Below are 144,179 nucleotides of genomic sequence, written 5' to 3'. Positions count from 1 at the left end.
CCTATAGTTGGACAATTGAAAAATATTGATTTGTCATCTCCCAATCATAAAAGTAACTCCATCCCCATCATATTAAACATGCCTTGAGTTACCATTCAACTGAGCTGTACTTCTTAGTAACTTCATTTTATTTTGGCTATTCTCATACCAGTTACATACTTTTAGTCCAAGTGTGGTCACATGTCTGAGCATGTTCTGAGACGTTTGTTCAAGTAAGGAGTTCTAAGCCCCATTGCAAACCTATAGAATCACACTTTCTTGTGCTAGGGTCAAGAAATCTGCATTTTTTTACTCTAACAATTAGATTGCAATTGTGAAGAGCACTAGAAGTCTTTAGAAAGAGTTCCCCGTGTGTTTGCACTGGTTCGTTATTTCTTGACCAATCATATATATATTCCCTTAAGATATTGATATAGAATCTCAATGTAACTGTTTCTCTGAGAAAGGCTTCTCTGGTAGTCATTAGCCTTCTTCACAAGTATCCTGATTCTTCTCTGTCAAAGCACAAGATGAAATTGTGTTTCCCTGCCCCTGAGAAATCAGGGATAGCCATGTGACTTCCACTGACTAATGGAAATGAGTGGAAGTGAGGTGTTCTCCCTTCCCTGACTCCAGGAACCATCTACACTCCAGACAATGGAGGCTTTATCAGTTTGCATTCCTGCATGAATACAAAATGAAGTCGAGCCCAAGCTGATCCCCAGTAGATCCAGCAAAATGGAAGACTAGCAGGATATTAGTTCTTTCCCCATATCACTCTGCACTTACACCTTAGTTGTAAAAACACCAATTATTTTTCTGTCAGTCTTATTACTTTTCAGCTAAAAGATTAAATTTTCTGGTCTACTTTGTAGCTAGTTACAGTTATTATGTTAAATACTGGCCATGAGATATAAGTGGAAATTATATTTCATTGCTAGCAAGTATCCTTAAAAGACAAAGGTGCTCTCACCTTCATTCCCTTTCAAGTTTCCTGGAATGCAAATATAATGTCTAAAGTTCCAGCAGCTCTCTGGAGCTATGAAGTGAGTTTTAAGATGCAAACCACATTAAACAGAGCAAAAAAGGGAGAAGGAGTGTGGGTCTATAACAAAGTGAGCCTTCCACATTTTCTTGGAAAGCCTACCCTTGGATTTATTTTATATGAATGAGAAATAAACCTGTACCAATCACTCTTTTCAGATCTTTATTTCCTACCATAAAATCTTATTCACTTTGGTACAAAGCATTCTATCTACCTGTAATTACTTATTAGCCAGGACTCTGCCATTAACTAACTTTATTAGTTTGGGCAACATATTTCGCAAATCTGGGCACTGTTCCTCATTTGCAGACAAAGAGGTGATAGGGAGAACTACAGCTTTATCCAATGTAGATAATGCAGGCCCTGCAGGCTACATGCCTTCCAGAAGTGGGACGTGATTCCTGTGCTTGTCAGCCAGGCTCCTAAAATGATATTCTGCATTTTCTGGGCCACTTTGCCAGCTCACCCACAGTCAGTGCAGCCCTGGTCAGCATCCTGTCAAGCTAGATGGAGTTCGTAAAGGATTGCCAGCCTTACTCAGAAACGGCTGCCAGAGTGATTTTGAACTCACCGCAGTGATTGAACTCACCAAAGACCCATAAGTGTTTCCTACAGGAACTTCAAACTAGCTGATGAGTACACTTATTTTGGCACTCATTTATTTAATGTAAATCACACTGATCAACTTCAAATGAAACGTTGCTATTTTGTGGAACTTCTCTAATCAGCAGAATTCGGCTGCTAGAAGATTTAGAAGGGGCTGAGCTCAATGACTGGATTTTTACATGAGAGGAAAATAAGCTTCAGAGGACAGACACAACACAACGAATCAAGAGCCACCCAGCTAAGCTCAGGTTAGGAGGGAGAGCTCCTGACTCTCAATCCACATCTTTTTTTCTAAACTAAGTCTTAGCTCCATAGGCCATACTCAGCAATTAGCTGGAGTCTCTCATGTTGGGTCCGAGTTTTGCATTTATTCCAGTTTTAATAAGCTCTCCAGCATTTAAAAAAAAAAAAAAAAGTGTTCCCTCTTGATGTTTTTCTCCTGAATTCCTGAAGCAAATCATTTGGGCATCTATACTCTCTCCCAGCCTGTTACCTGCCTCCTTTTAAAACAGACCTAGTTCTTTCCTGTCTTTACATAAGCTACAGTTTTAGTGTTTAAAATAGAATTTTTTGGACCATATGAGCTTTCGGATTCTTCTTCACTCTCTGGGCATCTTTGTTCAGAGATTTTGTTCAAGATCTTCTTTTGCTTCGTTACTCTTTTTTTTCCCCCCCTCCCTATCGTTTGTCGTTCTCTGGCTCCCCATTTTCCTCCTTACCACATTTCCTCTTGTCGATATAAAATGTCTTTGAATCCCCAGTGGCTTTCAGAGTACCTGGCATATGTGGAGTATTCTGTAAATTTTTTGAGTAAAGAAATAGTAAAAGACTGAAAAGATTATTGTAACCACTAGGAAATCTGGCTGTTCATTAAATATCCTTCAGATGGAAGCATGGCTACTTATACAAACATACTTGTGAATGTACAAAGGAGGAGCTTCAATAACTTATGTGTTCAGTGCGTACCTGTCTCTCTTTTATGCACTGTACATGGTATTGCCTCACTTGACAATGATCATAATAATAATCATAATAGCAAGTACAGATGGTGCTCTAGATGGCCCAACTACTTCTTCAGATCATTTTAATATGTATTCATTTATTTATCCTCACAAGAACTCTATGAGGTAGGCACTTTATTACCCTAACAAAGACCTAGAAAGAGAAGTGCCTGGGTGGCTGAGTCAGTTAAGTGTCTGCCTTCAGCTCAGGTCATGACCTCGGGGTCCTGGGATGAAGCCCCATGTCAGGCTCCCTGCTCAGTGGGGAGTCTGTCTCTTCCTCACCCCCTGCCTTTCTTCCTTGCTTGCACCCACTCTCTCTCAAATAAATCTCTCTCTCAAGTAAATAAAATAAATAAATAAAATAAATCTCTCAAATAAATAAAAATTTTTAAAAAGACAGAACTACCTTCTGCCTTTACACAGCAAGTAAGTAGTAAGCAGAGGAAGAACTTGCACTTAGATGTTCTGATTCCAGAGTCTATAATCTTAGGCCCTCACATTATACTGCTTATTACCAAAGACTTTACAAGTAGAGTTGGTGCCGTGTAAAAAAAGATACTCTACATTCGATCCAAAGCACCATTGCTGAAACACCTTCCTTACTGGCTTGCATAATAAGTGACAAAGATGCTATTATTTAGTCATAATCTTTACAGAAGGTACTTGAAGAATGCGAAACAAAAATGCAAATGTGTCATAAGGGGCAAATAACATCAAGCTCTAGCCAACCATTAACATTTTAGCATGATATAGTTTACCAGATTAACCTAATTGATCTGTGGCAGACTCTTGAGGAAATAGGACAAGATGGCACAGTGAGTTTAAGATGCTGGGGCAGAAAGAGTCTTGAAATGTCAAAAGAGTAGGAGAGAAAGACCAAGGAGGATGGTTACACTGTAGGATATTTAAGGAGAAGAAAAAGAAAAGACAGACTGGAAATTTGGACAAAATAAAAAGGATTTGAATTTGCTACCACCAAAGTATTCTGTGCTGCTTGGCCCCTCCTATCTCACCTGAAAGTACCTGATTTTGAGTATATTTATTTTATTATAGGTTCTGTATCTCACTTGGAGTCATATCTTTTGGGTCAGCTATTTCTTTTCTTTTTTTTTTTTTAAGATCTGGTTGCATATTTTATAAGGCATTATTAATAAGTATAATTTAGATAGATTTTTGTTACCTGGAAGAATAATCTTCAATTTTATAATATGGGAAAGCTGAATCTAATATGTAGAATTTTGCTTCAGCAATTTTTATTTATTAACATCGACGTTTCTCCCTATATTAAGGTGCTCCTATGAGGATCAAAATTATGCTTCAAGATAAATGGCCTTTGAACTAGGTATTCCCGGGTAATAGGCAACCTCTGGTCTCATTTCATGCCTGCCAGCTCTTTGGCTTTTAACCTTTTAATAAAGAATAATTGGTTTAAGCAAATTTTTAAGTAATCCCTCATGTAATACAAGAATTTGCCTACATGGTCAACCTCAGGCAGCAGAACTTTCTCTAGAAGATTCACTGAGGAAATAATCTTGTGTTTCCTTCCCTTTTAATAAAACTAAATTCAAGATTAGACACTAGGTGGGTATCCTTCCTTCCCTTCATTTTCTTCCTTCTTTCCTAGGGGTCTTGTGGGTGTGGGGGGTCACTATTCAAACCACTACACACACTAAAGTATTTGGGGAAGATCAGGGCATCACACTGGCATCACATTCTCAAATGGTTTAGGAAAAATGTTCTTTGTGGTACTTGTGATCTTTTTGTAAGTTGAGGCTGCTTCAAAATGAGAAAAATTGGAACACAGTAGAGGAATAAGCTCTACTGGTTTAGCAGTGAGTAGGACTGACTGCACTGAGATTGGGGTGTGAACTCCACCATTTACTGTGTGAAATTGTGCAGGTCGCTAACCCATTCCCACTTCAGTTCCTTTGTCTACAAAATGGGAACAGTAGTCCTTTCTCTATAGATTTGTGAGGATTGAGACAACAGTCGTAAATAGTTTAGAAAAGTGCTCACCACTTAGTAAAGCGTTAAAAACAGTTAATATTACTTAATATCATTTTAATATCATCAGCATCATTAAAATGATCTAATATTTACTTTTATGCAATAACTGAAGGTCAGAGATTGGCCTGAATCCCTGAATTTAGTAGTCCAGGAGGACTTGTTTCTTTCTTTCTTTTTTTTTTTAAACAGCGAAAGATTTTTTTTTTAAAGATTTTATTTATTTATTTGACAGACAGATCACAAGTAGGCAGAGAGGCAGGCAGAGAGAGAAGGGAGGAAGCAGGCTCCCCGCTGAGCAGAGAGCCCGATGCGGGGCTCGATCCCAGGACCCTGGGATCATGACCTGAGCCGAAGGCAGCGGCTTTAACCCACTGAGCCACCCAGGTGCCCCAGGACTTGTTTCTTTCTATACTAGTTTACCAGACCATACATTCTTGCTTTCTGCTTGTAGTTGCAATTAAGGGGTCAGACTATTAAGCATCGAATTTGTGGGGTTTTGACCTTTAAATGGCACAATATAGCCATTCAAAGATCTGGAGATTCTCAGAAGTCCAGCCTTATTATCATGGTTAGCTATGTATCTTTGTCTGTGTTGGTTGTTGTATCATTTAGGAATATATTCAGCTACAAGGAACATAAAGCAAAACTAGAGTTTGCTATAATCCTTTTTCTCCGATAACAGGAAGTTAAGAAGTCAGCAGCCCAAGACAGCAAGGCAGTTCACAGATGTCAGCAAGGACAATTGTAGGTGTGTTAGCTTCCATTCTTTATTGCCGCATTGCCACAAGATGGTACAGGACACTGAGGTTTTATATCCCTACAGGCATGAAGAGAGGAGCACAAACAGATTACAGAGCACACCAACTGAGTCTGTCTTTTCATTTTTTTAAGAGAGCACAATTTCTCAGAAGCTTTTGTTCACCAGGCCTTTCCTATATCACTTTGATCAGAACTGAGTCACATGAATGCCCCCGAGATAAATCACTGTGGGGCAGGAGAAGAGGAAAGAAGGATGGTATTACTATAATTAATTCAGGTCACTTATGATTTATCTTCCAGAACTGGGGCAGGGATCAGCTTTCTCAGTAGGACCATCTTTGGTATGTTAGCTGAACACACCGAGGTCCTATTATCAGGGAAGAAGAAGGGATGTAGGTATGTAGGCAATGGATGTTTTCTGTTTCGAAGGGCCACAACTGTTTGTCAATTACGTTAAAATGTAACATATCAATTTATCACCAGATCCTTCTGAAAATATCAACCTAAGATTTACTAGTAAAGTATGGTTCTAACCTGCTTACCATTTAAGCAATTAGGAGATACACAGAGTTTTTAAAAATATATTGTTAGCATATTTTTTAGATACGAATATTAAATAGGAGCACATAGAATCCTTTTCTTATTGAAGATGAGCTAAGATCTATTTAATTAGTTCCAGTTTGTGATAAAAAAAATTCCCAATCTTGGGGCGCCTGGGTGGCTTAGTCGTTAAGCATCTGCCTTCGGCTCAGGTCATGATCCCAGGGTCTTAGGATCGAGTCCCACATCGGGTTCCCTGCTCAGCGGGAAGCCTGCTTCTCCCTCTCCCACTCCCCTTGCTTGTGTTGCCTCTCTCACTGTCTCTCTCTCTCTCTCTCTCTCTCTCTTAAATAAATAAAATCTTTAAGAAAAAAATTCTCAATCTTGGAAGGAAGGAAAAGTTTTCCATTGTGTGAGAATGATGGGATTCCACATAAAATCTTTAAGGAACACAGGGACTGTGTTTCTGTCTTTATGATCTGGGAAAGACCTTATATAAGTAGAATATAAATCTAAAAACTATTTATCAATATGACCTTATAAAGATCATCTAATCTTGCTCCCTCTTTGCAGATATGAAAGGACTGAGGCCCAGAGAGAGAAGATTAAGCCTATTGCCAGAGGTTGCTTGATTGATAGGGGAGGTGGGACTCGATCTCAGACCTCTTTACCCCAAACCAGTCTTCTTTTTTTAAAATTTTATTTATTTATTTGAGAGAGAGAGATGACAAGTAGGCAGAGAGGCAGGCAGAGAGAGAGGGAGAAGCAGGCTCCCCGCTGAGCAGAGAGCCCGATGCGGGGCTCGATCCCAGGACCCTGGGATCACGACCTGAGCCGAAGGCAGAGGCTTAACCCACTGAGCCACCCAGGCGCCCCTTACCTATATCCCTCTGAGGCTGAGACAGTCCAATGATCTGGAAAAAGAAATGCATGGTGAGTTGTCTTGATTTTTGTTGAGAAGAGAAGAGATAGCAAACTAGAGAAATTTCCCGGATAGTCTAACCTCTGGCTTGGAAGAGAAGACCAGACCTGAAAGTTTCTTATATCATGAGTAGAGAGAGAAACAATAGATATGAATGTCTAGTTTTATGTAATCAGCAAGCCTATTAAAACTCTAAACTTGTCTCCCCCTGCCTTCATATGTTTACTGAACACCTACTTTTATCTGGCACAATGCGATATAAAATGAAGTCCTATCTTCCATGCAAACTTAGGTTTTCAAATCAGTCTCAGGATTGTACCCATGATCACAAAGAATCAAAATTATGGTTCACAGTCTACTAGGAATCAGCTGTGTCACTATAGTCCCAAGCAACTAGTTGTGCCTCCAAAATTAGAATGAATTTCTGATTTCTCAGATTAGAAGTAGATGAAGCAGTCAGCTGTCTCTGGTTTAGGGGCCATGATGGTTAGCAAATGCTGTCTTTACACATTCACATCACACTCATGGTTGGGAGACACATGAATGCTGAGACAGAAATCAAAGCAGACTCTAAGGACTGAACACCAGCATCCAATCTCCCATCTCAAATTCAGTCTGAGGCCCGTGTTTATTGACGGGAATGGTGTGCAGAATTGTTATTTCTTTTTTTTAGTCTTTTATTCTTTTTTAAATTGTTCTTAATAAAATATACGTACGTTAAATGCATGTCCACAGTTAACATCCATTTACTGCTAAGTATAAACTAGTGTATAAATGACTACATAATTATAGAATTATAACTCAATAGTTCGTGGGTTGCTTGAAATGAGTATCCATTTAGATCCGGAGTAAGAAAGGGTAATATGCAACTAGTGAATAAATGATTGCCTAGACGTCTATGGTGAGAGGTGACCATTTATTAGGAGAAGAGAGCTAATGAGCATGTCCTTCCTGCCAGATGTTTTATAGATCTTACTTTTTTTAAGCCTCATAAAAATTACATGAAGTAACTTTCGTTAACCCCAAGGGAACAGTGGAAAACTGTCCTATGTGAGCAAGAAATCTCTGAGAAGTATCAGTATGTCAAGCACTTTACAATCATGAGTACCGGAAACATGGAAGTCATGTATCAAAAATATGTGCATTTGGAAATAGGTCACTTAATTTGATCTTTAAAAAGGGTACAACTATTTTCAACATCTCTAGTAAATTTGAATTTACTTAATGACTCTTTTAGTTCATGTGATGAGCTTATAAATAATAGTTATTCTGATCACCAAGATTCAATTTCTTATTAAATTAAGAAAATTATTTCCTGAATATTTTAGTCTGACTTATTGTTTATTTTTATTTATTTATTTATTTATTTATTTATTTATTTGAAGATTTTCATTTATCTATTTGACACACAGAGAGAGATCACAGGTAGGCAGAGAAAGAGGGGGAAGCAGGCTCCCTGCTGAGCAGAGAGCCCGATGCGGGGCTCAATCCCAGGACCCTGGGATCATGACCCAAGCCAAAGGCAGAGGCTCAACCCACTGAGCCACCCAGGTGCCCCTGTTGTTTATTTTTAATTGACCTTCTTTTTAGAGCAGCTTAAGGTTCATGTCAGTCAACTGAGCAGAAGGTAAGGAGATTTCTTATGTATTCCCTACCCCCATGAGGCAATACTCCTCATTATTAACATCCCCCACAAGACTGGTACATTTGTAACAACCGATAAACCTATATTCACACATCATTATCATCCCACATCTGTAATTTACATTGGGGTTCACTCTTGGTGTTTTACATCTTATGCATCTGGACAAATTTGCAATAACATATATCCACTATTATAATATCACACGAAATAGTTTCACTGTCCTAAAATTCCTCTGTGTTCTGCCTGTTCATCTCTCCCTCTCCCCTAAAAATGATGGCAAGCACTGATATTTTTATTCTCTCCATAATTTTTCTCCTCCCTTAATCATGGTTGGGATCACACATTGTATAGTCTTTTTAGATCAGCATTTCACTTAGCAGAATGCATTTATGCTTCTTCCCTGTCTTTTCCTGGCATGACAGCTCATTTTTTTTTAGGTGCTGAATAATATTCCATTGTCTGAAAATAACACAGTTTTTCCATTTACCTATTTAGGGACATCTTGGTTGCTTCTAAGATTTGCCAATTATAAATAAGCTGTTATAAACATCTCAGCACAGATTTTTGTGTGGACATAAGTTTTCCTTTGGTTAGATACCAAAGAGCATGATTGCCGATGCATGGTAAAAGAATGTTTAGTGTTATAAGAAACTTCCAAACTGCCTTTCGAAGTGGCTGTTCTATTTTGCATTCCCACCATCAGTGAATGAGCGTTCCTATTGAGTCACATCCTCACCAGTATTCGATGATGTCAGTGTTCTGAATTTTGGGCGTTCTAAAAGGTTTATAGTGGTATCTCAATGTTGTCTTAATTTATATTTCCCTGATGATGTATTATTGGAACATCTCTTCATATGTTTATTTACCATCCATATATCTTCTTTAGTAAGGTGTTTGTTCATGTCTTGGGCCCATTTTGGATAGTAATCCTTTCTTAGATGTGTCTTTTGCAAATATGTTCTCTGTGTCTTGTCTTCTTATTCTCTTGACATTGCATTTCACAGAACAGGAGTTCTTAATTTTAACAAAGGTCTAACTATTAATTCTTTCTTTCATGGATCATGCCTTTTGTGGTGTATGTATGTATGTATGTATGTATTTATTTATTCATTCATTTATTTGGTGTTGTATTTTAAAAAAATCATCACCATTCCCAAGATCATCTAGAGTTTTCCCTAGGTCATCTTCCAGAAGCTTTATAGTTTTTGTGCTCTACATTTAGGTCTGAGATCGATTTTGAGTGAATTTTTGTGAGGGATATAAGATCTGTATCTAGATTTATTTATTTATTTATTTATTTATTTATTTTTTGCATGTGGATGATGAGATGTTCCAGCAGTATTTGTTGTAAAAACAATCTTTAATCCAACAAATTGCCTTCGATCCTTTGTCAAACATCAGCTGTATTTATTCCCATCTGTTTCCTGGCTCTCTCTTCTGTTTCACTGATCTCATTTGTCTATTCTTTCACCAATATTACATTGTATTTTTACTGTACCTGTGGCAAATTCTGAGTCAGATGCTTCCAGTCTTTCCATTTTTCTCTTCTCCTTCAATACTGAATTGCTTATTCTGGGTCTTTTGTCTCTCCATATAAACATGTTATTTATTTATTTGACAGACAGAGAGCACAAGCAGGGGGAGCGGCAGGCAGAAGGAGAAGCAGGCTCTCCACTGAGCAGGGAACCCAAAGTGGGACTTGATCCTGGAACCCTGGGATAATGACCTGAGCAAAAGGCAGACACTTAAGTGGCTGAGCCACCCAGTTGCCCTACCTCTCCATATAAACTTTAGAATCAGTTTGTCCATATTCACAAAATAACTTGTGGGGATTTTGATTGGGATTATACTGAATCCCTAAGCCAAGAACCCCTTCACAATATTGAGTCTTCCTATATATGAACACGGAATATCACTACTTATTTGGTTCTTTTATTTCTTTCATCAGAGTTTTGCAGTTTTTCCTCATATAAATCTTGTATATATGTTGTTAGATTTATACTTAGGTATGTAATTTGAGCGTTGCTAATGTAAATGCTACTGCGTTTTTATTGTCAAATTCTACTTGTTCATTGCTAGTGTATAGAAAAGTGACTGACTTTGCATATCAGCCTTGTGCTATAGACAGAATGCCTGTGTCTCCTCAAACTTCATCTGTCAAAATCTAACGCCCAAAGTGAATGGAATTAGGAGGTGGGGTCTTCGGAGGTGATTAGGTCATGAGGGCAGAGCCATAATGAAAGGGATTAGAATTCTTATGAAAGAGACCACACAGTACTTCCTTGCCCTGTTTAAGGACAGAAGGAAAGATGGACATCTACCAGCCAGGAAGTGAACCCTCTCTAGTCATTGAATTTGTTGGTGCTTTGATCTTGGACTTCTCAGACTTTAGAACTATGAGAAATAAATCTCTGTTGAAATTGTCCATGTTGGGGCACCTGGGTGGCTCAGATGTTTAAGCATCTGGCTTTGGCTCAGGTCATGATCTCCTGGTCCTGGTATCAAGCACTGTGTCAGGCTCCCTGATCAGCGGGGTGTCTGCTTCTCCATCGGCCTCTCCCCCCACTGGTGCTTGCCTGATCTCTCTCTTTCTCAAGTGAATAAATAAAATCTTAAAAAAAAAGAAAGAAAGAAAGAAAAAAGAAATTAGCCAACCAGTCTATGGTATTTTGTTATAGCAGCAACAGCAGACTAAGATACCTTGTATCCTATAATTATGCTATAATAGCTTGTTAATTTCAGGAGGCCAGTTTGCTTTTGGAAATTGATCTAAAGATCCAGTAAAGGGAAGAAGAGACAGAGGACAGACACAGTTACTACAAAAGCAGGATTCTTTTCAGTACAATCCTTTTGCACTACTAGTCTATATGCTATCCGATTTCATTTCCCTCTTGGCTATTATCTCTCAGCCTGTCCCTTCATAACTGACTAAACTATCAGTAACTTTCTTTTAATGAAGATGTTGACACTTTTTTTTCCCCACCTTTCCTTCTAATAAGTTTTGAACAACCATAATTAATTTTTAAGGTTATGACTCATTTAATATCCTAGTTCCATTTCCTTGATCTTTACATTAATAATCTTTACCTCTAATCACTCACTTGTCTGTCTACACCTCTAACACCTTAAACCCTGAGATTTTTTTCTCTCTGAATGAGAACTCCACCTCTCTACTTCCTCAATTTCAGTAAGATTGGTTTTTGCTTTTGTTGTGATCTTCCCTACTCCTAACTTATTTATTATTATCTTCCAGTTTATTAGAATCTAAGCTTCATTTTCTGCTTATCACCTTTCAACAAGAAAGTACCTGTTTCCTGATGCTGTAAACATCCTCCAAGTTTGTTGGATAACATGCCACATTCTACTCCAGCTCCCCTAGATTTCTGAATTTATCACTAATTTTCACATTTATAGCACCTTATTACTCTCTGGTCTTGTGGCTCAGCCCTGCATTTAGTGTTACAACTGTGTTTTTCATCTTGGATCATAGTCTGGGCTTTCCATTGTCTGTGCTACCTAAAGGCATCTGGATAAATATCCTTCCTAGAATTGTTCAATCCTGAATCCTAGCCTTGCTTCAGCCTTCTAGGCGAAGCCTAGAAGTTAGTGATTCCACCCATCCCCATGTATATGATCTAGAGAGCTCCCTACACAGGCAGAATCCCAGGGTTCATTATATCAAGTCTATATACTCATCGGACCCTTTTCATTTTTTTACTCTCTTGACTGTTTAGTGGAGATGCTCCACTAATTTCCAAACCCTACTGATTCACATTCTCTAATTCCATTCCAAATTTTTAAATACTCTTAAAGAAATTGCATAATCATGTTGTTTGGGCTCCATTAATGTTTACAGTTGTCAGCTTCAATGAGATAAGCAATTCTTTTAATTGTTCTTAGTTGATCCCTTACATATGCCTTTTAGTAACTGTTCAAAACAAAACAAAAAAAAACTTTTATGGTTCTTTTCAAGCCCCTGATTAATAAAAATAACCTGCTTTTTATGTAACCCTAGAATTCATATATCTTATAAGAACATCCCCAATTTCATGATTTACTATTTCTAACATATGATTCTTTCATCATCTTTCTCCCTTCTGTATCAGCTAGGATGACACAAATGGATTCTCTGAAAGAAAAATGGAATTTATCAGAAATTGTCATATCATGTGCCAGATAATACTATCAAAAGGAAGCTTAAAAATGTGGATTTGGAAATCTTCAAGAACCAAGGAAGCCCCAGAGAAAATTATAAAACAGTCTTTTGAATGACAAAAATAGTTTGGTGTTCCAGTCCTGACATCTGGGATGAATCCAGCTGTTTCTAGTCTCTTGTTACTCTGCCCAGTATTAAACTTCTGGGAAAAGAACATTCAAATGGCTTAGTCTGGATTATAGAAATTGCTTCTTGGCTAAGTAGAAGTAGGACTCTCAATTACACATCCACCAGACTCTAACTACCGGAGAAGTGATAATTCCCCCAAAGGGAATTGGAATGCTCTGAGGAAAAGAAAACTGAAGGCTAACAACTGAAACACAGTAGAAATCCACTATCCTTCCTATCTCTGAGAAAGAATTTTTTCTATTCTTTTGCAATTCTCCCACTGGGCTCTGATTCAATCCCTTGTAGGATTTAGTCATGACTTTCCACTCCAATATACTCCTTCAAATCCTGGTCCTCTTTGTATCTGTTTAAAACCATTTTATGTTCCACTCCTACAAATGATAGACTCCAGAGTCATCTTAGTCTTTTTTCCTCTTATGTACCAACCATCATCCAGTTAACTGACGTGAAAATTACATTGATAATATGTGAAAAATAGCTCTCCAGTTAAGTTTCTTTTTACCTCGGTTGAGCCTATCATAGACTCTTACAATAACACCTTACTTAATTTTTTAGGTTTACTGCTTTCTCTCTCTCTTTTTTTTTTACTGTTTTCTCTTTTATTTTTAGTTTTTTTTTTCTTTTTCTCAAATTTTTGCTTAAATTCTAGGTAGTTAACATACAGTACAATGTTGGATTCAGGAGTAGAATTCAGTGATTCATCACTTACATACAACATCCATTGTTCATCACATCATGTACCCTCCTTAATCCCCATCACCCATCTAGCCCAACCCCCACCACCCTCCCTCACCTCTCAGTTTGTTCTCTATCTTTAAGAGTCTCTTATGGTTTGTTTTCCCCTCTCTTTTTTCTTCCCCCCAACTCTGGTATGTTCACCTGTTTGGTTTCTTAAATTCCATGTATAAATGTAATCATAGTATTTGCCTTTCTCTGATTGACTTATTTCACTTAACGTAATATAGTCTAGCTCCATTCATATCATAGTGAATGGCAAGATTTTATTTTTTGATGGCTGAGTAGTATTCCATTGTGTGTACACACCACATCTTCTTTATCCATTCATCAGTCAGTGGACATTTGGGCTCTTCCCATAGTTTGGTTACTATTGATATTGTTGCTATGAACATCAGGGTGCATGTATCCCTTCAAATCTGTATTTTTTTTTATCCTTTGGGTACCTACTTAGTAACATAATTCCCAGATTGTAGGGTAGTCCTATGGTTAACTTTTTGAGGAACCTCCATACTATTTTCCAGAATGGCTACACCAGCTTGCATTCCCACCAACAGGGCAAGAGGGTTCTCCCTTCTCTGCATCCTTGCCAACATCTGTATTTCCTGTGTTGTTAATTTTAACAATTCTGACAGGTGTGTGGTGGTATATCGTTGTGATTTTGCTCTGTATTTCCGTGACGATGAGTGATGTTGAGCATCATTTCATGTGTCTATTAACCATCTGAATGTCTTCCTTGGAAAACTATTTATTCACATCTTCTGCCCATTTCTAGACTGGATTCCTTGTTTGTGGGGGTATTGAGTTCAATAAGTTCTTTATACATTTTAGATACTAACCCATTGTTAGGTATGTCATTTGCAAATATCTTCTCCCATTAGGTAGGCTGCCTTTTGGTTTTGTTGATTGTTTCCTTCACTATGCAGAGCATTTTTTTTAAAGATTTTATTTATTTGACAGAGATCACAAGTAGGCAGAGAGGCAGGGTGAGAGAGAGAGAGAAGCAGGCTCCCTGCTGAGCAGAGAGCCCGATGCGGGGTTCGATCCCAGGATCCTGGGATCATGACCTGAGCTGAAGGCAGACACTTTAACCCACTGAGCCACCCAGGCACTCCACATGCAGAGCTTTTTATCTTGATGAAGTCCCAATAATTCATCTTTCCTTTGGTTCCCTTGCCTCCAGAGATGTGTCTAGTAAGAAGTTGCTATGGTTGAGGTCAAAGAGGTTGCTCTTGTGTTTTCTGTCTCACATTTAGGTCTTTCCTCCATTTAGAATTTATTTTTGTGTATGGTATAAGAAAGTGATCCAGATTCATTCTTCTGCATGTTGCTGTCAAGGTTTCTCATCACCATTCACTGAAAAGACTTTTATCCATTGGATATTCTTTCCTGCTTTGTTGAAGATTAGTCAACCATATAGTTGTGGCTCCATTTCTGGGTTTTCTACTCTTTTCCCTTGATATATGTATCTGTTTTTGTGCCAGTACCATACTGTCTTGATCACTACAGCTTTGTAATACAGCATGAAATCCAGAATGAACATGCCCTCAGTTTTGGTATTCTTTTTCAAGGTTCCTTTGGCTATTCAGGGTCTTTTGTGGTTCCATATAAATTTTAGGATTGTTTGTTCCAGCTCTGTGAAAAATGCTGGTGGTATTTTGGTAGTGATTGCATTGAATGTGTAGATTACTTTGGGAAGTACACATATTTTAACAACATTCTGCTAATCCATGAGAATGGAATGCTTTTCCATTTCCTTGTGTCCTTTTCAATTTCTTTCATAAGTGTTCTATAGTTTGCAGAATACAGATCTTGTACCTCTTTGCTTAGATTTATTCCTAAGTATCTTATGGTTTTTGGTATAATTGTAAATGGGATTGATTCCTTGACTTCCTTTTCTGCTGCTTCCTTATTTGTGTATATAGAAATGCAACAGATTTCTGTGTATTGATTCTATAGCCTGTGCTTTTACTGAAATCATGTATTTGTTCTAGCAATTTTTTGGTGGGGTCTTTGAGATTTCTACATAGAGTATCATGTTGTCTGAAAATAGTGTAAGTTTGATTTCTTCCTTGCCAATTTGGATGCCTTTTATTTCCTTTTGTTGTTCAATTGCTGAGGCTAAGACTTCCAATACTATGTTGAATAGTAATGGTGAGGAGACATCCTTCTCTTGTTCTTGAAGTGTAGGGGGAAGGCTTTTTTCTCAGTTTTTCCTCATTGAGGACGGTATTAGCTTGGGTCTTTTGTAGATGGCCTTTAAGAAGTTGAGGCATGTTCCCTCTATGCCTACATTGTTGAGGGTTTTTATTAACAATGGGTGTTGTATTTTGTCAAATGATTTTTCTGTATCTATTGAGAGGATCATATGGTCCTTACCCTTTCTTTTATTAATATGGTTTCTCCTGTTGATTTATTTGCCAATATCAAACCACATTTGCAACCCAGGAATACATTCCACTTCATTGTGGTGAATGATTTCTAATGTGCTGTTGGATTCAGTTTGCATTCATGTTCATCAGGAATATTGGCCTGTAATTCTCCTTTGTAGTGGGGTCTTTGTCTGGTTTTGGAATCAACATAATGCTAACCTTTGAGAATGAGTTTACAAGTTTTCATTTCTACTTTCTAGAATAGTTTGAGAATAGGTCATAACTCTTCTTAAAATGTTTAGTAGAATTCCCCTGAGACGCCATCTGGTCTGGGACTTTTGTTTGGAGATTTTTGATTACTAATTCACTTTCTTTGATGGTTATCCATGTGTTCAACTTTTCTATTTCTCCCTGTTTTAGTTTTGGTAGTTTGTATGTTTCCAGGAATTTACCCATTTCTTCCAGATTGCCCAATTTGTTGGCATATAATTTTTCATGATATTCTCTTACAATTGTTTGTATTTCTTTGGTGTTGGTTCTGATCTCTCTCCTTTCATTTGTGAATTTATTTATTCTCTTTTTGAGAAGTCTGGCTACGTGGTTTATCAATTTTATCAATTCCTTCAAAGAACCAGCTCTTAGTTTTGACGATCTGTTCTAGTGGGTTTTCGGTTTGTTTCTCTATCATTAATTTCTGCTCTAATCTTCATTATTTCCCTTCCTCTGCTGGCCTTCGGCTTCTAGCTCTGTTAGGTGGAAGGTTAGGGTGTGTATTTGGGATGTTTTTGCTTCTTGAGGTGAGTCTGTAATACTGTATACTTCCCTCTTGTGACAGCTTTTGTTGCAGCTCAAACGTCTCAGACAGTCATGTTTTCATTTTCCTTTGCTTCCATACATTTTTGAAATTTCTTCTTTAATTTCCTGGCCGACCCATTCATTCTTTAGTAGGATGTGCTTTACCCTCTATGGATTAGTGGTCTTTCCAAACTTTTTCTTGTGATAGACTCCAAGTTTCATAGCATCGTGGTCAGAAAATATGCATGGCATGATCTCAGTCTGTTTGTCCTTGTTGAGGCCTGATTTGTGACCTCCCATGTGATCTGTTCTGGAGAATGTCCCATGTGCCCTCAAAAAGAGTGTGTATTCTGCTGCCTGAGGATGAAATGTTTTGAATGTATCTGTGAGTCCACCTGGTCCAGTGCGTCATTCAAAGCCATTGTTTCCTTGTTGATTTTCTGTTTAGATGATCTGTCCATTGCTGTAAGTGGGGGTGTTAAAGTCCACCACTATTACTGTATTGTCATTAATGGGTTTCTTTATGTCTGTTATTAATCGCATCATACATTTGGGTGTTTCCAAGATGGGGGCCTAAATATTTGCAATTGTTAGATCTTGTTGGATAGACCTCGTTTATTATGATGTAGTGTCCTTCTTCATCTCTTGTTAGAGTCTTTGGTTTAAAATCTAGTTTGTCTGATATAAGTATGGCTCCTCTGGCTTTCTTTTGATCTCCATTAGCATGATAACTGGTTTTCCATCCCCTCACTTTCAATCTGCAGGAGTCTTTATGTCTAAAATGAGTTTAAGCAGCATATAGATGGGTCTCTTTTTTTTTTTTTTTTTTTAATCCATTCTGACTCCCTATGTGTTTTGATTGGAGCACTTAGTCATTTTCATTGAGAGTGGTTATTGATAGATATGAATCTTGCATCATTGTATGACCTGTAATTTTGTTGTTTCTGGAGATTTTCTCTGCTTCTTTCTAGTCCATTGCTTTTGGTCTTTCTTTCCCACTCAGAGAGTCCCCTTTAATATTTCTTGCAGGCCTGGTTTGAGCTTCTTTAGTTTTTGTTTGTCTGGGAATTTTTTTTTTTTTTTTTTTTTTTTTTGAGAGACAGAGAACACAAGAGGGGGCAAGGAGTAGCAGAGGGAGGAAGAATTTAAGCGGGTTCCATGCCCAGTGCAGAGCCCAGCACAGGCCTCAGTCTCACGACCCTGGGATCATGTCCTGAGTGGAAATCAGGAGTCAGACACTTAACCAATTGAGTCACCCAGGTACCCTTCTGGGAAACCTTTTATCTGTCCATCTATTCAAATACCAGCCTTGCTGGATAAAATATTCTTAGCTACATGTTTTTCCCATCCAACATGTTGAGCATAGTATGGCATTCTCTTCTAGCCTGTTAAGTTTCTGTGGATAGATCTGTCTTCCCTTTTAGTTCAGGGGTTTCTTTTCCCTTGCTACTTTCAGAACTTTTTCCTATCTCAGTATTTTGCAAATTTAACTATGATATGTCTTGGTGTTGGTCTGCTTCTGTTGATTGTGGTGGGAGTTCTCTGTGCTTCCTGGATTTGGATGTCTGTTTCTTTCCCCAGATTAGGGAATTTTTCAGGTATAATTTGCTCAAATAAACATTCTGTCCCTTTTCTCTCTCTTCTTCTTCAGGGACTTCTATGATATGAACGCTATTACTCTTTATGGAGTCATTGACTTCCCCAAGTCTACCTTCATGATCCAACATTTTCCTTCCCTCTTTTTTTCAGCTTCATTATTTTTCAAATTTTAATCTTCTATATCATTTATTAATTCCCATGTTTATTCCATCCTTGTAGTCATTACAACCAGTTATGATTTTGTATCTCATAGCATTTTTTATTTCAGATTGACTAATTTTTAGGTCTTTTGTCTCTGTGGTAAGGAACTTCCTGGTGTTTTCTTTGCTTTTCATAAGCCCAGCTAGTATCCTTATGATTGCTGCTTTAAATTCTGGATCAGTCGTATTACTTATATATCTTTTGATTTGATACCTGGCCCTGACCTTTACTTGTTTTTTTTGGGGGATGAATTCCTTGGTCTTGGCATTTTGTCTCAGTTGCTGTCTTCTGTATGTTAGGAATGTCTGGTATGTTTCCTCTTCCTGAGAGTAATGGCTCTATAAAGAAGAGGTCGTATACTGTCCAGGGCCTGGTGCTTCAGGAAGTGTTTCTGGTATATGTTGAGTGCACTCCGTTGCTGTGTTTCAACTGCTCTTTCCTTCAGGTCCTCTCCAGAGTTTGCCTACAGTGGGGAGTGTTTGGACCTTGTCCAGTTTGTGGTGAGTTTCGCTAGGTGTGTTTCGGTCTTGATTGTTTAAAGAGGCTAGATCCTATTCCCACTAGAGCAAGGCTTTGCTGCGCTCTGTGGTCAGTAGTCTTGGTGTGTGCGGGAGGTCTGTGCAGGTCTTCTGGGTGGGGTCTGGCTCTTGCTCTGCCTCTGAGGCACACCTGCCCTGGTAAACAAGCACCTGCAGAGATGCAGGTGGGGCTGGGTGTAAGCGGCTGGAGCCTCCACTCAGTGCTCTGCTGCTCACTGAAATCCGTTTGTGCTGCTGGGTGGGGGGAAATGATGTCAGTCTGTTCTCTGGTCCGTGAGGCGGAGTTTGACCGGGGCTGTTCAGGAAGCTGTCCCAGAAGAGTGAACAATCTCTCCTCATGTGTCCCATGCAGCCCTCACCCTGCCTTCCCCCTGTCTGTGTCCAGAACGTCTTCCCCGCTGGGGGCACAGCGCTCCTGTGTTTCATCTGAGGGGTATGGGTTTCAAATCTCCACGTTTTGGGGACCTGGCATGGTGTGCACTCACACTGACCCTCTGGGGTTTTGCTGGCTGTGGCTGGTGCTGGCAGTCGCATGCCTACTTAGGAGCTTGGAGTTCGTGGCCAAGTGCAGCAAAGCGCCGATGTCCAGGTTAACTGCCCTCAGCTCGTTTCTCTGCTGCTGTGCTACTGAATGGAGCAGCGCAGTGGTGTCCACCAGCTCTTTTGTCCCCAGAGAAACGGTGCCGCCTCTCCCAAATGCACTCCCAGAAGGGGAACTCTCTCTCCCATTGTAACCCAGGGGATCCTCAGACCACACTGCTGGCTCTTGGGCCTCTGTCCTCCTTCACAGGAGCACCTCTTTGCCCACCGAGCTCCACCCCAGCAATGAAGATGACTTCTGAAACGTCAGTCTTTGAGCTCCACTGCTTGTAAACACTTGAAATCATCATCCTCTCTCATTTTCCCAGTCAGTGGATTTGGGGACATGTTTATCTTGTGCAATCCCCTGTGCACTGCCTCCACTCCCTTTCTCTCCTCCCCCCACGTCTCCCCATCATCAGGGCTCCATCCCCTTTGCAGCACTCACAAGTCTTTTCTCTCCCAAACCATGTCTCCATACCTCCTGCCTTCGACCTTTTTTCCCTTTGGTTGTACAGTTTGTTCTCAGTCCTCAGATCAATGTCTTGGGTGTTCTGAGTGATTTGATATTTACCTAGCTGTTGTCAGGGATGAGACAATCATAACGTCCACCCACTATTCCACGATCTTCACTCACTCTACCAGCTTCTCTTATAGACACAGAAACACAGATTTAAGCAAGCTGACAGAAGTCTCAGCCCTCCTAGAACTTACTTTCTAGGGCGGCAAAACAGAAACTAACCACTAACGAAATGGTAAGGTGTAGAGTGATATAAAGTATTATGGAGATAAATAAATCTCAGGAAAGGTGATGGGGAGTGCTAGGGAAAGACTATAATGTAAAAACAGGGTGGTCAGGGAAAGTCTCATTTAAAAGGTGAAATTTGAGCAAAGATTTAAAAGAGGTAAGAAAGTAGATGGATATCTGGGGTGGGGCGGGGAGGGGGATTAAAGCAGCAATGTATGCAACATGTTGTGTCAGTGTGTCATTAAAGAAAGTACACCAAGGAGCCAGGAGGGGAAGAAGTGTTGCAAATTAAAATGAGGGCCAGACCATACAAGACCTTTTGACTCTGAATAAGGTGTTTGGGCAGAGAATTACTAGGATCTGTCTTCTCTCTTCTCCCCCACTTCTCTCTCTCTCTCTCTCATCTCTTTCCAGTTACTATGTGTGTGGTTTCTTTTCTTTCTTTAATCAAACTATAGTTGATACATGATGTTACATTAGTTTCAGGTGTACAACATAATAAATCAGTACGTCTATACATTGCACTATGCTCACCACAGGTGTAGCTACCAAATGTCACCATACAATGCTATTACAATACCATTGACTATCTTCTGTATGCTTTGCCTTTCTTTCCATGGCTTGTTCATACTTCTCTTTATAAAGGATCATGCTGGTTGTTGGATTGAAATTAGAGTTTGGGTAAACATTATCACACAATATAATTATTGCTTGTTTACTTATCTCAGATCTCTTCTCCCTTTGAGTACAAAGCTATATCTTGTTTATCTTACTATGCTTGTGACTTTTAAGTGTTTGAGAGACTTAACAGGTAATTGTATATCTGCTGAATTAGTTCCATTTCTTTCATCAAGCATAAGAGAAATGTTTGTATTAAATTCAATCTGAAAAGATTACATTAAGCTTAATTTCATAGGAAAGCAACAGTAAATTGATAAAGACAATGGAGTGTAGAAAGGGAAAAGAGAAGAAAATTAAACCTACATGTAGATAAATAAATATAAGGTGCAGTTTTAAAATAAGGAATAATTTGTCTTTAGGTTTTTAAATGGATTAAGAGCTAAGGGGTACAGAATTCTAGCTTAATCAAATATATTAAGCAAACATCTACAATGACACTAACTAGACTATCATGGTGTATGTCTCCATTAAAATCAAAGCATTGGTAAAATGTTGGAAAGTTAATAATTTCTCGAATGGCTGTGTAACAGTAGCATAGACAGATCATCAGATAAGTATCTCATAGTTAAACAAACTTGTCCCTTGAATCTAAATCAAATTATGTGTTTGAGGCATGTGTATTGCTTCTAAATACGAATTTGCAACTTCATTCAATTTTCAGACAATTCCTAGGTTTCACTAAATGTATTCTTTTGCACTGTCATTTGTCTGGTGTTTGAAAGCCGTATTCACGAGTTCAGCTAGAAAATATTTATAAGCCCTATGGTGCCAGGCATTGGCAAATGTCCTCCCTGGACATGTGCTGAAGGGAACGAGCCATGCAACTGCTTCCCTCCCACATAATCCCTCTGGCTCATTGAAATTGGATGACCTTCCTGGGAACTCTTTACTGTGGCCTCTGTGGGTGCCAAAAGCCCAAGAAAGCTTGCTGGGTTGTTCTCATTCAAATACTGAGCTTGCTGGGTTCTCATTCAGGCATCTTTAGACACACTTCCTTCTTGCTCCGTGACACTACTAATTGGCACAGGAAACATCCCAGCTTTGTCCATTTTCTATAGAAGTTGGAAATGCTTCTACCTCACTGTGCTGGCAGAATTATATTTTCAATGGTATGAATGCCCCGGACATTTCAATGATAACTTTGGGAATAAAAATAAAACACATAATGCCGTTAGTTAGTCTTCCACAGTCTCATGCCACAGAATAAGTGGTTACAAGCAAGAGTCTTCAAAACTGGGAGCTAAAGAAATGTGTGCTTGCGATACAGTTACTTAACTTTGATAGAAGCTGTACCTAGTGACTTTGTGTTGCTGTGCTCTTTACCTTAATTGACCTATTTGCACAATTATACATTTAATCTGTTTGCCACTAGTTATAAATAAGAGGCTGTTGTGGTCTGTTTCCAAGGAATTTTTCCATCAGTTCAAGAAAGTGTGTTACATTGCCAAGAGTGAAGAAAATTGTCCTTGTGTTTTTCATTGGCTAGGAGCCTATGTCTCCCATATTTATAAATGGGTGGAGAAAAACTTCTCTAATCTGTATTTTTAGGTCTTTCCTGCTTGTAATAGACTTGTGTAGAGTGATAGGCGGAAAGGAGATATAATTACTTGTGAGAGCGCTTAGGCTGGGTGTTGAACTTGTGAGAGCGCTTAGGCTGGGTGTTGAAATTACTGAAACCTTTTTAAGCCAGTCTTAACATTTTATAAGTTTGTTTATGTCAAATGGCCAAAGGCTACCTTAAATTTTTTGCATATGTGTATGCATATGTGTCTTCTTTGAATTCAAATAGATGCATAAAGGTTTTGTAGAGTTTTTTTGAGGCTAATGATGCTCTTTAGTTGTGATATTTCACATTAAATATATTGATATGAGCAAAATCCATTCAAAATATTGTTAAATAGATTATTAATGTTTTGCTTTGTGTTTCTAATTGCATATGGTGAGGTTTTGGAGTATTCAGTAAGAATAAGATAACAATTCATGACATCACCATCCTTGTGTTTTAAAGATCATGACAGGGTGACTGACCAGGTTACTAGTCATACACAGAAAAATCCAGCCATTTCTGGTTTTTACTTCATGTATAAGAAGTTCATTCATGCTGCCTTGTTTCTAGTGCAGGAAGGTATTTGATTCATTGAAATTCTATGTGCCCACAAAATGTCTGGAACTGTGATAAATACTTGAATGGATAAAAAAAGAAGTAGAAGTCTCCTGGAGAACTATTGTTTAGGTCTTCTTTGAATTATGATTTTTAATTCTTGCCAAGTTGTTTTGTTGGAATTAACTTTTAAAGGATAGTTTCAAATTTTCCAATTTTCTAATTTTTCCAAGTTTTCCAATTCTATTAATTCTTTCAAATATTTTATGCCTCCCCAAATTAAAGATCCACTAGTTTGTGAAACAAAACTAAAAACAATTTTCAAGATCATAGTAAGTCAAAGAAGCTGAGGCTTGACAAGGAACAAAATGATAAAACAGAATTGACATTTCCAGAAATAGAGCCAAAATACACATAGGGATTTAGTGTGTGGTAATGTTGTTATTTCAAAGCAGTGGGGAAAGATCAATTATTTAATACACACTGTTGGGACTGCCAGCTAGCCATTTGGATGAAGATCAAGCTGGATCTCTATACAGGATCTCTAATAAATTTTTGGTAACATAATCTTAAAATAGTAAGAGGAACCCTAATAAACTGGGGAAAAATTGAATACAACTTTTTAAATTTATTTAGGATCATGAGATGGGCTAAGTGTATATAAACATAAAGTATCACTTAAAGACCATAAAGAAAAGGAAATGGCAGAATTGCTTATGTAAAATTTTAAACTATTTATGCAGAAAAATGTATCATAAAAATGTAAAAAAAAAAGGCAAACTGGGAAAAATATACATTGAACATATAATAAGCAAAGGCTGATATTCTAGATATGCAAAAATACTCAGAAACCAACATAAAGATAACACCTGAAAGAAAGCTGGCAAAAATATAAACTGTTCACCGAAAAACAAATGATCAATAATCATTCATGTCACAACCATGTGCTGAAAACCTATATGAGCCAGTATTAGTCAATGTACTTATAATATATCAAAGAACAAAAGAGACACAAATTCTTGTGCTTGAGTTCATTCTATCATGAGGGATGGTGGTGAAGAGGACAATAAACAGTACACCTAAGAAATAATTATAAAATGAGTTGGAGTCATGGTTCCCAAACTATGCACCAAGGCATCTTGAGGTACTGCAGCAAAATTACAGAGGTGATGCAAGTTATCGACATTTTTAAGGGAAACGTGGCAGCATCTATCAGAAAATATACAAATTTCTAGCTCAGGTAGCTCAGAGTTTCAACATCAACTCGTGCTAAATTTCCTTTGGTGACATCATATCTTTTTTCAGTGGTTGCTGTAATAAACAGCAAATCCTACACAAAATCGTTGTGTATCAGGAAATGACGATGGTGTTGTCCTTTATGATTCCAAGTGTTGACAAACCATTCAGGGTCCAACAGGCACACACATCCTATTAAGTAACTAATTATGATGAATTAAAAATGAAATATAATTATTATTACTTTTTAAAATGGCTATTAAGTTTAGACATCAGCGCTATTTAGTTGTTTGTATCTATCTGTTTAATGAATGGAGTTAGATATATCTTTTGGCTAGAGGTGCTGTGAACATTTTTTGAGAAACTAAGGGTACCGTGGACACCTCTATGTTAGAGGGTGATAAATGCTATGAAAAAATGCAAAACCACCTTTTTTATTATAAGATACTCTCATAATTGTTTGTATTTCCCTGGTGTTGGTTCTGATCTCTCTCCTTTCATTTGTGAATTTATTTATTCTCTTTTTGAGAAGTCTGGCTACGTGGTTTATCAATTTTATCAATTCCTTCAAAGAACCAGCTCTTAGTTTTGACGATCTGTTCTAGTGGGTTTTCGGTTTGTTTCTCTATCATTAATTTCTGCTCTAATCTTCATTATTTCCCTTCCTCTGCTGGCCTTCGGCTTCTAGCTCTGTTAGGTGAAAGGTTAGGGTGTGTATTTGGGATGTTTTTGCTTCTTGAGGTGAGTCTGTAATACTGTATACTTCCCTCTTATGACAGCTTTTGTTGCAGCTCAAACGTCTCAGACAGTCATGTTTTCATTTTCCTTTGCTTCCATACATTTTTGAAATTTCTTCTTTAATTTCCTGGCCGACCCATTCATTCTTTAGTAGGATGTGCTTTACCCTCTATGGATTAGTGGTCTTTCCAAACTTTTTCTTGTGATAGACTCCAAGTTTCATAGCATCGTGGTCAGAAAATATGCATGGCATGATCTCAGTCTGTTTGTCCTTGTTGAGGCCTGATTTGTGACCTCCCATGTGATCTGTTCTGGAGAATGTCCCATGTGCCCTCAAAAAGAGTGTGTATTCTGCTGCCTGAGGATGAAATGTTTTGAATGTATCTGTGAGTCCACCTGGTCCAGTGCGTCATTCAAAGCCATTGTTTCCTTGTTGATTTTCTGTTTAGATGATCTGTCCATTGCTGTAAGTGGGGGTGTTAAAGTCCACCACTATTACTGTATTGTCATTAATGGGTTTCTTTATGTCTGTTTTAATTGCGTCATATATTTGGGTGTTTCCAAGATGGGGGCCTAAATATTTGCAATTGTTAGATCTTGTTGGATAGACCTCGTTTATTATGATGTAGTGTCCTTCTTCATCTCTTGTTAGAGTCTTTGGTTTAAAATCTAGTTTGTCTGATATAAGTATGGCTCCTCTGGCTTTTAGCATGATAACTGGTTCTCCATCCCTTCACTTTCAATCTGCAGTCACTTGTAGGCAACACATATATGGGTCTTTTTTTTTTAAAATTCATTGTGACCCCCCTCTATGTTTTGATTGGAGCATTTAAGCCATTTGCATTTAGAATGATTTTTTTTAAAGATTTTATTCATTTATTTGACAGAGATCACAAGTAGGCAGAGAGGCAGGCAGAGAGAGAGGAGGAAGCAGGCTCCCTGCTGAGCAGAGAGCCTGATGCGGGCTCGATCCCAGGACCCTGGGATCACAACCAGAGCTGAAGGCAGAGGCTTTAACCCACTGAGCCACCCAGGCACCCCTAGAATGATTATTGATAGATATGAATTTACTACCATATATTACCTGTAAAGTCATTGTTTATGGAGATTTTCTCTGTTCCTTTCTAGTGCTTACTGCTTTTGGTCTTTCTTTTCCACTCAAAGAGTCCCTTTTAGTAATTCTTGTGGGGCTGGTTTAGTGGTCATGAACTCCTTTAGTTTTTTTGAGCAAAATCTTTTTTTTTTTTTTTTCTTTTTCTCGAGAGAGAGAGCGAGAGCATGTGAAATCGGCGGTGGGGGTGGGGGCAGAGGGAGTGAGAATTTAAGCAGGCTTCATGCCCAGTGCAGAGCTTGATATGCACCTCAACCTCATGACCCTGAGATCATGACCTGATCAAGGGTCAGCACTTGACTGAATGAGTCTCCCACGCATCCCTGTCTGGGAAACTCTTTATCTCTCTTATTCTGAGTATCAGCTTTGATGGATAAAGTATTCTTGGTGGCCTATTTTTCCATTTCAGCATGTTGAATATATCATGCCATTCTCTTCTGGACTATCAATTTTCTGTGATAGATCTGCTAACCCTATTTGTCCTCCCTTGTAAGTTAGGAATGTCTTTGGCTTTGTTGCTATAGGATTTTTTTTCTTATCTCTGTATTTTGCAAATTACCGTATGTTTTGATGTTGGCTTGCTTTTCTTTATTTGTGCTTCCCAGATTTGGATGTCTGTTTCTTTTCCCATATTTGGGAAGTTTTGAACTGTAATTTGCTCAAAGAAACCTTCTGCTCTTTTATCCCCTCTCTTCCTCTTCTGGGACTCCTGTGATATGAATGTTATTATGCTTTATGGAATTGCTGAATTCCCTAAGTCTACCTTCATGATCCAATATTTTTCTATCCCTCTTCTTTTTAGTTTCATTGTTTTTCATACTTTTATCTTCTATATCATTTATTCATTCCTGTGTTTCTTCTGTTCTTGTGGTCATTACATCCATTTGGTTTTTCATCTCAGCTTTAGCATTTTTTATTTCAGCCTGACTAGTTTTTAGGTCTTTTAAGTCAGTAGTAAAGGACTCCATGGTGTCCTGTCTGCTTCTCCCAAGCCCAACTAGTAGCCTTATAATTGTTACTTTAAATTTGGATCAGGCATATTTCTTATATCTCTTTTGACTAGATCCTTGGCCGTGACATTTTCTTGGGGTTTTTTTTTGGGGGGGGTGGAGTTTGAACTCCTCTTTCTTGTTTATTTTGTCTAGGTCTCTGTCTTCTTCTGTGTGTTAGGAAAGAAGCCTGGTATGTTTCCTGTTCCTAAGCGTAATGGCTTTATAAAGAATAGGTCATATACTTCCTTATCCACAGGAACACCGCAGTGCCCTCAGGGCTCCACACTGGCCATGTTTCAGAACTCTATGACTCCAGTCTTTGAGCCCACTGGTTGTAAAAACACACGAATATCAGCCCCTCACATTTGATTGTCCAATGGCTTTGGGGAAGTGTTTTCCCTGCCCAGTCCCCTGTGCATTCCTCTCTCTCTCACCTCTCTGTGGTCAGGCCTCACTCCCCACTCCCTCACCTGTGATCCATTTCTCCCCCCAAACCATGTTTCTGCACCTCATATCTTCCGCAATGTGACCTCTTCTCTCCCTTTACTTGTGCAATTTATTCTGTCAGTCCTCAGATTATTTCTTGGGTATTTGGGATGATTTGATATTTATCTGGTTGTGTTCAAGATAAAATGCAAACCTAGGGTCCTGCTTTTACTCCTTAGTTCCTCCACCATATATAATTGGTTTTATGCAACATCTGACTCTTGGTAAAAACAATCAGGTACATGAGGAGGTAAGACAATGAGATCAAAATTAAATGAAACATATGATGACACAATGAAATTATATCATGAATTTTATATTTTTTATGTTACTCATTATGGAAAATTCCAAACATACATTAAAAATAGAAAAATAGGGGTGACTGGATAGCCCAGTCAGTTATGTGTCTGACTCTTGATTTCAGCTCAGGTTATGATCTCAAGGTCGTGAGATTGAGCCCATCATGGAGCCCCTCTTTCCCTCTGTCCCTCCCCTCTAGCTCTTGCTCTCTTTAAAAAAAAAAAAAAAAAAGAAATGATAGAAAGAAAAAGGAACACCTTTCTATCTATAACCCAGGGATAACAATCAACATTAACTCATAAACCCTCTTTTGTTTCATCTATCCAGCTCTCCCACCTTTGAATTATTCTAAGAAATTGTCATAATTTTTCACCTGTAAGTATGTCAGCATATATCATTAAAAGGTAAAGAATCTTATTTAAAATATGTCATGGACTAAGTGTGTCTCTCCAAAATTTATATGTTGAAGCTCTAAATTCTAACATGATGATATTTGAGATGAGGACCCTGGGAAATACTTAGGGGTAGATGTGAGGAAATGAGGGTGCTGCATTCATGATGGGATTAGTGCCTTTCTAACAGGAGACACCAGGGAGCTTGTTCTCTTTCCTCCCATGCAAACACAGAAAAAAGGGTACATGAGCATATAGCAAGATGGCAGCTGTTTATAAGCCAGAAAGAGAGCCTTCTACAGAATCTCACCACAGTGGCAGCCCAGTCTCAAACTTCCAGTCTCCAGAAATGTGAAAAAATAAATTTGTGTTGTTCAAGCCACCCAGTCTATGTTTTTGTCATGGTAACATAAGATGAGAACTATAATATATAACGATAATACAATTATCACTCTATAAGGGGGAAAAAACCCATTATAACCCATTTTCCAACCTGAGTTTTAACTTTCTGAATTGCTTCAAAAATTTTTCTAGTTGGATTGTGAGCATTAGGACCCAAACATTGTTCCCGGGACAAATCTATAAAACAAACATATTCAAAGATGCTTCTTTGAAAAATCTTCTTTGAAAAGGGTCTTGTTTTTTCTTTTCAGGGGATAGATAGATATAGATATAGATATATCACATCTTCTTATCCATTCATCTATTGACAGACATTTACTTCCATATCTTGATTATTATAAATAATGCTGCTGCCATAAACATTGTGGTGCATATAACTCTTTGAATTAATGGTTTCGTTTTCTTTTGGGTAGATATCCTGTAGTGGAATTATTTGGTCATGTAGAATTTCTGTATTTTAATTTTTTGAGGAACCTCATACTGTTTTCCACAGCGGCTGCCCCAATTCAATTTCCATCAATAGTGCATGAGGGTTCTCTTTTCTCCAGATTCTTATCAACACTTGTTATTTCTTATTTTTTTTGATTCTAGCCATTTTGAAAGGTATCAGGTAACATCTCATCATGGTTTTGATTTGTATTTCCCTGATGATGAGTGATGTCAAGCATCTTTTTATTTGTCTGTTGGTCATCTGTATGTTTTCTTTGGGAAAAAAAAGTCTATATTGGTACTCTGCCAATTTTTAAGTTGGATTTTTTTGTGTATTGAGTTGTATAAATTTTTTATATATTTTGGATATTAACTTTTTATTGGATACATCATTTGCAAATACATTCTCCCATTCAACAAGTTGCCTTTTTGTTTTGTCAATGGTTTCCTTCACTGTGCAAAAGCTTTATATTTTTTGTAGTCCTAGTAGGTTATTTTTGCTTTTGCTTTCGGTGCCTGAGGAGATCTATCTATAAATATGTTGCTAAGGCCAATGTCTAAAAGATTGCTATGTTCTCTTTCAGGAGTTTCTTGGTCTCAGGTCTCAGATTTAGGTCTTTAATCCATTTTGAGGTGATTTTTGTTCGTTGTGTAAGAAAGTAGTCTAGTTTCATTCTTTTACATATAGCTGTCCAGATTTCCCAGCATCGTTTATTGCAAAGACTGTCTTTTCCCCATTCTATATTCTTCCTTCTTCTGTCATTGATTAATTGACCATATAGATGTGCGTTTATTTCTAGGTCCTCTATCCTGTTCCATTTATCTGTGTCTATTTTTTGTTCCAGTACCATAATGTTTTGATTACTAAAGCTTTGTAGTTTATCTTAAGATCAAGGATTTTGATACTTCCAGCTTTGTTTTTCTTTCTCAAGATTGCTTTGGCTATTCCAGATCTTTTGTGGTTCCATACAAATTTTAGAATTTTTTGTCTTAGTTCTGTGAAAAATCCTATTGGTATTTTGAAAGGAATTGCATTGAATCTGTAGATTATTTAGGTATTGTAGACTTTTTAACAATATTAATTTTTCCAATCCATGAGCATGGAATATAATTCCATTTGTTTATGTCATCTTCAGTTTCTTTCATCAGTATTTTACGGTTTTCAGAGTGTAAGTCTTTCACCACTTTGGTTATATTTATTCCTAGGTATTTGATTCTTTTTGTTAGAAGCGTAAATGGGGTTGTTTTTTTAAATTTCCCTTTCTGCTATTTTGTTGTTAATTTATACAAAAACAATGAATTTCTATATATTTTATAACTCGCAACTTTATTGAATTTATCAGTTCTAATAGTTTTATGATGGAGTCTTTAGGGTATCATGTCAACTGCAAATAGTCACAGGTTTACTTCTTCCTTACACATTTGGATGCTTTTTATTTCTTTTTCTTCTCTGATTGCTACAGCCAGGACTTGCTGTGTTGAATAAAAGTGGTGAGAGTGGACATTTTTGTTGTGTTTCTGATGTTTGAGGAATAGCTATCAGTTTTCCACCATTGAAAATAAAAAGAAAATAATGTTTTTTATTTTATTTTTTTTATATACGTCTTTTTTTATATACGTCTTTTTTATATACGTCTTTTTTTAAGTTTAGGTATGTTCCCTCTAAACCCACTTTTTGAGAGTTTTTATCAAGAATAGATGTTGTACCTTGCCAAATGTCTTTTCTGCATCTATTTAGATGACCATATTATTTTCATCCTTCTTCTTGTTAATGTGACTGACTTATTTGTGAATATGAATCACTTGTACCCCTGTAACATATCCTACCTGATTGTGGTGATTTTTTTTTTTTTTTTAGTGTATTGTTGTGGATTTGGTTTGCTTATATTTTGTTGAAGATTTTTGTGTCTATCTTCATTAGAGGTAATGTCCTGTAATTTTGTTTATAGTGTTGTCATCTGGTTTTGGTATCAAGGTAATCTGCCTTGTAATGAATTTGGAAGTTTTCCTTCCTTTTCTATTTTTTGGAATAGTTTGAGAGGAATAAGTATTAACTCTTCTTTAAATTTTTGGTAGAATTCATCTGTGAAGCCATCTAGTCCTGGACCTTTGTTTGTTGAGAATTTCTTGATTATCAATTCAATTTCATTCCTAGTGATTGGTCTGTTCGTATTTTTTATCTCTTCCTGATTCAGTTTTAGAAGATTGTATGTTTCTAGGAATTTATCCATTTCTTCTAGGTTGTTCAGTTTTTAATGTAATTTTTTATAATCTCTTATAATTCTTTGTATTTCAGTAGTGTTGGTTGTTATTCTCCATATCTGATTTTATATATTTGAGCCCTCTGCTTTTTTCTTAATAGGTCTCGCTAAAGATTTATAAATTCTGTTTATCTTTTTAAAGAACTAGCTCTTGTTTTCAATGATCTTTATGTTCTCTTTTTAGTCTCTGTTTCATTTATTTCTGCTCCAATCTTCAATATTTCCTTCCTTCTACTAACTTTGGGTTTTGTTATTCTTTTTCTAGCTCCTTTAAGTATAAGGTTAGTTGTTTATTTGAGATTTTTCTTTTTTCTTGATGTTGGCCTGTATCACTCATTATAATTTCCCTCCTAGAACTACATTTGCTATATCTCAAAAATTTTGGACTATTGTGTTTTTTTTTCATTAGTCTCCATGTATTCTTAAATTTCTTCTTTTACTTCTTTGTTGATTCAGTGGCTTGTAATAGTATGTTATTTAGCCTCCATGTATGTCTGTTTTTTCTTTTCTTTTTTTTTTTTTTTGTAATTGATTTCTAATTTCATACCATTGTGGTCACAAAACTATACTTGATATGATTTAGATCCCTTTAAATTTATCAAGACTTGTTTTATTATCCTGGAAAATGTTCCATGTGCCCTTGAAAACCATATATGTTCTTCTGTTTTTAGATGGAGTGCTATTTATATATTTGTTAGGTCCATCTGGTCAAATATATTATTCAAAGCTGCTGTTCCCTTGTTGATTTTCTGTCTGGATGATCAATTCATTTATGTTAGTGGAGTGTTAAAGTCTCCTACTGTTATTGTATCACTGTCAATTTCTCCCTTTATGTCTATTAATACTTGCTTTATATATTTAGGTGTTCCTGTGCTAGATGCATAGATATTTATAATTATTATAATCTTTTGCTGGATTTATCCCTTTATCATTATGTAATGACTTTGTCTCTTGGTACAGTCTTTCTTTTAACATCTATTTTGTCTGATAGAAGTATGATATATGTTTTTCCATCCCTTCACTTCCAGTCTGTATGTCTTTAGGTCTGAACTGAGTCTCTTGTAAGCAGCATATAGATGGCTCTATGTTTTTTATCCATGCAGTCACCCCATGTCTTTGATTGGAGCATCTAGTCCATTTACATTTAAAGTAATTATCGATAGGTATGTACTTAGTGCCATTTTGTTAGTTGGGTTTTTTTTTAGAAGTAGCTTTTTTTAATTGAATTATAATTAACATATGGTGTTATATTAGTCTCATGTACAGGATGGCAATTCAACAATTTTATACATTACACAGTGCTCATGACAATAGTCACCATCTGTCACCAAAAAATGTTATTATAGTATTATAGACTATATTCTCTATGCTGTACTTTTTATCCCTGTGACATTTTATAACTGGAAGTTTGAACCTCTTAATTCCCTTTCATAGTTATATGTTCTTTTCTTCTCTTGCTCTCTTCCTTTGTGGTTTGATGGCCTTCTTTAGATTTATGTTTGGATTCCTTTCTCTTTTTTTGTGTGTGTGTATTTATTATAGATTTTTGGTTTGTGGTTACCATTGGATTCAGATATAACATCTTACATGTGTAGGAGTCTGTATTTGAGTTCATGGTCTCTTAAGTTAGAACACATTCTAAAAGGATGAATTTTTTACTTTCCATTTCACATTTTATGATGTCATATTTTACATCTTTTATTTTGTATATTCTTGACTAATTTTTAGTAGATATAATTGATTTTACTACCTCTGTGTTTTAACCTCTATACTGGCTTTATAAGTGATTAATCTAGTACCTTTACTGTATGTTTGCTTTTACCTGTGAAAATTTTTCCTTTCATAATTTTCTTGTAGTTATGACTTTTTCTTCTCACTTAAAAAATTCTCTTTAACATTTCTTGTAAAGCTGGCTTAGTAGTGATAAAGTCCCTTAACTTTTGTGTGTCTGGGAAACTCTTTATCTCTTCCTCTGTTCTGAACAATAACAGAGTATTTTTAGTTGTAAGTTTTTTCTTTTCAGTGTTTTGAATATAATATGCCACTTTCTTCTGGCCCACAAATATTCTACTAAAAAAAAATCAGCTGATTACTTTAATATGGTTTTCCTTGTATGTAACTGTTGGGTTTTGTTTGTTTGTTTGTTTGTTTTTGTACCTTTAAACAATTCTCTCTTTATTGGGGCACCTGAGTGACTCAGTTGATAGGGTGTCTGACTCGATTTCAGCTCAGGTCATGATCTTGGGGTTGTGGGATTGAGGCTTATGTCAGGTTCTACCCTCAGTGGAGAGTCTGCTTGTCCCTCTCCCTCTGCTCCTTCCCTGGCTCTCTCTAAAATAAATTAATAAATTAAATCTTAAAATAAGTTCTCTCTCTTTATTATTACTCTTTGCCATTTTAATTATTATGTGTTTTGATGTGGACCCCCTTGGGTTCATCTTTTAAGGGGTTCTCTGTGCTTGATGGATGTCTGTTCCTTTCCCCAGATTTGGGATGTTTTTAGCTATTATTCTTCATTTACGTTTTCTGCCTTCTTTCTCTCTTCTCTTTTTGAGATTGCTATAATGCAGATGTTATCACACTTGATGATGTCACAGAGTTCCCTTAACGTATTTTCATATTATATTTTTTTCTTTCTGTTGTTCAGCTTGGTTATTTTCCATTATCCTGTTGTCCAGATCACTAATTTGTTCTTCTGAATTTTCTAATCTGCTATTGATTCCCTCTGGTGTATTTTTTGTTTCAATTATTGAATTCTTCAGCTCTGACTGGCTCTTTTTTTTAATATTTCATCTTTGTTGAGTTCTCAATGAGTTTCTCCACTCTTAGGTCCAGTGAATATCTTTATGACCATTGTTTTTAATTCTTTATCCAGCATACTGTTCACCTATAATTTTTATTTTATTCATTCATTCACGGCATATTCTCCTGTCTCCTCATTTTTTCTGTCTGTGTTTGTTTTTTATGTATTAGGTAGGTCAGTTATGTCTCCTGGTCTTGAAAGTAGTGACCTTACGAGGAAGAGGTCCTGTGGTGCCCTGTAGCACAATGCCTTCTGGTCGTCAGAACCAAGCACTCTGAGGGTTTCCCCCATGTGGGTTGCATGCCCCGTCCTATTGTGGCTGAGCTGTGGTTGCCTTCAGCCCAGTTAGCTGCAATGATCTCCTTTGTTTGCTGTGAGCACACTTGGGCTCATTGGTGGGTGGGACAGATGTTCACCCTAGTTCTCTGCAGTTAGCCTCTCTGTCATAGCAGCAGGTGCACCAAGGCAGGGCTTGCTCCCTGCTGGCAACAAGAGGACCAGCTGCAGGAACTACAGGTGCACTGGTGTGTGGGGTTATCTTCTCGCCCCCTTACCACAGCATGAGTCACTCTGGTGTGGTGTCAGTCATGGCTGGGGCAGCCTGCCAGGTACAGCAGGTCAGAAGCTGCTTTGGAGGGATGACTCTTGAGGCTGGGAGTTGGATACAGTGGGTTCATAGGGGAATACTGGGGCAGGTCATGTGGTTCTAACAGGATAGATGGAGGGTGTTAGCACTGGTTCCAGAAAGTGTCTGGCTATCTAGATTGGGGGATGGAAAAGCAAATGGCATCCACTAGCACCTTTGTTCCTGGAGAAATCTGCAGATCCTTGCCCCTCCAGCAAACATTCTAAGATTAGTCAATGAATCTCCTTCACATACTCTCCAAGCACTTTTCAAACTGCTGCTTCTGAACTGTGTGTCTTCGGCCAAATTATTTAGTGTGCTGACTTTTTAAGAGGAACGACTCAGTTTTCTACCACCCTCTGGCTCTCTTGGAGTTAAGCATGCTGGTTTTTAAACTGCTGATGTTAAGCCCCACTGATTTTTTTTTTTTTTTAAATCAAAGTGTCTTTTTTTTTTTTTAATATTTTATTTATTTATTTGACAGAGATCACAAGTAGGCAGAGAGGCAGAGAGAGAGGAGGAAGCAGGCTCCCCGCAGAGCAGAGAGCCCGATGTGGGGCTCGATCCCAGGACCCTGAGATCATGACCCGAGCCGAAGGCAGAGGCTTTAACCCACTGAGCCACCCAGGCGCCCCAAGCCCCACTGATTTTTAAAGTTCTCAGAATTGGTCACCTGGGTGACTCAGTTGGTTAAGCAGCTGCCTTTGGTTCAGGTCATGATCTTGGAGTCCTGGGATCCTGTCCCACATCAGGCTCCCTGCTCAGCAGGGAGTCTGCTTCTCCCCCTGACCTCTCTCCTCTCATGCTCTCTCTCTCTCTCTCTTATGCCCTCTCTGTCTCAAATAAATAAATAAAATCTTTAAAACAAAAATAAAATAAAGTTCTCAGAATTAAGTCCTGCTGTTTTTCAAAACTAGATATTATAGGAACTGTATTTCCAGTGCAGGTCCCTGATACTAGGGATGCTCAGTGTGGGATCTGGTCCTTTTTTTTTTTTCCATACTTGTGATGTCCTTTTTGTTTGTGGTTACTCCTGCCAGGCCTTTGGTTCCCAGCTATGTCTCTATCCCTCCTACCCTTTTTGATGTGGCTTCCTTTCTATGATTAGCTGTGAAAGGTCTGTTCTGCTATTCTTCAGGTGGTTTTCAGAGTTAGTTGCATGGATGTAGCTGTAATGTATGTGTGTCCATGGGACAAGGTGAACTCAAGATTCTCCTACTCCACCATCTCCTTAAAACTCCTACATTTTAAATAAATAAATAAAAAGATTACAGAATCTTTATATCCATTTAATATATTTGAATTAGGAGTTTACAATTTCTCGGCTGTTTTGATGAGCTATTCCAAAACATCTTTCCAGGTTGGAGTTAAATAATATGTCTGAGTTTTCTCTTTTTTTCTTCTAATGTGTTTTGATTTTTTCCTTTGAGTTTTTAAAACTATATGTTAGATGTCCTTAAAAGTCAGAAGTCCTTAAAATGTCTTATGTTCCAATAGCCTTATGTTGGGGAGACCATCTTATTACACAAAACCTCTACAGAACATTTTAAAGTATGTTTAAAGAAATGCTTGAAGCTGCTTTGTGAAAGCCATTCTTAGGAGAATGAAAAGATAAGACACAAACTGTAGCAAATATGTGCAGAACACATATCTAACATAGGATTTGCATCTAAAATATACAACAACATTTTAAAATCTAGTAGTAAGGAAATAACCTAATTTAAAAATGGACAAAAGATTTGACAAGACACCTCACCCAGGAAGATAAACAGATGGCAAGTAAGCTTATGAAAAGATGTTCATCATCATTTGTCATTAGCAAAACAATAATGATATACTATTACCCACCTATTAGAATGGCTAAAATCCAACAAACTGACAATAAAAATTGCTGGAGAGGATGTGGAACAGCAGGACTTTTCATTCCTAGCTGCTGGGATTGCAAAGTGGTACAGTCATTTTAGAAGACGGTTTTGTGTTTTTTACAAACCTAAACATAGTTATACCATATAGTCCACAATAATATTCCTAGGCATTTACCCAACTGATTTGAAAACTTATGTCTCCCCCCAAAAAATGAATGTTTATAGAACCGTAATTCATAATCAACCCCAAACTGGAAACAACTAAAGATGTCCTTAATAGGTAAATGGATAACCAAATTGTGACACACCCAGATAATGGGGAAAAGTAAAAACTGTAAAGAAAATTAAAAAATCAGTGATTTCTAGAGGTATAGGGGAGGTAGAAATGTTGAATACATAAAGCACAAGGGAATTTTTAGGGCAATCAAACAGTTCTGTATGTTCTATAGTGGTGGGTGTATAACACTACACATTTGTCAAGACCAGTACATTGAGAAACCTAAAACATGTGTTCTCATATACAGATTTTCTGGTTCTATAAACATAGCAATTTTATTAAATTCTATTGTGTTTCCTCACAAGAGGAAAAAATGTATGATTTTGTGTATAATTATATTACTTAAAATTTTCTTATTGGGGAAAGCTACCAAGGACTTGAGCAGGCATTAATGAAAACTGATTCTTCCACCTGTAATTTTACACATCAGGTGACTGTGATGATTGTGAGAATTTTCACCAACTGGCTTCTGCCTCCATTCATTTCAAACCTTGTTTCTCATCCATTACCCACATAATTCTGGTACCAGGTCCGTAAGACACATTCACTAGGGCATCCTAATGCGGCCTCTGGTCACACAAATTTTTTGGTCATGGTATCCTTAGTGAACTGGGACAGTGGTCAGTGGGAGTGTTTCTAGAAGCCATTTCCATACCAGAACACTGATACCTTAAAGATAAATGGAAGTGGCTGCAAATTTTACAACATATTACTACGTGAATACATTGCTAACTCCTTCCTATGATGTATAAAAGATCTATGATGTATGAGGACCATAAATTTAAGTTTCTTTAACTTCACAGAAAATCAGCCTCCTGGTGTTAGGAGGGTTTGGAAGTTCTCTTTTATTTATTTATTTATTTATTTCAATTTTCAAGGTAAAACAGCCATCAAGATTATGAGCTAAGAGTGAGAATGGGGAGTGCAGTGAGGGGTCGGGGAGAGAAAATGTATAAAATAGCTATGAAAATGGAAAAGCAAAAGTACTAGAGAAGAGCAATAGACGAGAAATATAATTGTTGGATCAGCATTAAGACCCACTTGACAGGAAGGACTCTATAGAGAAACTAGTAAGCATGATGGTGTAATTTATACCAGTCATGTTTAGCGATACAAGCACAGATAAAGAGTGGGTGGAGAACTATCATTTACCAGGCAAATATTAGGAACTGAGAGGGATCAAGAAGAAAGTAGATGCAAGAGAGTGATTATGATGCTGGACTGTGGATTTTAACCTGTTTAAGGAGAGGAAAGAGGATCATCAAAGATTAACAGTTAGTGGAAAATGGTAGAATCATAGATTGACAGTCCCACTGGATCAAAGGGAGTAAAATGGAAAGATACAAAGTGGTGGTCAGAGATGGAATATACAGAATTGAAATATGAATGGGTTACAGTTAACGGCAATGATAAAGTCTATAAGAAGACCATCAGGCTAAGTGGCTAGGGTGGTGTTGAGAAGTGGTTCATTAGGAGAAAAGTTCCAAAGACCTGAAAAGACAGGATGTTGAAAGGATCACTTACGTGCATAACAAAATCCCAAGAATTAGGACAGGAATACAAATGAATTGAGTGACAGTGATCCAGGGGCTAACACCATTAAGAAATGAGGGAGAGGAACCTGGGAGTTATACATGGAAGCAAGAGTGAGTGGCAGTGGATATATAGTCTAATAATATGAGATTCAAATCTGGGAGGGCTTAGGGAGTAGAAAATAAAACCGAAGAAGCAACAAAGAGCAGAGGACCCATTTCTGAACCCAGTGACAGTTATGGACGGTAAACACCCCCCCCTGAGAGGGCTGAAGAGGTCGATATATTCTTAGAAGAGAGCCTCATGTTAATTTTGAGTAAGATGATGAAGGAAAAGTTCTAAAAGTACATTGGATTTTGCTAATTATGGACTGGAATTCCAAAGAGCACACATTATATTACGATCTCAATGTCTGTCTGTAATTTTCTGGCCATTATGGCACAGCAGATAAAGGTTTATGTGGGCTGGTCCAGAGTGTTAAACATTCTTCTAATAAATGGAAAAAGTAAGGTTAGAGAATAGTATTATACATATACATGTATACACATATACATACGTAGATACATATATGGTATGCTCATGCCTAAAAGTTCTGGAAGTTAACACCAAGTAGTTATTGGTGTTGATCTCTGGGAGAACCTAAATTCAATGTTAAAGGGAGACTTTGCCTTTATTTTATACCCTGCTGTAGCAATACTGAAATGTACAATGATATAAGAATTGAAATGTGAATACTTACTGACTCTTTAATATTAAGGAATTGTTCATTTTTCTTAGGTGTGACAAGTGTACTGTGGTTATGTTTTAAAAAGTTATAATCTAGAAATACAAGAAATACACATACAAATATTTACAGTTCAAATATTTTTGGGTATTGACTTACAAATAATATGAAGGAGTACCTGGGTGGCTCAGCAGGTAAAGCCTCTGCCTTTGGCTCAGGTCGTGATCCCAGGGTCCTGGGATCGAGCCCCGCATCGGGCTCTCTGCTTGGCAGGGAGCCTGCTTCCTCCTCTCTCTCTGCCTGCCTCTCTGCTTACTTGTGATCTCTGTCTGTCAAATAAATAAATAAAATCTTGAAAAAAATGTTTTTTAAAATTAAAAAAAATATGAAAGGGTTGTGGAGAAGGGGTATAGATAGCAGACTTAGATAAAACAAGATCATTCAGTAGTTGAGTTGAGTTGAAGCTAAGTTATGCTTATATGGGGTTTCATTATACTACTCTGTCCATTATATATATTTCAAATTGTTCATAATAAAACATTATAGAAAATAATTTATCAGACATTAGGTAATATCTGTTCAGTTCAAATTTTTTTAAATTATACATTTATTATGTGTATTAAAATTTAGGGAATTACAGTGGTATAAATATTCATGGTCCTACCCCTCACAATGTTCATGACTTAAAGGGGAAAGAAATCAATTCCTGATCCCACCCCCACTCCCCCCCAAAAAACGAGATGGACCAAGCAGGGCCTTGTAAGCCATGTTAAGGCATTTGGGTTCTCTTTGAAAGTAATGAGAAATCATTTAAGAGAAAAGTAACATCAGATTTCTCTGAATTATTCGCTCTAACTTAAGGAACTGATTGAAAAAGGGCTAGTGATGTGTGATCAGGTAGGAGGCTATTTAGTTGTCTAGGCTTATACTGGCAAAAGTTTGCAATATAAACATTGAGCAGAGGAGGCAGAATCCGCAAAGTTGGAAAGAAATGGGTGAAAAAGTATTGTGTCATAACTAGGGGATGTGGTCTCAAGAGTCAAAAACCAACCAGAAGTTAAGCAAGATAACGATTTATTGCCTGAATCGCATGAGCCACCGTGGTGTTTCATATCGCCATTCCTCTTCTCAGAAATACACAATGGGAAGTTTCCCATGGTCCTTAAGGATATCTACCCTCCTTGTGGTATTCAAGGCTGTACTCTCATCTCTCCTTATATCTCTTTTTGTAGTATATGCTCAGGGCATGCTGGTTTGTTTTGATAGAATAAGCTAAGAAATTTTATTGCTTCTTGCTTTGGAAAGTGTTGCTCAAACTGGGTATAATTCTGTCAAAATTCATCTCACCCTTGTAAATCTTAGCCCAAATATCAACTCCTCCATAATCTCGTCTAATCTATATCCATTTCTCCTTCTTGCATGCTTTAAAGAAATGCTCCAAGCTTTGTACTTAGGTAATTACTTCAGTGTTGTTTTACACAAAGTACAGTGGTTTTCACATCTTTTCCCCATTAGAAACAATGTTGAGATCAAACAATGTTAACTTAATGGGTCAGGTAATCAAAGACAATAACTGGTAAATATTTATTGAGTTGAGATGATTTATCTCATGTTCATATGGCAACAAAAATCTAGATTAATGAGTTTTTGTAGAAAAATTTGATTTTAGCTTAATAAATGCTCAACCATTTTTTTTTAAAGATTTATTTATTTTAGAGAACACAGGCAGGAGGGGGAGGGAGGAGCAAATCTTAAACAGGCTCAATTTATTGACCTAAGCCAAAATCAAGGGTCGGATGTCCAGCTGACTGCCAGGCAAGGACCCCCTCAACCGTGTTTTAAATATGTGTGATAGCCTTGAGATATCAAACAACAGGGCAAACTTCTGAGAGTGCATAAAATTCTTTATTTAGAACAATAAAGTATATGTATATATAATGTAATTTCAAATTCAACCTGTATAAAAAGGGGTCAGGACATAAACCTAGTTTAAAAAGTACACATATAGTATATACACATACACATCACATTTTACAACCTTTTTTATTTACTTACACTTCAGTCATAATGAACTAGAATAGTGTTGACATACATTTACATTACAATATGCAAACTCCAATCTATGACTGAACTAGCAATATATCTATGCATCCATCTAAATGTTTGAATACTTTCAAGTCCATCGATTTAAAAAATAGTGACAAGTGGACACTATAATCACACATTAATCCCTAGAATATAGAATAGGATATTCTTATTGAAAATTTTTGAGTCTTATAGCTGAGAAATCAAGTAATTGAAAATACTATGGTTTTTAGTTTAAACAATTATCTTAATTATATTTTTAAAAATAACATCATAAGGACATCGTTGGAGATGGCAGTTATAAATTTACAGTGCTTAGGAAACATTTTAGGATTAAGAATATCCACTTTAATATAAATTATTTCTAAAACATCTTGTTAGGAAATGAAAGTACCATTATTTTATCTGTAACAAAGGCATTTCCAGACTTGTTAATGGAAAGCAGCAAATTGTGTGATCAAACACATAAATTACTAGACTTTCAATCTGAATGTTTATATTTTACTGCCAATCTCACAAAATAATACTGTTTCAAAGATAAGCTGGCTTAATTAAAATTCTTATACCACTTTCTAATTTTAAAATGTAATTGATGGATGACCCCTTTCCAAATGGATTATAAATGCTCTTGGCACTCAAAAACTTTGAGCATCTTACATTTTGTGCTCTAAGCTTTTAATAAAATGAGAGCATTTAAATAAGCTTAATTTGGTGCAATTCTAAAAGTTACACATATCTTATAGTATCTCTTTCTAAAACATAATTGTGGTTTTCATTCTTCAGAGGTGATCCAAAAATGTTTACTTAAGCAAAGGAAAAAGCCATCTCTTGTGTAAATGGTTATCCAATTCACCCTACATGAGACTGAATTTTACTTTTACTAATGGATCCTATTTACATTACAGACAAGAATAGCAATGACTTTTTATGTTCAAATTGCTTATTCACAGAGATCAGAGTTGAACATTTTATATGGAATAATTCCAGATCTATTTTATCATCTTTGTCAGTCACATATCTATAGGGCTCACACCTAAGGCGATGTGACCTCCAACTTCACCATGAAGATAAATAAAAAATTGAGATCCAAAGAGAAAAGAGGTGACTTAACCAAAATCAGTTAACAGCAGAGGGGAGGCTTCTGACAATTTTCCCACACAACCTCCTCGCTGTTCCAGACTCTTTTTGAAAAAGATTTCATAAAGAATGGGTGGGAATGGCTAAAGGCCTCATATTGGAATTACATTTTGAAACCCAAACCCAGCTGCACAAAAACATTAAGAGATAGCCATGAATTCTGAATGCTTTTTCTGTTACTTTCAAACCTCAGTTGAACTAGAATACCAAAATATGCCACAGTTGCCCCAAAGTACTTTAATACTCAAAGAAAAGTGTTTAATTCTTATTAAAAGCAAACACTGCATCATAAACACATACTTTCTCATACATTTTCATTCTTCACATACTTAATCCTTTTTTAAAGAGAATAGGGTACTTATGCTATTATCATGTTGAAAAAAAAAAAACAATTTGTCTGACTCATTAAAAAGTGGCAGTGTGGTGAGCACGTAAAATTATAATACAAAATCCAGCAACACTTCGATATCACTGAACAGGCACCATTTATCATAGAGCCGGTTTCTTTATAGGCTTGTGTTCCACCAGAGGTGCAAAGCTTTTAGTATAATTTAGAATCTGCAGACTTCTGAGATCATTTTAAAAGGCAGTTTTGAAATGTTACACAAGAGAACTATCAGATACATGGCACCAATTTAAAAGGTGATTTCATGGTTTATAGTATCAGTTGTGAGTTTTCCGTGATTTCTGAAGGATATTCAGCACACGTACTGGATAAAACAAAGCAAAGATATATAGTTCTATATATATCTATGTATATATTTATCTCAAAGCAGATATGACAATTCCCAAGCAGCTAGCATCCAAAATAATGTTCAGCCTTTTTCTACTGTTCATGCATTTTATCAAACTTTAGTGTTTTAAAAATTGGTAATTCACATAACTCTCAATGAACCAATATATTTAATTAGGCAGAATATATTATCCCTCGCCTACCATGCCATATTTCATAACTTGCTGAATTCGTTTATTTAAGTCTATTGATTAGAACCATCTCCTTGAGTGTTAAAACCCAGCTCCTAGCTTTGAGAACAAAAGTGTTTTTCTTGTGCTCTCAAGCCCACTAAACAGCATTTTCTCATGCCTAAGAGATTTGAAACCATTGGTGAAATCAATCAAACTATTAAACTGAGAAGTATCAATTTTCTCAATCTACACCTGACCTACACATATAATTCATCCATATTTATATCTATTTTCCTCAAAATAACCAGTGTCACACACTGAGACAGGTCCTTTCAGCAAATAAACTGATCTCTGGGTTTATTACTAATCGATTGTATCGGGGGATATTTAAGGGCCTGAATAAGTCAATGCAGTTTCCCAAAGCACCTGGGTTGTATCTTAGAGAAATGACTACCTTTAAGGAACCCCACCACTTTAGAGAAGGAAGGGATCATAGAAAGCATCTGGGCTCTTTGGTACAAAAAAAGAGCAAAGGCCACTTTACTGGAGTTGATTTGGGATCTGCTTTGAACATAATCTAAAATCCAACTATGCTAGAAATTCTTGGACTTTTGAAATCAAAGGAAAGCTCACAGTTTTTCATGACTTTTTTTTTTTTTTTAAATCACTACACTGCAAATGGTCATCTGAGGGGGTAGAACATGACAACAATATTATAACAAGAATTAAGTTACAATAGAGAGCTTTGGATTCCTTTATATATCTGTTCATGATATAGTAAAAGTATCTTCATCAAAATAAACCATAAGAATTCATTTCAGTCAGATGCTTATTTGCCTATAAAAAATTGGTAATGGAAATTCACAAAATGTCTTAACGACTTTAGTTTAAAAGCATGATGTCCATCTTCGGAATTCTTACCAAATTCACTCTTAATAGGACAAACGCTGTTATGTGTTTTAAATAGCAAACTGACATGTGTAACTACGTAAAGCTCGCTAGTTTTATTTCATAAACATTAATGAATATACAGTGACTGATTTTAAATAAATGGATCCTTTAAGCTGATAATTGTGATTATACGAGAAATAACTAAAATTTCCTGATTCTTTGCTGCCTTATAAAAGCCAAGTAACCTAGTTTTCAATACCCATATTATAATGTGGGTGTGGTTTTCTTTGATACTAAATATAATTTATTTTCTCTCATGATGTAAATTGAAAATTGCACCTTCATATATTCAGCAATTTCTCTGTAGTCCATTTACATAACTCTGTAGCATTTTTAGAATATAAACATTTCATAATATATTTTGCAAGCACAATTTATACACTCTGATAGTGGCAGGGGAAAAGGGTGTTGAATGTGTTCTTCAGTGACTGTCCTGATATTCAGTGTTCTTAGCTTTGGGCCCTAAGTCTTTTGGAAATTCTCCTCTCTGTAAAGGCATCAATATTGGGGGGGGGCTTATTATTTTTATATTTTTATTCAACTTAAACTAACAAACAAAAAACCTAGTTCATTCATTTATTCCCCCACCCCATCCCTTGCAACCACCAATCTTTTCTTTGTATCTATGAACTTGGTATTTTTAATTGTCTTTCTTTTATTTTTTTAGACTCCACATATAAGAGATCATATGGTATTTGTTGTTCTGACTTGTTTCACTTAGCCTAATGCCCTCAATGTCTATCCATATTATCACAAATGACAAGATTTCATTTTTAGAGCTGAATGGTAATCCATTGTGTATGTGTGTGTGTGGGTATGCACACACACATAGGTACATGTACACATACACACATCTTTATCCATTCACCCACTGATGGACACTTATATAATTGTTTCTATATCTTGGCCACTGTAAATAATGCAAAGAACATAGGGGTTTATACATCTTTTAGAATTAGTGTTTTCATTTTCCTTGGATAAATTCCCAGAAGTGGAATTCCTGGATAATATGGCAGTTCTATTTTACATTTTTTGAGCAAACTCAAAATTTTCCATAGCGACGGCACCAATATGCATTTCCACCAACAGGGCACAAGGGTTCCCTTTTTCTCCACATCCTTACCAATACTTACTATCATCTTTTTAGATAATAGCCATTCTAACAGGCATGAGGGGATCTCTCATTGTGGTTTTGATTTACATTGTTCTGGTGACTAATGTTCAGCAACTTTTCATTTATCTGTTGGGCATCTGTAGCTCCTCTTTGGAAAACTGTCTATTCAGATCTTTTGCCCATTTTTAAATTATATATATTTTTTCTATTGAGTTGTAGGAGTTCTTCGTAGATTTTAGATAGTAGCCCCTTATCAGATACATGATATGCAATCATTTTCTGCCATTCTGTAGGTTGTGTTTCATTTTGTTGATGACATCAATGTTCTAATTCAATACTGGCTCAGAGGCATGGTTAGATCCAGCTAACCATGTCCATTTGTCTAGTGGGATACAGGTTTATGTCGAGAAGAGACCGAGATCAGACCCAGACCATTCATTAGCATCTACAAGGCTTACATGTTGCCTACTCCAATTATTTTATCCCCACTGTTTTCTCTATGTAGAGTGGTTGATGTTATTGACATTTGTTTTTAAGTTTTTTTCTGGATCCCTTTGAGAAAAATTATTACCCCCCACTATTCAGGATGAAATCTACTTGCAGAGGCCAAGATAACTATGAGCTGCAGGTTGTAACTGAAAATCAAGCTATGTGGCTTTTCAGCAATTAGACACTTCTGGAGGCATGCAAAATGGTGCATGCAGTCTGGGACCCGTGCTTTCTCTCCCAACATCAGTTGCAAGTTCTAAATGAGACGACAAGTCCCCCAGGTCCTTAAAATAGAGTCCTGCTCCATGCAAGTTCTTCTTTATAGATGATTAATTCAGCGCCAGTTTCACAGTAAAACACTTTGTTCCAATTTGTGAATCATCCATACAGAGTCATGGGTAGCAAGAACAGATAAAAATGCAGTCTGTCACTCCAGACAGAATATGAATTTGTTTAAAGCTGCTTCATTTATGAAGCAAACATGAACTGTTACCCGCCTAGAGAGGAAAGAAAAGAGAGAGAGGTTATGGTGTATCTGCTTTCGCCGCCTTTTCATTCTCAATAGCTGAATTCATAGGACTCCAGGATTGAGTAATAGAGTTAAAATAACCGCTTCACTTACACAGCCTAAAAGCACTTGACAAATCTTTCCCCAAATGCAATGACTAGTCACTCTCTCTGATCTTCCTGTTAACATTTACCATTATCTGAAATGATCTTACTGTTTGAGTATCTCCACCCATTAGAATGTATGCTCCATGAGGACACAGAGTTTTGGCCACCTTTTTTTTTTTTTTTTTTTTTTTTAAGATTTTATTTATTTCTTGAGAGAGAGAGCGAGCAAGAGTGAGCGGCGGGGGGGTTGCGGCACCTGGGTGGCTCAGTGGGTTAAACCTCTGCCTTCGGCTCGGGTCATGATCTCAGGGTCCTGGGATCGAGCCCCACATCGGGCTCTCTGCTCAGTGGGGAGCCTGCTTCCCCTTCTCTCTCTGCCTGCTGCTCTGCCTATTTCTGATCTCTCTCTGTCAAATAAATAAGATCTTTAAAAAAAAAAAAAAGTGAGCAGGGGGAGGCGCAGAGGGAGAAACAGACTCCTGGCTGAGCAGGAAGCTCTATGTGGGGCTTGATCCCAGGACCCTAGGATCATAAACTAAGCCAAAGGCAGACGCTTAACTGATGAGCCACCTAGGCACTCCATTTGTCCGTCTTTTTAACTACTGTGCTCCAACACCTAGAACAGTGCCTGACACAAAGGAGATACTCAGTAAATATTCTTTGAACATAAGGATGGTTGAATGTATACCGGGTGGCTTTCACACCTGTTTACCAGTTTGCATACCACAGACGGTTTCCATTTGTGGTAAGAGGGTTATCTTCTAGCCTTGAATTTCTCTAACCAGGCCATGAGAAGGTGTTAGGTAAGGGGAAAGGCTTTGAAAGACCCAGGCAGTGTCTAGAGAGAAATGGAGTAGCATGGAGGAGATAACCAGTGGAGAAGCTGATCACCACCAACAAACAGCAGCCTTGTGGTCACTGAGCAATGCTGGTGTGTTAACTGCCCAGCAAGGTTCAAGCCATCACTTCTATCAACTGAGGAACAGCAGCCACAAGTTCACTTTCAATACTGTCAGCCAAGAAAAGAAAGACAGAAATCCTGGCACCAGATCCTGACAAAGCCTCTGGGGAGGTTCATTTGGCCAAACAGACCTTATTGTACTTATTGAAACATGAAACCTAGACATTGTTTCATTTCTTCAGAACTGGTGTTAATCCACTGAGTTTTGGACTCGGCTTTAGGATTTTCAACTTTCAAGTCAAGTATCTATACTTCCTTAACTGGTTTTTTTTTTCAGTCGCAACCCCTAAATGAATATGTATGTTGCTTTTTCTTCCCTACTCAATACTCTTTCTCTTTGTCCTTATCAATCTCAGAATCTCAGTATTTAAATATTTGAGATCAGTGCAGAGGTTATATGTAAATTGTGTAAAGTTCCACACTACAAGTGATAAGAAGTGCAGTATTTTTGTCCAGTCTCTCTAAATGAATATACTAAAAGCCATATTACATGACAATTTACCAAACAGAGAACTCCAGAGACTAGAGAACCTGCACCTGGGAAAAGAGAACTAAATCCTGAAAGAAAAATTAAGAAACATTAAGAAAACTTCAGAAATCCAGAATACATAGCAGATATTTTAAAGCTTGATTAAAAAAGTAAAAGGGAATCACACACACACACAAAAGCAAAAGGATATATTTTTTTAAAAAGCTAGGAAGAGCTTAAAATTCTAAACTTAAGTAGAGAAGCAAAAATGGAAATCTATTTCTAATTTTGTCCCCAGGTCTCTTAGCAAAGAAAATAAACTTGAAGGTTTGACAACTGTTCTCCCATAGAACAAAAGCTACAGTTTTTATAAGGATACCCTAGGTCCTAGCAACAACCTCATGAAATAAGCAGGGTGAGTCATATTATCCCTTTAACTATCTCTGAAAAACCAGGGCTTAAGACAATGGACTCATCCAGGAATATACAGTTTATCTAGTTGCAGAGCCAAGTCCTAAACTCAAGTCTAATCCCTTCTTATCCTCTATATTACAATGTGTCTACAGAAGGGGTTCAAAAACAAATCCTCCAAAGCTCCGGAAATTCTTGGGTAACATCTGGTAAAGAGTCACAGATCTTGCCAAGCCCTGTGTGCCAAATGACTAAACCTGACTCAAGGTCATCCATATTTCAACTCTAGGATCTATTATCTCCCGTCTTAGCTCAGGTCTGCAGGAAATGTCCAGGTTGTGTTTCTTTGGTGAATCTCTCCACCAGCCTAATTGTAATAATTATTTTCAACACTTACCATGCTGGGGAGTATCATTAAACACTGCTGTCCTAGTGTCTACAAAGTCACACTATTTACAGTCAACCAAACTGGGCCTTCTCCGTGACAAAGCAGTCCTTCTCCCATTGTCTCAATTAAAATTCTTTGTAGCTGACTCCCAAACCCCAAACCAAAGGAACTCCCTGACTCCAGCTCACTGCTTCCATCCATCTGTCTGGCTACATCAACTTCTCATTACTTTCCTAAACCTTGGCTCTGACTGTATCACTCACATCTTTTCCAACCCTCCAACATCTCCTTACATTACTCAATAAAATATATGTCCTGTACTTGGAATTTTTCAAACCGATGCCCATACCCTTGTTTCTCAGCTTTTTAACCCCTCATGTATGACTTTCCACTGGGAGTCTAACTAACTGTACAAATGGACTCCTGAACACACTCTCTGCACTTCTGGCCTCCCTGACTCAGTTTATGCCATCCGCAGTATCCAGACGACTCCTTTCCTATTGCTAGTAAAATTCTACCCATCATCCAACATCTGGCCCAGTATATCTGCCACCTCCAACATCTAGCTTGTGATGAAGGCTTTCTCCTGCTGCTAATAGTTTCTCTCCCTTCAGATAAGGCAACTGTATATGGGTGTACCTGGTATAGTTCTAGGAGGTCCATCCATTCCACACCTATGTCAAGGACACAACCCCCACAATGTAAGCAGTAGTCGTGCCTTTGATCTCTTATTGCATTTGCCTTGTAAGCTCCTTTTATTGCTTTTTTAAGTTCATAAACCTCTAGTTTCCTTTTAAAAGTAGGCTATTATGCATATTCCTTATTTCCTTTTGTAGGCTATAAGCAATCTGAGGACATAACTTGGTTATATTAAGCTTTGCATCCAACCATGTACCTACTTACTAGAGTGTGTTGGAATCACATTTGTGGGAAGAATGAAGAGCAAAATTTTCCTATAAATACTCTTTTATTTCTTTCTCAAATGGCTATATACTTCTAATAAATGAAAAATTCTTGTGGTATGCCACTTATGAATACTTGAAATCAGCTCGTCGATTAAGTCTATTTTTAACTTTTTGTGTAGATATTTTCATGTTTGGTGTCAAATAGACACCACTCTAGTCTATTTTCATTTAGAGCCAATTTCTTTTGTTTCTAGCTCATTACCTTATAATCTTTCCACCTTCTTTCCTCGTTTTTAAAATACCAAACCCTCCTTCTCTTCATCTTCCAATTATGGGTTATTTCATTTAAAGAACTAACTATTCCATTTTCTATTCTAGTACTACAATATTTATCTTAATTTGTTTTAGTTGGTGAAACTTACACTTCAGGGAGAAATCCCTGCCATAAATCTGAGTCATTCCCTGAACTTTCCCCTTCCTTGTAAACTAAAAAAAATGGCTATAATCCAAATTATATCTACTTTTAAAAATGCATAGCAACAACTGCAAATGACATTTCAATCTTGGTACTTTTTACTACTGTTTTATTTCTTGGTATATTTCCTCTCCTACCACCTTATATTCTGCCCTCACCAACCTCTTCCTTTATCACACCCCTCTTCCCAAATTATACTTCGAGATCCTTGGCAGGTTTTAAAAACCTCTGCTGATACAGGGACAAGCAAAAGGCTTTACTCATGTAAATGTCATTTACTCATGTAAATGACTACACATGATACCTATACATTTTGAATTTAGGGTCTGTAGATTCAGGATGATGAGCTGGATCTTTTGTCTTTTTCCTATCCTTCCTGTGTCTATTTTTGTTTTTATTTTCATAAATTTTATTCTCACATTAATGCAATTCTGAGATTCCCATCTTCTCCATTTTCCTTCCCAACAAATATTTATTCATCATTTGCATGCACAAAGTATAAGCTATATGGTTTGGTGGGATTCCAAAATGAAATTCAGAAACAAATCATGCCCTGTAAGAGCTTATGGTTTAGCAGAGGACACAAAACGTCTATAAAAGTAATTGTGAAGTCCTATTAGTGTGTATTACATGGGCATTCCATGATGTATGAACTGTCACATGAAATATAATGAGCTGGCCGTATATTTGGGAAGTCAGCTTTTTGGAGGCGGTGGTACCTGAGCTCAGTCTTGAGAGAGCTCAGTGGACATGACGAGTAATACTTGATGAAGGAGAATGCCACCTCCAATTTCACCACTCGTAATGTGTGAGGATTAATTTCTAAACAATCCAGAGCTTCGTTTTAAACCCAGCTTGATTCATTGTAAACATGAACAGTATTTCACATTTTAAGAAAAACAGTTATTTCCCACAACTCTCTTTCCCCTTGCTTGGGACATTTTATCTTCCTATTGACCCAATTCAGCAAATTACTTGCGCAGGTGCACACACATACGCGATAAAAAGAAACCCAACTTTGCTTTCCTAAAGATTTTTAAAATTTTATTTTATTGAGGTAAGAATGCTTACTGTGAGCTCTACCCTCTTTCCACCTATTTAAGTACACACTACAGCACTGTGAACTATGGGCATAATGTGTCACAGCTGGTCTCTAGCACTTATCCGTCTTGCAAACTAATAAAAAAACGTACTTCAGAAGGACTGCCTTCCTTACTAGTGGTTAAACGTTCATTCAGGGTTTATTCACCCTGTCACACTCCTTCAACAAGCATTGAGTGAGGGTCTACGACACAGAGGTTACAAGTGAGTCATTTGTGAAGGAGACACGGCAAGAACCAGCCAAGCTCTGCTCCTCTCCCTAACTATGCCCCAGTTGCTTGACTATGGCTGCTTTAACATGCAATTGTTTTCCCTCCTCAACAGGTGCCCTGGGTTTTCCCATATCATAATCCATTTTCCAAATGTCACAGGACAAATGCCGCAATTAAAAACCACATGATTAAAGACCTGTGTGCCAAAACAGGATCCCAGTGGTCAATGCAGTCCAAAACCAAACAGAGGACGTTACTTGAGACTTTAAGACTCAATTAACCATGTAATGTGTGGTTTGTGGATGTCTCGCTTTAGGGAAGTGAAACGGCAGAGAACCACCTGCAAGGCTCATCTTGGGGTTGAAGGGCAGAGAAATTCTTTTTCCTAGAAACCTACAATTTCAGCTTGCAGACTATTGCTCCAGAAAATAAAAAGTATCAACAGAAAATGTCTATTTGTTAACACTGTTTGACAGAAAACATGAGCTTGGAGAGAAGGTCAGATGGTGAGCAGGGGCGAAGGAAAGGTGCTGTTTATACATTGGATAGGATCAAGGGCTCAATTAAAGGCCTAATTTAGAAGTCCGTGTAATAGCAGGGTTAAAGGGTTAGAGAAATATGTGACATAATTATTATATCATGTTATTTGCGGCTGCTGAAAAATGTTCTCCAGCTACCAAAGTGAGCCCCTGGAGGAGTTAAAAAGCTCTGTGACCCAGCTTCCCTGGGAAGTTTCAATCTGGAGATAAATCTCTGAATCTGGGACAAAAATGAATTTGGAAGGACGGTGACCTATAAAGCAGAGGCAAAGCTCACCAATAGACCATCTATCTAAGGACCCCGGAGAGTAAATGATCTTCTGATAATGAGGGAATGCAGGGAAAGAACTAAAGATTGAGGAAGATGAGAGGACATTCATGTTCCGCTCTGATAAATGCCCGGGATCCCAGAGCCACAGCAAAATGAACAGCCAGTTGGCAGCAGAGGTAGAAATGAGCAGAGCAGGAACTGAGGCTGGGTCAAGTTAGTGCCATTCGGGGTGCCTGCCCCAGCCCCTCCCCGACCCCGCTAATCCGGTGCCTGCAGCTGGGCCCCTGAGAAAGTAGACAGGAGAGCAAACAGGAGAATCCGTGCCTCCTGGCAATGGTTTCTTGCTCTTTTCTCCCACAAGCCCTCCACAGACCTTCACGATCTCGACGGGTATCTGTTTCTGGTTTATGTTTACTGCATCCTGGGCTCTGGACTGGGATGAAGCACAATTATTGCCAGTCATGTGGCAGGCGGCACTTTACCTTGACAACTTTCTTCTCCTGATTCCTAAGATATTTTGGTCCTTTCTCTTTTTCCTTTAAATAGCAAGGAAACATTTTTGGCATTCACTTGTTTCAACTTCTAACCGAGATACTTTTTCTATTATGTTATAGTAGCCACACCTAACTGAAATGGGTTTTATTTACTCTTCCTCTCTTAATATTACGTTAGTCCTGATTTGTTTTTTCCCCTTGCCTAATTTTTTTTTTTCTGGCCTCAAAATAGCAAACACTCCACTGTTAATTTTTTGTATACCTCCCACACAAGACAAATCCACTTATCAGGACCACTAATCTCTGCTTGTCTTTCAAAATATCAAACAAAAGTAACTGAATTGTGCATATGTAATTCACTGTAACAGCTTCCGTTAACATACTGACATCAGTTTAATAGTCAATTTACTATATTTTGAGTTTAAGCATCTAAGATGCTGTATCATTTTTTAAAATCTTTCATCTTGAATTCGAAAAACTTACCAAAATACGAAAGTAACAGTGTTGATAGAAGCCACGATTACACCTCTTGAAACTCTCTCTCTTTTTCTTGCAACATACTGAAAAACAATGAGAAAAACACTTATTTGCTTTTGGACAGAGATTCTGAAGTATACCGTGATCTTGGCTTTGTAAAAGGCAGTTTTTCTGTAAATACAGTAACAAAAGGTGACAAAATTGAGTGGGAAGTTTACCTTCATAAACAATACTAAAGAGAAGAAGGAAGACTTTATCTGCCTCAATATAGTCTTCCGAAGTAATGTAAAAATTCTCTGCCTATGCATATACACATACTAAAAATGCCTATCTGTACTTAATACATGTATATGTATATACAAAGGCATGATTGAAGAGAAAGTAACATGCCAAACTAAACTATAACTGGAGGTAAATCAAAATATTAGTATTCAGGCAATATGGGGTAAGGTAAAAGTGATCATCAGCTACAGTAAATGGAAAGTTTTCAAAACAATTTTTGTGTTTGGCTTTGGAGAAAATACTAAACAGACTGAGAATAGTTAAGGGCTCCAAAAGCTAGAGGGAAGCCATATATATCAAGTATCCAAGAGAAAGTCACTGCAAGTATCCTGACTAGGAGGTAACCTCATGAACCGGGGTTTACGGGAGAATGAAACAAGGGTACAGTTTAGAAAGGGGAAGGAAAAGCAAGGTTCTGTGGCAGCTCAGCCAAGACATCATAAAGATATGGATGCAGATGATGACTATTGCCAAAGAGCTAAGACACAGGGAGGAGGAATCAGTAAGTCCTATGGGTGACATGGAAATACAGGAGAATGTGCAGATGAGTCTCCAGAGCCCCATGATGGGGTGTCTAAGCAAGATTCTGCTGCTTAGAGAAATGGAGCCGAGAGGACCACTACTGATGCCTGAAGATAGGTCACGAAGATGTGAAGGTCTTCTACAGGTAAGTGGAGATGTGGCACCGAAGCAAGTGTGAGAGGTAGGAAATGTGGATAAAGATCACCGATATGCATTGGGAGTTGCCATGGAGAGCAAATAACTTCTTAAAGACATATAAGCATGTGCATGGTTGGTGAAATGGCAACTGTCAAGCTTACTTCTGCACATATTTAGCAAATAAAGTACCTTATTTCATTATCCTCTTCATTAATCTGTATATTTTCAACTGTCCTTGTGAGATTTGGTTGTTTCTTCTGGGAAAAGAACAGGATATGTATTATAAAAATATCAATGAGTGGTATAATATTCAAGAGGCTAATGGTCTCGACTTTTATATTTTATGTCAATAACTCCAATATCAGGGGTTTTTTTCCAGCAGCATGCAGCATATAAAATACTTTTGCAATTAAAAAAATATGAAAAATGCACCATATTATCAACTTTTTCAGGGGGCTGGAGGTGAAAAAGTAGTATCAAATTCAAAAGACAGTTCAAAAAGTTGAATCACAATGATTTAGCGCATTTCAAAATTTTGCATAGGTTTCTGTGAGAAGAGAAGAACAGAAATCCAAAATAGCAGACAATACAAATGGCTCTTCTATTTGACTTTAAGCAAGTCATAGGATTTGCAACCTATTTCTTCCTTTTTATATTTGCTGTGGGCTATGAAAATCAGTTCCCATTTCTTAAGTGTGCCTTTTTAGCGGGAGGGTTGTCTCCTAAGCATGATAAGGAATAAGGGGAAAAACCTTTAGATTTAGAGTCTATTGAGACTAAGTTAAGGTAGGACCTTTTCTCAGAAAAGGGCAGTTTGGTAATCGTTTATGTAAATCAAGTATGCACAAATAAATATCTAAAGTTCATGAAGTTTTGATCAAGGAGAAAAAAAAAGGATTAGCAACCCTTACCTTCCAGTATAAGGCTCCAAAAGCAAACCCAATTACAAGAGAGAAGAATGCTGGCAATGCCATGGCTGCCCACTGCAAGTTGGAGTCTCCAAGGGGGTTTGCGGCCCTCCCTGTAATTCAAACAGTGCAGTGGTGAGCAGCATATCCCTGACAGCGGTTTTGCTCTTATCCTGTGGTTGTTCCCAACTCTTGCCATAACGTACTCTTGACCCAGCTCTGTTTAAAATATTTGGAACCCTGATTTTTCCGCGGAGTATTGTTTTGGGACAGCCAGACAAGTCCATGTCGTCTCCAAAACACGTTAAGTTGAAAAATAAAAGAAAAGCTACAGAAGGATCTCTGATGTGGCTGATGTTGACACACATGGAACACAGATGACATATTCCTAAAGGTGATTTGTACTCTCGAGCAAATCCATTTTCCATGACTTTATCTTCTAAAACCTTTTGGTTTTCTCACTCTTCACATCTTGCCAAGAAATTTGGAAGAGGACGTTTTGCAACCCGGATCAAGGTCGGTAGGCGTGAAGCTGTTTTGCCTGCCACAAGTAGTAAGTCATTAAATGGACTTAGCTATTAGAGTATTTTTAGGTATCTCATACTTAGAGTCAATGGCGTTTCCTCATCAAATCCGCAGTATACCTTTACCGGATGCCAGAGAGTGGCCGGCTCTGTGCTAAGGACTAAAGGTTTGATTTTTCGGACATTTATGTTGGAAAGCCTGAGACCATTAAACACTAAAGAATGGTTGAAAGTACCAGTGTCTTCTCATTGATTACTCTAACAGCAAGAGACAGAAAGAGAGGGAGAAGGGGTGGGGGTGGGGTGAGAGGGAAAAAACATGAGAGATTAACTTGGAACTCCTTTTGACCTTGCTCAGTGATTCATGAATGAAACAAAACACATCTACCATCTACCACAAGGGTCTCTTCTCTCTGTCTCCTTACAAGGAACAACCTGGTTGTTAGAGACACAGACACATGTGCCAACCTGTATGAAAAGAACCAAAAGTCTTCAGTTTTCTTTTGCTGAAGGAATACATTTAGAAATTATATATTTTCAGCAATTATAGGATCAAATGCAACCTAATCCAAGGTAAATGATTGCTTAGGGCTATAATATTATGCAACATTTGGGATATGGTGTCAGCCTATAGTCACCTGTTTAACATATTAAGTACATAACATAAAAGAACCAAACCACTGTACATGTGTAAACATTTACAGGGAGAATATGAACTTACAAATTTAACCTGAGAGGCCAGAAACAAATCTACTGCAGAGAGAATAGGAATTGCCCATTTCCCCACCATTTGTAAACTGGGAGCACGGAATTCACTAATTGCAGGACTCCTATTTCCAAAGGGCTCTAATATATTGGAAGTGTGTGTGTGTGTGTATTGGGAAAGGGTGAGTCATGGGTGCCCCTTACACTTAAGGAAGGGCGATGGGGAGGGAAGTGGGGTCTTCCAGTCATATAACTACAAATCACTTCCTTGAGACTCAACTAGCATATCTTCTGACTGCCCCCCACCCCAAACATCCTATAGCCTTGTGGGAAATAAGTTTTAGGCATTTTAAAGTAGAATTCAACATCAATTCTTTCATCAGAAAAAGAGTTACAACATGGGATTTGGTATAATCAAAGTGGTACTACCATTATTGTACTAACACAGCTATTTTAAGGGTTATATCAAAGACTGTGTGTACTAGTCTGGAATTTAACTGCCATTTATAAAAGTATTTTCTCTCAGAAAATGGACTCAGAATTATAAGCAATTCTTGACATTTCAGGAGTTTTCATATCACTATCTGTACATAACTTGGCTATTTTTGATTGTATTCCAGTAACAAGCCTGAATTCTCCTTGAGGGCCACTGTGCTATTGATGAAGGATAGTTGGAAGGCAGGGACAGACACCCCCTCTTCACCCCCAGAAAGAGGAAACCACCCTTAAAAGGATTTTACCCTGCCGTGGAAGGAATCCTCCCTCCCTTCCCAGGTGACAAAACCCTGACTGGATGACAGGCACTGGGAGGGCTCGTCAGATTGACACAGCCCGTCAGCAAGTCCATAAAAACCCCTAGACTTAGAAACTCCAGTGGCAACCCCTTTGGGTTTCCTCCCACCTTGGGAGCTCTGTACTATCACTTTGCTATCACTCAATAAAGCTTGTTTTGCTGCCCACCACTCTGTCTGGTCTACCTCTTCATTCTTTGAGGTGGCATGACCAAGAACCATGGGCACAGACGGAGAAAAAAAATTCCTGCAACACTATGGCCCACAGTGTCTATTGGGACTGCTGTGTGGTTATGATAGATTTGACCAGGAGGGGTCCGAGAGGGGTCCCCTCATGAAGATATACACAGAGTCCCCAGACTCCAGTGGAAAACAAAGGAGCTGGGATGGTGCTATGGAGAATTCTATTACATATACTCGGGTACCAGATGCCCTAGAATCAAGGCAAGCAACATCATAAATTCTTCCTGTTCTTTCCCCAAGCCAAATCTTGACTTGAGCTATTCAGACCACAGGAAAGACCAGGGCCACTAGCAACAAGCAGAAGTGGCTTACCAACGTGAGATATTCTGGGATTCCCCGCTCACAGTCTTTCTCAGGTAGGACAGCCCCTAAAGGTGTTCCAAACAAATCCATGCTGGACAAGAGACCTAATTAAAGAGAACTCACCCACCTCACTCTTCCAGAGTAGTCACTTTTTAACTACTTTAAAAGTTCCACCCCCAGAACTATGGCCCCAAAGTCCCAGAACCTGACTAACACATTGCAGCAGTCTACCTTCGGGAGAGAGGGAGGGAGGGGGCCTGGTAAAGATTGGGAGGGGAAAGGACCAGAGAACTGAGCTTCACTTCTTGGAGGGGTCAATATTACCTTGCTTTTGTTATTTCTCCCTAATGCAAAGAGCTTAAGAGCCAGCCTTTGCTTCTTTCCAGAGATACTACATTCCCTCTTGCAGAGAGAGAAAAAGAATGTTATCAGAAAAGGCTTATTCATACCTCCAGGGCATGACTCCCAAGGCTACTGCTGCTACTTACTGGAGATCTGTGAGATTTGAACTGTGTGCCTCAAGGCCAAATGGTGGGTATTTGGCCCTACAGATGCCCAATCTAGTAACAAAGCTTTGCTTTCATGTAAAGATTGCCACATAAAACTTGTAGGGTGAGAAAGCTCATCTGGATAGGATTTGAGTAATCCCAAATCCCTGGGTTGTTGTCATAATTCTATCTCATTATTATGAATGTCCAAAATTTATGGAAACTGACTTGTTTGGTTTGACCAATAATACCCAACATCTGTTCAAATACAGAACACGAAAAACTGTGCTACAATTTTGCTGACCTGCTTTTTCAAATGATTTTACTTACAGGCATCACCATGCCTGTGAGCATGGACCTCTTGGTGCTTAGAAAATCTTCAAATCAGTACCCTTCCTTAATTCAGATTCAAAGCTCATTGCAGGTTGCCATAAGTACTGACCCACAGCCCTGGTGCACCTAATTGTTCTAATAATGATGAACACATATTATATATAAGGCATGACTCCGAGTTCATGTGTGTTAACACATTTAAAACTCACAGAAACTCTATGAAGGAGGTACTATCATCCTTCACTTGACTGGCAAGTCCAGAGAGATTAACTTGATCAAGGTCATACAGTTATCCAAGGGCCAACACTGGTATTGAAGCCCAGGCAGTCTGACTCAAAGACTGTCTTTTTAGAAGATGTATAACGGGGGCACCTGGGTGGCTCAGTGGGTTAAAGCCTCTGCCTTCAGCTCAGGTCATGATCCCAGGGTCCTGGGATCGAGCCCCGCATCAGGCTCTCTGCTCAGCAGGGAGCCTGCTTCCTCCTCTCTCTCTCTCTCTGCCTGCCTCTCTGCCTACTTGTGATCTCTGTCTGTCAAATAAATTTTAAAAAAATCTAGAAGATGTATAACATAATGTCAAAGTAAAAACTTTCTATATCATTTAAATATAGTCTGCAAGGATCTTAAACATTCTTTTAGTTTGATACAAAGGAAATTACTATTATTTTGAAAACACAACTCCTTCTGGATAACTTGAACACTTTTTAAGGGAGAATCATGGCATAATGAGAGGACACTCACATCTCAGGACTCCTTCATATAGACTGCTCCTCCAGCTAGCACGACCACTTTTTGGGATTTTATCCTGCAAATTTCACTTCAAATTTCCCTGGCCATATCCCTCCAAAAAGTCTCACCTCCTTTATGCTACGACTAAAAACATTTACATACTTCTATTATAATATATATTGTAGTATACATATGTAAAAATACTAGGACTTTCTCTTACAAGAACGTAAGCTCTACAAGAGCAAGTCTTTGCGCATGGGTATCTAAGTGCCATATTGATGAGTAATGTCTCCTGGCAAAAAGCTGCAAATTATACAAGATCCATATTTTTTTACAAAAAGGAAAAAAGGAAAGCAAAACAAAAAAGAAGGCTGACCATTTTGTAATAAAAAAAATGAATAGGTGTTTTATATTCAATGTCTTTTGAGGTAAGTAGAAAAGACCTTTGCTTCCAACCATGGTAATGGCATATTAGCCTTCCCAACCTAAATAATTGTTATACTAAACAAATTACCTGAGGTAGTTATTTTCATACATTAGTCAATAGGTAGCTCGAGAACATAATCCCTAAGAGTAAAAACATATCTGGTGAGGCCCATGATTGTCTTCACTTTCTGGCTGGGAGGTATGGAAGATAGAACCCAACGAGGGTTCAGTAGTTTCACAGAAATAAGGAATCAGAGACTGAAGTTCAGGGATGCATAAGTGTCTGGAGTTTGTGGGGCAGGGTTATTGGTGGGAAAGGAACTGTGCAGAAAAGGAGCACCAGAAATCTCTGGAGGAACCTCCTTAAGTTAATGGTTAAAAAAATAAGCTGTACATGCAAGGAAGAGACTTCACAAGCCTGGCAATAAATAGTATCTGGGAAGCTATGATCTTGACTGTTGATCAGAGACAAAGGAGCTCTGACAAGCCAAAATGGGGAGATTTTCTAGGCACTCAAGAGGTACCTTAGAAATTCCATGCCTTAGCAATAAGCCTATGTTCCCCCTTCCCTCTAAGAAAGCTCAAAAACAAGACAGGGAAGGAAAATAAAGATAAACTGCCACTAACTGAACTGCCTATCTGTACAAAACTCAGAAGTCTCTAAAGAAATGCTATAAAATCTACATTCCCATAAACATAATATCCACAATATCCAGCATGTATTCAAAAATAACCAGCCACTTAAAGGGAAATGCGACACATAATCAGGGAGTTGGGGGCAGTCAACACATACCAACCCTGAGATGACCTATATGTTGAGATCAGGAGATGAGAACTTCAGAGATTCAGAACAACAGTTGACCTTTGAACAATGCAGGGGTTAGGAGCACCAACCTCCTGCACAGCAAAATCTACATGTAACTTTGACTTCCCTAAAACTTTACTAATAGGCCACTATTGACTGAAAGCCTTACCAATAACAAACAGCACGTATTTTATACATTATATCTATTAAATATATTAAAATAATCTAAGGAAAATGTTTAGAAAATACATTTACAGTACTGTAAAAATCTGTGTACAAGTGGACCCATGTGGTTCAAACCCCTGTTGTTCAAAGGTCAACTATACATCCAGGGGCCAAAAAAGAAAATATCATAATGAATATGCAGATGGAAAAATCTCAACAGGAAAATATACAAAGAATTAAATGCAAATTTTAGAATACAAACTTAGAAATGAAAAAATGTACTAGATTCAAACCCATAGAATGTATAGCACCAAGAGTAAACCCTATATAAAATAGGCACTTTGAATGGCTATGATGTGTCCAGGAAAGTTTATCAGTTTTAACAAAGGTTAAATATTCCCTCTCTGTGGGGAATATTGATAACAGGAGAGGCTGCACATGGGTATGGGCAGGAGGTATGTGGGAAATCTATATACCTTTCCCTAAATTTTGCTATGAACCATAAACTAGTTTTAAAAAAATTAAAAACAATTGTATTGGATGAAAAAAAAATGTATTGGATGAAACGTTCAGCAGCTTACACATGGCAGAAGAGCCAGGAAACTTGAAAACAATAAGTAGAAATTACGCATTTTGGTGAACAGAGAGATTGGGGAGAGAGAAAAGAATCTGAACAAAACCTCCATAATCTGTGAGACAAGATCAGACTACCTAATAAATATGTGATTGCTATGTGTGTGATTAAATATACTATATGTGATTCCTTTTGGAGAGGAGAGAAAATGAAGAAAAATATTTGAAAGAGTTATGGACAAATTTTCCCCAAGTTTTGGGGAAAATACACTTATGTATCAAAGAGGCTTGACAAAACGCAAAAGAAAAAAAATACCAAAAAAACCCCAGTCCTAGGCACATCTTAGTCAAACTACTACACAGAAGAAAAACTTGAAAGGCAGAGGGAAAAATGACCCAGTACATATTAGAACAAATATAAACTCTGGATGCCTTTTTCTTAGAAACAATAAAAGCAGGAAGACAATTAAGTGACATCTTTAAAGGACTGAAAAAAAATTCTGAAAATCCAGAATTCCATATCCAGTAAAAAGCACCTGCAGTACTGAAGACATTTTTTTTTTTCCTTAAGTATGCTCCATGCCCAGCACAGAGCCCAATGTGGGGCCCAAACTCACGACCCAAAGATCAAGTCCTGAGCTGGGATCAAGAGATGGCCACTAACACACTGAGCCACCCAGGTGTCCCCAGGGACATTTTTTAATTAAAAGAAAAAAAAAAGAAAGATTTTGTTGCCAGTAGATATACACTACAGGAAATACCAAAGGAAGTTCTTTAGACTGAAAGGAATTAACACTAGATGGAAAGTTTGGTTTATAAGAGGGAATGCAAAGTTTAAGAAATAATATATGGGTAAATATAAAAGATAACTATATTCTTTTGTTTTTAAAAAAAAGAAATAGGATAGCTTAAAGCAATAATTATAAGACTATTGTGAGGCTTATAACCTATGTAGATCAATATGTCAACACAGCACAAAAGATGATTCTCATATTTTTTTTCTTAAGTGCTACAATATTAAGTAGAACACTGCAAGATGTATACTGTAATTCCTAAAACAACCACAAAATAATGCAAAGAGAGCTGTTGAAAATAAAATTAACAAAATTAACCCAAAATCAATCTGGAAAGGAGAAACAAACAAATGAAGCAAATAGGAAATAAAATGGTAGGCCCAAATCCAAACATACCAATAACTGTATTAAATATAAATGGATAAAATACCCTAATTAAAAGTTAAAGACAGCCTAGCTGAAATAGCAAGGCCCAACTATACACTGACTACCAGAGATGGTCTTTAAAAATAGAGACAGTAGGTTGAAAAGAAGGAAGGTATACCATGAAAACAGTAAGCATAAGAAAAACTGGCTCCACTAACGCAGACAGAATACACTTCAAGACAGAATTCTAGCAGAGATTAAAAAAAAAAAAAATTCTAGCAGAGATAATGATGATTATTTCACTAACAATATAAAGGTCTGTTAATCAAGGAACCCATAACAATAATCAATCTATAACCACCTAATAATACAGCTTCAAAATATGAAGTAAAAAACACATAACCAAAAGGAGAAAGGGCAAAAACCACAAATAAAAGATTTTTAATGTTCCTCTATTAGCAGTTGATAAAAAATTAGACAAAAAAATTTAATAAGCATTTGGAAGATCTGAACACTATCAGCCATTTTGATCAAATTTTAGAATGCTACACTCATTATTTGAATGATACACATAAGTTTCAATAAATTTTGAAAGATTACAGTGTATGTTTTCTGACAATAGAATTTAGAAACCAATAAGATATCTAGAAAAAAATAAATATTTTTAGGCATTAAGTAACCCACTTTTATATTACTCATGAATTAAAGAAGATATCACATGGAGAATTAAAAGATATTTTTGAAGAAATGATAATGGAAACACAACATATCAAAGTGTGTGGGATGCAACTAAAGTTGCTTACAAGAAAATTTATAACTTTAAGTGCTTCCAACAGAAAATTAGAATGGCTTAAATCACTAATCAAACTTTTCAACCTTAAGGACTTCAGCTACAACTTAGCTGAACAAGCTAAGCCCAAAGTAAAAAGAAGGAAATAATAAAGATGAGAAACCAATGAAATATAAATTAAGAAGCCAAAAGTTGCATCTTTGAAAAGATTAATAAAATAAAATCAGTAGTTAGTAAGAAAGACCTTAACTGGCTAACACAGTCTCTTTCTAAAACTTTTCAGATCTGATGTGTTTTGTAATTCAGAATTTTGAGATTTTAGAAGATTCTGTCTTACAGATATTGTATATAATATCCTCAGCAAAGTCTAGGGAGCATGCTGTGATCAAACACAATATTTCTATAGTGAAATCTATAAATATTCACTTTTAGAAGGAGAAAGACTATACACAGCCTTATCTCAGTTTAGGTCAGGTCAGGTTTTGTTGCCAAAAATTCCCAAACGAATGGATTTTATAAGTTTTTAAATTTGTCTGAATTACAGAAATGGTATTGTGGATTCATCCTAAATTGATTATTCCTTTTTATAGGTAGGTCCTCTCTATGTCCCTGAACATATGACAGTGCCCCATTACTAAATCTTAAGGGATAACTTTCTTAACTAAGATCATAGGATGAGTTTTTTTCCTTCTACAGTTTCCATGAAACTAGAGGATCAGAATATTTAGTAAAATCCAATGACCTTTATAACGACCTTTCTTGTATTTGAAAGGAGGACATTAGACTACCAGGAAATTGGATCCTTAGTCAAAGAGCACAGAAATTTAAGGCAAAGAAGCATATTCTCCTCTAACATAATTTTATAGTAAATAAAATCATCAGATGTACAAATACAAAATAGTAAATACTGATATAACAAAACTGAAAATATCCTTAGAATTCTATACAACCAACATCTGTACTTTCAATTTTAAAATTCCATTTTTGTCAGGCAAATCCCACAACAAATACATTAAGTTGACAATGAATAAAGCTTAAATCATATTTCTAAAAGTAATTATATGACTTATTTAAAATAATCTTAGCAGATTTTGGCCCAATACTCTAAAGATCATCTTGGGTTGTAGGGAAACCCATTTCTACAAACCTAGTATTTATTTACTTATTTAAAAAATTTTTTTTAAATATTTATTTATTAATTTGAGAGAGAGCGAGAGCGCACGCACACAAGTGGGAGGGGCAGACAGAGAGGGAGAGAGAATCTCAAGCAGATTCCATGCTGAGTGAGGAGCCCATGTGAGGCTTGATCTCTTGACCCTGAGATCAGGACCTGAGCCAAAACCAAGAATCAGACGCTTAAGCAACTGAGCCACCCAGGCACCCCCAAATTTTCATTTAAATTCTAGTTAGTTAACATATAGTATAATATTGATTTCAGGAGTAGAATTTACTGATTCATCACTTACATAGAAACCTAATATTTAATTCTCAGGAAGATCATAACAGGAAGAACAGTAACAGAACAGTATTAATAATATAATTGCAGAAATTTCCTTTAAAGCCCATGCAATACTCCCATAGGTGCTAACTGGAGCCATGCATGCATTAAATCAGACGTATGTACTTACTATTACTGCTACTGCTGTCATTCCTAAGGGAGCTGGCTGCAACAGGGGGTAACATAAATGGTTTTGTGACACTGACTCTGGAATCTAAATAGAAAGCAATAATGTGTCAGTGTTGCATGGTGAGTTACATAAATTACAGAGTGTGCAAAAGGTTGAAGTGCAATACCAGAGTACTTTCAAGGTCTGCTTCCCAAATTTTGATTATTCAGATCCTATTTATTTCTTACTGGGTCCTGTTCTATTTTTATTAAGAAATTCATCACAGTCATCTTCCAGAGCAAAGATTCATTGCCTGCATACTTAACAAACATAAGTAACACAGATTTTCCCTGTGGGAAAACAAGTCTCAATACTGAGTAACTGGTAAAGATCAGAATTCATGACTCAGAGGTAGACCTTAAGGAAAAAGCTTGAAAAGGGGACATTAAGAAAACTGGAGATGAAGAGTAACACACACTACACAATACGAGCAAGTATCAGATAAATCTTCCTCCCATATTGTTTATCGACAGAAAATTCTTATATTTGAAAATGACAAGCTTTGGTTTGAAAACCAACAAATCAACCGATCACTTCTTTCATGCCATTTATATATGTCTTTGTGTTAGACATGTACACTTACATCTTTCTCTAGCTACACATATATTTGAGTCAGAGGTAGATTCTTACCTATATGTACAAGATTCAAGCTTGCTTTTCACATTTGAATTGGAAATGCTTATTTGTCTTACCTTTTTCAGGACTTAATGTTGAAGGAAGCACACATTCACTAGTTTTAGATGCCACTGTCTCCAAGTCCTTGAGGGCATCAATGGATCTGTTAAAAATTCTGAAGAAATCTTCAGGGGTAAAATGCCTGGGTTCTGGGCTCTTAAGTGATTTTTTTACATTCTGGAAGAAAACAGGATTATATTCTTCATATAGTTTACAGATCTAACTGATGTCGAGGTAACAGACTATAAAAATGTCCCCCAAAGACGAAAGTAAAACTAACACTTTTAGACAACTGTCTTAACCTACATAATTCAAATTGGTACTATAAGATGGTGATCCCATCCACTTTGGTCTGGGGCTCAACTCCAGATAAAGGAATGAAGTGGTGGTGGGGGTAAGGTGAATAGAGTATCAAAACAAAATAATGTTAGCAACAAATTAGAGACCCTGTTCTTTAAAGATGCTCATTAAGATAACGATTCTTCTTTTATTTTTTATATTTATTTATAACTTTATTATATTATATACCTATATTTATTTATATATTTTATTTTTTATATTTATTTTATTAAAAATACCTCTTATAACATATGCTCTAAATATAATTTCATTGATATATTATATATTTATTTACATATTTATATATATACTTTTTTTATAGTTTATTTATTTTATTTAAAAAACATCCCTCTTATAACACATGTTCCAAATAGCCCCAAATTAAAAAGTCAGATAATACTAAATAGTGGGAAGAATACGGAAAAAGGGGACTCTTATATATTGGTAGAATAATATAAGTTGGCGCATTTGGTATCATCTGGTAAGGTTGGACATGTGCCCATTTTGTAACCCGGAAATCCAACTTTGGGTGAATGCACTAGAGAAGCTCTTGCACATACACACACGAGGAGACATACAAGAAAAGTTCTTAGCAACAGTGTAATATAACCCTTACATCAAACAACAGAAGAGTGGTTTAACCATGAGAGACTCTTAACTATAGGAAACCCACTGAGGGTTGCTGGAGAGAAAGTGGTGGGGGATCGGGTAACTGAGTGATGGGCATTAAGGAAGGCACATGATGTGATGAGCACTGAGTGTTATAAGCAATTGATGAATTACTGAACTCTACACCTGAAACTAATGATGGATGATATACTGGTCAACTGAATTTAAATTTATTAAAAAAAAAAGAGTGGTTTAATAAATATCAGTATATTAAGCCCACTCTATAAGCAGGAAAAACTTAATTTCAGCTATATGCCTCAAAGTGGATATATCTTATAAACATAATGCTGAGCAAAAGAACCAAGTTATAAAAGAAATAAGTAAGATTAATTTCTAGAAATTCCCCAGGAAAGCAAACCAGACTGTATTTTAGAAATTCATACACGCATGATTGTCTATAAATAAAAGTAGGTAACAATAACACCCACTGTAGCACTTGCTATGAACAACACTAAGTGCTTTATACATATTAACTCCATCTCCAAAAACAACAGAGAAATATCACTTCTAGCCACAGTGTCATGATTAGTAATGAATACTCTTCTGTATCTGGGATGCTCTTCTTGACATCACCATTTACCTAACACTTAATTCATCTTTCAAGCCCCAATGGTGGATTATTTCCTTCACGACATTGTTCCTCAGATGCCCTACTTTTTGTGACCTCTACCTCTTATCACTGCCATCAGAACCCTATTTGTACTATGATATAAAAAGACATGTTAATTCTAAAATGTCATAGACTTTAAGACACACTAATTTAGAAATTAAAAAGCAAAGCAACAGATGTGATGAGATGTAGTGAGGAGGCTCTTAGTATGGTAAGAATTCTGAGAGTGAACACAAAAAGGATGAATATTGGGTCTTACAGAGAAATTGGAATTTGAAGGAGAAGGAAGTATTTAAGTTTTACACTACAGAATGGTATCTAAAACCTTAGGTTTAAACACCTAGTAGGCCTGTAGGGTAGAAAATGAACTGTGAACTCTGTGCCAAAGCAGGTCTCCAAAGACCTATTTTATTATGGATGTGGTATTCTAAAATAATAATAAAAATGTTTATTAGGATTTATTTTGCCAGATATGGTACTAAGGCACTAATCACAGGTCATCTAATGTCAGCTCATGAGATGGGTCCTGTCACTGTCATTCTAGGCATAAGGAAAGTGAACGCAGAGAGGTTAAGTTCACAAAGGTAACTAGTGACAAAGTCAGAATTTGAACTCTAACATGTCATTCTTAATCTCTATACATTGCCTCGTCAATATACTTCAATCTCACAGCCTTGCCAGGCCAGGCCCACATTCTGAAGCTGGTGACAGCTAATCATCAAATGGCCTGGTGATGGTAAAATTCACTGTTGTGACATGATTACTATGGATAGGGTAAGTCTAAGTGTTCGTTATAGGCAATTTTCTTTTTTTTTTTTTTTAAAGATTTATTTATTTATTTATTTGACAGACAGATCACAAGTAGGCAGAGAGGCAGGCAGAGAGAATGGAGGAAGCAGGCTCCCCACGGAGCAGAAAGCCCGATGTGGGGCTCGATCCCAAGACCCTGGGATCATGGAGCTGAAGGCAGAGGCTTTAACCCACTGAGCCACCCAGGTGCCCTGGCAATTTTCCATTTAAAGGCAAATGAACATTTGTAATCTAAAAGGTGAGTTATGAGGACTTCCCTCACAAAATAAAGGGCTATTTTTTTTTTTTACATTGTAGTGTGAATAAATTTTTTTTTTATATTAAATGACATCTAAGCCTTAAGATATATTCCAGGATTTCAGTGTGACTATAACCACCTATTTTCTGTGCTCACCTTGAAAAACTTTTTTTAATGGAACATTTCACAAATAAAAGACACCACCCACCCTTGCCACTCCCAATCAGCATAGGTCTTAGAGAAGAGTAGTAAGAAACCATCCCAAGGAATACAAATTTACCTCAAATGGGTGTTCCTCCATGCACTCCACAAGGTCGTCCACTATTTTCACAAGTTTGTCTATGATAGAGTAATTACTCAAGCCTTCAGAAATATTTGAAAACTTGTCCAGAAGATCAGTTAAGCTGACTGACAACTGTTCCACCATCACTCTTATCCAACAATGACTAGGCTGCAAGAAATTGAAAGAAAGGAAGATAAAGGAATCTGTTATAAATGCAGTAAACTTAGAGCATCTTTCTTCAAAGACATCAGTATTTCGGTCACTGATGGACAAAGAATTTCCTTATATCAGAACAGGTCAGTTCTTGTGTTTTGTTTAACTCAGATGTAACATCTGCTTCTAAATTTGCAAATGAATAAAGACGTGAACAAAGTACTGATGGTAAAGAATGTTGTTCTTTTGGGCCTCTGGGTGGCTCAGCTGGTTAAGTGTCTGCCTTTGGCTCAGATCATGATCCCAGGGTCTTGGGACTGAGACTCCCATGGAGCTCGCTGCTCAGTGGAGAGCCTTCTTCTTCCTCTCCCTCTGCCTGCTGCTCCCCCTGCTTGTGCACTTTCTCTCTCTCTGTGTCAAATAAATAAATAAAATCTTAAAAAACAAAACAAAACAAAAAAAAACAGAAGAATGTTGGTCTTCCATGGAAATAAATTAAAGATGGAACCACGTCTTACCCTTGACAAGGTTTACTCAGTTTACTCACTCACAATGTTCTTAGAACAGTTTTAAGCATAGGGGGAGTTATCAAAAAAAAAAAAAAAATTGTAGGAGAGAGTCCTAGCCCTCAAGGACTTGAAGTTTTTTGGTGAACTGGAATATGAAACAGTGGATTAAAAATAGCTTATTTTTTCCGAAGTGCTTGATAGATTCCAAGGCTTCTTCATAGATATATTCACATGGATATTTAAAAAACAAACAGCCCTGACAGGAGTGTGCTCTCAGAGAGAAGCACTTTTGTCTTAGCAGCAAGCCAGCTACATAATTTGTAGAGCCAAGGGCAAAATTTGTTCAAGAATGAATAATCTGTTCAAGAATGAATAATTACAAGATGGTGATAGCACAGTTTTAAACCAATCATGGAGACTTGCCCCTGAAGCTAGCCCTGCCCATTAGGTTAGAAGTTCAAATCTGTACAGTCAGGTATAACTGGGGTTCAATTTGGGCTGAGAAACTCCAGACAAGATGCATAAAGTCTCTGAACCTCTCTGTAGAATGGGAATAATAGAACAAGTTAGTTGTGAAGAGATAATGCACATAACTTGAAAGTAAGTTTCATGAAGGCAGTATTTTTTTAAAAATATGGCCTAGAACTGTGTCTCTGGCATGGGAAAATTGCTCAAAAACTATTTGTTGAACAAATGCACGAGGGAATAAAAAATGAATGAGAAAAGAATACTCTTGTGTCAGGGGTCTACACTTTCTGTAAAGGGCTAGGTAATCCGTAGTTTAGGCTTTGCATACCAAGAGACGAAAATAAAGGATATTATGTAGGTACATTTATAGAGAGAAAGCAAATTTCTATAAAACTGTTATTATAAAATTAAAATGTAGTCTCAATAATTGAATATGTCTTTTGCATAATAATCAAATTTGATCTCTTGTAATATAGGTCTACCAATAAGAATGAAATTCTTTATTTTGGGTCAACATTTTGTTTAGCTGGGTTTCAAAATATTCTCTATTATCAAATAGACTGTGAATGTTCATCTGTAAAAACCAGTCTCAGCTGACTGACCATATAAAATCAGGCAGTGGATTGGATCTGGCCTATAGTTTGCCAGCCTCTGTTATAAATGGCTCTGGGCCAGTAAAGGTTTAGATTATTAGGAAAAAATCTCTTTGATATATTAAAATCCATTCTACTTTTTAAAATCAGTGTAACGTTACTTAAAACAATTACTTAAAATAAGTTTATATACTTTATACTTTAACACTATGTTTTCTTGTATAAAGATCTTTTAAGTAGACGCTCTGAATTTTTTTTTTTAACTTTGCTAAAATATAACAAGTGAGAAAAATAAGATTGAGGATAGCTATAATTGCCTTGGTTTATAAGATCCTAACAAATTTAAAATAACTTCTGCTGTAATAAAAATATTATAAGGAGTAACTGATGCCATGTAAAAAGAACCAAACCACTAGATTTCCCTTCTTACCAGCAGAATATATCTATGGGGGAAGGCCAAGTAATTTATCCTAAATTATACAAGGGGGCCGTCTTCTATTCATTTAACAGAACAGTTTTAATTAATATAACACAGCCAAAAAGGAAACGGGTTTATCTACAAATTGGTAAGCCCCAATTCCTGGAAGCACGAAATGTCATTCAAAACTTTCAGAATTGTTGGCTCTGGCTTCAGAAAAGTAGAATAAACAAACCCCCAAATGGGAATTAGTTCAATTAGGCCATTTCACTCAACTCATCAACCAAGTTCTCAAAGACTATGTGTTTCCAAAGTATGTTCAGAATGGATTCTTTGTTTTGTTTAATCAGTGCTTATCTCAAGCACATGTAAGTTCACATTTGCATCATTCACAGGTCTCTTTCCAAAATGTCACTCTTTCCTTTGGGACTGAATCGCTCTCCAAGTCTCCCTCCATTTAAACAGTGATAATTCCCTTTTAGACAGTCAGCCCTGTCAGCAAGGGGCAGATTTCCTAGGATATGGGATACAGCACAAACTGCAAATAACTGTTTGAAGAGTATTTATATGGTGGTGCAGCCTTCCCCAATTAATTCATTCCGTTGTAATTGTGCAAATTTTTCTGTGGCAAGCAGATTCTTGGTGTCAGTCTCTTTAAACCCTGTCTTCACTCCACTTTATAAATATGCTTGTCTATCCTTCCCTCAAATCTTCTGACACAGAAAAACCAAAATCAAATTCCCTTATCCTGAACTAAGGTACTCCTTTAGTTTCTGCAGTCTTGGCGCCTTAAGTGAACAGGGTTGGTTTTTTTTCTTCTTTTTTGTGGTTAAAGTAGAAATGATTTTGGTTATAGGTTTCTTATTTTTTTTTTAAAGATTTTATTTGTTTATTTGATAGGCAAAGATCACAAGTAGGCAGAGAGAGAGAGGAGGAAGCAGGCTCTCCACTGAGCAGAGAGCCCGATGCAGGGCTCGATCCCAGGACCCTGGGATCATGACCTGAGCCAAAGGCAGAGGCTTTAACCCACTGAGCCACCCAGGCGCCCCTATAGGTTTCTTATTTTTAAACCAGGGAACTCTGGGGTGCTTACTGCCACCATTTCTGTTTATCTCTATTTTCAGCTGAACTCTTTGTTTCCATTCTGTATTTAAGATCTTATTTAGCTATGACAACGCCCTCACCGCCACCCACGGTCCCCCACGGTCCCCCACGGTCCCCAACTTTCACATACCCAATCAACAGCTGAAGCAATCAACTTTCCCCAGCAAAATTTTCTAGCCTTAACTTATAATTTCTTACAGTTAAATCCTGGAAATCTCACATCTAATCCTAGCCCAAAACTTGCCCTTTACAAATTATGAAGAATTCTCTGCTTGCTAATATGAGCTTCTGTACTACTACACTACTGAAAAACACATTTCTAAACATCTTGTAAATTGTATTTCATTCATTATTCATTCTTGCCAAATTTCCTTGGGGAAAAAACTGTATAATCAATTCAGAGTTCTATCTTTTCATTAATTTGCTTAAAGAGTCATATGTTAGCTTTTCAGGATTCTTGGACTTATTAAAGATAGCTCTGAGGCTGAAACAAAATTAAATATCAGCCAGTTTTGACCTGTCTGGAAGAAAACCAGCTTTGACTAGATCCTATTTTCTTTTTAATTAAATATAATAGTCAATGATTTGCAAAGAAAATGAAACAGGAAACTCAGCATTTTGTTTGTGAGATGATAGATCTGCTTTCTGACTCTTCGAAGATTATGATTAAGAAACATGTTTGAGGGGCACCTGGGTGACTCAGTGGGTTAAAGCCTCTGCCTTCGGCTCAGGTCATGGTCCCGGGGTCCTGGGATCGAGCCCCGCATCGGGCTCTCTGCTCAGCGGGAAGCCTGCTTCCCTTCCTCTCTCTCTGCCTGCCTCTCTGCCTACTTGTGGTCTCTGTCTGTCAAATAAATAAATAAAAATCTTAAAAAAAAAAAAAAAAAAGAAACACGTTTGAAGGCTGTAAGTTTCCCAAATGTAATTTTTCCCTTTGCCTTAATAAAAGGCATTATTATCACTATTCCCTAGATTTCTGAAACCATTTTAAGCTTAAATAGTTCTGTATAAATATCAACTCACAACATTCATCAGAAGAATGTAAGACACAAATAATGTTCTCTATTTTACTAGCAGAAGAATGTGAAGAATTAGGAAAGTTGATAAAACCACACAGGAGGCCAAAGAAGTGAGGTAAGAGGTACCTCTCAAATTCTTGAAATACATATAATTTAAAGTTCCATTCCTACATATACATGCAAAACAAAACATACTCCTTGCTTTGAAAGGGAAAATCTGCCTGGGTTTTCCTTAACTCCAGACTCTCAATTTCTTATCTTCTTTCCTGGTAGTTTCTGTCTTATATTTGCTGGGTTAATTACAGCAACTCTGGCTAAGACTACTGGAAAAACATGCTTTCAATTCCTATGTAATATGTATCATTCTAAAATACCAACTGAATCAATTCATCAGTAATTCTTGACCTGCTTCCATGCCATCACCACTGAAGATTTGCTCAAAAGATGAAAACTTCCTGGGGCTCCCGGGTGGCTCAGATGGTTAGGCATCTGCCTTCGGCTCAGGTCATGATCCTGGGGTTCTGGGATTGAGCCCCCTATTGGGCTCCCTGCTTGGCAGGAAGCCTGCTTCTCTCTCTCTCCCAATCTCCCTGCTTGTGTTCCCTCTCTCGCTGCATCTTTCTCTGTCAAATAAATAAATAAAATCTTTAAAAAAAGAAAAAAAAAAAAGCTGTAAACTTCCCAAGGGATTTTAAAGCACCATGACCAAGTTAATGATTTAACTAAATGATGAAATAAAAGATATAAAACCTACGATACTTAAAAGCATTCTAAACATAACTAGGAATAGGACTGCTTCCAAAGACCAATAATGAAAATATCTATGCACATTCTAAAACCATACATAAATTTACCGTGGGTCCTATATGATCATATAAAATAGATACTATATGATATGTGATATAACACCTCTGCAGTCCCAGAACTGATACATTCGAGACCCTGGCTGAAACTGTGCTTTACCAACGTCCTGGGGACTTGCTGAGTCTGGCATGTCTTTCTCTTCTCCATCCCCTGCTTCTTTCAAGAAATTGTTCTGGTTTATAAGCTAAAAGAAGTTGACACATTATTCTGCATCAGTCTTAGATGCACAGTGAGTCTCTAAGAGCAGTCACCATTAGCTTTCACTGGACAAAACATACTATAACATTTCTTCACGCATACTTGGCACTACTCTCCATTTGGTAGCTCTAAGTATAGAGAGACCTGTGCCCTTCCTTAGTGGTCCTAACGCAGATATCTACATTGTGAGAGTTCCCTACAAAGGAGCTGGGATAATGACTCCATTAGAGATTCTTACGGAGAAAAGCCCTGACTCATAAACCATGAGCCCTCTGAGGAATATCCACAGCATGCACCCTGTCTTCTAATCCAACTAATCTGATTACCAGCCTTACTGCCCAGTTAGATTGTTTTTGTTTTCTTTGCTTTAATGTGTGTGTGTCAAACCTCAGTCTAGTCAGAATTAGAGGTATGAATGCCCAAGGCACAAAGCATTCCTTTCTTTCCTCTTGTGCTTCCGGCATTTACCTCCAGGCTGATAAATCCAAAGAACGTAGAGCCATGCCATTGAGAATCACAACAGTTTAGATCTGGAAGGAATGCTGAAGACCACCTGCTCCAGTCCCACCAATTTCATAAATAGGAAAACCAAGAGCTAGTGGTTCGTAAATGGGAAAACCAAAACCTTTGTTCAAGGTTGTACAATAAATGTAAAACAGAAAATTAGGATGCCAGGACTCACCTGGTTCTTTCATCAGTGGTACAAAAAGCACATGCAGTTGCGGTATTTGCTTTCCACAAAGGTGATCATGAGTCTTACAGTCTCGCATCTGGACCACGCATACTGGTCCTTAGACTCAACTAAGAGAGCTCTGGGGAGTGGAAATGGCTCTTTCTGTGTCAGTTCAATGAATTCAGAGTCCTACTGATGAAAATAAATTTCTCCGAGCCAATTGTCACACCCAGAGAGCAAATGCCGATTGTCTTTAGTGGACTTGCTTTATTCTCCTTCTAGTATTTACTCTTAGGGATGGAGAACACACTCCCCTGCTACTCTCAAACATTCCATGGCAGGCAAATTTCAAACATTTCTATAAAAGCACTTTGCAAAACAGTGTGTGCTCCCAATGCTGGTATGGAATCTCCAAAATCTTAACTACCTTTTGGGAGGAGCTGGGTTTTGTCATGATTTATTTTGGTCTTCTGCCTAAACAATTCATTTGGGTCTTCAGTATTCTCTTTAGGCATCTGACTCTCATGTTCTTGCTTGGATTAAAGTGATGTAGAAACCTCAATCTGATTAAGCTGGTAATCAGCCCAAACACTATAAATACGTGTTATTTCCCAGGGCAGGCCTATAAATGGTCTCTGACCCTGACCCAAAATGGCACAGTGACGAAAGAACGGCATGGCCAGGTCAGGGCAGAAATGATGAACGAGAAGCTCACTGTCTAGTCCCAACTATTAACACACTTTGTGGTTTTTAGTCAAGTCACTTAATCTATTCAGAGCTTCATGTTTCTCCATAAAAATACCGGGGTCTGTCAAATCTGTACTAGCCAATACAGGGGGCTATTAGCCCCTGCGGCTACTTACCACTCAAACTGTAGCTCGGCTGATTGAAGCACTAAAATTTTAATTTTACTTAACTTGTTTAAAGTAAAAAATCAATACAATTCAGTGACTGGAAGAAGTGTGTTTTTTTTTTTTTTTTTTTGAAGATTTTATTTATTTATTTAGAGAGCACATGCAAGCTGGGGGAGGGATAGAGGGAGGGAAGAGAGAGCATCTCAAGCACACTCTGTGCTGGGCATGGAGCCCCACGCAGGGCTCAATCTCACAACTCTGAGATCACCACCAGAGCCCGAATCAAGAGTCAGATGCTCAGCTGACCGAGCAAGACCAGCTGCCCCAGGCCTGGAAAACTTTTAAGTATATTTGGAAAAACTCAGGTATATGAATCTGCACTTTCAATTGTAAATTTTATGAAAATCTAAACATGGAGCAAATATTTCTGATGAAAATTTAATGTCTGCACTGAAGTGTGCTATAGGTGTGAAATACACAGTGGATTTTGAATATGAAAAAATTTAAAACATTCCATTAATTTATTTTGAGAAGGTAAAATGTGATTTTGGATATATTACAATAAAAACTATTTTACTTATTCCCCTGTTCCTTTTTTACTTTTTTTTTTAAATGTGGCCACTGAACAATTTTTAAGATTACACATATGGCTTCCATTATGTTTCTACCAGACAGTAATGGTCTAGCTATTCTGAAGAGTGTCTTCATATAATCACTAATTAAGATGGGTCCTGTAGTTTGAGTACACAAAAGAGCTACTTAAAAAGAGTATTTAATGTTATATTTTATTCATTTAATATTTTATACCTATTCATTAAAAAATACTTTCTTTTTATATAGGAAGTAGAAGTAGGTAAGTACAGTGTCTACCTGGAGGATTTAATCTGTTTCTATAGGAAGTACTTCTAATCCTAGAGGTTGAGCCTCAGGATCCCCACCAACAACTAGGAGACTTGTCCTATGGCCTGACTGGATAATGGTAGATCCTCAGCCAGTTGGACCAATCGGAAAGTCCCTCCCCCAAGCCGGTAGGTAATAGAAACTAAGCCATCTCTGAGCAGCGCCACAACTGCAGATATATAAAGTTGGGAGTCTGGGGTAGCTACGTTTCACCAGGTGACTGGATCACAAAGAAATTCTGCACAGACAGAACAGCATAAGGCAGAGATGCAGAGACTCAGAGAGAGGAAAAGGGAAACCTGGTAGTTTTCCAGTCCTGGCTGGAGTCCCTTCATGAAGTCTGGCCACATCTTTGCCCTTTTACTAGAATGCTGTTCTTCAGCATCCTTATAACTAGAATTTTTTTTTTTTTTTGCTTTCCTTCTTTAAGTTTCAAATTCATTACTGTTAGTGAAAACCAAAGAACTCTAAACAAGTAAGACGGACTCCTTTAACATCTGGAAATCGGGACATATTTTCACAACAGTTAAATGTTTATTGGTGAGCAGTTTTTTGAGTAACACCTACCTCCTTGAATGGCAAAGAAATACAGAGGAGTGAAAGATTTGATCCCTAATCTTTCCTAAATAAATCCCTATATAAGACAGTAAAAAGAGAAAGCATGACAAAATAATGGTAGCATCTAACAAATGTATATATCCTATATCTTGGGCTTTTCCGATCTTAATTTCTCACAACACGTTGAGACAAATACATAACACATACAATTTTAAACAGCTCTGTAAGCCATATATGATCAGGTACTCAAAATGAATAGGTATCAAAAATGGACAAATTCTATAAAAATTCAGAGATGATGAGCTAAATAAAAGGTAGGGTCCACAGACCAGATACCATGTTGGTGTTACTGACCACCGTGTCTCCCCGAGTCAAGCAGAGCAGGGGTAATGTCAGTTTTTCCAGAGAAGAGATCTGGGTCTCGAACAGTAGGAAACGGCCCTGGGGAGAAAGGGGGATCTCCTCCTGGCCTCGGATGAAGAGGATCATGAGGTTGCTTTCAGGGGCAGGATACTGCATGACTGTGCAGTAGAACCAGAATGAGTGGATGGAAGAGGAAAGGGCATTCGTGGCCAAGGGAAGTAGCACTGAGCGAAGTCCTGGAGTTGAGAATAAGCACGGTAATTTTAGGAGAAAGGGATGCATCTTCCTGGGGTGGCAGGTTTGTGTTGGGAAATAAAAGATAATAAGATGAGGCAAGATTAGGAAGAGTCGTGAACATCAGATTCAGGAATTGGGCGTTCAGCCTTTAGTCGCTGGAACAATGAGAAAGTCCTTGAATACGGAAATGACTCCATGAAAGTAGTTTAGTTTTTATTTTTTTAAAGATTTTATCTATTTATTTGACAGAAAGAGATCACAAGCAGGCAGAGAGGCAATGGGGGGGCGGGGAAGCAGGCTCCCTGCTGAGCAGAGAGCCCGATGCGGGACTCGATCCCAGAACCCTGAGATGGTGACCTGAGCCGAAGGCAGGGCCTTAACCCACTGAGCCACCCAGGCACCCTCAATGAAAGTAGTTCAATAGAAGCCTCAAGGAAACCCTTATTCCTAAAAATTGCATAGTACCTTATGCGTAAGATTTTTAATAAAATGTACATATATCAAAAAAGAAGGGCAATAATGTTGAGGTGCAGGTATTATGTGAGGCGTTATAGGCACTCATCTCACAATAATCCTGTGGACTCCATCCAGGTCAGATTGTGCTTTAGGGGAATAACAAGAGATTACGTGAGAACTTTTCTCCTTCCTTCTTCACTTTCTGTCAGCAAGTTATTCATTAGGTGCCTATCAGTCGTTAGGCACTGATGCTATAAAAACAGAGCAAACATAGACAATCCCTGTCTTCAAGAAGTTTACAGGTCTAGGCGGAGGTTATCAATTAAGTAAATCCACAAATAAACGGGAAACTGTTCCTTTGAAGACGGTCACAAAGGGAGTTTCCAACCGGAGGATTTGGCTTCATCAAGGAGGAAAAGGAAGGCTTCCTTACAGAAGTGAAAATGAAACCAAGAGTTTGGAGTTACTGGAATCAAAGGTCCCACCATGTGCAGAGGAACAGGGGCCACAGGGAACCCACGAGGACATGCTTGGGGCTGGTAGAGGGTTTGCCACACAATGGGAACTCGTGAGGACGTGGGGCTGGTAGAAGGTTTGGAAAGGAGCCACACAATGCGGGTCTCAGAGGCCTGGTTTCAGGAGCTCCTTTTTTCTGTTTCCTAAGAACTCTGGCATTCAAAGCATAGAAAGCGGGAAGGGTAAAACAATTAGGTATGTGTTTGCTTGTTTAATCAGTTGTGTCTACTCAAGAAGAGTCAAAACCTCAAATGAGAAGTCCTGGAATGGCAAGGGAGATGGGAGGAGCTCAGAGGCAGCAGAGCCCGGCAAAAGCAGGCAGGGAGACCGGAGACTTGGCATCCAGCACACCCGGGGCAGGGGGCTGTGGGGGGAAGGTGGCCTGGAGGATTATGGTTAGAATGAGGTTATATATTCCCAATGACTTCTTTGTTTAACCTTGCCTTTAAAAATAATTAAAAACTGGGGGCCTGGGTGGCTCAGTGGGTTAAAACCTCTGCCTTTGGCTCAGGTCATGATCCCAGGGTCCTGGGATCGAGCCCTCCATTGGGCTCTCTGCTCAGCAGGGAGTCTGCCTCCCCCTCGCTCTCTGCCTGCCTCTCTGCTTACTTGTGATCTCTATCAAATAAATAAATAAAATCTTAAAAAAAAATAAAAATAATTAAAATCTGACACGACATACAGTAAAGAATGGTTTAGGTAAGAATCATCAATAGATGCTAAATTTGGGGGAAAAACTTTGATGAGGAACTGTGCATGGTCTTAAAACATCTTCCTCAAATATTGCTCATGCGTTGCTAATGAGTAAATACATAGAACTAGTGGAATATCTTCACCAGGGGATCTGTTTAAGCACCTTGGGGGGAAGAAGGACACTGTGTGCCTCTGGGTGTGATAACCTAAAGACGTTTCATCACTTATGTAGCATCATGGCTTCAAATACATAATCTGAATATAATCATTAAGGAACATCAATCAAATGTTTCAAAGACACACATTTTACTTAAAGGGGATGATTGTGTTACTTTAAATTTTAATGTCATAGAGACAAAAGAAAGGCGGAGGAGCTTTTAAAGCAGACTAAAGAGACAGGAGATATTAGCTTACACAAGCTTAGTGGGCTTAAAACAGCACAAATTTATTATTTTACTGTTCCGGAGGTCAGAAATCTAACACAGGTCTTACTAGGCTCAAATCAAGGTGTTCATGCAGTCTGGGTTTCTTTAAGGGGCTCTACAAGAGAATTCCTTTCCTTGCCTTTTCCAGCTTCTATTTTATTTTAAGATTTTGTTTATTTATTTGAGATAGGGGGAGAGTAAAAGAGTATGGGCTAGGGGACGGGCAGAAGAAGAGGGAGAAGCAGACTCCCCACTAACCAGGAAGCTCTGGCTCAATCCTAGAACCCTGGGATCATACCTGAGCTAAACGGAGACACTTAATCAACTGAGCCACCCAGGAGCCCTTCCAGCTTCTGGAGACGACCTGCATTCCTTGGCTGTGGCCCCTTACCCCATTTTCAAAGTCAACAATTCAACATCTTTTAATCATTCTCTCTGGCTCTCACACTCTTGCTTCCTTCTTATAAGGATTCATGAGATTAGACCACACCCATCTGGATAATCCCAGATAAACTTCCATCTTCCAAACCCTTAATTACATTTGCAAAATCCCTTTTACCATGTAAAAGATAGATATATTCACAGCCTAGGACATCTTTGGGGAGCCATTATTCTATCACACATAATGTCCAAAAAGGAAATCATTATCCTAGATTGGATCTTGTACTGGGGGAAAGAAATACTTAAAAAAAAAAAAAAAGAAAAAAGAAAAGAAAATTTTGATAAAACTGAAATACAGCTAATAGATTTAAACATTTTTGTTATTGCTAAATTTATTGAAACTGACAACCATACTGTGGTTATGTAAGAGAAAATCCTTTACTTAGGAAATACACACTTAAGTATTTAGGGATAAACAGCCATTAAGTATACAAGTGACTCAATGAGTTTAGAAAAATAACACACACCTGCGCACAGAAAGCAAGCATTTAGTAAAGCAAATGAGGCAAAATGTTAAAAACAGATGAATATGGATTACAGAGTTTGTGAGTGGTCTTAGAATATGCTTCTAACTTTGCTGTATATTTGAAATTATTTCCGAATAAAAAGTTAAAACTGATGAATCTACAACTAAAACTGATAATTTTTTCTTAACTCAAATACTATAAGCAAGTCATAGTTTATATCATTTTATAAACATTGAATGACTACAGACGTGTGACACAAATTCAGCAACACAATTTTTGGTCTTTCTGTGGTAACATTACTGGTGAATGGAAGGATCAGAAATGTTTAGGATTTTAAGTTAGGATTTTTATGGTTAGTGACTTAAAATCCTAACGGTCTGGCAATATTATAGTTTCAAGAGTTTAAAATAGAATTGGTAATTATCATCAGATTTAAACACCAACTGGTTGGTCACACCCTGCTATCTGTGAGAATCCAGTAGGTAATTTTCTAGGAGGTTTCTTAGAAAAGTAGCTCCCTAAATATTCAGGAGTATTTAGCAGATTTTTAAAGCAAAAGCATGACAATGAACTGTATTCTATTCTAGAGCCTTCTTCTGCCCGGTGCCTAGGCAGAATTTTATTGCTTTGGCCCCAGAGAATCTTTCTGGTATCCATACTGATTCCTACTCTGCCCTCTATTGTTTAGAAACAAAAGATAAGGCAGCTGGGACTCTGACCCCTGACAAATCATCACTGGCCTCTCCACTGGGAAACTCCTCTGGTCTTGGCAGAAACTCGCATTTTAAAATAAAGGTAAAACAAAGCCTAGGACCAGTTTCTGCCCAAAGCCTTCTGCACAGGCTTATTTTTCTTGCCAATTATGGTAGCCAAGAACAAAGTTTTTCCAGTTGTGCCAGGACAGTATGCCAAGATCAAATAATAGTGGACTTTTCTCAATTACAGAAACACGAAAAAAAATGTGGCAATGAATCAGCTTTATTTTTACAAGTTTGGCTCTTACTACCATCAGCCCATACTGAAAACTGTGATTTAGCATAATCTATGATTATACCAGCACAAAATAATCTATTTTGTTATTTTCAGTTTAACATTAAGAGCTGCATGATTTCTTTGAGTCAGTTTGGCAATCACACAACTAAATGCTTCTCCAGTCAGGGCAGAGTACATCTTTATTACTTAAATGTTTCACTTAGAACACCTTCCCTTGGGGCCCCTGGGTGGCTGAGTCAGTTAAGTGTCTGCCTTCAGCTTAGGTTATGATCTCAGAGTTCTGGGATCGAGTCTTACACTAGGTTCCCTGCTCAGTCGGCTTCTCCCTTTCTCACTCCCTCTGCCTCTCTCAAATAAATTATTAAAAAAATAATAATAAAAAAATTTTTTAAATTGAAAAAAAAAAGAATACCTTCTCTTGCCCTTGCTATTGTAATTATTTAGATACTTATATACTGTAACCCAAGGTTAAATGTCAGATGACCTGAAGTTTCTTTTTTTTAATGTATTTTTTAAATCTCTTTTCAGTGTTCCAGCATTCATTGTTTATGCACCACACCCAGTGCTCCATTCAATATGTACCCTCACCACCAAGTAATAAAAAGTAATAAAAAGGCCCCTTTGATCCCCCTCACTTAATTATTATTAAAGTGCTTTGCACACAAGGCTAGGTGATATGTTTGTTTCTTAAAGTATCTGGTAAGATGCTGGCTCTTCTTTTTTTCCTAAACAAATGCTGTGCTTGTTCCCTGAGTAACTGAATGATTAGATTAATTAATTTCCAGTCTGCTATGATTTTACATTCCTATTCCTGTCCCTAATTCAACGGGACAGACACTGACCTAGACTTGAGGCTATCTGGTTCAGCATGAAGATACACGTTCTAAGGAACTTTAGATAGCTCATGCTAACTTAAATGCTTACTTTCCTACGGAAAAGAAATAGGCCTCTGACATTCTCTTGAAATGACAGCCTTAGAGTCTGTCTTTGAAAGACTTTTTAAGCATAAGCACTTAGCCATGGGTTTAACATAATTCAGCTGGTAACAATGAATTGATTGGCTAATCCACAAAAAGTATGCAAAGCCTGAGATAGCTTGCACCAAGTGGGTCTGTAATAAGTATTCCATAAGTCATGGAAAGAGGTCTACTCGCAGAGTCACCCAAATGATTTTAAGTTTAACTCAAGGAATACAATACAACAGTTAAAATGAATCAACATGGATCAGTGCCTGTCAAACCTATGTTGCAAAACAGAAGTTGCAAAGTGGTAAATATGGTATAATGCTATCAAGTATGAAACTGTGCAAAAATACAGTAACTTCAGTATGAGTACAGATTTGCAGTAAATGAAAAAGAGCAGGTGGGGCTACTTCGCATTATTGCTCTAGCACAACCCCAGAAGACGCTATCCTTATGCCAAGCCATGAAAACATGTAGTGGGATGAAAATTCCAGCTCAGAAGACTTGTTCCTAATAGTCAAATTGTGTATAAGAACAAAGTGGGGATTCGTGGAGACAAGAAAGAGGCAATACAAGGGTCTTTAGTAATATTTATAATGTTTAACTAGAAAATAGATTTGAAGCAAATACTGCACCATGGTAAGGTTTAACAAACTACGTGGTGGGTATGTAGGCATCTCTATGCCTGCAAGATTTCTTCATGTATGAATTCTGGTAATTTGTAATCAGAAAAATAATTAAAATTTCTTGGTTGCAGTAATAAAAGCATATTTATAATCATAACCTCCTATTTATATTGTAAATTTCACAAAATCTATTGACTAATACATTATGGTCTCAAATTAAATAGGAAAAAGACTTATAAAGGACCTTCGCAGAATATGCAAAGAATTTGCCTAATTTCACACTCAAGCTTTTAGGAGGAAGCTACAGGAAAGAGAAATCTGTGGCTAGCTCTAAGGAAGATGGTCTTATTTCCTTTAGAAGTACAGGTCTAAGACAACATGTACTGAAAAGCTTACCCATAAGTAAAGTTTAGCATTTACTTGAGGATAAAACAAAAATAAAAACCATGCAAGTTGAATTCCAAGGGTACTTTCTTCAAATACTGAGCATTAGCTAACTTCTAAATGGGCGATAATTCCGTGTCTCAATAGAATGATCCCATCCCTTTTATCAGCTACTAAAAAGGAACTCAGAAATGTACATTTTACTCACCAAAACATCCATCCCGGGGACATAGTTGAGGGCTATCTTATAGTCTTTTGGAAGATTTGCCACCTACAGAGACCAAGAAAAGAAGGAAAAAAAAGGAAAAAAAATCCATGAGAAAATTCATACATAGCAATTAGTATTGTTTTTAGTGGGAGAAAAATACATACAAACCTATTATATTATTTTTAAATTATCACTGTATTTCAGTATTTACCTTTTCTTGATTTCCTTTTGTAATCAAAAGCACTCTCCAAAAATACAGTAATAATACAAGTCTTTTAGTCCCCAAATTCAATAATAAGTATAATCCAGTGGGTTTTGGAAACATCTAAATTTCAGTTTCTATCTGTGGTCTTGGGATTCCCTCCCAGGACTGTTCTCCTACTGTTTCACCAAAGAATCAGTAATACAATGTTTTGTTTTGGTTTTTTTGGTCAGTGGTTCTCAAAGTGCTATATCAACATCACCAGGGAACCACTAAAAATGCAAACTCTCATGCCACATCAGCCCTACTGAATCTTAAGTCCTCCAGGTGATTCTGATCCAAGTTTGAGAACTTGATCCTAGAAAAAAATGTCGGTGCAACCTCAAAAGAACACTACTACTCATGAAATGCAAATGCTTTCTAACAAATAATTTGTAGAGATTCAGTTCTGTGAGATAATGTAATCTGCTTACATAGGCCTGAACATTAGAAATGTCTCAAATATCTACCTAGCTTCTTTTAAAGGCTTTTAAAAAATATCTAACATGTTTTCGTCAGTCACTGTGGCATGTGTGTTGAACAAACACCTGACCTAGAACCAAATCTAAATTCTGTACTTTGGGGTTTTGTTGTTGTTGTTGTTGTTTTAATTTTTCTTAATTTGTTTTTATTTTGAAAAAAGTCACAAATTCTTTTGTAGTAAGTACAGAACAAAGAACTTTTTTCCCTGAACCATTTGGGATTTATTTGGTAATTTGATATCCCATCATCCCTTAATACCTTATATATTCTCATACACAACAATCATACAACGATCAAAATCAGGATAAATTCTGTACTTTGGTTTCTTTCTCTCATCTATAAAATGGGAGATGAAAGTACCCATGTCAAATAGCCAATTTACAAACCGAGATAACTTCATGTGCCAAACACATCATAGACAATCCATTCGCTGTATTGAGGGATATACAGGCAATTGACTTCCCAGGTATAGATCTTGGCATGTCACAGAGTTCTAGGTTCCCTTATCTCCTTTCCTACATATAGCACCAGCTCTCTCATACCACCACAAATGCAAATTTCCAGCTACATAGAGCCAACAACTGATTTAGACCATGAGTCTTAAGACAATATATGGTGATTTTTGCACTAATTACGTCTTTAGTAAGTCTCCCCTACTTTTGCAGATCTTCCCCTTCATCCTTTCTCTGAAATCTTTGCTCTTCCCCATATTAAGCTAGATCTAGCTCATGCTTGCCGGACTAGGTCACCTCTGACAAGTCTCCCATAACATAACCTGTAGGCTTCTTCCTGGCCATGCCAATAGCTTCTAGAATCTGGGAAGAATTTGGTGAGAAAGGAATACAGGCAAATGCCTAAGTGAGTCAGAAGGAAGCCAAGGTAGTAACTGATCCCTTTGTGCTTACGACCATTCTCCCTCTAATGGCACCACCTCACACTCACCTGAGTCTCAAGCCTAATATTTTCTCAATATGCGCCAGGTACTGTGTTCAACAAGGGCTTATGTTGCATGATCACATCCAGTCTTCCAATCCCTGTCACATATTATCTCTATCGAAAAGACGAGGAACTTGATGCTCAAAGAGGTCAAGTAATTAACCAGACCACAGTTACTTGCTTGTAAAGTATGGACTAGAACTCAAATCTCTGACAGGAGTGCCTCCCTTGCCACTGCTGTTCTACTACACATTTCTACTCTCTGCACGTTTGTCCTGGGTACTTTCTTCCTCTCGGTCAAATTTCCCGCCAGGCTTCTAAATTTTCTTTGTCTTTGGATCTTCATGCTCATCTTTGAAAAGCAAAATGACCCAGTCATTTTATGTAAGCCCTCCTGGCAAAGACACAGCTGACACTTCTGCAGGTAGAAACACTGGAATTAGACTGAGCAGCAACATTTCATTATGTCATGAACCAACCATGTAAACTAAAGCCATTCCAGATGGAGAAACATGACAAGAAGTGGCAGGTGTTCTGAACATCACCTGTTTGACAATCTAGCCCCTCCTTAAGAATTTACATTATATATATCTACCCATATAAAATTGACAGAATGAGTATTCAGAAAGCTAAGGACCTGAGTATACATAAACCTAAGGAGCATAAAATAATTTAAGGGCTATGTGGCCAATTCCATTTTATTAGTAATTTATATAGAAAAATCAGTTGAGGGGTACCTGGGTGGCTCAGGGGGGTTGGGCCTCTGCCTTCAGCTCAGGTCATGGTCTCAGGGTCCTGGGATTGAGCCCCGTGTCGGGCTATCTGCTCAGCGGGAAGCCTGCTTCTCCCCCTCTCTCTGTCTGCCTCTCTGCCTACTTGTGATGTCTTTCTCTCTGTCATATAAATAAATAAGATCTTTTAAAAAACAATCAGTTGAAAGAAGTCAGCTTACTGAAACACACTGAAATCTCCATACCTTACACTTGGGGGGCGGTATATAATAATAATTTCTGCCTTAAACTGATTTATTAAGATTTTAATTTCCAATGGGATGAAAATACTGTTTTTGAAAAATGCTCTGCAATTAAAACAAGTTTTCATATATACACTCTTTGCCACAACCTCATGAGATATATACTTTTAAGCCTATTTTATACATGAAGACACGGAGGCACAGAGGGGCTAACTGGTAGCAGACATCAGGAGTTCCCAACGGAGGGAGGATACACACCTGGCCCTCAGTGCCTGGCTCAGCACTGTCCTCTACAGAGCAGTCTCCTTTCATTACTCTCTTGGCTGACATTGGTTCCTTTCCAGTTACATTTGGAAAAGAACTTAAGAAGTCAAGCTATAGATTTTTATGGTTGCTTCATGAATTATTGTATGACTTTCTAAGTGCTTGGTAGTGTGTTGAAGAGCCCTCAGAGAGCACAAATAACTTTGTGATAAATTCAGCTTCTTTGATATACATTGATCATTACAGAAGGTCTGTAGAGGGAGGGAGCCTTTGGGATTTAGAAGATGTTCCTTTCAGTTAGTTTGATGGAGGAGTCATGGCACAGGTTCTGGGGACACACTGGTAGATCCAGGCCCTTCTGCATGTTAACTCAGATCTTGGCAAGTTACTTAATCTGCTTTAATGTGTAATATGGGAATCATAACAAAATCTAGCCAGTGAATTTATAAAGACCAAATAAGGACTAACAACTCATTTAAAACACCTGGTGCTTAAGCACGGTATGTACACAAAGATGAGTTTATATTAAATGCAAGAGTGTGGGACATTCTAGATGGAGAAGGGGTCATATGCAAAGACAAACACATGGGAAAGCACAGGTGTGTTCAGGAGACCACGGGCAGATAAATCAGATTCCGGAACGTAAGAGACAGGAAATATGTCAATAAAACCACATTAGAGAAGGACTTAAATGTTGGGCTAAGGAGGCCAAATGGGAGGTAGTGAAGTTCAGTAGGACATATTCTACCACCAAATCCACCAAGTCACTTCTGCCTCATTTCCTCTCTGATGAACTTTTACCACTTGTCTGTAAAATAAAGGGAGTGAACTAGGTAATTACTAAAAATGTAGTCTGATCTACCTTTATCATGGAAGTAGTGGTGCTATACTGAACACGGAGGGATCAGGACAGTAAATTCAGGAAGACTGGTCTGGAAGATATGGATTGGACCAAGGATAGAACAGAGGCCAGGAACAGTTTAGAAGACCACTAGAAAAGTGCTGAACATGAATTAAATATTTATCTAGAGACTGGAAGCCAAAAAAACCAGAAATGAGGTTTAGATTTGAGGGAAGTAGCCTATTGGGAGGGTTAAATGGATGAGTAATCAAAACTATAGATTTTAAAAACAAATCCATTCTGGTAAAATAAGTTCAGGTCCAAAAACAAAAAACAAAAAGGAAGTTAATTGATGGTGAATTTTGCCAAAAGGCAAATTATCCCAATGAGCTTTTGTGGTTTGGCATATGAAGATGTCAATACTATGCTAGACTGTAAAATGCATAAAACTGCAAAAACAGGTCACTTTATGATGGGCTCATTCTACTAGATGGGCCCCATTGGGTATCTTTAGGATTGACCATACTCGGTGACACTGGGAAGTACAAAAACAAAACCAAACACATAAGGGAAAAGCATGCAGAAATGCTGAAAACTCAGCCAAGAAAAAGTCTTTTGACACCAAACAGATACTGGCTACATACCAGGTCCTAAAGGTATTTGGACTCAGAAGAAAAAAAACTCAACGTGAGAACACTTAATGCCTTCTCTAGATCACTAATCTAAAATCTTTGGATCTCATGGTTCAAATGTCACTGAGGTCTCTAAATCTCACGCAGGCAGTGGCTTCTTGGACATCTTTGCCGAGACCCTTCCTTGTCTCAGTTGTTTCTCCTCAGTGCAAGGGAAGAATCAAAATACAGTAGCAGTAACTCCTGATTCCCTTGGTACTGTACATAATACGTTGTGCCTAAGTGCATGTCTCTAGGGAAAGAGTCCACAGTTTCCAGAGTCTCATCAGACCCAGATAAGTTTAAGAATCACTGCTTTGGGGGGGAGGGGGGAAGAATATCTATGCTTATATTTAAATATCCCACCTCACTCATGTATAGCCGCTTAGTGCAATGCTGGTTTTCAGAAAAAATGCAGGAAAAAGCTTTTTGCTTTTTTAGTTTTCCTTATAAGTCATCCCCTGTTGATACTAACAATGTAACGCAATAGGACAACTGTCTTTAGTTCTCAAAGGTGTTTGTTTTTTGATGATAATGCAGAGATTTAAAAAAAAAATTAAGATGACAATTTTACAAGACTTTTCTGAATCCTCTTTTCTCAGTGAAAAATACCTAAATAGTTAAAGGATTCATCTCCCCCAAAAAATAATAATAAAGTATTAAAAACAGATTGAAAGAACATCTACAATATGATCACTTCTTAATCATAAGATGACTACTACCTAGGAAATAAAATTCCTACAATGATAATTCTTAAACTGCAGTTGACATTTAAATCTTAAATTAAGACATTGTAAATTATGAACTAGGTTCGTGTGTTCCAAAGACAGGTAGTTATGGGTGTGAATTCTCCACTCGGTTTCCTATTTCCAAGTAAGGATGGTCAGGTTACTTATCACTAGGTCTCAGCTTCCTAATCAATAAACCAAGGGTAAAAATAATTACCTCCTAGGTTTGTAATGATTAAAGGACAGAATCCAAATAAAATGCTTTGCATGGTTCCTAGTTACTCACACAGTAACTATTGCTTTAAAAAGTCAAGGAGCAGGAGCCATAGCACCTAAGTGATTCATCCTATAAAGGAAGAATGACTTTCTTCTTCAAAATTAAGACTCTCGGGCACCTGGGTGGCTCAGTGGATTAAAACCTCTGCGTTCAGGTGCCTGGGTGGCTCAGTGGGTTGGAGCCTCTGCCTTTGGCTCAGGTCATGATCTCAGGGTCCTGGGATTGAGCACCGCATCGGGCTCTCTGCTCAGCAGGGAGCCTGCTTCCCCCCCTCTCTCTGCCTCTCTGCCTACTTGTGATCTCTGTCTGCCAAATAAATAAATAAAATCTTTTAAAAAAAATTAAGACTCCCACATCTGGTAATATAACAGGACATTTGTCAGTTTTTACAAATATTATTTGCAATACACTTCTGTCTTTTCTTTGAACACTGCAAGTCCAAAATTTACTTCCAAATAGAAAAGGAAAGCTCTACTAACTGCAGGAGAAGAAATTAGTTGGCTAAGTGTAGCTAACTAATAAAAATAAACTTTAAAAACTATCCAGCTATCAAACCATTATTCTTCAAGGGTCCAAAATAGAAAAGGGAAACCCGAAAAACTGTGAGAAACCTCTGCTTTTATTTAATTTTTGAGAGAGAGAGAGAAAGAGAATGAATGCAGGCACAAGTGGGGGGAAGGGCAGACGGAAGGGAAAAAGAGAGAACCTTAAGCAGGCTCTGCGCTCAGCCTGGAGCCTGCTTCAGGGCTCAGTCTCACAACCCTGAGATCATGACCTGAGCTGAAATCAGGAGTTGAATGCTTAACCGAATGAGCCACACAGGCACCCTAAGAGATCTCTGCTTTAATTTTATCTTTTTATTTTTAAAGATATATTGAGAGAGATAGAGAAAGAGCATGCAAGCGGGGTAAGGGAGAGAAAGAGTCTGCAGAGGGCAGAGCCAGCTGTAAGGACTCGCTTTCATGACCATGAATGAGATCATGACCTGAGACGAAATCCAGGGTCAGAGGCTTAACTGACTGAGCCACCCAGGCGCCTCTGACATTTCTGCTTTTATTATTATTATTTTTTACTAAAAGTTTCTTTTAAAAATTTTATTTATTTATTTATTTGAGAGAGAGAGAGCATAAGCAAGGAGGAGAGGCAGAGAGAGAAGCAGACTCCCCACTGAGCAGGGAGCCTGACACGGGGTCCTGGGATCATGACCTGAGCCAATGACAGCCCCTTAACCAACTGAGCCACCCAGGTGCCCCTGAGATTTCTGCTTTTAAAGAGAAGCTATGCTTAGAAAAGCTCAGAATTCATCTAGAAATGCAAAAACACTGAGACTCCAAAACTTCATTTTAAGGCAGTGGTAATTCTATTTGAAAAATATTGTACTTGAAGAAGAATAAAAAATCAGAAATTATTCAAAACTGTCCAAAGTGAAACTTATTTGAGGTATTTTTATATCTCCCATTATGTTAAACTCTAAGAGGCATGTGTTCAAGTAAGTGCCTATCAAAAGACCAGGAAAACCATGAATTCCTGAGTTTTAATTCTCTTCTGATTTGTAGACTGACCTGGAAAAGACAGAGTAATTTCACCTTTATAAGATGGGGCTGGGATAGCAACCTGCCTTAAACATTTTGAGGAAGAAAAATGATTACTCAATAGATATTTAAAACAAAAAGGTTTTTAAAAAGTAACACAGTCACCTTTAATTAAATTCCCCCAAATGAAAGAAAACTGATTGCAAATGAAGGCATCAATACAAAGAACAAAAGGAAAAACCAATTTGAACTATTTCAATAATCAGATGCCCCCTTCTATAACACAACCGTTAAATCTGCAGCCTCATTGTCCCACAGACCACAAATTTTAAAGTTTGCTTCATCTCTTCCCAGATCCTTGACCCTTTCCTTAGGTAGGTCTGAGTTTGCCATTTAAAACAAGTCTTACAACATTTTTTAGAAACAAAGCAAAATGTTCTATCAATAAATGGAACTATTATGCTGAGCAAACATGCCAGAGAGATTTCAAATGAAAACCATGGGGACTGTAGGGGCAGCACAAAGTGTCCAAGAAGAAATTAAAAGAACAACAACAACAAAATGACAGTAAGGTCATAAATCATGTACTTCTGTGACATGAGAATCACCCCAAGCAAACAGACTTCAGGTCTCTGGGCACGGTACCAGCTGACACTTAATACAGAGAAGGAACTGGTAGAGACTGCAAAGAAAGGACTTCAGTCAAAGAGATTACTGGGAGCACAAGGTAAGAAAGGTAGGCAATCTACTTTGTTTCTCTCTAACAGAATGTACCAAGGTTATGCCTGTAAAGCAAATCCCTCTTGTTCTATGTAACCTCCTTGAGTCAGGGCATTACTGAATTACTCTAGAAGGTTCGAATTGACAAAGTATCATCATGGAATTGCCCCATGGTACTTGAGAGAGAGGCCGTGATTCTCTGTATCTGTGGAACTCAGAAGTCACTCATTGTCACTGAATTAGATTAATGAGTTTTAGGCTAAGGATGAGAACACAATTTTGTTTTTTTTGTTCTGTTCCCCCCAACCCCAAAACGAAAAAACCCCCACATTAGAAGTATGATCACCTAAGCAGTTCTGAAACTTACATGCAGATCCCTACCACGCAGGACGCTAGCTGGAAACACCCCATCTTCACAAGCTGAGTGGGAGCCCTGTCAGCTGTACTTTCAGTAAGTACCCTAAAACACTGCAAATGAATGATTCTCAAATGATATCCTACACATGTTGGTTTATAGCAGTGACTTCCGACATTTTTTCAGCTGATTCTTTTTTCCACATTAAGTTTTATTTGGAAATCCAGAGACACAAATGAAGGCTGAATGGCTGTGTGAGCTCTAGGAGCCAGTCTGAAAACTACTGTCGTAGAAGGCACTGCATTGGTAATGGGACCCGGAGCTGGGCTTCACCATTCCTGGGTCTCAGTTTCCTTATTTATTAACTTTTTAAAGATTTTATTTATTTATCAGAGAGAGAGAAGAGAGCACAAGCAGGGGGAGTAGCAGGAAGAAGGAGAAGCAGGCTGCCCGCTGAGCAAGGAGCCCCATGAAGGACTGGATCCCAGGACCCTAGGATCACGACCTGAGCCAAAGGCAGAGGCTTAACCCACTGGGCCACACAGGCATTCCTCAGTTTTTCTTTTTTTCTTTTTTTTAAGATTTTATTTATTTATTAGATAGGGTGAGAGAGAGCATGAGAGAGGAGAAGGTCAGAGGGAGAAGTGGACTCCCCATGGTGCTGGGAGCCTGATGCAGGACTCGATCCCTGGAATCTGGGATCATGACCTGAGCTGAAGGCAGTTGCTTAACCAACTGAGCCACCCAGGCACCCCTATTTTTTTAAAAATAGTTTGTCCAGATTGTCTCTAAATTTCCTTTCAGCTCCAGGATCCTCTGATCCCACAACACCACTTTTACCACTACTAATAGCTAATATGTAGCAGGCACTTGCTGTGTTCCTAACACTGTTCTACTGATTCGATCCTTATAATCACTCTATGATGTACTATTAATCCTAATACTGATAAGGAAACTGAGGCCCAAAGAAGTTAAAGGACAATAACTGTGATAAGAAACATCATATATACATTCTTTTATTTAATCTCTAAGACAAAATTGGGATGTAGAAATTGAGATTCAGAAAGGTAGTTATTTAAGGTCAAAAAGCTGGGATTTAAATTCAGGTCTACCAAATTCCAAAATCCATTCCTTAACCAATGTATCGGCACAGGTTGATCCTACATGAAATTTTTTAAATGGCATCCATGTATCATGTATTGTGGTATTAGTGATATGCATTTATATTTTTATGGAGATGATTTATCTCTCAAACTAGATTATGAACATTTTGAGGTCAGAGATTATTCTCCTATTTCCTACTCTATGAAATACAGGTTGCGAATTATGTAGGTCTTTATTCAATTAGAAGTAAACTGAGTCCTATTTTTGGGGGGAGGAAGACTCTTAAACAGATTTTGCACCCAGTGTGGAGCCCAACACGGGGCTCGGTCTCACAACTCTGAGACCAAGACCTGAGCAGAAACCAAGAATCGAACGTCCAACTGACTGAGGCACCCAGTCACCCCTGGTGAGTTCTATTTTTTATTAACTTGATTTTTTTTCTCAATAATCCAAAGTAAACACACTTATTTCACTAAGTCAACCCTTGAAATTAAAAAATTTTCCCGAGTCAGTTGCTGGAAGGGAGGAAAAAACCCTCTATTTTCAGTCTAATGATTTCACATTTGCCCTTGGGGTGAGGATTTATCCTTTAGTGTCAATATTAATGAATATCCCTTTTACAGGCTCTTCTTTCTCTGTAATGGTTCTTGCCATTTTTCATTGTATCAGCAGACAGGTAACAGACTGAGAATAAACAGATGGTCAAAGACAAGGATGGAAATCTTGGAAGGTGCTTGTAATATCTACTTATGCCTCTCGAAAATACTGGTTCGACATTTCACAGGAAGTAATGCTCATTAAGTAGTTTTCCTTAAACACTTAGCAAGTAATAGTACATATAAGTAATTTTTCTTAAAGACCATGTTAATTTTGAATATGCCTGGCCTGTGGTCAAATATACCATCATCTTCCAACTACAGTTCATTGCCAATGTACTTGACATTTGCTCCCTAGGATAACTGCAGATTTCCATCGATCATCCTCAGTTCCACAGTTATACTCGCAGACCCATGAGAGCTGTAATTTCCCCGTTGTGAACTACTTTAAGCATATTTTTGAGACTCACATTAATCTGAGATCCCTCTAAATTTATGTAACATAGATAAAGCTAGTCAAAATAAGAACTGGGACTAAATTAGGATCAAGACACTTATGTCTCCAAATTTTGGAGACCCAACAGACCACCTAGAGCAGTAGCTCTTAAATAATCCTTTCAGAAATTTCTTTAAAATGTAGATGCCTGGAGCCCTTCCTCAGATCTGTCATTGTATTCGTTTCTTAGAGGGCAGCCCAGATACCTTTAATTTTAATAAGCACCACAGGGGACCATAATGCTTACCACAGTGAAGCACATCAGGTCTTCATTCACTGAACAAACGTTTAGTGAGCAACTTTTTACCAATATAAAAATTACAATATAAACATATATTTTCTTTTTATTACTTATTTACTTACTTATTTGAGAGAGAGAGAAAGCAGAAACAGGGGGAAGTGGGAGAAGCAGGTTCCCCGCTAAGCTGGGAGCCAAACGTGGGGCTTGATCCCACAACCCTGGGATCATGACCTGAGCCGAAGGCAGGTGCTTAACTGACTGAGCTACCCAGATGCCCCATATTTTCTTTGCAGTAAGTATAGCTTCTTGGGTCACAGATTAATAAGTCGAGGGAGAGATCTATGCTCTGCAGTCTTTGAAAACAAAATAAAGCAGGAGTGCCTGGGTGGCTCAGTTCGTTGAGCGTCCGGCTCTTGGTTATAGCTCAGGTCATGATCTCAGGGTTTTGATACGGAGCCCCACCTTGGGGCTTAGTGCAGAGTCTGTGCTTAGTGCGGAATCTGCTTGAGATTCTCTGCCTCTCTCTCTGTCCCTCTCTGTGCTTGTACTTGCTTCCCTCTTAAATAAGTATATAAAACCTTTAAGAAACAAAAAACTTTCCCCACTCACTCCCTAAGCTGGGCGTGTAACAAGCAAATGCTCCTTTGCTTTGGTCACCAGCCCCTCAAATGAAACGTGTTGATAGATCTTCATCACAGAATACTGCGTCACAGAATACTTTTCAAACTTGGATCCTCTGGGCATCCTTCTAAGGAATCCACCTAAATTGCGTGCATGTCTGTGGTGTGTGTGTGTCTGTTTCTAACTGCATTGAGGCTAAGTCAGAAAGACTCGGACCATAGAATTAAACTTCTGTTTTGAAGTTTGGCTATAAGCCCCAAATAAAACATAAACCAGGAAATATAGATCAAGAGTAGGGAAGACAAATATCTCAACAAAAACAATTTTCTTTCTTTTTTCCGTATCACGACCTTTATTTCTTCCCTATGTTTGTATCATCTCTGTGCTCTAGACAATTTTCAAATAACAGAATGCCACTTGGCTGCTTTGAACTGGGCACTTAACAAAAATGCTTCTCAAAGTGTGCTCACCCTGAAATCACACCTTGTAGCTCAAATGGGCATGTAAAATCTCCCCTAGTTCAGAAGAGCTGGGAAGAACGCGTTCCAGATGCTGTATTCTCTCTCATGCCATGGTATGCCTTTTAAGAGAAACATGGCATGACCAAGGGGCACCAGTGTAAAATGGCTTTTGCTGAGAGATGAGAAACATGTCATGACCAAGGGGCACCAGTGTAAAATGGCTTTTGCTGAGAGATGAGTTCTAACATGACAAATGTGGGAGAGGAGTCTGTTCAACATTTGGGTAACAAATCACTCCTCCAGCTATGTTCCCAGAGGGAGCACATACCCACCTACATGTGATGGGGTCTTCATGCTGTTGAAGGGGGAGATTGGCCATTTCAGGTCTATTCTGTTAGGCTTGTTAGAGAAGAGAAGGAAGGCATATGGAAGGGAAATAAGACACTGAGAAACCCACTAGAGAGATAATGGGGAACAAGGTGGTATGCCACATCAGCACACTGGATGAAGGACATCCAGTGTCCTTCACTGCCTGTGACGGAGATGAAAAAAAAACAAGAAACAAAGTCACTGCAGTGAGGTATCAGTGTTACCAACAGATTCTCCTTGATCATAAATATCTCCCTGCCTGCTCTCTATACACCCTTTACAATAACTCATTGATTTCTTTCTTTGTCTTGGAAAAATATTAACTTGGGAAATGTTTTTCAAAAAAACGGAAGAAAAACAAAACAAAACACGGCTATTGAAAGCATTCCTTACTTACCAATTTTGTAACGTCTTTTACATCATCAGTCACACGGTTCCTGCAGAGTCCTTTAGTTTTCACCAGAGGATTAAATAGGAGTAGTTGAAGATAAATGCAAGTGATAATCCAAGTCTAGATGAAAACAGAAAGATTGCTGGTGATGACCAGTTAACAGCTGTAATCACTCAAGCTATTACATCTTACACCTTAATGTGGAAAAGACCATCTACATTAAAAAAAAAAAAATGCTACTGGCTTAAATACAATTCAATGTTGAGTAATTGAAGTATGCTCACCAAATTTTTAAAAACTGCCAGTTAAAATGTGGTTTGGATTTTTCATTTCTATGACATTACTGTTCGTTTTTGTCAGATGCTTTCTAGAGCCAATTTCCTAATGGCAATTAGGAATGAACGTGCAGCAACATGTAAAAGATCTACCACTTGAGGTATTTTCTAAAAACTAGGAATGTATAAAATTCATACCTCAAGGCACCAAAAGAGACGTTCTATATTTTAAGTGTAGACTGTTTGGCAAGTAGCAGCAAACCTGAGCAGTGCTTTAATTCTAATAGTGTAGGACAGTACACCAAAGTGAGGGAGAGAGATGTATTTTTAGATCTAGGACAGGATTTAACCTCATTTATGAGACATCAAAGGAATCATTGTTTTTAATCATAGCTTTTTTAGGCATTTACTAGGGGAAAACATTTTTCTTAGCGAATAGGAATATTATACTATAGTTGAGGTTTTTAAGAAATCAGGCATCCAGTTCTCTTTTTTTAGTACCTTGGTAGCCCGTAACATAGCACCTTGCATATTAAAAGTTCTTAATAAATATTTGCTGGATGAATCAGTGATGAAGGTAAAAAAGAGTCCAACGTTTCAAATTCAAATCCATTTTATTGAGCACATAGTATGAGACAGAGACTGTGCCAGTCACTAGAGACACAAAGGTGATGAAGGTGCCCTTGCAACTCACAGGCAGGTACATAAATAATGTGCACGCTCTGTGACAAATGCTTTGGGAACACAAAGGCAGAAGCAATTAATCCATTAACCTTAGTGAGGAGAACCCTTGGCAGGAAGACCGTGCCAAGAAAAGCTAGAGAGAAAATGTGACTCTGGCTGGCTTCTGGAGGACAAGGAGTCTGCAAGAGTTGACAAGGAAAGGATAAGCATTCCAGGAAGACAAAGAGCATGAGCAGAGGCATGAAGATGTGAAGATACCCTAAAATGTGAGAGTTCTTTTATGAGTTAACAGTCACTTAAAGCATCTTAAAGTTACACAAAGTCCAGCGGCGCATGGCTAGAAATCCTTCCTATTTATGCAGCTGCCACATATTTTTTTAAAAAACTGGATTATTTTCCACTAATATCTGCATGCTAACTAGATATTACACTGGACCAAATGATGATGGCCATTTACTGAAATTTCTGAGACTACAATGCTACCTACAGAGAAAACAGTGGCTTGTAAACACAATTCAAACCCTTTTATTGTTTTACTAATGTGTTCTCCTAGTTTGGCAGTAACCCCGTTTAGGTTTGGTTAAAGCTCCTTTCAGCACTGTGGGGTCACACTCTTCAATAGCAATGTCTCCCTTGGAATGAAATGAAGGCTAAATTGTGCAAATGATTTCTTGGAAGAAACCAGGATGTTCTTTGATAGGTGGATAAATAAACCGTGGTATATTGGACAATGGAATGTTCCTCGGCACTAAAAGAAACGAGCTATCAAGCCATGGAAAGACATAGAGGAAACTTCAAGGCATATTATTATTAAATGAAAGAAGCCAATCCAAAAAGACTACATATGCTACGATTCCAACTATTGCGACTTACTGGAAAAGGCAAAACTGTCAAAACAGCAAAAAAATAAGTGGCTGCCAGAGGCTATAGGGGGAGGGATAAATAGGTGGAACACAGGGTTTTTAGGGCAGTGAAAATACTCTGTAAAGCGGTAGATATGTCATTATCCCCCTGTCCAAACTCACAGAATGTACAGTACCAAGGGTAAACCCTAGTGCAAACTATGGACTTTGGATGATTAAGACGTATCCGTGTAGAGGTATCAGCTATAACAAATACACCACTCTGGCCCTGTGTAGGGGCAGGGAGCAAGGGGGAAACCTCTGTACTTTCCCCTCAATTTTGCTGTGAACCTGTAACTGTTAAAAAAAAAAATGACTTTGGGGACACCTGGGTGAGTCAGTTGGTTTAAATATCTGCCCTCGGCTCAGATCATGATCCTAGGGTCCTGGGATCAAGCCCCATGTTGGGCTCCCTGATCAATGGGAGCCTGCTTCTCCCTGTCCTCCCACTTGTGCTCTCTGCTGTTATCTGTCTCTTTCTCAAATAAATAAAAAATATATATATTTTTTAAAAAATCACTTTGATTGCTTTGGTGATTGCTGTAGGGTAGCAATAGGTAGAAACAGTCCAGTTAGGGGCTCTTGTTATAATCCAAGCAAGAAAGGGTTGTAGCAATGCACTGACCAGAAGTCCTTAGATTCTGGGTATCTCCTACAGGCTCAACCACTAAGCTTTCTTGGTAGCTGGAGTGTGATCTGAGAGTCAAAGATGACTCCAAGGCTTTTGGCTTGAACAAATGGGAGGATGGTGTTGCCATCAACTGACATGGGGAAGGCTGAGGGTAGAGAAGGCCTGGAGGGAAGATCAGGAGCTGAATTTTGAGTGTGCTACATTGGAGATGTCTTTGAGATACCTTAGGGAGGATACTAGGTCATGATATTTGAATCTGGATTTAGAAGGGAGGTTGGTGCTAGATATATAAATGATAGCCTTTGATGTATAAATGGAATTTATTCATCATTCAAAAGAGTGGATGAGCCCATCCAGGGAGTGAGGACCAACAGAACAAAGAACAAAGAATTGAGTCCTATGGTGCTCTAACTGGAAGAGGTCTGGCAGAAGATTTAGAACTCACAAAAGAGCTGGGGAGCTTGAGAGAGAAGCCAAAGGAATAGGAGGAAGCCAAGTTTAAAAAAAGAAAAATTACCTGGGGGAGGAGGTCAAACTATGTCAAATACTCCTAATAGGTCAAGTAAGAGGAGAACGGAGAACTGACCCCTAGATTTGGCAGAAGACAGCTCACTGGTGACACTAACAAGAACATTTTTGCTGAAGTAGTAGAAAAGGGCAAACTGGAGTGAGCTTAAGAGAACATAAGAGAGTAATTAGAAACTGTGAATGTGACAGCTCTTTTAAAGAGTTGTCCTTCAAAGGAGAGCAAATAAACGAATAATAATAATAATAATAATAATAAAGTGGGGTAGCAATTGGCAAGGACGGGGTTGGGGGGTGTTTCTCTGTAAGCTGAAGGACAGCCTTCCATATGCCTATGTGGATGACACAGCAGGAGGGTGCAACTGGCAACGTGGGCCAGAAGAGAGGCAACTGCTTGAACAATGTTCTTGCAAAGGCAAGAAGGGGTGAGATCTAGCTGTCAATCACAGGGCCCAGCTTTAAATAAGAGCCTATATAGTTCATCAGTACTATCAGACAGGATGTCCAAAAATGTGAGTGTAGACGCTGGTGTTGTTTCAACAACACAGTGAAGAACAACTACCATTTACTGGACATTTATTATGTACCAAACATTTTGTATATCTTCTCACAAACTTTAAGTTTCACATACCCTTATTTCATTTAAAAAAATTTTCTTTGAAGATTTTATTTGTTTATTAGAGAGAGAATGACAGAGATCATGAGCAGGTGGGAGGGTTGAGGGAGAAGCAGACTCCTCACTAAGCAGGGAGCCCAATGTGGGACTGCATCCCAGGACCCCAAGTTCATGACCGGAGCTGAAGGCAGATGCTTAACCGGCTGAGCCATCCAGGTACCCTTTAAAAGATTTTTTTCTTAAGATTTTATTCATATATCCTAGTTTTAAAGGTGAAGAAATTGAGCTACAGAGATGTGGGGACTTCTAAATAATTAAAAAAAAAAAAAAAAAAAAGGTCTTTCCGATTCTAAATCCTGCCCTCTTTACTACCCCATACTATCGCAGCATTCCCACAAAGCTCAGATCACCAGTCAGGGCTACAAATAGCATAGCTCTAAAACTTCATAATTTTTTAAATGTCAAGTGTATGGAGACAAGTATATTTCATAATCCATGCCACAGCAGAATATTCTACATTTCTCAGGTTACCATAATTTTTAATATATGTCCCATCACAGTTTTAAAAAATATCCTAATACAGACTTCTATAATAATTGCAAAATAATCTCACCAGGGTAGCCTCCATAAACTTTTTTTGGGTCAATTACATACGAACACCTGAAAAGATATGATTTTGCTCATTTTTATAGGAATGTTTGGCCAGGGCTAAAATTAAATCTGTTCGTACACTCACACATCTCTGACAAACTTCTATTTCCTAAAGCACTTTATTTTAAAGCTGTTAAATAGATTTGTAATTTATTTTCGTGCATACCTAGCTAGTAGTATGGGATATTCACCTTTTGTAAAATTCAACAATTCACTCTGCCATACCTAAACATTAGAACAGAGGAGCCATCATGGAAGTAATGTCCCTCATCAGTACTCTCACGAGAGAAGAGGGCTGAAATGAAGAACTTACTTCTTCATATGGGAAAGTAATCTTTTAATATTATTCTGTATCGATTACAGACATTTTTCTAATATATAGTACACACATTTCCTTTATTTCTGAAACAGTGGGTAGAAGTATTAAACCTTACTTTTTTGATGATTCAGGTTCATGATATGAAAGACTACGTGAAATAAGATAAGCCAGATGTAAACTTACTATATGATCTTACATGTGGAATATACAAAAGAAAAGGAAAAAGAAAAGAAAAGAAATAAAAGAAAAAAAAAGTCAAATTCATGGTAACAGTAGAATTAAGAGTGGGAGTTACCAAAGGCTGGGCAAGATCTAGATCAAAGGGTACAAAATTTCAGTTATAAGATGAGTAAGTTCTGCGGACTTAATACACAACACTATAGTTAATAAGACTGTATTGTATACTTGAAATTTGCTGTGAGTAGGCCTCAAGTGTTCTCACCACACACAGAAAGAAAGGGTAACTGTGAGGTGATAGTTGGATTACAGTCAGTTTGTGATGTCCACTTACCTCAAGCATCACATTGTACACCTTAAATATATATCATTTTTGTCAGTCATACCTCAATAAAGGTGGGTAGGGGAAGAAAGCATTTCAGGTATGTGGTTGTGACCACCTTCCTCTAAGTAGCTCCAAAGTACAGTATTTGTCTGAAAGACTGTTTTTAAAATTTTATTTTTTGTTGGGTTCTCACTTCACCCATTTCTCCCAGGCTGTCAGGTCATTCCTTGCAACATATTTTACTGTTAGTATGCCTATTTCTAGCTTCCTGTAGTCTCAATGGCAACACACAACACATGGCCCATGGGGGGCTGAGTCCCATAGGCACAGTAATGGCAAAAAGATGGCCACACCCTAATTCTTGGAACTTGTGGAATTTTCCTTATATGACAGAATGGACTTTACAGATGGGATTTAGCTAAGGACCTTGAGGTGGATAAATTGCCTCAGATTCCCTGGGTTTAAAAGAATCCTATGGCTCCTTACAAATAGAACCTTTTCCAGCTCTGGCTAAAGAAATGGAATAAAGGAAGAAGGGTAAACTGTGACATCATTTACTTGCCATTCCCGGGAAGGGATCAGGAGTCTAGGAATGCCAGTGGCTTCTAGAAGCTGAAAAAGGCAAGGATCAAAGTCTACCTGAGAGCCTTCAGGAAGGTATATGGTCCCACAGACACCTTGATTTTAGCTCAGTAAGCCTGCCAACTTTGGATTTCTGAATTCCCAAAACTGTAACATAATAAATTTGTATTGTTTTATAAGTCACTAAGTTTATGGCAATTTGTTACAGCAGCAATAGAAAAATCAGAGTTCAAGAAACTTTTGAATGAGTTAGTGGATGAATGGCATAGTATTGCGATGTCCAAGCTTTCCTAGTAAGGAAAATAAACTGCCCTTGTCGGTATTCTGGGCCCCCAACCCCGCTTTAAGCAAAGCAGCTTGGCTTTTTTTTCTGTTTTATTTGTTCATGCTTCTGGGTAAGATTTTATTTGAACAAAGGTTTCCAAGGGCAGGAAAGAAAAAAAAAAAAACAAAAAAAACACACGCTTTTGAAAACCGGTTGTGTGATGGCAGAGAGCAGAACGTGGATCCAGAAAACCTCTGAGCCCCTTACTGTGGGACCTCAAAGAAGCCAATTAATCCTTCGAGGCATCTGTTTATCAGTCTAAAAGATGAGAATGAGAATAATTTTTGCCTTACCCACTTCATGCAGCAATGGTGAGGATCAAATGAAAAGTTTTCAAGTCATAGGAGCTGTGCAATTATTTGTTGTGTGGTTTATGGGCTTGGGATAGTCTAGGAAACCAGGGAAACAAGGACTTTTCAAACTGAATAAAGTAGGGAAAAGGACTTTATAGAGTCAATCTTCCATGAACAAAGAGGATGTTCTTTAGAACACGGATATATTGACACGGATTTTGGATTCAGAACCTTTTTCAATTTATTTCTTAGTTCTCAACTGTGTTTAGCTTCAGTTAACAAATGACTTCCAATTAACTGAGGTAATTACCATGTATCACCAAAATATTTCTTTGTTTTCTCCCTCTTCCTCTTTCTCTAATTTCTGGAAACTCCAACAAGGGTACACGGGTGCCTAAATGTGGGGGGGGGGGGTGTGTGCGCACACACCCTATCGGAGATAGAATGCTGAAGCAAAATGTCCCTGTGTTTGTGACTTCTGCTCTAAAATGTATCTTCTCAGTTTGGGCAATCATCTTACTGTTCGCCCCCCCCCCCCAACATTCTCTGCTTCTGCCTATGACATTTTTCTCTGGCTACTTTGTTTTAACATCGTACAACTTTTCTCTCTAGGTCACGCTCGTTGTGTGATAACCTCTCATTTCACGATAACCTTTCATTGCACAGACACACCAAACTAATCTTATTGTCGGCAGTTCTAGATTTTTTTCATTTAGAGGCATGCGTCAAAAGTGTCCCCCACATACTCCCCACATGACACAAAATTCAAATAACTCTTTCATTGCTAAAAATTGCCTTTACATTATTCACATGATAAAAAAAGAAAAAGAATAAGACATCTGGTTGTGCTGCTAGAACTAAGACATACAACAGAAACACTTTTGGTAGCGGGAAGAAGTGATGAACATTCATACTCCATTGTGAATGACAGATATAACAGATCTTTTTCGGGGAGGTTTTAACAGTGGCAGATAGTTCTAAAAAGATACTGTTAACAAGAGGGGCAAAGTGACAGGAAGATGAGGCTGGAGACCCTGAAAGGCAAAGGTCTTATTAAGGTCTCACGTTTGTTAAGAATCAGTCTCAGCAGACCCCAGTGGGATAGTTACCCAGTCACCAGTTTTTTCTGAACATAAGAACCTTCCTTATAATAAAAAGCCACATGGCAGGAAAAGGAGCTGCAAATTCCTCCTAAAGCAAACTATTTACTTGATCTGAACATGTGTGTGTTATAACACAGAAGTCGCTTTGCAGATTTCTTTCTTTTAGTACAGAGGGACACGCAGGTAGCCCAAGTACATCAGGGGAACATATGCTGTTTGAGAAATCAGAAGATTCCAAGTTTCTAAACTTGGAGGAAGACAACAACAAAAACCAAACTTTTCTCTCTATGAACTTGAGAAATGATTTTAAAATACGTGTTGCCATGGCCCACATTAGACACTTCCCAAAGTCGGAAAGTTAGAGGAGTGTCTGTGTAGCTTGTTTTCTTTAATACACAGACCTACAGAGTCGTATTAGGTCTGCCCCGAACAAAACAGCAGCTGCTGCCAAAAACAATATTCATCTTCTCTTTAATCTTGAATGCCAGCTAGCGAAGCAGGCAGTTAGTTCCCTTGTAGACCAAATGTGCTTTGGAAGCAGGCCAACTGGCTTAGCTACCCAGAACCAGGAAAGCAAGTTACCAAGATATGGGTATAGTAATTAGTCCTGAGCTCAGGTCTTCTGAGGTCATATGAACAATATCCTTCAAAAATAACCTTAATGTAAACGAACAACAGATTCTTGTTCAGGGAAGAACCATTTACTTCTATGTGACTTCTTCCTTCAGATCTTTAATTTTTAAAAGATATACCATTACACATTATAGAGAAAGTACCTAATCATCCCTACACAGACTCAAAATCTTCTCTAGCAATTGTCCAATAAGCTCAAAGGGGCAGAGGAAACATGTAGCAGTAAAGTTTAGAAAATAAATCTGCTACCAGGAAAGCAGATGTTAACAGGATAGCTAAGTGAAACTCAAACCAGCTTCTTCAAGTCCAGTTTGGTGCCCTGAAGTCTTGCGAAACGACACGTCTGCATCTCTCCATGTAGATCCTTTTGTGAAGTGAAATGAAAATATTCTAAAATATGGATGATCCCTAAAATACGTGGTGAATATGGTCTACTAACAAAACCTGAACCACCTAGAAACAAATTGTTTAATATAAAAAGATAGGCGACCACTTTAAGGTAAACAGTAAATTTAAGGATTTCAATGGGAAAACAATGAGAAAAGTTACCCTTGATGGTCAGTCCTTATTGTAAATGTAAACCCTATTTAAAGGGGCACCTGGGTGGCTCAGTGGGTTAAAGCCTCTGCCTTCAGCTCAGGTCATGATCCCAGGGTCCTAGGATCGAGCCTGGAATCGGGCTCTCTGCTCAGCCTGCTTCCTCCTCTCTCTCTCTCTGCCTGCCTCTCTGCCTACTTGTGATCTCTGTCTGTCAAATAAATAAATAAAATATTTAAAAAAAAGGGGGGGGGGAAATGACTTCCATACACTGACATCGAACTCAGGGCCACGCCTAGGAGCAGCTTACAGATAGCATCACATGTAACCTTCTCACCAACCGGAGTCTGCAGGTGAATAAGACATGCTTCAGTGAGATTAAGTAACTTGTTTAGGGCCGCTCTGCTAGTCAGTCCCTGGGCTGGGTTCAAAGCAAGACCTATACTATATATTAGAAAGAAAAATACCCGGTCAGACAGATAATAAAACTGATTTCAATTGTATTTAATGAACTATTCAATTTTATCTAAAATATCTATGCAGTGAATGGCATATAGGTCCATTTTTTTTAAAGATTCAATTTTTAAATTAAAGATTTGATTTTTTAAAGAATCAATTTTTTTAAAGATTTTATTTATTTATTTGACAGACAAAGATCACAAGCAGGCAGAGAGGCAGGGAGAGAGAGAGAGGGAGAAGCAGACTCCCTGCTGAGCAGAAAGCCTGATGTGGGGCTCGATCCCAGGACCCTAAGATCATGACCTGAGCCAAAGGAAGAGGCTTTAACCCACTGAGCCACCCAGGGACCCATGAATCAATTTTTGATTGGAGTCAAATTACTATGAGGCAGGGTAAACAAGTTGTACAGGTAAATCAAGCTACACCTCACTAGAGCTTTTTAAAATTTTTCATAGCTAGAGGGAAGGGAAAACAACAAACAAAATGAAGCGTAAGTGGTTCCTTCTGATAAAAGCAAAATTGAGTACTTTCTGATTTCTAAGAAAAGCTGCCTATTCATCTAATAGACATTTATGGAACACCTGGTAAATATGTAAGTATAGAAGATAAAGACAGAAGATATTGATTTGGGCCTCTGGGAGCTCAAACTACTAGAGAACACTGCAGGGAGAGAGGCAGGGAGGGGACAGGCCCAGGAGGGACAGCTAAACCTGACTTTGGGGAGGGGGAACTGAAGGAGGGGCTCAAGGAGGGCTCCTGGGGGAGGAGCTGTTCTTTAAAGGTGAATCACAGCTAACCGGATCAAGGAGAGCAGGGGTGAAGACGGCTGACAGAGGAAAGAGCTGGTGCCCACAGAAGTGAGAAAACAAGGCATTTTCATAGAACTTCACATTGATGGTATGACTAGGGAAAATGAACTTGAAGGAATCAACAAAAGAATAGATGAAGCTAGAGAGAGAGGCAGAGGTCCTCACAATTTTTCTAATTGATTTAGATTTTATCCTAGAGACATGAGGAGCTCTGGAAGGACTTTAAGCAGAGAAGTATCAAGATCAGATTTATTTTAGAAAGGCTTGTCAAACATCAGCATGAAGGACAGATAGACTGGGGGGGCACGGAGGTCACCAAAGTCATTAACTGGGGCAGAGGCAGTAGTAATGGAGGGAAATGGGTAAGTTCAAGAGGATATGGAAGTAGACTGGGACTTGGTTGACTGACAAAATGTGTGGGGTAAAAGGGGAGGAGTCATGAATGACCTCAAGTTCCAGTTTAGGTGACTGGGTAAGAAGTCGTGCTTTTCACCGAGTCAGGATAATGTAAGAGAAGTGGCAGCTGGAGACTGTAAGTTATCACCCAAAACTCTGCAGGATAGATATCACATCTGAGGAGGTAAAAGAACTACCTGAATAGATGAGACAATGAGAAGCCAAGCACAGGAGAGGTAAATCAGCTGACTGCACGACCTGCAGCCACCGTTAAAAGAAAGCACAAAAGGGCAACAAAAGAAGCACTAAAAGATGTCAACCTTGGGGCACCTGGGTGGCTCAGTCAGTTAAGCATCTGCCTTCAGCTCAGGTCATGATCCCAGAGTCCTGAGATGGAGTCCCGCATAGGACTCCTTGCTCAGTGGGGAGCCTGCTTCTCCCTCTGCCTGCCACTCCCCCTGCTTGCGTGTTCTGACAAAAAAATAAAATATTTAAAAAAATAATAAAGGTGTCAACCTGACCATTGCCGGAAAACACCTCACAGAGTGGACACTGACAAGGATCATTTCTGTGGGACTGATAGAACTAGGAACCCATCCACAGAGGGTGCACAGGGATAAATGGGGGGGGGGTGGAATCTCAAGGGTAATCCAGAACAGCTTGAAAAGGAAGGTGAGCAAGTAATTCGGAAAGGCTAGAGTGTTAACTTTGTTCTTGGTAGAAAAGAAGGCAGCTCAGAAGCAGTAGGGCTATCATGATAGCTCATACTTTCTCTTTCTTCAGCGGCTAACGAAAGCCAGGTAAGCTCAGAAGCTTTTGCCACAGTGTGAAAATCTGTGCAGTGAACTACCTCAGGCAAGAATCTAGGGCCCAGGTGTTCAAGTTTTGTTATTACTATTTTGTAAGACACTTACATGACAGAAGAAGCATTTATGCCAGAAGTAGACATAATTTCATTTAGAAACAAGCGTAATATAGGTCATTAGCTCTTCACAAATACAGCAGTTCTATAAAAACATAGCGAGAGACTTCCCCTAAACAATATAATCTGCTCTATTTAAGGGAGATACTGATGACTAATTTTAACCAATTTTATGAGGAGAATATGTAACAAACCAAACTACTCTAGAAAATTGGTGGGTACTAGTTTAATGTTGAGCCTAGATTTACATATTTGTTGCCAATTCTTTTTGCAAGTAAATATATGTTCAAGGAAATAGGAGACAGGTCCCCCAAATTGGCCAAAGTATAGGAATATAGCAAAAAAAAAAAATCCTTACAGTTCTGAAATGCACATCTCCACCTTCAGAACCCCATGGGTACTGGTTCTTTTTGGATGGCATTGTTCACTACCACAATAAGTGCTCTGAGCTCTGTACCTTTCAAAAAAAAAAAAGTATAAAAACATAAATTCTAATTCGTACTTTTTCAACTGTGTGACTCACTTCTGAAAGTGTGATCTCATGTAAATCAAAAAGCTCTGAAACTTTTTCAAAATCCATAAAATCTTTTGCATTCCAAACAACTGAGATGGAGAAATAAATCTTGGTTCCTGTTGCTATCTGAGCCCATGTGCTGAATCTGGACTGAAGGACTGAACTTCCTAGAACTTCTTGTGTTTTTTGTTCTCCTACAGTTGCAATTAAATGTGTTCAGATGTCTTGTCAGATCAGCTACCAAGACTCTGACAAGTTTGGTTTCTCCAGGCCTTTTAAGTTTTAAAAAGCTTAATCTGAGGAAGCACGCTCAGGAAATCTTCGAAGTTTTTTTCCCCACCTAGGCTTTTTTAATGACATTAAAATAAACTAAGTCTTTACACTCGGCTTTAAGTGCTTCCAAACAGCATGAAAACCAGTGGGGGTTAAAGGCATGAGCTAAAGCACACTCACAATCTTGATCATTTTCTCCATCACATCACATGGCAAGCCCGATTTGCAAAGGTCACGGCCTAAGCATTCCTGATTACTCAATGTGTGCTGGACACAACAACTGCCTTTGGTTAAGTTGAATAAACTGTTGAAACCTTCCCCCCTTTCGCTCAAAGGGCTCTAACGGAAATGGGGAGTCAGCTGTCTTACCTTTAGAGTAAAGTGTATAATCATCTGGGGGTGTTTACTGAGACTGCAGATTCCAGCATCACACAGAACCTAAATTTCTGAGAGTGCATATCAGGAATGTACACTTTTAACAAGCCCTCCATGTGATTTTTTTTTTTTTTTAAGGTATTCTTGAAAGTCTGAGACAGGCTATTTTAGGCTCTCCTAGCTCAGGGATACTATATCATTTGGGAAAACAGAGAGGTCTAAAAAGGTATACAAAGTTGCATTTGGTTCAAGGGCTACATATTAGATGCTCCTGATTTAGAGCAACTTGGAAAAAGAAAAGGGAAATGTAATGAACAGTGTAGGAGTAGTGAGTGTAGAGGAAACTGCGAGTTGGCTCTTTTGATTCCCACCCAGCCCTTTCCTAGCATATTCTCCTTCTCTGTGGTGTCTGTCAAACTTCTCCTGCTCCTTTCCAATTAGCTACAGTTGCAGTAGCTACAGTTGCAGAGATGACTGGGCCAGTCAGGTACAGCCCTGCAAGACAGTCTTGAGAAAAGAGCTAGATGCTGGGCATGCATTTTGCTCTCATGGATGGTAGCCGGAGCACAGAGACCCTTCAGTCAGGAGCAGTAAGAGCTTCTAGCACTAGCTGTAAGTTTTAAAGACAGCAGTGGACTTAACTGGGCTCTAGGTGACCAAAGTATTGTGGAAGTTTAGCCTCCTCTTCTGGCCCCTCCAGTGGCCTTATAAGCCACCAAATACATTTCATCATATCCCTCCTTCTGTTTATCTAGAATCGATCACACCACATGCACCTAAACCCTAAGCAATGCTAGGAGAAAAGAACCCAAATTATTTAGCATTTATTTCTCATAAAGTTTAGTCTAAACTTTCCTTCAGAATTTTCCATCAGTGTTTCAAAATTCAAATTGTAAGATAAGCATCATTTTAAAATTTTTTTTAAAAAAAGGAATTTTTTGATTGGCAATCCATGAGAATGTTAATGTAATTCTACTACCTAAAGCACAACAAAGCACTTATCGTTGACATGCCCGGGACATGTTCCTTTGGTAACAAGACAATTCCAAATGCAAGTTCATTGTTGATGGAGGTGATGTTTAGACCAGAAGAACGTCAGCAAGACTTGGATTCAAATCCTAATTCCATCATTAACGTGCTGTAACCTTGAACCAATTATGTAAGCTCTGTGAGCCTCAGTCTTCTCTTGAGGATGGCATTTCTTTGGGTTTTTCAAACGATTAAATAAGACAGTGTTATGTAAAGCACCCACAAGATGCCTGGTACATGACAGATCATGACACGACTGCCATAGTTATTTAATCATTATTACTAATCCTTTAGATGTTGAAGTCAAAACTAAAAGTTGTACTAATAGTGAAGGTCACATTCCATATATGTTCTGCTTCCCCGTGGGTGAAAGATCAGCACAGGAAGAAGATAAAGAGGTTGTGAAATTGCCCCTGGACTTGGATTTGGATCAGCTCTCCCAAAGCACACAGGTCCATCTTGACCTGGTGTAAAAGTGAGGCTGAATTGCTTGGGTAATGGGTGATGCTAACCTCAACAGCAGAGTTTCAAAAGTCAACTAGAGCTTTAGTAATAAATTCAAAAGAGTTTTAGAAAAATCCCTGTTTACTCCTGCACAGAGAAGTCCAACTTTGAATCTCTACCCGGCCACTGACCACTCTTGTGGCCTTTGAAAAAGTCACTTCATCTTTCACTGCTTTAGTTTCCTCATCTGTAAGATGGGCCTAATCGTAGAACCTACTTCCCAGGCTTGTGGAGGGTGGAAAAGAGCTCTAGATGGGAAGCACTTGATAGAGGACACACCCCCATCCATGTTTCCATGGTTATTATCGTTGTCATCATTCCAACCACACTTAGCCCAAGCATCTCCAAACTCAAATCACGGTGGTTCAAGCCAAAACCCTGGGCCCCATCCTTGATTCTTCCTCTTCCCCTATTTCCACATCTAGGCTGTTATGTCCTGTTAGTTCTACCAGCAAAATCAATCTTGCAACATTCACCTTTCTCCACCTCCTCCTTTACCGCTACAGTAGGGGCTCCAACTCCTGCCCAGAAGGCTTTCAAGGGGCCCTTAAGTAGCCTCCTTTGCCTTCATGCTTGCTACTTAACAAAAGAGTGGTCCTCTGGGAATATAAAACAGCACTCGCTGCCTGCTTAAGATCTCGGAATACCTTTCCATTCCATTTATCGCAACAGGCAAGCTGCTGATCAAGTCCTACCAGAAGTCCTACCAGGTCCTATTTAATGTAAACTTGCCTACTTCCACGCTCGTATCTTAGCACGTGGTCACTTGGGTTTAGGAACTGGGGCACAGATGAGGTCTGGGTAATGTATGATTCAATTCTCAGCAGATGGTGTCCACATTCACACAATGGAATTGCAACACCACCCACCAGTTTTGTTTATAATTTGTCTCCCACATTTGAGTCAGAGAACCGTGCGTAAGGCCGGTACTTTTCAGGGCCTCGCTGTTCTGGCCAGAGTGGGTAGAGCAGGGCTGAGTACAGAGAAGTGTCTCATAAATACTTTTTAAATGAATGAATGCAAGATAAACAGAAGAGTTTCACTCATCGGTTGGCCGTAAACCACGGCCACGCTTCTCCCTCTAGGATCCAATAACTGCTAACTCCTAATGACAAGTTTGAGTCATGTTGCAACATTCTCTTAATTATTCAAAATGGGACATCAGCTAAAGGCTTTTTGGGTTGAACTTTGAGCCATTTTCTCTGTGCCTTTAGATACTTCTCTAGCTCATGAAAATGATAAAGTAGGATATCAAACCAAGGGTAGACGGTAAGCTCCATGAAGCATAGCAACAAAGTAATTTTTGCTATTATATTTCTAGCCTCTAGCACAGTGTCTTGTAGTAAATGCTAAATAAATCTTTTTAAAAAAAATTGAGAGAGAGAGAGAGCTCACATGCACAAGGGGGGGTGGCGGGTAGGGATAGAGGGAGAGAATCCCCTGCAGACTCCCTGCTGAGCACAGAGCCCAGTGAGGTCTAAATAAACAATTTTTAATGAACAACTAGTAGAAAAATGCCTTTCCTAGATGTGGCTGAAGTAGGATAATAGACCAAAGTGCTCACCTGCCTATAAAATCCCCAGAAGCCCCCCTCCAAAGGAATTAGGTAAATTCAATTATGAAGTTACTTTCCCTTATTGACCCAACAGGTATCAAAACAAAAACCACAACTAAAGGGGCGCCTGGGTGGCTCAGTGGGTTGGGGCCTCTGCCTTCGGCTCGGGTCATGGTCTCGGGATCCTGGGATCGAGCCCCGCGTCGGGCTCTCTGCTCGGCGGAGAGCCTGCTTCCTCCTCTCTCTCTGCCTGCCTCTGCCTACTTGTGATCTCTCTCTGTGTGTCAAGTAACTAAATAAAAAAATCTTAAAAAAAAAAAAAAACAAAAAAAACCCACAACTAAAAAGCCCCCCACGGATCTGGAATGTAGGCACTTTCCTATAGTAAGTTCAACAGAAGTCTGAGAATTCTACAACTCCGTACTTCATTTATAATTCAGAATATGGCAAGTATAAATTTCTCCCTGTCTCCCCAATGAGTTGCAATCCATCAAAATTTCTAAAGCAGCCAATTAAAAAAAAAATTATTCATGGGGATTCTGCACTGGGAACACATGCAGAGAAAAGGATTTCACTTGGGAGAAGACATGTTCAGAAGTGATGACATTAGGTCAAGCTTTTAAATGCTAATCTTATCCCTTCCCAAAGCATTGGTTGACTTATCTAGTGGTCATCCGTACTAAAGCAGGCCAAAAAAAAAAAAAAAAAGTTCATAGAACTGATGGTTGGTTGGTTTGTTTTTGTAATCCAGATCCATTCCTAGTTTGACTAAAGAATAAAACGTTACCTTTCTTCAGAGTAACCGAGGCATACTATTACTGCTCCCCTCTTCCATGACTTGGATGCAAGAAACAAAGTTGCATACCAGACTACTCATCAGCTGACTCAAATGACACTCTTTGCCCCCCCAAAATAGGCCTCAGTTGTGCCTATTAGTGTGAAAATGCAATAATAAGCGGCAAGCTCTTTTATTCCAATTTTTCACCATGATGTTCATTAAATTATACTTAGCAGTAGAGACTCCAAATTCAATAAAGAAGATGCACAGCAGAAATTAATAAGACCTTTCCAACATATCAGGATGTAAGTATTGGCATCACAGATTTTTACAATGTTTAAAAGGGTTCTGAGTTAATCTTCAAAGTAAATGTAAACTATTTTGTGTTTCAAAATTCTCCTTCAAGTCTCACTTGGAAGCTTACTTGATAATATTCCCTAGATTTAAAAACAAAAAACAAAAAACAAACAAACAAAAATGCCACAGAAAAATATGAAAAATGTACTTTAAACCCTCAAGTTCTTACTCTAAATAATGTTGGGGGGGGGGAAGGAACTTTCTTCTTGGGTCAGCAAAGAGGGTGAGTGGGTGGTCATTGCAAGATAATCCTTTGGGCTTCTTTTCAAAGCAACTGCTTTGCTGGGGAATCCCAGGAGGATGGGGTAATGAATGTAAACAGGGGGATGGCTTGGGTAGCACAGGGACTCTCTCCCCACAGGGGGGGAAATGGGGATCTACTTCCTCAGGAAGTGAAGAGAGGACTGTGTGAGCAGCACATCCAGCTTTAAGTGAAATTGAAAAGACATGCTTCAGCTGCTGTAGGATTTAAGTGCCAAATCTGCACAAATAATTTTGCACATCTACTTGTTTAACTTTTGTGTGTCATCTCTCATTTACGGTACTTTTTGGAGCTTTCGTTTGCAAATTAAGGCAGGCGGTAGACTTTGCTCTTTGTGACATAGTAATTACTTATAATCTGAGAAGTTTTATAGGTTCCAGAAATGTTAAGTTTTTTGTTCTACATCCCAAACTGAGCTTAACTGATATAAGGAAAAAAAAAAAAAAAGAAAGAAAGAAAAAGAAAAAAAGACCATGCTACAAGGTTGCCTAAGTTTAAAACTTCAGAACTTGGAAAACTTGGCATCAAAAGCATATTGGGAAGTTTTAAAGTACACTATACGTTGCTGCTCTAGCTCTGTACAGTTGTGTTCCATGACATGGTGGATTCTCATCACAGAAGAAATGTGAAAACTTCACTTATTTATCTTTCTCCGACCTTCCTCCACACATAAAGAGATCTTTGATCTTAAGCACCGAAACATCATTTTTTCCTAAATTCCTTAGTCACACCTGTTTTAAATTCTTAAATACTCAAAATGAACCATCTAAAGCTTCTATGGTCATATTTGTCTTCCCTCACTGTTTTTTTTTTTTTTTAAGATTTTATTTATTTATTTAAGAGAGAGTGAGAGAGAGCATGAGACGGGAGAAGATCAGAGGGAGAAACAGACTCCCCATGGAGCTGGGATCCCGATGCAGGACTCGATCCTGGGACTCCGGGATCATGACCTGAGCTGAACGAAGGCAGTCGCTTAACCAGCTGAGCCACCAGGGCACCCTTCCCTCACTTTCATCGATAGAGATTATACACATCAGTGTCTGAATCTATAGGATACCCGTCCTTGCCTACTGTACCAGCTAATTATTAACTAGTACAGACTATGAAAAGAAAATCTGAAAGGAAGCATCCTGAATGTGGGTAAGGTGTGGAAGAAGAATCTGTTTACTCTATTTACAATAGACTTATTCATTACTATTACATATCAAGAAAAACACCCTAGCTAGGCAATACAAGGAGATGACAAATACTGATATGAAGCAAAGACTTAGGAGCCAACAGACCGGGTCTGAAGACTGACTTGATGTTAAGATGTGGAATAACTTGCTCAATCTCCCCAAGCTCATATTCTTCTTCTGCAACGAGGAATATCCACATTACCACTCTCATAGATGGAGAGAATTGGGGGAGATAAAGTGTGTATTTTCTTCATCAGCAACAGTATTAGGTCTAACATCTTTTCTGGCTCTTAAACCTTCTATACATCTTGAATTAGTAGACACTCACTGGCACTTGCTATTCAACCTAATGTATTATTTCCTTAAAGATGGCCAAGCAACTTGCCCACCTTTTTCTGCCACGCCCCTTTTTAAAAAACCCATGGTCTCTATGCTCTTCTACAAGCCTAAGTGGCCCAATTTCTCTCTCCAAACAGAATTATGTTTGAACAATGTATGTTTGTGTGGGCCAGTGCTGCAGAAATGGTTATATGCATTTCTTATTAACATCAATGCATAATGGTAATGTTCTAAAGTTCTTCCTACCTTCCAAATCACTCTCCCTATATCAGTTGAGGTCACACATCAACCGAGGTCACACATCAACTGAGGTCAGTAGGCATAAAGATGGTTAAGTACCCTGATCCACTCTTAGACTACTGGTAGGTGTTCAGAATGCAACATCTGATCATAGTTTGGTTCAGAAAATCTTTGGCAAGATTTTGGTGCTGAGCTACTAACAGGAGATACCAATATGAGGCAATTTATCTTGGTAGGTGAGTAAGAAGATAATTTCAGTACAGTGTTTTCACACTATATGATTTTATTTTATTTTTTTTAAGATTTTTCATTTCTTTATTTGAGACGCAGAGAGAGGGAGAGAGACCATTGGAGGGGGCAAAGGGAGAAATGGACTCCCGACTGAGAAGGAAGCCCAAAATGGGGCTCAATCCAGGACCCTGAGATCATGACCTGAGCCCACAGCAGATGCTTAACCCACTGAGCCACCCAGTCTCCCAGTATGATTTTTTTTTTTTAAGTGTATTTCTTTTAGAGAGAGAGAGAAAGCATGAGAGTTGAAGGGTGGGGCAAGGGGAGAGGGAGAGAAAGAATTTCAAGCAGACTCCCTGCTATGCTTAGAGCAGAACACGGGGTTCGATCTCGTGACCCTGAGATCCTGACCTGAGCCGAAACCAAGAGTTGGGATGCTCAACCAACTGAGCCACATGGGTGCCCCCATTTTTTTTTAATGCTATGAAAGTACAAGGTCAGATCACTAAACACAAAGGAAGTAGAAGTGAAGAATAAGAGCAAACAATCATCAGAGAGGGCTTTGAGAAGAGCAATCATCTCAGCTGGACAATCGGAAGATGGACGAAGAAGGGTCCCACAGGGCCTTCAAGGCCAAGTGCAGTCTGGTGGGTGCATCCCTGTACCTCTGTACATTGTTCGATGACACTGTGATAAAATGTACTGCTCGGAGTACTGGAAATAAGCAACAACTAAATCAGAGAACCCTGTATAGCATGTTGAGGGTTTGGACTTTATACTGCTCATAATGAAAAGTCAGGGGAGGGCTTTAACCAGAGCAGTTACATAGTGAGACTTCCTATAATCACTCTAGATGATATGCATTAGAACTTTTGAAACAACAGAAATCACCATTTGTTTTGTTGGATAATGAAATGGGCACCCCTGGAAGGAAGGACTAAAACACCAATCCCACATGGTTGAAATCAAGACATGATCTTCAGAGTTAGCAAATTCTTGTTCTGATGTTCCTGCAGAACCCCTCAAATGCCAGGACACAGATTTTCAGGGAAAGATGCAAAACTAATAAGCTTCCTTGTACTCCAGCTCTCCTCCTCAATCACTTACAAAAATGTATAATGTCAATGTTTTCATCCCATTCTCCTTTGAGTTTGAAATTAATGGACTTTATATATATATTAGCATGTAAAAGAAATTTTTCTCCTTGGTTTCACAGTCTTGTTTCAAGTTTTTTTGTTAGATCTACTCTGAACTGAACCCAAAATTACTTCACACATTTCTACATTGGTAATTTAATCACAGAGGTAGCGATGATCAAAGATTCGGTCAAGAAACCTCTAGAAATGGCCTCAAGATTATACAATGTTAGAAAACAAGAGCTGTTTTCAGTCTTTCATAAGTGCTTTGAACAAGTCAGCGCTTTATCAAAAGGGAACATAATAGTTTCATGTTCTGTCAAAGAACGTAATGCTTGTTTACCTGAAGTAATGGACTGATAAAAGTAACTTGCATCTGTCTTGATTGACACAAAGCATACTTGGGGATTGACCTGGACAATCCAGCCCTTACTCTTGAAACACAATTAATTACCTACAAGAAAATAAAACTTGAATTCACACTGAAAACACTCCCAAACTCTTGATTCTGACACATGTAGTAAATTCAACACATGCTGGGACGCCTGGGTGGCTGAGTGAGGGAAGCCTCTGCCTTCTGCTCAGATCATGATCTCAGGGCCCTGGGATGGAGCCTTGTATAAGGCTCTCTGCTCAGCAGGGAGCCTGCTTCCCGCGGGCCCCCCGCCCCCGCACCCCTGCCTGCCTCTCTGCCTACTTGTGATCTCTGTAATAATAAATAAATAAATCTTTAAAATAAATAAAATCTTTTAAAAAAATAAATACAAATAAATAAAAAAATAAATTCAACACATGCACCCCCCTCCAAAAAAAAAGTTTTGAATGCAAAAATGCATTTTGCTTGAAAGCAACCAGCATTTACCCAGGTATTTGGTATGGTACTAGCCCTTTGCGTGTACTGGCTCATTTAATGCTCACAACCGTCCGAGGAATTAGTCACTATTATAAGCTTTATTTTACAAATGAGAAAATCAGAATACTTCAAGAATTAAGTGAATCAAAGTCATCTAATCTGAAAAGGTGACTCCAGATCCAGAAGTCTACAAAGCTATCAACACATGCTATCAAGCTGCTTCAGGCTTATTCTGGAAGACATTAATAAACACAAAGCTTTTAAGGATTTGGAAAGTTTGAATTTTTAATCACTCAAGGCTTAGAGTAATAATATGACCCTAGGCCCCTGAGTAGTACAGCACAGTCTACAGAGCACTACTCTAATAATTACCTCTCTCTCACACACAAGTTTGTGAGGTGGTCAAGCCCTGTGTCAGTCAGCATCCTTAGTTACAAAGGAGGATGCTGATCCTCCCTGATCCAGACCTCTTACTAACCTCAATTTATTTACTGCTACACAATTCTATGTCCCATAATCACCCATAATAATTTCTGCTTTTCAATGACAATAGATTTTGAAATTATTATAGCCACCACACAAATGGAACACACTGAAACAGTACATAGTCTGATGTATACTGATCTTTTGCTGGTAAAATACACCCGGAAAGATTACAGATACCACCTATCAAACACTGGTTCTGGGTCAACCAACTTCCATCTATGAGCTCATTTAATCTTTGTAGTCTTTCAACGGCATACTATTACCCTTATTACCCCATTATACATATGAGAACATCAAGGCCTAGAGGAAGAATGTTCATAACGTGCACACAGTCTTGGTGAATAACAGAGCTAGGACTTGGGCTTCCTTCTAACTACAAAGTCTGTGTTCCTTCAGGTGTCTTTGAGGCCAATGAGTCAAGCGCTTTTGCACAAACATAATTAATTTTGTGCTTATCAATACAGTAGAATGTATTAAGACGGGACAGTAGACAGTAGAATGTGTTAAGACGGGAAATTATTTATAATAGTGTGATTCCGCAAGTGACAATTGCAAAGCAGGTATACAACATACTATTTCTAAGTTAAAAAAGTGAGGAAGGGGGAAATCAAGGAAAGGATGGGGGTTGGAGAAAGGAAAAGGGAGGAGAGAGAGGCAGGCAGGAAGGAAAGGTGCTAAGAATTATTATTTTACAGAGAGGAAATTCTGGGTAACTGGGTAAGAAAACCTGAAGCCAAGCTGAATAATTTGCCTAAGATCCCCCGGCAAGCTAGAGTCAAAAGCCAGAGGGAGAGCCCTGGAGCTCAGACACAAGCATTCTTTCCATTCTCCTTCGACAAGTGGCTGTATTTCTGCTGATGCTGAAAATGACTTCTCCCGGATAGGGAAATTAGGAAATCACTCACCAGTTCATGGAAAGGGCTCCTGTTCTGTCCCTCCAGTTCCAGGTGTAGCACAGAGTTTAGGAATGTAGACTCTGGTTTCAGACCACCTGGTTCATAAAGCAGCTCTACCTCGTATTAGCTCTGTGACCTTGGGCACATGATAGAAAGAAGTAACTCTGCTCCTAGGTAAACTACCTTGCGATTATAATTATGCACATTTAGCTCTTTTTCAATTTTTTGTTAAAGTAGAGAATGAAAACAATCAAATTATTCAGGACTAAAGTGAATCTGAAGCCTAACTTGTCTGAATGAATGGCTTCAACTTTCCCTTTCATGCGGACAGTGGAGACCTTGCAGTTAAGAGAAGTCATGGATATTGATAAACTTACCATTTGTTTAATGCTCATGATAATAGCAAACATTTTATTTAGTATTTCCAATGTGCCAAGCACTGGACTAAGGGCTTTTTGTGGATTATTTCATTTACTCATAACCACCTTTGAGAAAGGTACTATTGGTCTCCTTGTTCGGCAGATGGGAAAACGGGGGCTCAGGATAACCAGCTTAGCCGACCAAAGCAGGTCTGCTAACTGATGTCTTTTTGGTTCATCACACTTCTGTTCTGTTGTCTCCTTCACCTGCTCTCAAATGATTCCTTCTAGCTAAGGCTTTCATTTCCAGTAAAGTATTGTTAAGTTACACAGTGATACTGCTTATAAAGGTACTCTGACAGGCATTTGTTTAAACAATCAAACATCAACATAAAAAATTATTTTTACCATTCATGCACTTGAACTGAACGGACAAGGAATCACAAAGCAAAGGTCACAACTTAAATGGCTGGTAGTTTTAAAAGCCAGACATATGCATAAGGACATTATTATTAAATAGTTTTCTAATATGATCATAGCCACTTAAAATTGTCTTCAAAAATAGCATGAAAGAGGGTCAGAGCAAATTGATTACAGTAATCCCTGATGCATTATTTTTCCCCCAAGAAGTTTTTTTGAAACACAATTTAGAAATATTTTAAAATCTGCCCTCTGCCAAGAACCATATCGTTTTCTTTGAAAGACACCAAGGATTTGGCAGTAATTCTGAATTCCATAAAGTAAAAGGCATTTTTAGAGTTTCTAAGGGGCCTCCCTCACAACAGATGAGGCATGCATTTGATGGCTAAGGAGACAGGAGTGGAAGAGGCTGGTGACCAAGCCCAGGCTCCCTAACTTGTGGGGGTCTCATTACTCAGCACGACCATTTACACTCTTGGGTGGTGCTGAGGCGGTGCTGGTGGTCAGAAGCACCGGTCGCTCACGGGGAAACTCAGGTTGGTCTGCTCTCAGTCTTGCCCATGTAAGATTAAAGGACATCATCCACACACACACAAGTGCAAGCCTTTCAGATAGCATGGCTCCGTACATTTATACTGAAAGATGGGTGCATTCTACTCCAGTCGTTAAGAGGAATCTAGTCATTAGAATTAGGCAGGCTTGGTTTGAAAACCAAACTCTTCCACTTACTTGCATTTTTTTCTTTTAATCTTGGGCAAATTTTCTTAATCTCTCTGAATTTTAGTTTCCTTATTTGTGTAAAAAAATCAGTATCTCCCTCTTAACACTTTCTGTCTCTCTTTTTCTTCTTCTTCTTCTTTTTTTTTTTTTTTTAAACTAGAATCAAATGAGACCTACCTGTGCAGTGTGTGGCACGGTGCCTCATCCGTGCTGAGCAGCCAGATACTAACTTACTAACTAGTCCTATCACTTCCTTACTCAATAAGCTATTCTTTCTCTTGGAAAGCAGCTTGTCTTTTGGCCTATTTTGTATAACTGTCTCCTTTCTCAGGAAGGGAAGAAAGGTAAAGGAGATCAAATTGGGGAAAAATTTTGTTGAATTTACTGAGTGCTTATGAGTGTTAAAGAAAAAAAAAGTAGATAATATATAAACAAGGCAGTTAAGCCATTAATCTCTAAGGATTACTTTAATTCATTTGTTCAGAATGCAAGTCTTATAGCCAAAGCCAGGTATGGCTAATAATGAAATAATTTTTACAGCATGTGGATTTGCTGTAACGCTCCAGGATTACTCTAGCAGAGACTGAAGTGATTATCTACTAAGTGGAAGTCACTGTGCTATTAGGCACTATCCTACTTAATCATCACATCAATACTATAATAGGTAGTTATTTCCGCACCCATTTGAAAAATCAGGAAAGTAAAGTGCAGAGAGAAATACTTACTACAAGTCATATAGCTAGTAAGTGGCAGAACCAATAATATACTTGATCTAGAACCCAATCTACTGTTTTCTATTTTCTTGCATGGTCTCCCATTTTGGTTAGTAAATGACATTGCATATTCACTGAAAATTAATGCTGTAAATGGTGAACCAACTAGCCCCTCCAATCACCAACCAAACACATGTTTGTATAATGGACATGTTTGTATATGGTAGTTAAAATTTGCTTTCTGTTTTAACAACAACAACAAAGTTTCTTAAAAAATATATCAGCCCCTAACAACCTGAATCCGGTATCTAGTCATTCCACAACATTCACCATGTATTTACTAAGCATCTAGGATAAGCCACTCTGCTAGGCAACTAGAATCATGAAATTTTTGTTGTCTAAATTAATATCACTGGCAGCTGCTTTAACATCTGAATTGCTTTTCTCTTTTGATTCAATGTTCCTTATAGACAGAATGTGTATCTTTTTTTTTTTTTAAGATTTTATTTATTTATTTGACAGAGAGAGAAAGAGATCGCAAGTAGGCAGAGAATGGGGGGTGGCGGGGAAGCAGGCTCCCCACTGAGCAGAGAGCCCGATGCGGGGCTTGATCCCAGGACCCTGAGACCATGACCTGAGCCAAAGGCTGAAGCTTAACACATTGAGCCACCCAGGCGCCCCAGAATGTGTATCTTTGAGGTACTGAATAAGCCTCATGGATACACTGGGGTTGAGCCAGCTAAATCTCTTTGGTTGTTAGTCTTGGCAATAACCACTTGGAGTTGGCAGAGGAAAGACCTTATCTCAGTTTCCTCATCTGTGAAAAAACAGTACCTACCTCCCAGATGAAAAGTTCTATGAATTAATCAATCTTGGAACAGTTTTCTACTAAGTGCCATTTTGGCATGATCTTAGCATCAGGGTGATTTGATTTTACAAAACAGTGATGGACGCTATTTAAAACAGCCACACATTTAAATGTCAAACACTGGACACATAACTATATTAAATTTCCTTTCTTCAAACTGAAACATTTGTGTGTGACATTTCTACAGAATTAAAATAATGGTCAAATCAGTTTGGGATTTAAAAGTGTATTGAATTGTTTAGGAGTAAAAAGATCCAGGTTTCAAATAGTTGGGGGAAGTCTACTATTTTCTAAATATTGTTAAGACATAATACTATGGTCATAGAACATCATAAACACATATGTACTAGAACCTTAAAAATATTTTCCCGGGCAGGGGTTTAAAAATGAAAAATTTTAACAATTAAAAAAAGAACTATTACAATTGATGCAAAAACAAGAATTATAGGAACCCTATTTTGTAGCCCTGTGCTTTTCTACATAGAATTTATTTTATCTAATATTAAAAACACTATGCTAATAACCTGATTTTCATTTTTCACGAATGTTTTCTACCTCCCTTTTATTCCTGCATTTCAGTGCTCATTTTGGACCACCTGGAGGCGGAAAGCACCAACCACTCCCCTCTACTGTGATAATTTATCTTTCTAACAAGCAGTAGAATAACATGTGTTGGTCCATCCTCTAGTTAATGGAACACATCAGAAATGCCTGGGCAGGGCCAGATAAATAGAGTAGTTTTCTAAAATTACCAGATCCAAACTAAAGCAATCACAGGAAGTTTTAGTTGACCATCAAAAACCTAAATCCCTAACGTGTTGACGGTTTCAGAAGCATTAAATTGTAGGTTGACACAGAACCATAAATAATGATGTGTGACTGCCAAGGCTTGTTTTGCAATCCTTGGGTTTTTGAGATCACATTAGAAATCATTTCATATGAAACCTCGCCACCATTCCTCCCTCTGCCCTCATCCGAAGGTCTCCAGTGAATATAAATTTTGATAGCCATCCATATGGACAACACACCCCAGGAGAAAGGGAAGGCATCTCTAACACAACCACTTTCTCTGCAACACTCTTCTTGGAAATCAAGGAACCTGTGTGTTTTCACAACACAGTTGCTTAGGAGGGCATTGAGAAAGGGACCCCAAGGAGGTGGTGGAAAACTCAGCACAAGAGGGAACCTCACGGTAAGTAGCCACCATTAAGTTGTCATTACTATAGCTGAGCTGGTTACTACACCATTCAAACACTTGCATTAGGAGAAACAAGCCAATTACAAGAGGTATTTGCATCCTGGAGTTTAGTCAAGGCACTTAAATGGAAAGGTCATTAGCTTCAGAGATTTTACATCAAGGTAAAAAAGAGGCAAAAGTTCTCAGCACCCACGGGGCTTTTTGTTCAGAAGATGAACTTTTGCTCCTGAAAGGGCGACAGAGTGTGTGTATACAAGACAAACACAACGGCCCCCTCTGGGCTGTGCTCTTTCCTCCTAAGTCTGCAGGGGGAAGCACATTACGCAGTGCAGACGCCCTTTCTGTAAAGGTGACAGAGACTGTGGCATACTTTTTCAAGTGAGCAGGGGCGGTGGGTTTTCTCTTTTTCTTGCCTTTTATGCCCTTTCCCATGGGAGCAAGGCATCCTTTGCAAGGTGACTGCTGGATTTTTGAGCTATCTGTGCACCAGGAACAAAGAAAAGAAACCCTAAGGGCCCCCATGAAGACCACATTCTAATGGGCAGCACTCAAAGCCCCAAGGCAACAGCTACACCTGCAAAGTCAGGGGCTGAATTCCTGCATCCTAGTAGCTGGTCTATAGCTACTGTTAGTTGCTTAACTGTCTGCATCCCTGCCTTTTGTTTGTTTGAGTAGGTAGTTCACTTGACTGAGGACATTTAGAGGAGACGAGCATTGGCATCATTGTCATGATTGTATTTTCTGAGAAATCCATGGTCCCTTGTCTGGAGGAGAGGTCCACCTGATCTTCTGATATTCTCATGTCAACAAGAAGAGGACTGTCGTGGCTTCTGATCGCTAAGGAAAACCTAGTACTGGCTACCAGGCTTGCCCCAACCCTGAGCTAATGTCAGTTTTAGAGAGAAGCTAAGGAAAGAAGCCAAGCAAGAGGTGTTTCAGAGACTGTATAAGATCTGCAAAAAGCCAGGGCAAGGAAAGACTCAGCCAAGGGTCATCCACAGGAACTATCTTCTCCCTGAAGCAAAAGGGCTGTTCCCTCTTTCAGCTTCTCTATGTCCAGCTACACACCCTCCTCTTCATGATCTTCTCAGGATTAACTCTAGGGTGCAATTCACAGATAATTCTACCACTCAGAGACTTGCCTGTAACTTGCCCATGACTTGCCCAAGACTTGCCCAAGCCTACTAAGACTCAGTGATGGGCACTGAAGCCAGAGCTACACATAGGACCCATTCTTCTGATTCTGCCCACTAATACCTCTACTGCATGACCAGATTCTCTCCATTTTCCACTCCCTGCACACAGATGTTGGAGACTGCAAAGGCAGCAAAGAGGAGCAAATACTGGGAAGCATTCATGACCTTTTGTAAGCTTACCTCCTCTGACTGTCTGACCTTGCCTTAGGATTGTTCCTCCCCTGGAGAATTTAAAGATTAAGAAGAAAAAAATATCCTCTTCAACTATGGATATGGCTAAAATAGGAATTATAAATAGCATTCTTATTATAATTATCAAGTAGAAGATGGAATGGCCCAAAGTACAACATCTTATACTTAAATCTCTTTCACTTCTCCCCATTGGCTGGTTCATAATCATAAAACAATGGTTATAATTTGTATTCACACCAAAGCAATGGCTACATAAATCTCCAAATCAAAGGAAGCTTAAATGCCATGTGGTTCAAACCTCTATTTTACTAGTATCTCAGAAATCAAAAACTTTAGAACTGAAAGGCACTTAGAAATCACCTACTCCCACCTTCTCAATTTATAGTTGAGGAAACCAAGGTTGGAAGAGATTAAAATGCCTTCCCAGAGTCATACAACTTAGTATCTGGGCTAGCAAAAGAACTCCATCCCCTAACATCCAAGTCAATGTGGCAACCTAGAAAAACAGTAAAATGTAGCCAAAAGAGAAAGAGAGCTACATAAAGAACAGTCTTTCTTTAGATGACATACATTGTGATTTTAAAAAAAGAACCATGAGGCCTAATTATAAGAAAATCAGCCACCTCCGCCCAATTCCTTTTTTTTCTGAATAGAAGAAAATAGGTAGAGATGAAATAATGATAATTTTCTCAAACTCCTAACCCTTGTAAACAGTTTTTAGTAGACACATACTTAAGCGAAAAGGCAAAAACATCTTGCTGCATCTATAAATTAGTAAGCTACAGTCAATGGTTTCTATGAGACAAAGTCTATACAAAATAACTCTGGAAACAGTGTAGATTATAAAAGCATCCTGGCGTTCCCTCAATTTGTTTTATAAACTGTTCTGACTACACAGGTGACTAACACCAAAAAAAGAGTCTCTTGCAGCCGCTTGTGATTCATGCACTGGAAAACAAAGATAAAGTATCATTCCTCAGATTCATATCCAAATGCTTTACACCCTAATTTATAAAAGGGAACATTAAGGTAATCAAGGAAAAAAAAAAAAAAAACCTCACAAACTTGCATAATGAAAAAAAAAAAAAGTCACTGCATGTTGCCTGGTAAAGATACCCTGCAGAAACGAATGCTTGGCCTCCCTCAGAAAAGCAAGTACCTTTAGTTCACAGTAAACAGAATCACACCAGGGCAACTTCGCAAGAATGTGGAAATATGGAAGGGAATCAGATAATGGTAATAATACTTCCAGTTCCTATCTTTATTTTCAATTCTAAAGCTCTTATTCTGTTTTACTTTTAAAGAAAAACTTTAAAGGATTTAACAGGGCTCATGCCACATAGTGCCTTTGTTTTCACACAGTCCTAGTTTGATGCGTGTTAATTACAGTCTATAAACAGATAACAACCTATAATGGGAGGCACTGAATCCATAGAGCCAGATTTATAAAAACTTGGTCTCTCTGTTTTGCTGGTTCAGCATCATTTAGATGCAACAGTCAGTTTTTCTCTGGCTTATAAATTGCTGGCAAGGAGATTCTCATCTCAGGGACAATAAATTCTGATTGTACTATAGCAAGGAACTGTGCTGGGATAAAGACCAATAAAAAATTTTGTTTAATCCTTTACAATCATCGTATGAGAAGAATCTTTATAACTAGTTGATAATCATCATATAGATTATAACCTGGAAATCCTAAGAAGTTTAACCATTTGCCTGAGGGTCATTTGTCTTACCAGTGGTAAAACAGATATCAGAATTTAAGTCTTCAAAAGCAAGAGCCCACGATCTCTCCATAATAGCTTAGGTACTCCCTAGGCACGGATGGGGAAGGCCCATGCAGTGGGGTTCAATGGACCATGCAAGAAACTTTCCTTCAATATTCTGACTAGCTATTTGGGCAGAGTTTTGTTTTTTGTTTTGTTTTTTTTTATGTTATTTATGGTGATGGAGGAATTTCAGTCACTTATCATTAAAGGAAAAAATGTGACTCACAATTGCTATCTTCAAATCGGTAGTTAGACATAAATAAAAAAATTCAGCAATTTTAATTTGTTTGGCTCAGACTCTCAGATTTCCATATGGTTACTTTCCTTGTTTTCTATTAAATGTAATTGACTTAGCACTTGACTTTTAAAGTCTTGGCAGAATGTATCAATTAAAAGTATATAAATTAGAATTATTCAAAGCATGCATTCCAAATTGAGTGACTTTAAGGACAAAATTTAGAAATGCTCTTTTCATAAATGTTAATTTTTTCTAAAAACTTGCATCATCACGCAGATGACAAATTTCATAAAGACAAAAGAGGGTATTTTCTTTGGAATAACAAAAACTAACAAGCATTCTATTTGTTTCTTTTCTGAGAACTAATGTGTGCTTAAAATGGCCTTTCTACACTGTTTGCAAGATGAATTTTTCCTGTCTTGGTATTTCTAAAACTGACAGCAGTCATGAAAACTCTCACAAACCATCTCAAAACTAAAATATAAGTACAACATTGATAAACATGGCTCCGGGCCCATTAAACTGACAGCTCCTTTTTAACCAGTCTTGCCAAATAAACTGCACAATTGTTATTTAATATACCAGTATATCAAAGCATTACATTGAAAAAACGATTACACATTGAAATAGATGTTCCTTCTAAGCCAGAGCCACAATTCTCTTCTGAAGATGTAAAACCACACAATATGAATAAAATGCAAGCAGAAATCTGAAAAATGCAAAGCACATTCATTTCTGTAGGTTCATGATTCAATTTATTGTTACAATTGCTCCTAAGGACTATTGCCCGTGTAATTCTTTTCCAAATACTGAAGTCCATCACTCAAGCTAAATAAATGACAGAATCATTTATCAAGCCCCAAGTGGTTGTTGATGGAATTTCCACACTTATTTGGCTCGAGTGAAAAGCCAGAATGCCTGTGTGTCCCTGGGATTCTTGGAGAGCTTATAATTTCAAGTTAAAATTTATCACTATTATTACTATTATTAATTCTCATTATGTATCTTGGGTAATGGAAATGTACAGAGCCAGTTCCTTTATGATAGAATTCTGGTATGGATACCATATTTATAAATGATTACTTAAGCTGTTGAACATTAATAGACATTCCTCCCTGGCAAGGATATCATTAGATGCAGTAGAAAAAAAAATGACCTTACTTATTAATGTCTAATTTCCTTATGCTATTCTCCCTCCACATAGAATTGCACAGAAAATTTCTTTCTTCCAGATTAGGAAATTTAACAATATGAAGGAGGATCTAATCCCCCTCCCCTATTTCCATGATTTTATTTATTTCCTACTATTTCCAAGTGTCTTCCTTTGTAGTGGCAAGAATGTGGAATTGCTAGAAGTATCCTTAAAGGAAACCTTGAAGGTCATTAGATCCCAGGCAATGAATGCCTTCATTCAACAAGGGCACTGCCCTCCTTTGCCTGCAAACCCTTTAACATCAGCAAGATCCCCCAAGGGCTTGCACTTTAACTTGGTTGGAGCAGGTCACATTTCTAAAATACTTAGCGGTCTCAAATGTCCCTGGTCGGCAGCACTGAGTCACTAACGCCACCGCGTTTCAGGCTAGATCGACCTCTTTCTAGTTTTCAATGGAATTATTCCATGTAATCCGATTTACACAGCCATTTAATCAAAGCGAGAAAGGAGATTAGAGAGCTCACATTTGTTTTGCAAAGGAAGGGTGCAAGGATCATCAATCCTACTGACTCTCAAAGTGACATGATAGTCCATCGTCTCCCTTTGGAGTGTTGGACATTAACCTGATCTGGCTCCTGTGTTCTTGTTTAAATAAGAAGGTTTAGGTTTCTCCCCCCCCCCCCCCCTAAACTAGAACATAGCAATTTCTCCACTGGGTCTCACCACTACCATTCATGTGAGGAGATGCTCCTGGAACAAGGAATTGGTCCCCTGCGCTTATTATTCCACAAAGCAGAAAGGTTGCACAGTCAAATAATTACATTAAAACTTTTCTTTCGGTGCCAGTCTCTAACATTTGCATTTCAAGAGCACAGTGTGGTGATCCTGGGTGTGGTATTCAATGCTTTGCCTATAAACTAATCCGCTTTCCAGAGGAACCCGTGCTCTGCTCCTTGGTCTCGGGCAGCTGCCCTCCAGACAGCACAAACCTCCTTTCCGCCAGGAAAGGTCCCTTCCCCCTACCCTTTCCACACCTGTGCATCGGGCTCCATTCTTCCTCCTTCCTTCTGAATGTGTACATTTCTCAGGCCCACACATCAATTCAAAATAGGATACAAAGCAATTCATTCAGCAGAGCATTTTCAGCACATGGATACCTTCATCTTAAACAGACGATTTGGACAAATTCTCCGTTTCCTTTTACCCCACCACTTCCACCCCTCGGAATTGCAGTTTCTGATAGATCCTCCTGGGGGGTGAAAGGGCAGCTTTACCCAGTTCGCGGCGGACACACAGATAAATCCGTGGGGGAGAAGCGGAGAGGTGAGAACCGCAGTGGAGAAAGGAGCTGCGGGTGGGAGTGCCGTGGCGGGCCTTCCCGAACTGTAAGCCAGAGTTGCTTCAAGGGGAAAAAAAAGTCTAATTGTACCCCTGGGCGGTGCTTTACTCACAGTGTTTATGTATAATGCACAATTTAGCCGCACTGGGAATTACCTCAATAACTATCATTAGAGGTGCCTGTTTAAAAAGCAAAACAAAACGACAACAACAAACTTTTTTTTTCCCCTCTTCTGTAATGGAAGAAGGTGGGTGCACTGTGGTGGTATTACCCCATCGATGGCTCTCTGGAAACTCACCCAGAGCCGCAAACCTGGCAAAGACCGCGCAGAGCCAAGTTTCCGGGCCTGGCGGGCAGGTTCCCCGCCTCGCGGAGCGCCGCTGCTAAGGAGCTCCCGTTGGCTCCGCTCCCGCGGCTGCACCCGAGTCCGCACGAGCCCCGCGCCCACCTACCTAGGCGCTGCACAAAAACCTGGGTTCGAGAGTGAGCGAGCGTGGTGCGCTGGGAGCTGTTTTGTAATCTCCCGTGCAAAGAAATGCCTTCCCGTGATAACTCTCCGGCCAAGGAGCAGTATATCCTTCCATTTTACAGGAACTGCCGTTCCCTACTGACAGCTCCAAACTTAACGGCTTCGACTCCAAACTTGACACCAGCTCCGTCTCATCGCTCCCACTCCTTCTCTCTGGCTCACCCGACCAGGGCGGCTCCGACTCGCACTCCACGCCCGCCTCCCTCGCACCCTCTTGGCTCGTCCCGCGGGAACAGCCCCACACGCCCCGGCAGCCGGTGCGGAGACGAGCCAGCCTCCCCCCGGCTCCGGGAGCGATTTTCTAGGAGAGCCGGCAAGCTCCCGGCGCGCCCTACTCACTTGTGTCTTCTTCATAAGGAAAGGCAGCGCTGTGATCCAGCCCAGGCAGCGGTGTGGCGACTCCGTTTAGATGTTCTGGAGCTCCAGCATATTGCACGAGCAGCGGCGGCAGATAGTCCACGCATTGGGTAGCCCGAGCGCAGCGCCCTCTCCACGGCCCGTGCTTCCCGCAGCGCTCCTCGTCCCGGCGCAAGGCGGCAAGTGAAGCCCGGGCAGGCGCGCCGCCAGCACTTTTATACCGGTCCCTCCCGCCTGCTCCGGACACGCCTCCTTCCCTTCCGGAGCCCCGGGGAAGCGAGACGCTGCAGGGGCGCGGGGGGAGACCCGGGAGGGCTGCCAGAGCGCGGCCAATGCCCCCGAAGTTAACGAATCAGGCCAAGCGCGTCCTCTCGCCTGGCCGCCGCGGGCGCACACCAGAGGGAAGCCACGAGGGCGCCGAGGGTGAAGCTTAACCTGCAGCCGCAGCTCGCGCCGCGTGCCGGGTGCTGCGAGTCCCGGCTCTGCCTCCCCGCTCCGCCAGGATTCACCTGGCACCGCCCGGGGACAGACGCGCGCTAAGGAGAGCTGGGAGCTCCCCCCTTTTACACTGAGGCTGTTCGCGAGAGGAGTTCACTGGGTGCCTAGCAAAGAATTCACCCCGCCCCGCCTTGGGGACGGGGGTGGGAGAGCTTAATTGGGATCTGTAGTTAGGCCATTGTCTTACCCCTCTATTTTTTTTTTTTTAACAATTTCGTGAATGAATGAACGAATGAATATTTATAATTTTAAAAAGAATTGTTGACTCAGGGTTAAGTATTCTGAGGGAGATGCTATTTTAAGAATGGTTTCCTGCTGCTTCTTTAGAAATTAACTTCAAAAGAGAAGCTATAGATTATTAAATGTGCAGGTAGATTACAGCAAGTGTTTGAAAGTTGTACTTTTTTGTTAAGAGATATTTTGGAAATCAGAAAGATAATGAAAAAAAAAAAACAGTGGTAGTAGCTAACAGCATTATGTGATTAACTTAATTACATACCAGGTGCCATGCAAAGGACTTTTGGTAGATTCTTTTGTTGAATCTCTTCCTCAAACCTATAGTAACCTCAAACCTATCATTTTTTTTGAAGATTTCATTTATCAAAACTATCATTTTTATTCCCGTCTTATGGATGGCAAAACAGAGGCTTAGGTCAATTTTCCCAAACTACACCTAGTAAATGCTACATCTTAATTTGAATCCAGAGTCCTCTGTCTCTATAGCCTTAAAATACTTAGAACATGTATTTTATTGCCTCCGCAAAACTGCTCTTTTTTTGTTCTTATAACTGGAGACCATTAAAAAGAATCGTGTTAATTTTTTTAAATAAAATGTTAATCAGACAACATCAATAATTTTTTGGAACAAGAATAATGTATAAATTTAGGAATTAGGTATTTTAATGAGAGTAGGATTCAAAATTTGCATTAATTAGCTCAGTGTGCCTTTGTTAATAAATAAATATGCCAAACTTATAACCATGAGAGCAGAAACTAGGTAAAATTTGAACCTGAGTTAGTTTTCTATGGCTGCTGTACCAAATAACCACAAATGTAATGGCTTAGAACAACACAAGTGTATTATCTTATGGTTTGGAGATCAGAAGACCAAGATGGATTTCACTGAGCTAAGTGTTGGCTGTGCTGCATTCCTTACAGAAGCTCTAGGGAAGAATTCCTTGTCTTGCCTGTTTCAGCTTCTAGAATCTGTCCACATTCTTTGGCTCATGGCCTCCTTCATCTTCAAAGTAAGTAAAAGTGAGTTGAGCTCTTCTGGCCTCAAACCATTCTGACTTTCCCTTTTGTCTCCCTTTTTACTTCTGAGGACCTTGTGGATAATCCAGGAAAATCTTCCTATTTTGAAAAACTGGCTGACTGGACGCCTGGGTGGCTCAGTGGGTTCAAGCCTCTGCCTTTGGCCCAGATCATGGTCTCAGGGTCCTGGTATCCAGCCCCGCATCTGGATCTATGCTCGGCAGGGAACCTGCTTCCCCTCCTCTCTCTCTCTCTCTCTCACTCTCTCTGCCTGCCTCTCTGCCTATTTGTGATCTCTGTCAAATAAATAAATAAAATCTTAAAAAAAACCAAACCTGGCTGATTAACAATAATAACTGCATCTTAATTCCCCTTTGCCATGTAACAGAGGACATTTACAGGTTCCAGGGATTAGGATGTTGCCATCTTGGGGGGGGGTCATTATTCCGTCTACCACATTCACATAATAGTAAACAAATTTGGTGACTTGGTATGTCACTGTGCCCTCCTTCATCAGGTGGTTTGCTCCATGTGGCTGCCCCTCCCAATTAGAAGAATATATCCCTGTCCATAGTTATGAAAACAAATATTTGAAAAAAAGGACCACAAGAAAAGTTCACAGTATTAAATGATTGTTTTTACTTTCAGACAGAATCGTGCTGCAAACCACTTTAAGCAGACGTGGAAAGAAGCCTGAAAACAGAAGCGCATATGACAGTATTGGAAAATCATTTAATTAAAGACTCCTCCCAAGTAATCCCAATTTTAACCAGCCCTTGCGGGTAATTTGTTATGCCAAAATCTTCCAAACACTTGCCTAGATATTATGCATAAAGAATCTACACTCCTGAATGTCTTACTATACGCAATAGAATGGCAATTGAATATGAGAAAGGTTGTTTCAGATTCTGTGGCAGGCTCTATTACCTTGCCTCAAATCGTGGGTATAGCAGTGTGACATGCATGGCTATAAATGTTCCCAAGATGATTTTAGGTGGTGCACAGATTAATATTTTTGTTTGTTTTATCAAATGATTATGAATTAAAATGTATATATTTTTAAATGTATACATATAGAATATGTATATATATCACATCAAACAGATGATTCCAAGTCGTTTCTTAGGAAAAAAAGTTAAGAGTCAATTTAAAGACAGTTTAATTGTATAATATTAAATAAATAATAACTAGTATTAAGGGAAGGCGTATGTGACAAAAATCATGAAGTTGGTAGAATTACAAAAACAGACAAACATCAACATAACCATATTAATTTTATGAAACTAATAAGAAGGAAGGGCTAATAAATTAGGCCAGGTTTAAAGAAACCAGGAGGTGAACCTCTCAGAAATTCGGTGAATTTCTTTTTATTCAACTAAGTCATTCATCTCAGTATTCAGTATATTCATCTTCTACATTGTACTCTCACCCTCCCTTCCTTCCTCCTTCCCTTCTTTGCCCTTCTCTGTTGTCTCCTCCTCCCACCTGCACAGCTCAGTGGCTCTAGCTACATTTAAATCATCACTGACTCTCTTTTATCCATAACCATATCTTTTGTTTCCTTCATATTGATGCACCACAGTTTTGCTGTATAACCATGTTATCTGAAATCAAGTCAAGAGAATAAGAAGCAGATATCTAAGAGATTAGAAAGAGCTGGTATACAATTCAAAGATTCTCCAGCAAGCTCATGGGGAGGTCAAAAGTGGGTCAGAAAGACTGAGATCTCCCTTAAAGGCAGCATGCCTTTGGAGGAGACACAGGCAAGTATTCAGTCCCTTAGCAGAAGGAATCCAGGAGCTACTTAAAAGTGAACAAGTGTCAGAGCTATGCCCCAAGTGGATAGGAGATACAGGGAATGTTTTCTTGCAGAAATAGTAGGCTCCCATTAGGGTTCAGGGAGTTCAACATTTGGTACATTTGGAAGAAGAGTCTCTCCATGATAATCTTGTCTTTACTTGCATTCTTTCAATGCTACTTTGTCCATCATGCTCTTTATGATTAATTGTTGGAAACAGTTTATGTTTTTCGGTTTAACATTTGTTGTTGTTAAGAGACAGGTTTAATTTAGTAAATAAGTCTTGTAAGTCTTGTCTCATTCATTTGAAACATCTCTTGTTCATTCACCATTTTGTGACTGCCCTGTATTAGATACAGGTGTTTTCAGTACCTTTCTTTAAAAAACAGACACCCCAGACTGAAACTGTTATGGTCTGACCAGGCCAGACCAGAGAGTTGCCATCCATTCCCATCTTTGGGGGAAATGGAAATGTAGCAGGACAAGAATCACTTTTTGATTATTTAACTTCCTCTGCTGAAAACTCTTTGGTGACTTGTCATTGGTCTTGGGATAAGGAAGTAAATACCTTAGCAAAGGCTTCATGGCTTCCAGGGTCTGGCCCCTTGCTGCCTTTCCAAAGTCAGTGCATTTTGTGCTCCCCTGCTCAGACAGGGGCCTTCTTTCTGTTCCTCGTGATTCCTTCCAATCTCAGAACTTCTGCATATCTCCTTCCTTTTGCCTCTGCTTATATCACTTTGCTCAACCCTTTGCTCTTTGCCTAGTAAATATCTCCTCATCTTTATTAGGCCTCAATTCAATATTCTCTATATTCTCTTCCTTAGGCAAGCTTTCTCTAAACTCTGATTCAGTCAACTCCTCTCTTAATATAAACTCAAGTATGCATTCCTTCTCTAGCACTTACAAAGCAGCTGCAGTTTAATATTTGTCTGGGTGATTATTTGATTAAAGTCACTGACCATGCCTGTCTTCACTCGTTATTTTATCATCAATGTCAAGTCCAGTGAGCAGAACATAGTGAATCTCTTAATACAGTTCTAATTAAGTTACTGATGCCAGACATGAGGCAGGGATTGTGCTAGGCCCTTACTTTATGCTATGTCACTAAATTCTCACAACAATCATGTAAGGGAGATAATTTTTCTATTTGATAGACAAGGAAACTGAGAACCAACAAGGTAAAGTAGTTTATTAAAGGTCCTTCAAACAGTTAAGGAGGAAAAACATTGCTCAAACCCAAGCATATGGACTATGGTAAGCATGTATTATCCCAGCACACTTTCCTACTCTTCTTCTCTATCAGTACCCCCAATTCTTTCCAGTAGAATTCACAGTGGATTCCATGTCTTTCATGAGGGATTATAATTCACAAGGCTCTGTACCCCACCCCCTTCCTCTGCAGCTCCACATAGGGGTTGGTGAGATAGGAGTACTACACCTAAAATGGACCAGTCAGCATCCACTGTGGGACTTATCTACTGAAGTTGATTACCTCTTTCCTATGGAATTGCCAAACTACAAAAATGTGAATCTTCCCCTATCCTTATAAGTGGGTGATTTTTACCAGCTTTAGAACTGATGAAAAAAAAAATTATGGACTATTCTTTGAATAACCCATATTTTCTGGTATTCAGGAAATATCATCAAACCCATTTGTTTAGTTCATTTTTTTCTTCGTTATGGAAAAAAGATTAGTAAACATTGCCAAGGATACTAAATACTTAAATTATTGGTAAACTCTTTTGTGAAATTCTAGAATTGTTCATAATATTAATTCAGAAAGTTCTATTTAGTGTTTTCAATAAATATTGATCACATATCAAATGGAGTTTGGCAAAATAAAAGAATTAGTGCTTCAAGGAGATAATTATAATACAGATAGATCATTATCCTCTACATCGATCAAATAATCAAGAAGATATTAGCCATTATGGCCCAAAGAAAAAGTGATATCAAGAAATTCTAAAGGAATAATCTTATTTAAACATTTTAGTAGAAATATGAGAGAAAAGAAATCCAATGGATCTTCAAGAAGGAATTTCCTGGCATATTTAAAGTTATTAGTCTAATTTTATAGAAATAATTCATATTATTTATTCATTAATCAATTTGACAAATATTTTTGAATACCTTCAGATGACTAATAATTTCCTTTTTTTTTTTTAAAGATTTTATTTACTTATTTGACAGACAGAGATCACAAGTAAGCAGAGAGGCAGGCAGAGAGAGAGAAGGAAGCAGGCTCCCCACTGAGCAGAGAGCCCAATGTGGGGCTTGATCCCAGGACCCTGGGATCATGACCCGAGCCGAGGGCAGAGGCTTTAACCCACTGAGCCACCCAGGCGCCCCGACTAATAATTTCCTTTTAAAATATCATATCCATTTCCATTATCCAATGCCCTACTTCAGAGTCTCATGAATCTCACTTAAACTATTTCAGCAGATCCACCAATCGTCCTCCTGCCCCGGTCTTTTTTTATTCCAGTCCATTTCAACTTCACTGCCAACTTTTCAGTAGCATCTGTAAAAATCTACCTCACACCACTTCACTGTCTATAAATGTATTTTGATTCTTAGTACCTAGAGAATGAAATCTGAAATTCCTCACAATTTGGCCACAATATTTAGAGCTGCCTAGGTTCATGTGCTGTATCAGCCACTTTCATTCAACTAGCCATATTGGACTTCTTAACATTTTCTTTTTGACACCTTTGTTCCTGAGTTCACACCGTTCCTGCAATAGCTTTTTCTCTATTTTCTGCCTGAAACCTCCTTTTCATTATTCAAATCCTGATTCAAATAAAACTTCCTCTTTGAAGCAGAGTGTCTGTTCATTCTTTATAACCTTAATTAGGTTTATAATTAATGGGAAAATTAATTTGTAATACATGAATCCTCACTTAGTGAAGGAGAAAAGGATATTGTTCAAAATGTGGTAAGTCAGGGGTGCCTGGGTGGCTCAGTTTGTTAAGCCACTGCTTTCGGCTCAGGTCATGATCCTGGTGTCCCAGGGTTGAGTAACACATCAGTTCCAGCTCCGTGGGGAGTTTGCTTCTCCCTCTGACCTTCTCCGCTCTCATGTTCTCTCTCATTCACTCTCACTCTCTCTCTCAAATAAATAAATAAAATCTTTAAAAACAAAAACAAAAAACAAAAAAAAATGTGATTAAGTCAAAGAGTAAAGTGAGCTGTGGGAGTTTCACGGGAACATTCTACAGAGAGAATGTGAAACAGGGCTTCATAAAACAACTATGTTTTCATGTCATTGTGTTTGCTACTAAAGGTTTAACGAACATTTTTTGACTCAAAATTTATTTTCTAATAAAAGAGGTATAATTATTTCAATTAACTTATAAAAACATTTGCTTGTCTTTTTCTAATCCTTAGAGATTTCAGAAATTTATTTCACATATTTTTTATTTTTTTGTTATTTTTTTTAAAGATTTTATTTATTTGTTTGACACAGAGAGAGAGAGAGAGAAGGAGAGAGCAAGAACAAGCAGGGGGAGCAGCAGGCAGGGGAGAATTAGGCTTCCTGATGAGCAAGGAGCCCAATGTAGGGCTCTATCCCAGGACTCTGGGATCATGACCTGAGCTGAAGGCAGAAGCTTAACGGACTGAGCCACCCAGGTGCTCCAACACATAGTTTTTAAAACTAGAAGACAGTTTTGATAAATGTAGTTTACAGATGCGGAAACTGAGGCCACAAAGGTCTAATCTGAATGAGGGGAAGAATCTACATCTCCAGAAATGACTTATGAAACACTAGTCCAGAAGCACTACCTCTAAGGAATCAAGATCAAAGAGTAAATATGCCACCTTTATTTATAGTAAAGTGATTTATTATTAATAAGAAAATGATTTAAAGATTATTCAGAGAAGGATTTCTAGAGAAGAAGAAAAGTTAAAATTGATTTTCTAAATATGTGTATTCTGGGAATATGCTTTTCTATAGTCTGTATTCCCAGAACATAGGACACTGTTGAACATACATATATTTTAGATGCTCAAATACCACGAAATGTTACAAATTTTATATATTTTACCAGAGCTCCCTCTGCTCTGCTCCATGACATTTTAAAAATATATGTCTAATTGTATACTTTTGCATAATTTTCCTGGTTATGACTTTCATGTGTGTCTCATAACTTTTATGTATACTAGATAAATTAATTAATTTATGTTGGTGTTTTTGGCAGTGATGTTACCCTCTTCAGTTATCTGATTTTAAAAGAGATTTGTGGCTCCAACTGTAGCAATGTTCTTTTCTATATTCTTCTTTTGAAATGTGTTCTCTAATGAATCACTTAAATGAGAAGTTTCTAGAGCATGGCTTATTTCCTAATTGACGTCTGATCTGTATAACTCTTGAATGGCACTGTTAATAATAAGGGCAGAGATATAGATCAATATACTACTTTATAAGGGTCTATGACAAGATATAATGCAACTCCCCTCATTATCTCTTTCTCCAAAAACTATAAACAGGGAATGTCAGAGAAGCTGTCACATATTTGGAATTTTTTTTCTTTCTTTCTTTTTTGGGAGAGTGTCTTTAGGTGATAAGGAATGGGTTTGACATTAAGGTGGCTAGGCAGCAGATAACTTTACCATTGTGGGTTCCATAGTCTGAAATAGGCAGTGTAGTTTTTTGTTTTTGTTTTTGGTTTTTTTTTTTTTGGTGAATGTGCAACTTAATTAGACAAGTAGCAGATTTTTCATGTCTCTCTCAGCGTCATCAGACCACTTATCAAGTTTGAATAAAAGACATTTGTTCACAATGTACCTCATTGTCTGTGTTTTCCCTCAGCTAAAAACTGACTGTAATGACCCCATCTTTAGAGGTTATGGGGATCTTGACCAATTTTCAACTTGTCTCCAGAGGCCTTGAGGAAAGAGAGGGCTTTCAGAATCTTGAGGAGATCCAACTTTAAAAATGGCTACTAAGCCCTAGACATTGTCATCACTCATCACATACACCAGCCACCCTCACCTACCTTCCTTTTCTTTATTGTTTCCATTCAAAGCTGCCATTTCATGCTATGACAGCTCCTATGGCAAATCCGAGATATCACCTTTCTTATTCTGAAGACCACACTCCAGGTGAGACTGTGAGATAGTTAATAAAAGTAAGGTTATTGTTGTCTTAATAATTAATTTTTTATTATGTACTTTCTTTTCACTTGTAAAGAATGCATGCTTAAATTGTACTGATTACTGATACTGTTCGTTTATCTTAAAATATGTAGGATGGGGATGTGAGAGTGTGTGTGTGTGTGTGTGTGTGTGTGTGTGATTTAATTGAAGGTACATCCCCTAGCTGCTGTAAGCACTCTACTGAGGAATTTCGGTCCAGGGCTAGCCAGCTAGCTTTCTAACTAGAAGTTCCAGGCTCTAGAGAATACTAATGCCACCACTCTTATTATCTATATCTATACCATACAAATCTACCTTATTTATAGATGTTGGAAATATGTTAGAAATAAGAATGTTAGATATCAATCATAGCACAATATATGGCCAAATAATTTTTTTTAGGCAGGACAAGGGTTGCTTATTGACTTAACACCATTCATGTAAGAAAGGCTCATTGATAATATTAAAGCTCTTCGGGGTATATGGATTGGATAAAATTGTTTTAGAGGTATAGACAGGAATGGGGTATAAGAATTCAAGGAAGTCTGCCTTTGGCAGTGGAAATGATACTCTCAACTTGAGCCATAAAGAGACTGATTCCAGTCACTGGTGTGGGAGGATTTCTAATGATGTGTCTGTCTTGAGTAAATATTTCATGCAAGATGTTAATGAGAGCACTTAACTACAAAAAGTTGGGACTTTATCAAGCTTTAAAGAATAGGTAATATGACCTGAGTTGTGTCTGTTTGTCAATGTACTGGTCTGTATATGTTACAGAATTTGGTCTGTGATTTTTCTTTCAGTATGATCTGGTGGCTACATAACATACCACAAATAACCTAAAAGTTGTATACATTAAATTGGCTTGAGGTCAGTTCATAGCTGTTTATGGAATACTTACCAAAAGCTGAGTACTTTGTGTATATTATTTAATCTTTATAGTGATCTATACAACAATCTTTGCAATACTCCTAACACAACTGTTACTTTTTGGTTTTGGTAAACCATCTATGTATAGGGTGCTGTTAATCCTTGCCATTATTTGGAGAAAGAGAAGCAAGATGATCAAATCCACCTATAAGGTGAGTATGATTACCCTGTTTTACAGATTAGGAAATTGAGCCACAGGGAGTTAAGTGAGTACTGAAGGTCACAAAGCTAGGAAGTGACCAATCTTGGATTTAACTTGGGCCTGAGTGACTCTAAAAACCTATCCTCCTAATCATGATGTTTTACTGTATCCGTTAATGACTTGTCTTGTTAAATAGAAGACTTTATGGACTAAGAAGTAAGTTAAATATTTCTGATAATATAGTATTTACACTGTAGAGTTTTTTTGTGCGGTCAAAAGGTGGAAAATAACTTGTCAATCCTAGGGCATGCTGGGTAGCTGTCAGGACTATAGGATAATTAGTTACCTTTCAAAGGAGTACCTTCAGCGTGGAAAATGTCCTTAAGGACTCTGAATCAAATAACTGATTTCACGACAATGAAGGACCCTGAAAGTGGAACAAGGTTCTTTTATGTAGAGCAAAGGAAATAGGCTAGCACTGAGTCTTTTCAGGGCAAACATTGGAAGCTAAAGATTATCTGTGCTGATTTTTACCCTAATCCCCGTTATTGGGTTTCTGGTTACCTGACCTTAGTATAGCTTGAACAATATCATCTCTGTAACCTTTGTGTTTCTCGGTTTATCTTGATCAACTATCAGTGCAAAGTGAGAAGCTGCCTTTCATCTGGTTTCCAATGGTGGTAACTAGAAAAGGAGAAACTAAAAAGTTTGCATTGAGCAGAAATAAAGTAGTCAAGGTATTAAAGCACCTGACAGTGAATCTAAAGAAGGTATTTGAAGAAGGAAGGCTTCCTAGGGAGAAGGTTCACTAAAGAATATTGGCACCGTAGGACATAGCGAACAAAGAGGGTTGACTAAAATCTTGACTTGCAGTGCTACAAAGTTTTCCTATCTGAACTTCAAGAAAGAGTTTTTGTCAATTAATCCTTATGCTGAAGCTGTTCTAAATCTAATATATCAAAGATCTGGCATCATTAAGGAAGATAATCCTAAGAACTCTCAGCAATATAAGCAAGGCTAGTAAAAAAAAAAAAAAAGGTGTAATGCTACATAAGTTTTCCTCTCTGTAAAGAAAATAGAACAGGTTTCACTTTTGGAGATCAGCTAAATCAGGTGGAAGAACAGACAGAGGCTTTGTAGCCAAAGAGGGAGAGAAAATGAACAAGGGAGATGTAAAACACAAAATGATTTATTTACAGTTGTTCATTAGATGAAAGGAGGAGGCACATTTTACTTATCTAATGTGCTTCGTTTTTTTAGTGGAAAGAACATTAACTTTTCAGTAGACAGACCTGGGTTTAAAACCCGGCTTCACCATCTTCCCCCTGGGAAATTTAGAGGAGATTCCTTAATCTCTCTGAGCCTCAGTTTCCCCAGAGGTTAAATGGAGATTCCAGTGTCTGTCTCCCAACAATGTTGGAGTCTGTATCTGTCACTAATCTTCCATTTTTGACTTTGGTCAACTCACCCTCCTGTCAGAAGCTCCATCTTTAAAATGGGAAAAATAAAGCTTTCTAGCTCCAACTGAGAACTTTTCCCCTGCACATGTGGACCAAACATATAGGAATGATGCTCTTGGTAGCTTTTGTTCCATCAAACCAGTATAATAATGACTACCTAGTAGTGGCACTTTAAAGATTAGATAGTAATGTATTTCAGATCCTTAGTTTATGGTAGCCAGCCGATAGATGGTACATAATATGCATGCAGTAAGTATTAGAACTACATTGTTAAATTCACACAAGATCTATAGGTGACATTGGCTTACTCAGTACTCCCTTTCATAGAAAAAAAAGTATGCCATACTAGACAACTTATGAGACAAAAAATTTCTCATACTTAAATTGTTATGCGTTTTTTGAAAGCATAATCATATGTTTATAGAGAATAAACATACATCATACTCCCTCTTTTTTCAGAAAAGAAGGCTGAGATCCAGAAAAATTTAGTGATATTTACCAGAGATAATATGATTAATTAGGGAGTCAGGTTTGGATTCTAGATTCCTGAATTCCGTCCTGGTGATCTCCTCACTATACTGCATTCTGCCTGTCTGTGGGTCTGGCACACCTTTTTAGAAATCCTCTGCTATGACAAACTGTAAGAGCAAGAAAAAAATAATTAAAATAGGCTAGTCTATTATGAGTTCATGATGTGTTGATATCCTTGGCTTATTGTTTCAGTTTTTTAAATGTAAAAAAAGAGATAATGAATTCTCTGTAACATTTAGAGAGGAACAGAGAGAACACACTTTTGCTAAATTGAGTAGACTCGTGCCACTATCAATTTTGAGCCTTGACCTGATTTCAGACCCTTGAAAGTTGAAAATTAGCAAAATGTTTTGCCATTTTTCCGAAACAAAGATCGAAGCTTTTAAGATCACAAATCAAATTCATCAACTTTAGATAGCTAAGGAAAAATATTTTGATCCACAGAGAAAATCGGAATATCAACAAAGTTATTTAATTTTCTTTGAAACATGTCTGCTTATAGTACATGGTTACTGAGTACATAATGTTTAAAAGCACTGGGTTTATAAGAATCAAGCCTAAACTGAGTTAGATTCCTTAATGTAGATTATTTTGCCCAACTAAATACTTGACTACTTGATAACATTTTCTTCGCATTATTAGAATACTTCTAGAAAGTATCAGAAATATAAAGCGATGGTAAATGTAATATACTATCTATTTCAGTTAAGTCCAACCTAGAATAACTTAATTCAACCTATAATACTCATAAAGAGTCTACTCTCTAGCACATAATGCTGGCCCTAAGATAACTAAGGTCTTTGATGAATTCAATGTCTGAGTTTTACGATAATAAAAGCGTATAATTATTCACTTTTATTGATCACTTACATGCATCAGGCACTCCACCAAGAGTTTCGCACATGTTTTCTTATTTAATACCACCCCCCCAACATCTTTTGGAGATATATTAACACCATTTTATAGGTAAGAGAACAGTGGCTTAGATTAGGAAATATATCCGGGGATACACAGCTCATAAATAATTTAATTTATTCACCTAATTCATCCCTTAACACAAATATGCAGACACAAACCAAATTACTTATGCAAGTAGACACAAACAATTGCAACTTAAAAAAAATTATGAATATATTTTTCCTCCTCTAATTGAAGCAAAGGTGTTTGCTGTTGTTTCTTCTGCCAGTCTATGCTTAAATAATGACTGTGTGATAGTAGCATCAGCATTGTACAGAAAAGGCAATGCATCTGTGATCACAGAGGAGTGCAAATGCCTTTCATGGCCATTAACTCAAATCTTAAATGCTCTGACCCTACCACTGTGCTTTGTTCACTTTTTATGATAAATTAGAACCAAAATGATATTTAAATTTTAGGTTGACTTCATAATAATACCTCTCCTCTTAAACCATACTTGTGTTAGGGAATCATGGTAATAGCATGTTTTGAATATACTCAGAACTGTCTTTTAAAAAAGGATCCCAAACACACAAGGCCGGAAAGCCTTAGACATGAGTGCATGAGGGGCAAAAGTATAGGAGGTAAACTCAGAGAAACATGAAATTTTAAAAAGAATAGACTCCCACCACTGCCCTGCCCCCATTTTATTTAGTTTTCAGATGGAAAACTCTTGATAGAATATTTAGAAAAACAGAGATATCTAATTCCAAACAGTGGATTGAGTGTATTAATTTATTAGGTTGCCGTAACAAACTACCACTGATTAGGTGGCTTAAACAACAGAAATTTATTTGCTCACGGTTCTGGAGGCTGGAAGAGTTGCCTTCTCCTGTGGCCTCTCCTTGGCCTAGAGATGGCTGCCGTCTTGCTGTGTTGTCCCATGGTTGTCCCTCCGCATACATGCCCTGGTATCTCTTTGCCATGTCCAAATTTCTTATTATAAGGAGAGCACTCATACTGGATTAGGGTCTATTCTATTGGCCTCGTTTTAGCTTAATTACCTCTTTAAACATCCTCTCTTCAAATAAAATCACATTCAAGCTATTGGGGATCAGGGCTTCAATGTATGAATTTTGAGGGGAGACACAATTCAGCCCACAATAGTGACCTTTAGCTGCAAAGAGCTGAGTTCTTACAGATCTAGAATTTCATGTCTCTTTCCCAAAATGTTCACTGTAGATACATTGAGCACAATCTAATTTACTAATAAAATGCTTCTCTTAATCTATTAAAAATGATATTCCTTCTTTTCAGTGCTATGCAGAGTGGGGTCCCCATTAGATTGTCTGGGTTTCCCTCATAAATTAAAGTTAAATTTCTACAATGTCTGGAGTCCTAGATGTCCCCCAAATGAAGGAGGAGGACGTGCTCAATTTCCTTGCAGCAAGAACCCACTGAGGTGGCACCGACCTTGACTTCCAAACAGCACAGTACATTATTGGGGGGTAGTAGGGGGGAGGAAGCGATGCCATTACGTCATAAATCTGAGGGGAATGTGGAAGAATGTCCTTGTTGCTATTGAAAACCCAGCTGATGTCAGTGCCATAGTCCCTGGGAATACTGGCCAGCGAGTTGAAGTTTGCTGCTGCCACTGAGGCCACCCCTGTGGCTGGCTGCTTGGCTCCTGGAACCTTCCCTTGCCGGATCCAGGCCGACTTCGACAACCGCGACTTCCGGTGGTTCCTAATCTGAGGACCCAGCACCGGGCGCTCCCGGAGGCCTCCCAGGTCAACCAGCCCGCCATGGTGCTGCGGAACCCAGACCCTCTTGTGCTGAGATGGACACTGTCACCTCCCTCAGCGGCTCTGTTGGGGTGATGCTAGCCCGGAAGTTGGGGTGGATGCTGGACCGGAAGTTCCGCACATGCGGGGCACCGCGTCTGTGAACCCCCGTGGGAGGTCACACCCGGTCTGCGCTTCTACAGAGATCCTGAAGGGACTGGAAAGGAGGAGCGGCCGCGACCGAAATGGCTGTGACCGAGATAGAATTTCCGGGTGAATGGACTGCTCTGCCTTCCAAATTTACTCCCAATTCAGCCTGAGGACCCAGGCAGGTGAGAAGGCGTGAAGGTGTCCTCTGCGTCTCTTCCGTGGTTCTCTGCTGACCTGGGGTCACCAGCCTGCCCCTGAACGCTGGACTGCGGCGCCACTGCTCCGGCTCCCGAATGGGTAGGAACAACCATCCAGTGGTCTTAAGCTATTCTTCCACACACTCTTTATTTTTTAACACGAAGCTAAATCGTTTTAATTTTTAAAGACGTATTTATTTATTTGAGAGGGTGGGGGAGGGGCAGAGGGAGAGGAAGAATCTTCAAG

General features: G+C 38.4%; 1 protein-coding gene across 2 annotated transcripts; it reads right to left on the bottom strand.

Moving 5' to 3' along the window:
* Nucleotides 1-44,165: 44,165 nt before the first annotated feature.
* On the bottom strand, nucleotides 44,166-129,347 carry KITLG (KIT ligand). Of its 2 annotated transcripts, XM_080810332.1 has the most exons (10): nucleotides 129,138-129,347; nucleotides 95,941-96,054; nucleotides 83,635-83,697; nucleotides 68,550-68,720; nucleotides 65,621-65,780; nucleotides 64,890-64,973; nucleotides 55,230-55,339; nucleotides 54,508-54,575; nucleotides 53,383-53,459; nucleotides 44,166-46,555 (listed from the first exon to the last, which is right to left on the bottom strand). In XM_080810332.1, exons 1-9 carry the CDS (start codon nucleotides 129,150-129,152, stop codon nucleotides 53,420-53,422), a joined length of 825 nt encoding a protein of 274 aa, XP_080666458.1. In that variant the 5' UTR covers nucleotides 129,153-129,347; the 3' UTR covers nucleotides 44,166-46,555; nucleotides 53,383-53,419. The 2 variants fall into 2 exon arrangements, with proteins under 2 accessions (XP_080666458.1, XP_080666459.1); XM_080810333.1 differs by lacking the exon at nucleotides 64,890-64,973 and having other exon boundaries at nucleotides 129,138-129,346.
* Nucleotides 129,348-144,179: the final 14,832 nt, after the last annotated feature.

This window comes from Martes martes, assembly GCF_963455335.1.
Source record: "Martes martes genome assembly, chromosome: 8".
In the NCBI taxonomy this organism is placed as follows: Eukaryota; Metazoa; Chordata; class Mammalia; order Carnivora; family Mustelidae; genus Martes; species Martes martes.
The sequence above is the reverse complement of the archived record's forward strand: the minus strand, read 5'-3'. Positions and strand labels throughout refer to the sequence as shown.

Excerpts from the sequence above, each read along its gene's own strand:
- KITLG (XM_080810332.1), bottom strand. Across the intron at positions 68,721-83,634 it reads TCCCCGGGATGGATGTTTTG|CCTAGTCATTGTTGGATAAG; the intron begins GTGAGTAAAATG and ends AATTTCTTGCAG. Across the intron at positions 53,460-54,507 it reads GAAGAGGATAATGAAATAAG|TATGTTGCAAGAAAAAGAGA; the intron begins GTACTTTATTTG and ends ATTGTTTTTCAG.